Source organism: Ranitomeya variabilis, chromosome 8 (genome assembly GCF_051348905.1).
Source record: "Ranitomeya variabilis isolate aRanVar5 chromosome 8, aRanVar5.hap1, whole genome shotgun sequence".
NCBI lineage: Eukaryota > Metazoa > Chordata > Amphibia > Anura > Dendrobatidae > Ranitomeya > Ranitomeya variabilis.
In genome coordinates, this window is record NC_135239.1 from 83,605,781 (window position 1) to 83,749,959 (window position 144,179).

The following is a 144,179-nucleotide window of genomic DNA, read 5'->3' on the forward strand; positions in this document are numbered from 1 at the left end:
TTGGAACCTGCCTCCTACGTGTCAGCCGTCTCATCTGAGTGAGTGAAATCCCTACATTGTATATACACAGTGTATATATATATATATATACAGGTATATATATATATATATATATATATATATACAGTACAGACCAAAAGTTTGGACACACCTTCACATTTAAAGATTTTAATGTATTTTCATGACTATGAAAATTGTACATTCACACTGAAAGCATCAAAACTATGAATTAACACATGTGGAATTATATACTTAACAAAAAAGTGTGAAACAACTGAAATTATGTCTTATATTCTAGGTTCTTCAAAGTAGCCACCTTTTGCTTTGATAACTGCTTTGCACACTCTTGGCATTCTCTTGATGAACTTCAAGAGGTAGTCACCGGGAATTGTCTTCCAACAATCTTGAAGGAGCTCCCAGAGATGCTTAGCACTTGTTGGCCCCTTTGCCTTCAATCTGCAGTCCAGCTCACCCCAAACTATCTTGATTGGGTTCAGGTCTGGGGACTGTGGAGCACCCCATCACTCTCCTTCTTGGTCAAATAGCCCTTACACAGCCTGGAGGTGTGTTTGGGGTCATTGACCTGTTGAAAAATAAATGATGGTCCAACTAAACGCAAACCAGATGGAATAGCATGCCGCTGCAAGATGCTGTGGTAGCCATGCTGGTTCAGTATGCCTTCAATTTTGAATAAATCCCCAACAGTGTCACCAGCAAAGTACCCCCACACCATCACACCTCCTCCTCCATGCTTCACGGTGGGAACCAGGCATGTAGAGTCCATCCGTTTACCTTTTCTGTGTTGCACAAAGACACGGTGGTTGGAACCAAACCAAAGATCTCAAATTTAGACTCATCAGACTAAAGGTACCGTCACACTAAACGATATCGCTAGCGATCCGTGACGTTGCAGCGTCCTGGATAGCGATATCGTTTAGTTTGACACGCAGCAGCGATCAGGATCCTGCTGTGATATCGCTGGTCGTTGAACAAAGTTCAGAACTTTATTTGGTCGTCAGACCGGCGTGTATCATCGTGTATCATCGTGTTTGACACCAAAAGCAACGATACCAGCGATGTTTTACACTGGTAACCAGGGTAAACATCGGGTTACTAAGCCCAGGGCCGCGCTTAGTAACCCGATGTTTACCCTGGTTACCATCGTAAAAGTAAAAAAAAAAAAACCGTACATACTCACATTCCGGTGTCCGTCAGGTCCCTTGCAGTCTGCTTCCTGCTCTAACTGACTGCCGGCCGGAATGTAAGAGCAGAGCACAGCGGTGACATCACCGCTGTGCTGTGCTTTCACTTTATGGCGGCACTCAGTCAGAGCGGGAAGCAGACTGCAAGGGACCTGACGGACACCGGAATGTGAGTATGTACGGTTTTTTTTTTTTTACTTTTACGATGGTAACCAGGGTAAACAGCTGTTCAGCTCCGCAGCTGCATGTGTCGCGGCTGTGTGACAGTAACAACACATGCATGGAGAGCCTGTTTGTTGACTCCTACTGTGAATGTTTTAATCCTGTGATTTAAATAACGCTGTGGCCATTTTGACAACCAGAATAATGTGTTTTGTGTATTTATTCCAGTGTATAGGTTTACTGTAGTGTAGTTATAAGCAACGATACCAGCGATGTTTTACACTGGTAACCAGGGTAAACATCGGGTTACTAAGCCCAGGGCCGCGCTTAGTAACCCGATGTTTACCCTGGTTACCAGTGTAAAATGTAAAAAAAACAAACTACATACCTTCGCGTCCCCCGGCGTCCACTTCCCACACTGACTAAGCGCCGTAAAGTGAAAGTGAAAGTACAGCACAGCGGTGACGTCACCGCTCTGCTGTTAGGGCCGGCGCTCAGTCAGTGCAGGAAGCGGACGCCGGGGGACGCGAATGTAAGTATGTACTGTTTGTTTTTTTTACATTTTACACTGGTAACCAGGGTAAACATCGGGTTACTAAGCGCGGCCCTGCGCTTAGTAACCCGATGTTTACCCTGGTTACCCGGGGACCTCGGCATCGTTGGTCGCTGGAGAGCGGTCTGTGTGACAGCTCTCCAGCGACCAAACAGCGACGCTGCAGCGATCAGCATCGTTGTCTGTATCGCTGCAGCGTCGCTTAGTGTGACGGTACCTTAAAGCACAGATTTCCACTGGTCTAATGTCCATTCCTTGTGTTCTTTAGCCCAAACAAGTCTCTTTTGCTTGTTGCCTGTCCTTAGAAGTGGTTTCCTAGCAGCTATTTTACCATGAAGGCAGGCTGCACAAAGTCTCCTCTTAACAGTTGTTGTAGAGATGTGTCTGCTTCTAGAACTCTGTGTGGCATTGACCTGGTCTCTAATCTGAGCTGCTGTTAACCTGCGATTTCTGAGGCTGGTGACTCAGATAAACTTATCCTCAGAAGCAGAGGTGACTCTTGGTTTTCCTTTCCTGCGGTGGTCCTCATGTGAGCCAGTTTCTTTGTAGCGCTTGATGGTTTTTGCCATTGCACTTGGGGACACTTTCAATGTTTTCCCAATTTTTTGGACTGACTGACCTTCATTTCTTAAAGTAATGATGGCCACTCGTTTTTCTTTATTTAGCTGCTTTTTTCTTGCCATAATACAAATTCTAACAATTCAGTTGTTTCAAACTTTTTTGTTAAGTATATAATTCCACATGTGTTAATTCATAGTTTTGATGCCTTCAGATTGAATGTACAATTTTCATAGTCATGAAAATACAGAAAAATCTTTGAATGAGAATGTGTGTCCAAACTTTTGGTCTGTACTATATATATACATATATGTATTCTATGTGTATATATCTACCCTAACTATTCCATTCTAACCACCATTCTGTACACGGCAGATCTTTTGCCGGCTTTTAATCTATATATATATATATATATATATCTATATATATATATATATATATATATATATATATATATATATATATATATATATACTGTACACTACCGATCACAAGTTTAGGGTCACCCAGACAATGAAATGAGTATGGAAACCCATATTTTTATTAATCAAATGAGCTGCCATATGAATTGAAAACCTAGTCCAGACATTGACAAGGTTCGAAAAAAGGTTTTTATTTGAAATAATAATTTTTTCCTTCAAACTTTGTTTTCGTCAAAGAATACTTAGTTTGCAGCAATTACAGCATTGCAGGCCTTTGGCATTCTAGCATTTAATTTGCTGAGGTAATCTGGAGAAATTTCCTTCCCCCCATGCTTCCAGAAGCCCCTCCCACAAGTTGGTTTGGCTTGATGGGCACTTTTTGCATACCATACGGTCAAAATGCTCCCACATCAGTTCAATGGGGTTGATATCTGGTGACTGCGCTGGCCACTCCATTACAGATAGAATACCAGCTGCCTGATTCTTCCCTAAATAGTTCTTGCATAATTTGGAGGTGTGATTTGGGTCATTGTCCTGTTGTAGGATGAAATTGGCTCCAATCAAGCGCTGTCCACAGGGTATGGCATGGCGTTGCAAAATGGAGTAAAAGCCTTCCTTATTCAAAATCCCTTTTACCTTGAACAAATCTCCCACTTTATCAGCATCAAAGCAACCCCAGACCATCACATTACCTCCACCATGCTTGACAGATGGCGTAAGGCACACTTCCAGCATCTTTTCAGTTGTTCTGCGTCTCATACATGTTTTTCTGTGTGATCCAAACACCTCAAACTTGGATTCGTCTGTCCATAACACTTTTTTCCAATCTTCCTCTGTCCAATGTCTGTGTTCTTTTGCCCATATTAATCTTTTCCTTTTATTAGCCAGTCTCAGATATGGCTTTTCCTTTGTCACACTGTCCTGAAGGCCAGCATCCCGGAGTCGCCTCTTCACTGTAGACGTTGACAGTGCCGTTTTGTTTGTACTATTTAATGAAGCTGCCAGTTGAGGACCTGTGAGGCATTGATTTCTCAAACTACAGACTCTAATGTACTTGTCTTGTTGCTCAGTTGTGCAGCGGGGCCTCTCACTTCTATTTCTACTCTGGTTAGAGCCTGTTTGTGCTCTCCTCTGAAGGGAGTAGTACACACCGTTGTAGGAAATCTTCAGTTTCTTGGCAATTTGTCACATGGAATAGCCTTCATTTCTAAGAGCAAGAATAGACTGTCGAGTTTCACATGAAAAAAACTTTTTTCTGGCCATTTTGAGAGTTTAATGGAACCAACAAATGTAGGGCTCCAGATTCTCAACTAGCTCAAAGGAAGGTCAGGTTTATAGGTTTTCTAATCAGCCAAACTGTTTTCAGCTGTGCTAACATACTTTCACAAAGGTTTTCAAGGGTATTCTAATCATCCATTAGCCTTCTTACACAGCTAGCAAGCACAAAGTACCATAAAAACACTGGAGTGATGGTTGTTGGAAATGGGCCTCTATACACCTATGAAAATATTGCATTACAAACCAGACGTTTGCAGCGAAAATAGTCATTTACCACATTAGTATCTCTGCTACATACAGTACATTCATTCTTGGACAATGATGGAATGGTAGTGCTCGCCATGTTCTTTGACTTCTCAAGTGCTTTCAATACCTTACAGATGCTTTTACTACGTAATAAGTTGACTGATATGGCAGTAGATGAGGGGATGGTGAACTGGATAAGCGACTACCTGACAGACAGGCCGCAGTTTGTAAGAATGGGGGAGGTGGTATCTGGCAGTGTATGGAGCAGTGTTGGAGCCCCTCAGGGTACAGTGCTGTCGCCCCTCCCCTTCACATTGTATACGGCTGACTTTTAGTATAAATCAGATTTTTGTCACCTCCAAAAATTCTCAGATGACTCAGTGATTGTAGGGGGCATTGTGGTGGGCCGGGGGGAGGAAGAATATAGGAGGGTGGTTTCTGACTTTGTGGATTGGTGCCGGACTAACTGTCTAGAACTAAATGGAAAGAAAACCAAGGAGTTGATGGTGAGTTATAGAAGGAAAAAGGATGATTACTTACCGATCAATATTGCTGGCCAGGAGATTGAGATTGTTGAGAGCTACAAATATTTGGGGGTTCACCTTGACAGTAAACTCGATTGGAGGTGTCATACTGAAAAGGTTTACAAGAAGGGAATGAGCAGACTGTACTTTCTTTGGAAGCTCAGGTCGTTCAATGTGTGCAGTAAAATGCTGGAAATGTTCTACCAGTCCGTTTTGGCAAGCGCCATCTTTTTTGCTATCATATACTGGGGCAGTAGTGTGCGAGTATCTGATGCTAATAAGCTCAACAAACTTATCAAGAAGGCAAGCGCGGCTGTTGGCCTCCATCTGCACTCTTTTGAGGAGGTATTGAAGGGTAGGATTCAGAAGAAGTGTAGGGCTATAATGATCAATAATACACACCCACTATACGAGCTGTTTTTGAAGCAGAAGAGCACATTCAGCAGCCGTCCAATCCTACTTAGGTGCAAGAAGGAGAAATTCAGGAAATCGTTTGTACCTACTGCTATGGGGATGTATAATAATTTCCTAAGGGTGGTAGACAACAATGACTGATTGCTGGTTTACTAATGTCAATGAACAGAGACTTATAAACCTGAACTACCCACATTTATTTGTTATGTAATGTTGGTATACTTGTGCAAGATTTGTGTCCTAATATTTTATGTACTGCTGTAAGAACTCTGCTGGCATCACGGCATGGCCTCACATCTCTCACACTATCTTACCCACTGCTCCAGGCCATGATGTGGTTTCTGTTTTATGCCGGCTCCATGTTCTGTGTCTCTGCTCTCTGCATGCTTCATGGCTTTGTGTATAGGGGGGCGGCGCCTGAACTCTCTGGTTCTTATAGCAATCAGGTGCATCTGTCTAATCTGTTCCTGAACAATTACCAAGAGGCCTCCAGTATATAGTGCAGCTCCACCCAGTGTTCTGGGCCTGTGCAATGTGTTTGCTCAGTTAGTGTCTAGCTGCTGAGTTTGCCAGGCCTTGCTCTATGTTACTCCCTTGCTAGAGGCTTTTCTCTGTATTTTTGCCTTGGTCTTGTTGTCCGCCCTCCAGGAGGCAGAATATCTTGGTCCCTGTGTCTTTGTCCTTGTGCCTTGTTCCATTGCCTTGACTGTACTTAGTCTTATCTCTGTCTCCTTGTCTGTGGCTTCCTTCCCTGCTGTGTCTTTCCTTGTGTTCTCTGTCTGCTTACACTCTGCACTCTTGCAGCTCTGCCTGCTCTGTACCTTTGTGGCTTTTACCTCTGATCCGCACTCCTGCGGTTCTGCTCCGTTCATCTCTGCTCCGCTCCCGTTGCTGTAAGAATCTCTTGCTGCAGCTCTTCTCCACATTCCTTGTGGTTCTGCTCTGCTTTGCTTTTATTGCTGCGCTATCTCTTGCTGCTCTACCTGTTCCTTCATTCTCCCTTCCTTCTGGTTTATTTCCATACCTACATCTCCTATGTGAACAGGTCCTACCTGTTCATTCATATTTCATATCCTTTCCCGCACCACCTGTGTGAACAGGTCCCTACCTGTTCCTCCTAACTACATATCCGTACCTTCACCTCTAGTGTGAACAGGTCCCTGTTGTGAATTCCGTTCTCGGACTCCCTCCTGTGGTCATGAATGGTACTTTGGTTAGTTCTGCTCTTGGGCTCCCTCTGGTGGCTTCGAGCGGAACTGCTGGTCACTAGGTTGACTTTATCAGCTGCTCTCGTTATGTTGCTATGCTGGCTTCCCTACTTAACTCCACTCAGATCGTTACCTGATGCCAGCTGTCAATGTATCAGAATTGGTTCAGATCTCTCTTGGACTTCTCTGAGGACCTGTCTACTCCAGCAGAAGCTAAGTCCCTGCTAGTTCATTTGATGTTACTGCTGCCTGAATATATTTCTTAGCACTGCTAAATTCTAGTCCAGCTTGCTATCATGATGTTTCCTTGCTAGCTGGAAGCTCTGGGGTGCAGTGTTGCACCTCCACACCGTGAGTCGGTGCGGGGGTCTTTTTGCATACTCTGCGTGGTTTTGTAGTTTTTTTATGCTGACCACATAGTATTCTTTTCTATCCTCTGACTATTTAGTAAGTCTGGCCTCCTATGCTAAAACCTGTTTCATTCCTGTGTTTGTGACTTTCCTCTTAACTCACAGTCAATATATGTGGGGGGCTGCCTTTACCTTTGGGGGATTTCTCTGAGGCAAGGTTAGGCTTCTATTTCTATCTTTAGGGGTAGTTAGCTCTTAGGCTGAGAAGAGGCGTCTAGGGAGAGTTAGGTACGCTCCACGGCTATTTCTAGTGTGTGCCATAGGAGTAGAGTTTGCGGTCAGCAGAGTTCCCACTTTCCCAGAGCTAGTTCCGTTTTTTTAGTTTACTCATCAGGTCATTCCAGGTGCTCCTAACCACCAGGTCCATAACAGTACAGCTGGCCAGTAAAGTGTTAATGCATCTCAAAAGAGGGATAAGAGAAGTTCTGAACCCATTTTTGTTTTCTTTGCAGTGTGTTTTGTCTCTCTTTTCCCCTTAACCCCTGGGTGGTTCAAGACACAGGTGTAGATATGGATATTCAAGGTCTGTCCTCTTGTGTGGATCATCTCACTGCAAGGGTACAAAGCATTCAAGATTATGTAGTTCAGAATCCGATGTTAGAGCCTAGAATTCCAATTCCTGATTTGTTTTCTGGGGATAGATCTAAGTTTTCTGAATTTCAAAAATAATTGTAAACTGTTTCTTGCTTTGAAACCCCGCTCCTCTGGTGACCCCATTCAGCAAGTAAAAATTATTATTTCTTTGTTGCGTGGTGACCTTCAAGACTGGGCATTCTCCCTTGCGCCAGGAGATCCTGCATTGCTTAATGTAGATGCGTTTTTTCTGGCGCTTGGATTGCTTTATGACGAACCGAATTCAGTGGATCAGGCAGAGAAAATTTTGCTAGCTTTGTGTCAGGGTCAGGATGAAGCGGAGATATATTGTCAGAAGTTTAGAAAGTGGTCTGTGCTTACTCAATGGAATGAGTGTGCCCTGGCAGCAATTTTTAGAAAGGGTCTTTCTGAAGCCCTAAAGGATGTTATGGTGGGATTCCCCACGCCTGCTGGTCTGAATGAGTCAATGTCCTTGGCAATCCAAATTGATCGGCGTTTGCGCGAGTGCAAAATTGTGCACAGTTTGGCGGTGTCCTCTGAGCAGAGGCCTGAGCTTATGCAATGTGATAGAACTTTGACCAGAACTGAATGGCAAGAACACAGACGTCAGAATAGGCTGTGTTTTTACTGTGGTGAACCCACTCATGCTATCTCTGATTGTCCTAAGCGCACTAAGCGGTTCGCTAGGTCTGTCACCATTGGTACTGTACAGCCTAAATTTCTTTTGTCTGTTACTCTGATTTGCTCTTTGTCATCCTACTCGGTTATGGCATTTGTGGATTCAGGCGCTGCCCTGAATTTGATGGACTTGGAGTTTGCCAGGCGCTGTGGTTTTTTCTTGGAGCCTTTGCAGTATCCTATTCCATTAAGGGGAATTGATGCCACGCCGTTGGCCAAGAATAAACCTCAGTACTGGACTCAGTTGACCATGTGCATGGCTCCTGCACATCGGGAAGATGTTCGCTTTTTGGTGTTGCATAATTTGCATGATGTGGTCGTGTTGGGTTTGCCATGGCTACAGGTTCATAATCCAGTATTAGATTGGAAATCAATGTCTGTGTCTAGTTGGGGTTGTCAAGGGGTACATGGCGATGTTCCATTGGTGTCAATTTCTGCTTCAACTCCTTCTGAAGTCCCTGAGTTTCTGTCAGATTACCAGGATGTATTTGATGAGCCCAAATCCAGTGTCCTACCCCCTCATAGGGATTGTGATTGTGCTATTAATTTGATTCCTGGTAGTAAGTTTCCTAAGGGCCGACTTTTCAATTTATCCGTGCCAGAGCACGCCGCTATGCGGACTTATGTGAAGGAGTCCTTGGAGAAAGGGCATATTCACCCGTCTTCATCACCATTGGGAGCAGGGTTCTTTTTTGTGGCCAAGAAGGATGGTTCTCTGAGACCCTGTATAGATTACCGCCTTCTCAATAAAATCACGGTCAAATTTCAGTACCCTTTGCCTCTGCTGTCTGATTTGTTTGCTCGGATTAAGGGGGCTAGTTGGTTCACCAAGATAGATCTTCGAGGGGCGTATAACCTTGTGCGTATTAAACAGGGTGATGAATGGAAAACAGCATTTAATACGCCCGAGGGCCATTTTGAGTACCTGGTAATGCCATTTGGGCTTTCAAATGCTCCATCTGTGTTTCAGTCCTTTATGCATGACATCTTCCAAAAGTATCTGGATAGATTCATGATTGTATATTTGGATGATATTTTGGTCTTTTCGGATGATTGGGAGTCTCATGTGAAACAGGTCAGATTGGTATTCCAGGTCCTTCGTGCTAATTCCTTCTTTGTGAAGGGGTCTAAATGTCTCTTCGGAGTTCAGAAGGTTTCCTTTTTGGGCTTCATTTTTTCCCCTTCTACTATCGAGATGGATCCTGTTAAAGTTCAGGCCATTTATGATTGGACTCAACCTACATCTGTGAAGAGCCTCCAGAAATTCCTGGGCTTTGCTAATTTTTACCGTCGCTTCATCGCTAATTTTTCTAGTGTGGTTAAACCTTTGACTGATTTGACAAAGAAAGGTGCTGATGTGGTGAATTGGTCCTCTGCGGCCGTTGAGGCTTTTCAGGAGCTGAAACGTCGTTTTTCTTCGGCCCCTGTGTTGCGTCAGCCAGATGTTTCGCTCCCTTTTCAGGTCGAGGTTGATGCTTCTGAGATTGGAGCAGGGGCTGTTTTGTCTCAAAGAAGTTCTGATGGCTCTGTGATGAAGCCATGTGCCTTCTTTTCTAGAAAGTTTTTGCCTGCTGAACGTAATTATGATGTTGGCAATCGGGAGCTGCTGGCTATGAAGTGGGCATTCGAGGAGTGGCGACATTGGCTTGAGGGAGCCAAGCACCGCGTGGTGGTCTTGACGGATCACAAAAATCTGACTTATCTCGAGTCTGCCAAGCGGTTGAATCCTAGACAAGCTCGATGGTCGCTGTTTTTCTCCCGTTTCGATTTTGTGGTCTCATACCTTCCAGGTTCTAAGAATGTGAAGGCGGATGCCCTTTCTAGGAGTTTTGTGCCTGATTCTCCGGGAGTCCCTGAGCCGGCTGGTATTCTCAAAGAGGGGGTAATTCTGTTTGCCATCTCCCCTGATTTGCGGCGGGTGCTGCAGGAGTTTCAGGCTGATAGACCTGACTGTTGTCCCAGGAGAAGGCTCAACGTTTCGCTAACCGCCGTCGTTGTGTTGGTCCCCGACTTCGTGTTGGGGATTTGGTTTGGTTGCCTTCTCGTTATGTTCCTATGAAGGTTTCTTCTCCTAAGTTTAAGCCTCGTTTCATTGGTCCTTATAAGATTTCTGAAATTCTCAACCCTGTGTCATTTCGTTTGGTCCTTCCAGCTTCTTTTGCCATCCATAATGTGTTCCATAGGTCGTTGTTGCGGAGGTACGTGGCGCCTATGGTTCCCTCCGTTGATCCTCCTGCTCCGGTGTTGGTTGAGGGTGAGTTGGAGTATGTGGTGGAAAAGATTTTGGATTCTCGTATTTCGAGACGGAAGCTTCAGTACCTGGTTAAGTGGAAGGGCTATGGTCAGGAGGATAATTCCTGGGTTGTTGCCTCCGATGTCCATGCTGCTGATTTAGTTCGTGCCTTTCATTTGGCTCGTCCTGATCGGCCTGGGGGCCCTGGTGAGGGTTCGGTGACCCCTCCTCAAGGGGGGGTACTGTTGTGAATTCCGTTCTCGGACTCCCTCCTGTGGTCATGAATGGTGCTTTGGTTAGTTCTGCTCTTGGGCTCCCTCTGGTGGCTTCAAGCGGAACTGCTGGTCACTAGGTTGACTTTATCAGCTGCTCTCGTTATGTTGCTATGCTGGCTTCCCTATTTAACTCCACTCAGATTGTTACCTGATGCCAGCTGTCAATGTATCAGAATTGGTTCAGATCTCTCTTGGACTTCTCTGAGGACCTGTCTACTCCAGCAGAAGCTAAGTCCCTGCTAGTTCATTTGATGTTACTGCTGCCTGAATATATTTCTTAGCACTGCTAAATTCTAGTCCAGCTTGCTATCATGATGTTTCCTTGCTAGCTGGAAGCTCTGGGGTGCAGTGCTGCACCTCCACACCGTGAGTCGGTGCGGGGGTCTTTTTGCATACTCTGCATGGTTTTGTAGTTTTTTTATGCTGACCGCATAGTATTCTTTTCTATCCTCTGACTATTTAGTAAGTCTGGCCTCCTATGCTAAAACCTGTTTCATTCCTGTGTTTGTGACTTTCCTCTTAACTCACAGTCAATATATGTGGGGGGCTGCCTTTACCTTTGGGGGATTTCTCTGAGGCAAGGTTAGGCTTCTATTTCTATCTTTAGGGGTAGTTAGCTCTTAGGCTGTGAAGAGGCGTCTAGGGAGCGTTAGGTACGCTCCACGGCTATTTCTAGTGTGTGCGATAGGAGTAGAGTTTGCGGTCAGCAGAGTTCCCACTTTCCCAGAGCTAGTTCTGTTTTTTGAGTTTACTCATCAGGTCATTCCAGGTGCTCCTAACCACCAGGTCCATAACAGGTCCCTACCTGTTCCTTCTTACACCACATCAACCAGTCCTACCGTTCCTGCCGTGCCTTCCAGTCCTGTGTTTCCTGCCGTCCCTGCCAGTCCTGTGTTCCTGCCAGCCCTGTGTTCTCTGCCGTGTCTCTGCCAGCCCTGTGTTCCCTGCCGTGTCTCTGCCAGCCCTGTGATCTCTGCTGTGTCTCTGCCAGCCCTGTCTCAGCCGTGCCAGCCTACTCGTCTGAGTTTCAGCTGTGCTCTTCTACCAGTCCTGCCTGATGCCCGCACCAATCCTGGTATTCCTGTCTCCCAAGTGGGATCAGCAGCCACAGCCAGACACCGCCCTGGAGTAGCACCTGGCAGCTGCCTGCTGCACAAGCCTGACCTCACCATCAGGGGCTCCAGTGAAAACCCAGGCAGCTGTCACAGTCACGGTTTGTGGCACAGTGGGGCCACAAACCCCCCGAGCTCACGCCCACCAGTCAGGGCGTGAGCGTGACAACTGCTTTTTGTATTGCTGCTGTAATACTGTAATTTCCCCCCGGGATCAAGAAAGTGTATTGTATCGTATCGTATCGTATTAACAATGTATAGAGTGTATTTCTGAATCATTTAATGTTAGCTTCATTGGAAAAAAATGTGCTTTTCTTTAAAAAATAAGGATACTTTTAAGTGACCTAAACTGGACTGCTGTATGTAAAAGCTCATGTTAAAATGGCATTGCACTCGGATTGCATACGAATTTCATATGGATGTTGCGTTTAAAAATCTCATCATACTCGCATGACACTCGCATAGCACTCGTCCATTTTTTTCAGTCCGGAAAATCAGACCGTTGTTTTTTCGCATATGGGTATGAGCCCTAAGTACAGTACAAACCAAACGTTTGGACACACCTTCACATTTAAAGATTTTAATGTATTTTCATGACTATGAAAATTGTACATTCACACTGAAAGCATCAAAACTATGAATTAACACATGTGGAATTATATACTTAACATACTTAACAAAAAAGTGTGAAACAACTGAAATTATGTCTTATATTCTAGGTTCTTCAAAGTAGCCACCTTTTGCTTTGATAACTGCTTTGCACACTCTTGGCATTCTCTTGATGAACTTCAAGAGGTAGTCACCGGGAATTGTCTTCCAACAATCTTGAAGGAGCTCCCAGAGATGCTTAGCACTTGTTGGCCCCTTTGCCTTCAATCTGCAGTCCAGCTCACCCCAAACTATCTTGATTGGGTTCAGGTCTGGGGACTGTGGAGCACCCCATCACTCTCCTTCTTGGTCAAATAGCGCTTACACAGCCTGGAGGTGTGTTTGGGGTCATTGACCTGTTGAAAAATAAATCATGGTCCAACTAAACGCAAACCGGATGGAATAGCATGCCGCTGCAAGATGCTGTGGTAGCCATGCTGGTTCAGTATGCCTTCAATTTTGAATAAATAACCAACAGTGTCACCAGCAAAGTACCCCCACACCATGACACCTCCTCCTCCATGCTTCACGGTGGGAACCAGGCATGTAGAGTCCATCCGTTTACCTTTTCTGTGTTGCACAAAGACACGGTGGTTGGAACCAAAGATCTCAAATTTAGACTCATCAGACTAAAGCACAGATTTCCACTGGTCTAATGTCCATTCCTTGTGTTCTTTAGCCCAAACAAGTCTCTTTTGCTTGTTGCCTGTCCTTAGAAGTGGTTTCCTAGCAGCTATTTTACCATGAAGGCAGGCTGCACAAAGTCTCCTCTTAACAGTTGTTGTAGAGATGTGTCTGCTTCTAGAACTCTGTGTGGCATTGACCTGGTCTCTAATCTGAGCTGCTGTTAACCTGCGATTTCTGAGGCTGGTGACTCAGATAAACTTATCCTCAGAAGCAGAGGTGACTCTTGGTCTTCCTTTCCTGGGGCGGTCCTCATGTGTGCCAGTTTCTTTGTAGCGCTTGATGGTTTTTGCCATCGCACTTTGGGACACTTTCAAAGTTTTCCCAATTTTTTGGACTGACTGACCTTCATTTCTTAAAGTAATGATGGCCACTCGTTTTTCTTTATTTAGCTGCTTTTTTCTTGCCATAATACAAATTCTAACAGTCTATTCAGTAGGACTATCAGCTGTGTGTCCACCAGACTTCTGCACAACACAACTGATGGTCCCAACACCATTTATAAGGCAAGAAATCCCACTTATTAAACCTGACAGGGCACACCTGTGAAGTGAAAACCATTCCCGGTGACTACCTCTTGAAGCTCATCAAGAGAATGCCAAGAGTGTGCAAAGCAGTCATCAAAGCAAAAGGTGGCTACTTTGAAGAACCTAGAATATAAGACGTATTTTCAGTTGTTTCAAACTTTTTTGTTAAGTATATAATTACACATGTGTTAATTCATAGTTTTGATGCCTTCAGATTGAATGTACAATTTTCATAGTCATGAAAATACAGAAAAATCTTTAAATGAGGTGTGTCCAAACTTTTGGTCTGTACTATATATATACATATATGTATTCTATGTGTATATATCTTCTCTAACTATTCCATTCTAACCTGTCACTCTGTGATTATACTGTACACGGAAGATCTTTTGCCGGCTTTTAATATATATATATATATATATATATATATATATATATATATATATATATATATACAGTACAGACCAAAAGTTTGGACACACCTTCTCATTTAAAGATTTTTCTGTATTTTCATGACTATGAAAGGAAAGGAAAAAGGAGGATTACTTACCGATCACTATTGCTGGCCAGGAGATTGAGATTGTTGAGAGCTACAAATATTTGGGGGTTCACCTTGACAGTAAACTTGATTGGAGGTGTCATACTGAAAAGGTTTACAAGAAGGGAATGAGCAGACTGTACTTTCTTTGGAAGCTCAGGTCGTTCAATGTGTGCAGTAAAATGCTGGAAATGTTCTACCAGTCCGTTTTGGCAAGCGCCATCTTTTTTGCTATCATATACTGGGGCAGTAGTGTGCGAGTATCTGATGCTAAAAAGCTCAGCAAACTTATCAAGAAGGCAAGCGCGGCTGTTGGCCTCCATCTGCACTCTTTTGAGGAGGTATTGAAGGGTAGGATTCAGAAGAAGTGTAGGGCTATAATGATCATTAATACACACCCACTATACGAGCTGTTTTTGAAGCAGAAGAGCACATTCAGCAGCCGTCCAATCCTACTTAGGTGCAAGAAGGAGAAATTCAGGAAATCGTTTGTACCTACTGCTATGGGGATGTATAATAATTTCCTAAGGGTGGTAGACAACAATGACTGATTGCTGGTGTACTAATGTCAATGAACAGAGACTTAAGGTACCGTCACACTAAACGATATCGCTAGCGATCCGTGACGTTGCAGCATCCTCGCTACCGATATCGTTTAGTTTGACACGCAGCAGCGATCAGGATCCTGCTGTGATGTCGCTGGTCGCTGAATAAAGTCCAGAACTTTATTTGGTCGTCCGATCGCCGTGTATCGTTGTGTTTGACACCAAAAGCAACGATACCAGCGATGTTTTACACTGGTAACCAGGGTAAACATCGGGTTACTAAGCGCAGGGCCGCGCTTAGTAACCCGATGTTTACCCTGGTTACCAGCGTAAAAGTAAAAAAAACAAACAGTACATACTCACCTGCGCGTCCCCTGCCGTCTGCTTCCTGCTCTGACTGAGCCCGGCCCTAAAGTGAAAGTGAAAGCACAGCGGTGACGTCACCACTGTGCTGTTAGGGACGGAGCTCAGTCAGTGTAAGGAAGCAGAAGCTGGGGGACGCGCAGGTGAGCATGTACTGTTTGTTTTTTTTACTTTTACGCTGGTAACCAGGGTAAACATCGGGTTACTAAGCGCGGCCCTGCGCTTAGTAACCCGATGTTTACCCTGGTTACCCAGGGACCTCGGCATCGTTGGTCGCTGGAGAGCGGTCTGTGTGACAGCTCTCCAGCGATCAAACAGCGACGCTGCAGCGATCGGCATCGTTGTCGCTATCGCTGCAGCGTCGCTTAATGTGACGGTACCTTTATAAACCTGAACTACCCACATTTATTTGTTATGTAATGTTGGTATACTTGTGCAAGATTTGTGCCCTAATATTTTATGTACTGCTTTTTGTATTGCTGCTGTAATACCGTAATTTCCCCCCAGGATCAATAAAGTGTATTGTACCGTATCGTATTAACAATGTATAGAGTGTATTTCTGAATCATTTAATGTTAGCTTCATTGGAAAAAATGTGCTTTTCTTTCAAAAATAAGGACATTTCTAAGTGACCCTAAACTTTTGAACGGTAGTGTATGTATATATGTGTGTGTGTGTTTTGAATAATATTTCGTTTTAAAACAATGTGTAGATGACAGAGAACTGCTGTATGTAAAAGCTCATGTTAAAATCGCATTGCACTCGGATTACATACGAATTTCATATGGATGCTGCATTTAAAAATCTCATTATACTTACATGACACTCGCATAGCACTCGTCCATTTTTTCAGTCCGGAAATCAGACCGTTGTTTTTCTCGCATATGGGTATGAGCCCTAACTGGGGCTATGCTCTGAAGTCTCCTACCTGGTGCTGTGAGTAGCTTAGTATGCATAAACTTACTGACTGCATGTAAGCTCCTATGCTCCCTCTAGTGGTGGCAGCCAGAAGCCAGCATCTTACAATGTAATTATTAGACTGCTTAGAGGATTTTGAGCTCTGTTAAAAATGAGCCCCGGAAGATACATTATTATAACAATACAAAATGTTGTTCTTGTTTTTTCTATCTTATCAGTGATTGGGTGACCATATTTATAGTAATTGTTATTTTGTGCTTTGTGTGATCAGAAGAATTGGTTAACAACATTTAAAAGAAATATATAGAATCTAAAAATCTTTGTAATTTCAGCAATTCTTCTATTAGCTTATTGCTAAAGGGAAGGAAAAGCCTCTTGCTGTGCTGCCAGTACCAGCAGCACAGCAGGGACTGCAAAGGGCGAGCAGCTGTCTCATGGGTAGTTTTTGAGCAGATTTTGGAACCCCAATTAAATCAATATCAGTCTAGCTTACCGTGTTTGTAGAGCTGGTCCTACCACAGGACAATTTACTCCAGAAAACTGACAACTTCTGGAGCACTGGTTGTCACATGGCAATCACATAGCCTGCTTTCCCATAGATCGGGTGGCACACTTGCCTAAACTAGAAGGTTGGAGTTAAATCACATTGGAATACGAAAACCATAAAATATGTATTTTTGGCCCCTTTTTGTTCCTAATAATACATACTTATCAGTTTATCAATATTTTTTGCCACTTTTCTGTTTCTGATACTACATACACACACATACATATGTATGTATATATATGTATGTGTGTGCATGTATATATATGTATGTATATTTATTTATATATGTGTGTATGCATATATGTATGTGTCTATGTATATACATATGTTTGTGTGTATGTATTTATGTATATATGTATATATATATGTGGATGTGTGGGTGTATATATATAATATATGTAAGTGTATGTATATATGTGTATGTCAATTAATGCTGAGATAAAACAGACATATATGTATGTATCTTTTTATATATGTGTGTATATATGTATATATGTGTGTTTGTGTATATATATATATATTCATATGTGTGTGTATGTATTTACGTGTATAAGTATATGTATATATGTGTGTGTATGTATATATATGTATGCGTGTATATATATACGCGTATATGTATATATGTGTGTGTGTGTATATATATATAATGTTCTATGTGGAGTTACCCTATAGAAGCAATGCCAATTAATTTGATATTTACTATTAATATTAAATAATAGTATTCATCTCTTGTTCGATGGTTTGCTCAGTTATTTACTTATTGTTCAGTTTGCATCCAGTACCAATGTTTCAAATGTGTGTAACATGATGGAATAAAACAGGATTATTTAGCAGTCAGGCGTCACTTATATGAATTCTTCCATCATAATATAGAAGTTTACTCATTCTAGAAATAAGAGGAAGGTTGCAGTGCATTGTGGTTGGCTGGCATCGCTGGGGCTGCAGCTGTTGTGTATGGACTGGCCCCTGACTCTGGGCTGCCTGCACTATGTCATTATATTATCACTAATTAGCTGGAGGTGTTATCTGGAGCTGGGTTCATGCTAATTGAATGAGTGGAGCAAGAGGCACCAGCAGAGATCTAACTGCAACCCAGAGAAGAGAAGCCTACAAAACACTGAAAATGATAGGAAATTTACAGAAAACACATAGGAGGGCAGACATGGAAAAACAATCGGAATTAGAGTATTTCTGTTGTTATGATAATGGTAATATAATTCCTAGAAAAATAAATAATTCATCAATAGAGTACAACTAGTATCAGAAATAAATTGTTACAATTAATATTTCTATGATTATAAAAATATTTATAGCTCCAATATTTATTAAGATTTTTCATTTTAATAATAAAAGTTATTGGTAATTATTAAAATTCATATAGTAGTGTATAATATTATGTAACACACATATATATATATATATATATATATATATATATATATATATATATATATATATATATATATATATAGTTTTACCATCATTGTTAACATAGTCTATTCTATAGTATGTACCAAAATTTCCAAAAAAGGCTAAATCTCCAGTATAAATTATTCATACATTATCCACAGCTTCTTCCATCCCGACGACCAGTGATGAATGAAATGTCGCATTCTGGGGCTGTGAGAGTTTTCTTTTTTGTAATTGCAGCATTTTATAGAATTCCATTGATTCCTAGCCAAGAGTGATATCGCGATAGGTACAATAGCCCGAGCCTGATTCGCCGATCCCCCCATCGCCTCTTCCTGTTGCATCACATATTAATGTATCAGTCCTGTGCAGTAATCGCTCTCTAGATCGCTGCAGCCAACAATTACCCGATCAACGAAATCTAACGTGTTACACGTGTAGGAGACGAGACTGGGAGGAGAAGGAGCCGGCGCAGTGTGTGCGATGTCCGCGGCGCCTCTGATCGGTTATTGAAGGATGATTGATGTGCACAGGTGGGGTGGTCAGCAGGTGGGGGGCACAGGAGGAAGGAGTGCTGAGCCTATGGGCACAGGCTGGTGGGGGGCACAGGAGGAAGGAGTGCTGAGCCTATGGGCACAGGCTGGTGGGGGGCACAGGAGGAAGGAGTGCTGAGCCTATGGGCACAGGAGGAAGGAGTGCTGAGCCTATGGGCACAGGAGGAAGGAGTGCTGGGCCCATGGGCACAGGAGGAAGGAGTGCTGAGCCCATGGGCACAGGAGGAAGGAGTGCTGAGCCCATGGGCACAGGAGGAAGGAGTGCTGAGCCTATGGGCACAGGAGGAAGGAGTGCTGAGCCCATGGGCACAGGAGGAAGGAGTGCTGAGCCTATGGGCACAGGAGGAAGGAGTGCTGAGCCTATGGGCACAGGAGGAAGGAGTGCTGAGCCCATGGGCACAGGCTGGTGGGGGGCACAGGAGGAAGGAGTGCTGAGCCTATGGGCACAGGCTGGTGGGGGGCACAGGAGGAAGGAGTGCTGAGCCTATGGGCACAGGCTGGTGGGGGGCACAGGAGGAAGGAGTGCTGAGCCTATGGGCACAGGAGGAAGGAGTGCTGAGCCTATGGGCACAGGAGGAAGGAGTGCTGGGCCCATGGGCACAGGAGGAAGGAGTGCTGAGCCCATGGGCACAGGAGGAAGGAGTGCTGAGCCCATGGGCACAGGAGGAAGGAGTGCTGAGCCTATGGGCACAGGAGGAAGGAGTGCTGAGCCCATGGGCACAGGAGGAAGGAGTGCTGAGCCTATGGGCACAGGAGGAAGGAGTGCTGAGCCTATGGGCACAGGAGGAAGGAGTGCTGAGCCCATGGGCACAGGCTGGTGGGGGGCACAGGAGGAAGGAGTGCTGAGCCTATGGGCACAGGCTGGTGGGGGGCACAGGAGGAAGGAGTGCTGAGCCTATGGACACAGGAGGAAGGAGTGCTGGGCCCATGGGCACAGGAGGAAGGAGTGCTGAGCCTATGGGCACAGGAGGAAGGAGTGCTGAGCCCATGGGCACAGGAGGAAGGAGTGCTGAGCCTATGGGCACAGGAGGAAGGAGTGCTGAGCCTATGGGCACAGGAGGAAGGAGTGCTGAGCCCATGGGCACAGGCTGGTGGGGGGCACAGGAGGAAGGAGTGCTGAGCCTATGGGCACAGGCTGGTGGGGGGCACAGGAGGAAGGAGTGCTGAGCCTATGGGAACAGGAGGAAGGAGTGCTGAGCCTATGGGCACAGGAGGAAGGAGCGCTGAGCCTATGGGCACAGGAGGAAGGAGTGCTGAGCCCATGGGCACAGGAGGAAGGAGCGCTGAGCCTATGGGCACAGGAGGAAGGAGTGCTGAGCCCATGGGAACAGGCTGGTGGGGGGCACAGGAGGAAGGAGTGCTGAGCCCATGGGCACAGGCTGGTGTGGGGCACAGGAGGAAGGAGTGCTGAGCCTATGGGCACAGGAGGAAGGTGCGCTGAGCCTATGGGCACAGGAGGAAGGAATGCTGAGCTCATGGGAACAGGCTGGTGGGGGGCACAGGAGGAAGGAGTGCTGAGCCCATGGGCACAGGCTGGTGTGGGGCACAGGAGGAAGGAGTGCTGAGCCTATGGGCACAGGCTGGTGGGGGGCACAGGAGGAAGGAGTGCTAAGCCCATGGGCACAGGCTGGTGGGGGGCACAGGAGGAAGGAGTGCTGAGCCTATGGGCACAGGCTGGTGGGGGGCACAGGAGGAAGGAGTGCTAAGCCCATGGGCACAGGCTGGTGGGGGGCACAGGAGGAAGGAGTGCTGAGCCTATGGGCACAGGCTGGTGGGGGGCACAGGAGGAAGGAGTGCTGAGCCTATGGGCACAGGCTGGTGGGGGCACAGGTTCCCGGGTTGGGCATCATGTTTGTTATAATTAGCCCTGGGACTGTCTGCAGTGGAGGACCAGCCCCCAGCCCCTGCCAGCCCCGCATCCATCTCCCCTGCCAGCACTGACACTGACGAGGCATCAGCTGGACCTGGAGCAGCAGCCTGCAGTCCTGTGTGTACGGAGTGCTGGGCACCAGGTACAGAACCAGCACTGCTCCCCTCATCACCAGCATCAGTGGAGATCAGAGTACAGGTACTGTATACAATGCTTTATCCATTATATACACATAAGAATAACGCAGGACCATAATTGTTACCGCCTAGAGAACTGGATTTCTGCCCCGGACACTTGTCTCCAAAGCAGGTCCCCTAGAATCGCCCTAGTCCCAGATATCAGCAGCTCCATGGGGATCTGACTCTTCTTCGTGTCCATTACAATGAAGACCTCCATAGTGTAAAGTGCAGGAATAGTCCATGGTGCAGAGATCATGGTACAGAAACAATTCCTCTATAACTCATGACCAATTACTGATTGGTGAGGTTCGGATTGACCTGTAATTATATATTTTATGATTTTTTTGTGTGTAAATAAAATATATATGTATTGTTATATATTCTTATGTTTGTGTGTACACTTTCATAGATACACATTTAGATTTCATTTTCTGATCCACATATTTAATTTACTCATACACATTGTCAATTGTCATATATAAATATTTATAGTGAATTAAATATGTGCATCAGAAAATAAAATACAAATATGCATCTATGAAAGCGAACACACAAACATAAGATTGTATATATTCACATATAGTATACCCAGAGGCAGAGTGTACATATATATATATTATATATATATATATATATATATATATATATATATATATATATATATATATATATATATATATATATATGTATTCATACATATCAGTGGACATGTGGGTATATACCATATCCTCTGTGACATGATCCGGTCTTTATATTGTCTCACCTTTACCATATGTGCTGTGCCTGGATTTCTATTACCATCTGACCGTCTCCACGTGTAACCAGATACAAACACACACATAAGGCCGAATATGGATGCGTGTGTCATACCTGATGTGTATATGAAGGGTACACATATTTATATTTATATACAGTATATATATATATATATATATATATATATATATATATATATATATATATATATATATATATATTGTGCTGGGTGCTGGGACGGTTGGAGTATTGTGTATATATGTACCCACATGTCGGGGTGTAGCTGGCTGCAGTCGCTCCGGGGGTCTCTGGGCTCGGCTGGCCCCCGGTGACTCCCTGCCCCGGCTCCGTGACATTAGAATAACACTGGGGTCTTCACGGTGCAGTGAGCAGCAGCCCCCGGCCAGACATAACGAGGAGTTTATGGCCAGTGATAGGACGGCAGGACCGAGTACACTGACACCGGGATATCCTCCGTATACAGCACATTCATTAGTACAATCACTAGTGTGTCACTGTACGGAGGGGCCACATACATGCTGTGTACTGTGGACTGAGGACCGGTCAGGCCTATTATGTACAATGTATCAAACACTGTGCAGTGATATAGAGAAATAATACTGTAGGCTGTTGTCACAATATCTGTATTTGGTCAGTATTTTACCTCAGTATTTGTAAGCCAAAATCAGGAGTGGGTGATAAATGCAGAAGTGGTGGCGTGTTTCTATTATACTTTTCCTCTATTTGTTCCACTCCTGGTTTTGGCTTACACATACTGATGTAAAATACTGACCAAATACTGCTAGTGTGACAGCAGCCTAATGGAGGGATTTCATCTCACAGGTACAATGTACATGTAATATAATGGACACGGACTGATCCACAACCCACGGAATATGGTTGTGTGGCCCACGATGAAACACGTATTACACTGGGGTCATATATGACTATTGTTATGTAAATGATTGCACATTACAGATGGGAATATATTGAATATTAAATAACTATTTTCCTTTCTTTGTCAATCAACAGTGTGAGAGTAGATCTGTGTCTTACTAGGGGTAACTAAGCCTTATGTGCCTGATATCATTAGTCTGTATGCCTTATATGAGGGAGCACATGAAGATGTTGGGAGTAGTCATACAGCCTGGGATTTCTCAACAGTATAGCCCCCCAAAGCCCCTGCTCATCTCCATGTGCTGGATGTGTGTGATGGTGGTAGAAGATACTCCGAGACATTCAGGCTTCATGTGACTTGTGTTTTGTGAAAGTGAACACTAATATATATATATATATATATATATATATATATATATATATATATATATACACACACAAGAAGAAGTGATCATCATTTAGTTATTTCCGATCTTGTTACCTTATTTACAGAACAGAGCGATGAATAGTGTCTGCATCCTGTAATCGGGATTCTATCCTACATACGATGTCAGACCTAATATAAAACCTGATGCAGAACCTCATCATATTTTAGTTGTCCTATTATATTTGCCAGTTGTATTGGAAAGTGCATAAATAAGTAGAAGCCAGCCTGCTGATAGTTCTACCTCTCCAGAATCCCCGAATACACACATGAGCTCATACTGTCCCCTCACATTAGATGTGGCCCCAGCATTGCTGGCCCCATAGCAGCCACTGTCAGTGCTGGAAGAGGAGCAGTACTCCCCTCTACCTGGTGACAGCAGCAGGACGAGAGAATCAGCTGCTCTGCCCCTTCCTGCTGGAGATCATCACATATATAAGCACCACCATTACACAGGTGCTACATGTACAGCCAACCAATCACCTCCTATACAGCCAGAACAGGGTGCTTGTGCAATTCAGGACAGATCTGATTGGCTGCCACCAAGAGCACAGGTTAGCCCAGCCATGTATGTTATCCATCTATGTATCTGCTAATATTCACTAATCTCCATATACATGCAAGTACTATATATATATATATATATATATATATATATATATATATATATATATATATATATATATATATATATATATATACATACATACACACACATATATACACGTACATATATGTATACACAGATATATATCTATATTTGTTGGCGCACAGTTATACAGTATATACACAAACCAACTTAAGGTTCAGTCTGTGTTTCTGTCTATATCTAGATGTTCGGTATCTATCTATCTATATTTTATCCATCTATCTATTTATCTATTATCTATCTATTATCTATCATGTAATATCTATTAATTTATCTATTATCTATCTATTATCTATTTATCTATATCTATCTATCTATTATATATCTATCATCTATCTAGTTATCTGTTAATCTATCTATCACATCTATCTATTATCTATCATCTTTATATCTATCTATCTATCTATCTATCTATCTATCTATCTATCTATCTCATATCTATCTATCTATCTATCTATCTATCTATCTATCTATTTATCTATTATCTATCATCTTTATATCTATCTATCTATCTATCTATCTATCTATCTATCTATCAATCTCATATCTATCTATCTATCTATCTATCTATCTATCTATCTATCTATCCATCTATTATCTAATTATCCGTCAATCTATTTATCTATTATCTATCTATTTATTTATCTATTATCTATCCATTATCTATCATCTAATATCTATCTACGTATTATATATCATCTATCTATCTATCTATCTATCTACAGTATCTCTCTCCATCTATTCATCTCTCTCTCCCTCCCTCCCTCCATCCATCCATCTATCCCATCCTAGTAAACGTCTCCTCACATACATTCAGCCATGTGCATAGTTAGCCCCCCTCCCTCCAGCCATGTATCATGCAGTCCCTGGTGTGTGCTGTGAGTGTGAAGCCTCCCTGGCTCCTCACAGCTCAGGCAGAACGTGGTGCAGACCATGATGTGCACTTGGCTCCTCTCCCTGCTCCCTGATCTCCATCCCTTGGCTATATATATTATTAGAGCTTAGTCTCTGCTGAAAAAGAAACACATGGCTCAAATATTGTGCAGATAAACAATGCAGAATAACAATAAGAACAATGAATAATATTCACATTAACATTATGTTTCTTTGAATACAAGAAAGTTCAGGGAAAGATGGATCTGGGAAAAGTCGGGAAGCTTTTTAGGGACTTTTCAGCCAGTGACACAATGCTCAGAGGTGTTGGGACATTGGCTTCTGTCCATTTATTGTAGCAGTGAGGGAGCATCAGACTCCAGCTAGACCCCAGACACAAGAGCTGACACTTAGATCCTTGTACATATACAACCTGCTCTCCTAATAGACTGGACAGGTTTATTCCCTGCACCTAGAGCTGACAGGACTCCATGATCCAGCCATATAGATTCAGATTGGAGAGGATATTAAATATTGGACCTTTATAGTAAGACACAATCCAGGCACACCTGAACTTCTCAGCTCCACTGTATTAAATATATGTACAGTTAGAACCGAGCTCACATTACACGTCAGTGTCTGTCTCTGGCTGCGGTAATGAGGGGGCTCTGCACCCCTTGTCACCACTTGTCCATCAGGGAAGGCTCCACTAGTGCATGACAACCTTTTGTTTTGCTTAACAAACTCCGGGCCCCTCCTACCCAATGATCAGGAATGGGTTGGTTTGAGCTCTCACACAAATTGGTGGTGGGCTCTGCAGGCAGCTGTGCTGACCAAGTGCTGGAAGGCTGAGCAGCATCAGAGGAGACCTCCTTACCAGCCGGTCTCTGCTGAGGAGCTCTGCTAAAGGAAGTTCTCCTAACTTTTCCCACCACCATCCACCATCACCATCATCATCATCAGCAGCATCTCAACCACCAGATATCATGCTCCATGGCTGACTGTGCTGCGTTGTGATACTTCCAGGAGGAGATCACTCACATCTACTCCCAGACCTTCCCCTGTGTGTGGATGCTGGAAGAAACGTTGGGGTTCTGTATATGGAAATTGTGGGGTGCAGAACAGAAGAAAGTGCCTATCCCTTTCGACCAGCAGCCATGCTCTTCCATGGGATAACCGGGGGACATATACAAGGGATCATGGAAGAGATGGAGAGAAGGTCCAAGTCAGCAGATAGCCGCCTAGCCAAAACCATCCAGGTCAATGGAAGAGAAACCGTGAGTAAAGCAACTTAAATAGTCTCATTAACCTATCTATCTATCTATCTATCTATCTATCTATCTATCTATCTATCTATCTATCTATCTATCATGTCTCTTTTCTATCAATTATTTAATCTATCTAACTATCTAATATTTATTCTGTCTGTTTTATGTTAATAGTTTTCACTTTGATACTATGCAAAGATGTAATAGGTTCCTATTTTATATCTATCATGTGTCTTTTTATTATCTCATATTCCTATTCTATTTATTTTCTATCTGTCTATCTATCATCTATCTATGTAAGTCCACGTATTATTTATGACTATTTACAATGTATATAAATGTAGCCATTTATTGATATATTTATCAGTATATAAATTATATCTATGCATTACATTGTTTGATCTATCTATCTATCTATCTATCTATCTATCTATCTATCTATCTATCTATCTATCTATCTATCTATCTATCTATCATAGTTTTGATATTCTTATGCTTGAAGTTACCGGTCTCTGGAGGCATAAATACAACCAATATTATTCCCCAGCTTTATGTGATCATACATACCATATATCACAGTTGTAACAGAGTTACAGTAATGAAATCACGTTAAATATTCAGTACACTGCTGTAAAAAATCCATTGAACGTCATTACCGATATCATTCTGTAGCTAACCATGTAATATACCATTTTTATTTCTCAATTCCAAGTACAAATGAATGGAACAGAGAATAAAAAGGAAAATGCAGCTGTTTATTACTTTATTTTACATTAAGTATTTATACTATTATCCTGAAGACTTTTGTTACACATTGTTCCTCATATGCACAACAGCTAAAAGTAAAACTCAGAGATTCTGAATTCCTACTAAATATTAATTGAATTTGCTTTACACATTTCTAAATTATTTTAGAATTTATTAATTCACATACTTTGTTCCATTTATTTTAGAGAACAGGAAAAAATTGACAGTGCTTTAATTTTTGTTAGTCAACGTATATATATATATATATATATGTATATATATATATATATATATATATATATATATATATATATATATATATATATATATATATATATATAATATAACCAAGCATTAAATAGAAATAATAATTCCAATTATTTCATTTTTTTATTTAAAACAATATATGTATTAAAAAATATAGAAAGTAGATCAAGCAAATATGATTTATTAAAATGAAACATATTATTAATTTAATAAAATATTTTAATATAAAACTTATTATTAATTATTTATTTTGCAACAATCAATAGTGAAAAATATCAGGTTAGCATTAGTTTAATAAAATAAAACAGTTATATTATAAATATACAAATAATCTAAAGTAAAATAAACCCTTGAAAAGAAGACAATGTTAATTGGGGTCAGTATAAAAAAGAGATTAGACAGAGATCAAGCCTCATTAGTGGATAAGGGATATTTTTCCTACTTTAATAAGCTCTCTGGGGAGATACCCAGACAGATACTAATGTGTTAATACCTCTGAATTTGAAGGATCTGTAGGCTTTATAAGCAGTGTCTCAATCAAACCAGAAAAAAATCAGTATTTGTGCAGAGTGAATCCAGAATAAAGAACTATAGGAAACATCTAATTATTTGTTCACAGAACTATATGTAGTATTATTGTAAGGGATTTTATGGGAGAGGAAGGAGGGCAAACAAGAAGTGTATGATTGAATGGCAGCATAAACCATAAACTGATTGTTAAAGAGACAGGAAGCTGTGCAAAACAGATTTTTATGTTCAATAAATATATTTTTTTGACATTTAGTATAGATTTTAGTTTTACTTCCAAACAAAATAGATGTGTGCACTTTTGAAAAATAAGAGAACAAGTGAAGCCATCACTTTAATTTAAATGAAGTCAAAGTTAGGTCGGGTTTACATTTTTATTTCTTTTGGGTACAAGAGATTCCAAGTAATTAGATGAATAAAATGAATTAAATTTGCATAAGCTCGTCCAATCAGTTTTTTTGATCCAGTAGTATCCAAAGGTGTTGCCAAAAGTCATACTGCATATGGATTTATCAACCTATAAAAAACATTGTTTCAATTTTTAATTCATTTTACACACTTTAGAGTTAAGCCTCGCCTTAGATAATCATTATTAGTTATATCTGTTCTTTATAACTTTCATGTATATTTATAAATATAATATTATTGCTTCAAAATACTATGAATTTTTTTATATATATATTTCCACTCTGTCCCTAACCATTGAAAACCTCATTCTCTTGTGTTCCTTTTTATTGCCAGCTTAATATTTATCATCACCCTTTCTATTTGGTTGTTGTCATGTGTTAGAGAATGTAAATATATTTTCAATTTTTCTTGTCATTTATTAATTCCCAAAACTTAAGCTACTGAACAATTTATGCAGAACTATAGGACATAATGATTGGTTAGTGTCTCCGATAATCATTTAAAATGATACAAAATGAAATAAATGTAGCTAGATAAACTTTAAAAGCTTCTCAATGGGACATTCTAATGTCTATCTATCTATCTGTCTATCTATCTATCTATCTATCTATCTATCTATCTATCTATCTATCTATCTATCTATCTATTTATCCATCTATTTATCGCATAAAATGCCTTCCTTCTTTTCTGTGTTACACATTCCCCATTGGCTTGTTCTTTTAGAATGCTTTCTATCTATACTTCGCTTTTACGCAGTTTCAGTTCAATTTTGGGTGAACAAAATTTGCTCCACATTCCTACATCTTTTGTGGCTTTATTTTCTAAATTATTCTAGCTGAACAAAGCAGCAAAATAACCCACCATCTTTACATTCTCTGATAGTATCACTTTCACATTTTATTGCTATTGTATAGCAAAAAAAATTCTATGATTTTTATAGGGCTCCTTTTCATTATTTCAACAGGGATATGTTATCTATTTAAAATAATATATTCAAAGGAAAGAATAGTTGTTTAATTTCAAGGGAGCAAAACTGTTGGTCATTAGCTGGCAATATAAATAATACTGTAATATTCCTAATATGAATACTTGTTAATGTAGTAATATTATAGGAATGAAACCTTCACCAGTGATCATTTCCTATCTGCAAACATTATACTATACTATTTGTATGATAGTAATTATAGTAAATCACACTAGAGAGATGTGTGTGTGTGTGTGTGTATATATATATACATATATATATACACGTTATATTTACATATGTATATATATAATACGTATGTGTACTGTGTGTGTGTATATATATATATATATATATACACATTATTAGAGGAAACATTACTGGGTGTTATACAGGTGTCATAATGTAGCAGCAAGGTGTTAGTATATTTTTCTATATGTATATATTTATATATGCATATACACATATATAAATATTCTAACTTCTTACTGTTACATTATGACACCTATATAACACCTTGTAATGATTTCTTTAACAACAAAGAACATTTCACTTTTACATCTTTCCTTCCAATAGAGATTAGCTAATGATAGGAAATGTAACTACTTGATTAATCTCATCTTTCTGCATTTTGATCAAATATTTAATTTTTTTGCACATTGTTAAAGATAATAAAATGTCTGTATCAGATCAGAATTTCTCGGTTTAACAGAGGATAGCCTCCCAAATTAATAAAAAAAATCCTTAAATAATATCCTTCCTCTTCTGACAAGTTGCTACATGTGTGAGCCCACTCAACTGTTTCTATTGGCTTTTGGTTGGCAATCAGGATGGCCGCTGTTGCAGCTCTCACAAAGGTTATCACCCTGCTGCCCCAGAGTCCTGAATGGATGAATACATGCTTTGACCCACATTTGACCATTCTTAGTTTAATTAACCATTCACAGTTTTAGTAGAACTAGGTGGCAATACTCCAGTGTTGATTGTTATATAGTTTTCCAGAAATGGATAAAACAAAAAATTGGGTGAAGGCAGCGTTTAAGAACTTGGAAATATTATTTAAATGTAACACACTACTGATGCTATTCTTTAAATAATGCATGAGTAAATGAAGAGTTGTGATGATATAATTGGCAGCTATAATATCTGGATCTATGAGGGAATCAAGCATATGTAATGCATAAAGGCTAAAACATCACATATCACAATAGATATCATGGACTTTAGTAAAGCGTACAGGAGAATTTGGCCTTCTACTTTTGGGACTAAGTATCCCTATAGTATGCAATTTGGGATACATTAGCCAGTGAGTATTTTACTCTCTTAGTGATATTAATCATGCAACAAGCATCACTCTTTGTCTTGTGTATGATAATCAACTATTAAAATGATCAGAAAACCATCTGGTGATCCCAAACCTTGGTGTTCATCAACAGATTGGTGATCAAATATTTACTGGCTGCATCCTGAGACAGACTTTCAATCAGATTGTCCGCAGACATACTAATAACAATAGGGCTGGCTGTCCATCACCAATGGATTGGCCCATATAGTAGTAGATATGCTGTAGATCCTCACCCGTTCACCTTAATTCTCTGTATTTGACCTGTGACATTTTTGGTTGATGTCTGGGTCAGAAGAACTACTGCCAAAATATCCCTGCATTACTTATAATGTGTAACAAATGTTAGATTCTCCACGCTATGATTTCTTAATCTTGTTTTTATAATTTAGCATATTTATATTTAAATAAGAAAAATATTTATTTAATAATTCTAGATATTAGAAAAATGAAATAATCAAACATATAAAAGTGTAGTATAATCTTCTCCAGCACACTTTTTTTTTGCTTCGTTTCCATATAGAACAAAGTAGCGAGCGCTTTAATATATTTCGGTATTTTCTGCTCTGTAGCTGTTCCTAGGCTGGATGTATAATTTCTGTATGAGGACACACGTTATGGACATCAACAAGCCTTGTACAAACCGTGTTTTCTAATATATGAACAAATTGTGGAAAATACCAAAAAATAGCACGAGGAAAGGAAACAGTCACATCTTCTCTTTTCTTATTCCAGGTCAAGGCCTAGATGGTCTCCTTGACTGGTTATTACTAAGCAGTAGAGCAGCCACATATGCTCTTTATTTTTAATGTTGGCACTCCGGAATATAAAAATGTCTGTCCCCCAGCACACATTGACAGTATATTAACTGTTTGTCTCCTTGTGACTACAGAGAATGCCGCCACTCAGCCCGGAGAAGCCAGCTCTGTGTGCCGGATGTGGAGGGAAGATCTCTGACAGATACTACCTTTTGGCTGTGGATAAGCAATGGCATCTCCGCTGTCTGAAATGCTGTGAATGTAAACTGGCCTTGGAATCAGAACTGACTTGTTTTGCAAAAGATGGAAGCATATACTGTAAAGAAGATTACTACAGGTACGGCATTGTGCATACGGTCACAGTAAGGTAATGTCACTTACTTGTGGTGGACACTTTCACAAGACAATATTTAGTAAGCTAAAACCACGAGTGGGTCCAAATTATAGAAGAGGTCCAAATCTTTACATTATAGGTTTTCATGGTTTATGTGCCAAATCTAAGTTGAGCTACGAAATACTGATGCAAAATACTGTCCAAAATATGCCTATGTGAAAGTGGTCTTACACAGGATGCATCCATGGATGAAATGATCCATTGCTTTATTTCATATATATATATAAATATTTAGAAGAGGGTGCACAAATAAATAGAAGAAAGTGGCCACCATCTTCACGCCCAATGTCGATTGTATTGTAAGCTTTGTTGTTACATTTTTACATACAGGACATATACTAAGGTGTAATAGGCAGGACATATAATAAGGTGTAATATGCAGGACATATAATAAAGTATAAAATGCAGGACTTATAATAAGGTGTAATAGGCAGGACATATAATAAGGTGTAATAGGCAGGACATATAATAAGGTGTAATAGGCAGGACATATACTAAGGTGTAATAGGCAGGACATATAATAAGGTGTAATAGGCAGGACATATAATAAAGTGTAATAGGCAGGACATATACTAAGGTATAGTAGGCAGGACATATAATAAGGTGCAATAGGCAGGACATATACTAAGATGTAATAGGCAGAACATATAATAAGGTGTAATAGGCAGGACATATAATAAGGTGTAATAGGCTGGACATATACTAAGGTGTAATAGGCAGGACATATAATAAGGTGTAATAGGCAGGACATATAATAAGGTGTAATAGGCAGGACATATAATAAGGTGTAATAGGCTGGACATATAATAAGGTGTAATAGGCTGGACATATACTAAGGTGTAATAGGCAGGACATATAATAAGGTGTAATAGGCTGGACATATAATAAGGTGTAATAGGCTGGACATATAATAAGGTGTAACAGGCTGGACATATAATAAGGTGTAATAGGCTGGACATATAATAAGGTGTAATAGGCTGGACATATAATAAGGTGTAATAGGCAGGACATATAATAAGGTGTAATAGGCAGAACATATAATAAGGTGTAATAGGCAGAACATATAATAAGGTGTAATAGGCAGGACATATACTAAGGTATAATTGGCAGGACATATAATAAGGTGTAATAGGCAGGATATATAATAAGGTATAAAATGCTGTTATTCATCCACAACAAATAGATCCAGCAATAGAAGCTAAACATTGAGCCTTGCCCAGTGGAAGATCCTCTAGTTGGCCATTCTGACCTGATGCCAAAAGAGCCCCAGAAACCTTTTGGTGCCTGCCCACATCTTTAAAACCAAAATTGGCCTCAGGGATTCCTCTTACCTGGACTTGATTACTTCTGTGGTTGCCACTTCCAGTTCTGAAACAAGTTTCCTTTCACTTTTAAGCCAAAAGCGGTGATTTTCCCCCTATATGTTTTGAATTCGAAAACTGTTAGCTTTCCAAAAGTTCTTATTTATTTATTTTTTTTATTTTATTCATTTATTTATATTTATTTTTTTAATCGTTATGCAGGCTTTATATTGGGATCCAAGAAATATATTCTATTGTTGTGTTACTGGAATAATTTAATTTTTTCTGTTTGTGAAATTCAAAAATCTCTAATTTATTAAATGACTTTAGATTTAGAGGAAACATTACAAATTATATACACTGATTTTATAGAGTTTATTCGCTGCATGTAACAGTGTTTCACAATTAGGCTTTCTTGTAAGCATCACCCCAGGTAACATGAGCAAAAAGTACAGTATGGATGAAAAACAGTGCTCAAAGATGCCTGAAATGGGGGCTGAGAAAACAGTGAATTTAAATGTATGCAAAATACATAAGGTGGAATTTATCAAAAACTTTGCAAAACTATTTTGGCAAAAAAAAGAGAAGAGTTTTAAATATTTGCATCAAAAGTTGTCACCGTTATTAAAAAGTAATGAGAAAAGGGGATAGTGGAAAGGGAAGAGCCAACAAGTTTCCAGTAGATTTACCAACATCGGGCATCATTTATATGTTCTTTGATTTCTTGTACGTGAAAAAAAAGAATCAGTTTTAATTATTTTGATGAATCAGATTTTCTTCATTGCTTAGTCACTATGTAAATTTCTACCATCTGTGATTTTCTCGTATGCCCCCCAAAATTGCTTATCTTCTCCTATCCACTTCAATGGGTTCATGCAGATGGATTACATAGGGATGCCATCCGTGTGCTGTCTGTGATTTTCACAGACCCATAGAATTGCATGAGTGATTTGGTCCATGGTCCGCAAAGACTATAAATGGTACCTGTTCTCTCCGTGAAAAACTCGGATGTCTTAATGAGGCCTAAAAGACAGAAACTGGTGAAAATTCCAGTGCTGATCTAAGCTTGGCCATAACAAAGGTTTAACTTTCTGTATTTAGAACTTTTTTTTTAATAACATTCTTATTGAGTTTTTAATAACACCACAATTTAGGAAGTAAAGCAATTAATATGTCCTGAAAAATATGTGGAAAGAGAAATATGGAAAGGAAGAATATATAGAACAAAGAAAGAGGGTGGGAAAAGATAAGAAAAAGGGGGAGGAAGCAAAAGGAGAGAAAGTATCCACAACAAATATTCTTTAAAAAAAAACAAAACTAATAAAATAAAAAAAAAAAAATATATATATATATATATATATATATATATATATATATATATATATATATATATATATATATATATATATATATATATATATATATATATTTATATATGTGGACCCCTGCCAGAATGAGTCAAGAGAAGGGTCAGCATTACTTACAAGTGGAGAAGATTGGCTTCAAGCTATTTAAAACATTTCTTTATTATATGATTTATTTTCGTTGTTGTTTGTTTTTCATAATAATATTGTTCATATTAATGATGATATCATGTTTTTGCAAGATTGTTACACATTCATTGCACATTTCTGGGAAAAACCTAAGGTACACTAAATGATAGATGACTTTACTCTCCTCTTTGGATAAGTTATAGATTGTATGATATTTGAAGCGATACATCTAAAAAAGTGACACCGTCATGCTTTATGTAATATATTCAGCAGACTTATTTTATTTAAAACATATCAAATCCCATTTGGATTGATTTAATTTAAGGTGCCCTCAGTGAATGAATGTTTTGCTTGTCTCCAGAAGGTTTTCGGTGCAGAGGTGTGCTCGGTGCCACCTTGGCATTTCAGCTTCAGAAATGGTTATGAGAGCAAGAGAGTCCGTCTATCATCTAAGCTGCTTCACATGCACCACGTGCAACAAGACCCTGAGTACAGGAGACCATTTTGGCATGAAGGAAAATTTAGTATATTGCCGAGCTCACTTTGAGCTCTTGGTCCAGGGAGATTTCCATCCTCAGCTCAACTATACTGAGCTCTCAGCCAAAGGTGGAGGACTGTCTGCACTTCCCTACTTCACCAATGGAACCGGTACCGTCCAAAAGGGGAGACCCAGAAAAAGGAAGAGCCCGGCACTGGGTGTAGACATCATCAACTACACTTCAGGTAAGATCCTTTAAAATTGTTTTCAGGGTAACGTAACATGATAATCCATTACATGTTGGAAAGTTTGTATATAATATACATATATTTTTTAAAATAACCATTCTCCTTAAGGGGGCTTTCCACCTTTGGGGACTTGTTTTTTTTTTTTATTAAATGCATGTATTTGGGGATAAGATCATTTTTGCAATTGGGTTTCATTAAAACAAAAGCACCATTTGGCTTGAATCGGCTAACCTGATAAAAAAACAGACAAAACTGCCATTTCACTGTAAGAACGAGCTCGCTGGCTCGCTGACAGATCCTCAGTTAGCTTTTTCAGCAGCCAGCAATAAATAATGCAACACAAAGACTATAAAAGGGAAAGAGTGAAAACATTTCAGTTAAACCCAATTGCGAACAAGGGTTTTAGCCCTAAATAGAGAAAGTCCTCAAATGTGGACAACACCTTTGAAGATGATATGTAACCAGATTTTGCAATACAAACTCTATACATATGTAAATATATCTCTTAGACTGGATGAAGCCAGTGTACTTATTTTGAAAATCCATTTCAGAATGGCTGTGTAATCAATTTTTTTTTCCAGCTGGGACTCATGCACTCAAATAAATGCTTCCTAACTGTTGGTATCTACTTAAAGCTTTCTCAAAATTGTAAGTTATCCCCTATCCAGATCCATAAGTTACTGATTGATGAGGATCTGACTGTAAGGACCCCAGTACTCTGGACAATAGGTGTCTGGAACACCAAGAACAAGGTTCTGAAGGAGGGCTCCATCTTTGATGAGCAGAGGTGCACATGTGCAAACTCTGCTCCAGTCATTGTCTATGGAACTGCATGTAGAGTAGCTGCGGAGACACCATCACGTGTTTCTCAACGCAAGCAGTGAATAGCCAGGCCTTTCCCCGGGAAGGAACAACCACGGGAAGGGCAGCATCCGATAAAGGAAAACATCCAATAAAGGAAAACCACCTATGCCAAGCATGGTATCCATCCACAGACAGCTGTTTCGGGGTTTTTGCCCCTCATCAGTGTGGAGTAGGAAACTGGCTATTAGGAGCAGTGCCTAGTAAAAAGGCTATAAAGGTACAAATGATTGACCTCGTGGAGACCAAAACATCCAACACCGCGGAGACACCATCACGTGTTTCTCAACGCAGTGATCCAGAACACTGCCCCAATATGCAAATGCATGTAGAGTAGCTGCGGAGACACCATCACGTGTTTCTCAACACAAGCATTGCGTCTATGGAACTCACGTAAAAAGCCTGGTACAGAGCACAGATTTTTCCAACAGTCCCATTGATAATGAATGGGCTGGACAATGAGCATGTGCAACTCTGCTCCATTCAAGAAGGGGCTCTGCAGAGCACTATTCTCTGGGTTCTGGAGTCATGTTCTAAGGCTCATTAGAGATCCCAGAAGTCGGACCCCCAGCAGCTTTCTGATATCTCTTCTTTAAGAAACCACAATCCTTATAATATAGCCATAATCCCTACTAGGCATCTCTACCTACTGTCTCTTCATCTTCATCCCCATATGAATCTAATGAATATCTTCTTACAGATGCATTATTATCTTGTCCAGGCCCTAAATGACACTATGTTTCATAGTTCAGAGCTGCATTCACAATTCTGCTTGCTGTCAAAGTTCATAGAAGTCACCAGACAATGCATTTCACACATATATATATATATACAGTGCCTACAAGTAGTATTCAACCCCCTGCAGATTTAGCAGGTTTAATAAGATGCAAATAAGTTAGAGCCTTCAAACTTCAAACAAGAGCAGGATTTATTAACAGATGCATAAATCTTACAAACCAAAAAGTTTTGTTGCTCAGTTAAATTTTTATAAATTTTAAACATAAAAGTGTGGGTCAATTATTATTCAACCCCTAGGTTTAATATTTTGTGGAATAACCTTTGTTTGCAATTACAGCTAATAATCGTCTTTTATAAGACCTGATCAGGCCGGCACAGGTCTCTGGAGTTATCTTGGCCCACTCCTCCATGCAGATCCTCTCCAAGTTATCTAGGTTATTTGGGTGTCTCATGTGGACTTTAATCTTGAGCTCCTTCCACAAGTTTTCAATTGGGTTAAGGTCAGGAGACTGACTAGGCCACTGCAACACCTTGATTTTTTGCCTCTTGAACCAGGCTTTGGTTTTCTTGGCTGTGTGCTTTGGGTCGTTGTCTTGTTGGAAGATGAAATGACGACCCATCTTAAGATCCTTGATGGAGGAGTGGAGGTTCTTGGCCAAAATCTCCAGGTAGGCCGTGCTATCCATCTTACCATGGATGCGGACCAGATGGCCAGGCCCCTTGGCTGAGAAACAGCCCCACAGCATGATGCTGCCACCACCATGCTTGACTGTAGGGATGGTATTCTTGGGGTCGTATGCAGTGCCATCCAGTCTCCAAACGTCATGTGTGTGGTTGGCACCAAAGATCTCGATCTTGGTCTCATCAGACCAGAGAACCTTGAACCAGTCAGTCTCAGAGTCCTCCAAGTGATCATGAGCAAACTGTAGACGAGCCTTGACATGACGCTTTGAAAGTAAAGGTACCTTACGGGCTCGTCTGGAACGGAGACCATTGCGGTGGAGTACGTTACTTATGGTGTTGACTGAAACCAATGTCCCCACTGCCATGAGATCTTCCCGGAGCTCCTTCCTTGTTGTCCTTGGGTTAGCCTTGACTCTTCGGACAAGCCTGGCCTCGGCACGGGAGGAAACTTTCAAAGGCTGTCCAGGCCGTGGAAGGCTAACAGTAGTTCCATAAGCCTTCCACTTCCGGATGATGCTCCCAACAGTGGAGACAGGTAGGCCCAACTCCTTGGAAAGGGTTTTGTACCCCTTGCCAGCCTTGTGACCCTCCACGATCTTGTCTCTGATGGCCTTGGAATGCTCCTTTGTCTTTCCCATGTTGACCATGTATGAGTGCTGTTCACAAGTTTGGGGAGGGTCTTAAATAGTCAGAAAAGGCTGGAAAAAGAGATAATTAATCCAAACATGTGAAGCTCATTGTTCTTTGTGCCTGAACTACTTCTTAATACTTTAGGGGAACCAAACAGAATTCTGGTGGGTTGAGGGGTTGAATAATAAATGACCCTCTGAAAAGACTTTTCACAACTAAAAAAAAAAATAAACAAAGAAATAACATTCTTTTTTGCTGCAGTGCATTTCACACTTCCAGGCTGATCTACAGTCCAAATGTCACAATGCCAAGTTAATTCCAAATGTGTAAACCTGCTAAATCTGCAGGGGGTTGAATACTACTTGTAGGCACTGTATATATATATATATATATATATATAGTATTGTATTTGCCAAGTTATTAAAAGGTTTATCTGGGTTTGATGACCTTCCCTAATCCATACCAGATCAGTGGGGGTCTGATACGTAAAACCACGACAGATCAACGAGTTCCAGCCCTAAGGATACATACTCAGCCATCACTATGAACTGCAGATCAGCTCCTATTGAAGTAATTGGGCTGAACTGCAGTTTTTGGTGACAGACACGTCACTGTGAATGGATCCTTGCTGTTTTGCCTTCATTCACTGTTTGGGGAGGCGGGTGTCGGACCACCACCAATCTAACTGTGATGATCTATCCTATAGTATGTCATCAATATCATAAGCCCCTTTAAGAACTTCCTGTAGATTATATTTCTATAATCTGTAAATGTTGCTCAAAAGTGAACCTATTCTGTTAGCATAGTAAAGGGAGTTGTCAACTTTAAAGGATATCTTTAAGTGTGTCCCCGGTGTAAATATATAAATAACTTAGTAATGGACTAGTATTAACAAAGTGCCATTGATCGACCTGTTTTGCCACCTCTCCTTTCTGGCCCCAACATAGAAGAGGGCTTCTTGTTTCAGGCCTGTGATCAGTGCTGTGGGCTGAAGGGGTTTAACACTACTAGGACATCCCCTTCTTGACCTAAATGCTTGGCCCAGATGAACTAAAAGAAGCCTATACTCCCCTCCGATACCAGCGCCGTTCCTGCGGTGTCGGCACTCACGCTCTCAGGGCAGTTGTTATTACACATGAGCCAGGCGCCCAATCAGCACTGGTGTCACTGTCTCTGCCTTCGTATGAATTGGATGTGAACAGGAAGTCCGGACTGCAGCTGATCTCTCACTTCCTTGCGATGTTCAATCCGTACAAAGACGGGGATAGTGATGCCAGTGCTGATTGGGTGCCGGGGTCACATGTCACAGCAACTGCGTGAGAGCTCCGGGACCACGAGTGCTGATACCGCTGGAACGGCGCCGACTAGGGAGATTAGTATAAGGATTTCTATTTTATCGCGGCCAAACACAGGGATAGAGAGAGTTGTCCTAGTAGTGGGGACCAACTGACTGCTCATTTCAATAACTAAGCCTGTCCTCTTTTTCAAGTTTGATGCACAGAGAGATGGGGCTGGCTTCACTCTTGAAATGAGACATTGTCCTTCTTCCTTCACACATGCTCTTATGATGTACCATCACAGGTAATGCCCTCCTGTGTTGGGCAGAGGGATGCAAGTGAAGCTGCCAGGATACGGCAATGTCTGTGAAAACAGATCATCAGTGGAGATATGCCACAGCAAGTGTGTGTGTGTATATGTATCAAACAAAAAAAAAGAAAATTATATATATATATATCAATAGTACAAACACTTTAAGAAAATAAGTTTGTAGAAGCCATGAAAAAGTGGTCCGAAGAAAAAAGTATTTTTTATCCTAAATCCTATCTATTTGATATCATGATCAAACTATTTTCAAATATACTTAAAATAAAAAATCAGTATCCTTCCCTAACTAAACTAAATGCTTTTCTTATTTTTTTTTACAACTTTCTTTTTGATGATGCTTTGTTTGAGAATCCTAGTGCATGCTGGGTGACTGCAGTAACGAGCCAGCAGGAGAGTGCGTTGTCAGAATACCCAGCATCCAGAGATCAGCGCCGCCCCTCCAAGTGATGTTACTGGTCTTTTCATGCTGGGTATTCCGACACCGCTCTGATGCCGGCTCATTACTGCTGATCTGAGCCAACAACAGTGCGCGCTGTCATTGTGCACTTCGCACAGTGCTCATTGTGCAGAGACTAGCCCAGCCCCTGAAATGAGCGTCACTGATGACTCTTCCTTTCAGGGACGGGGCAAAGGCTATGGCAGTGACCTCAGCCTCTGTCCCCTGATGACCCTTCACTTGAGTATCCCAGCATGCAGTGGGATTCTCAAACGAATCATCATCAAAAAAAGAAGTAGTAAAAAAAGAAAAAATAAATATATAATAATGTAGTTAGGGAAGGATGGGAAATTTTTAAGTCAAGTATATTAGAAAATAGTTTCGATTATAGTATAAATAGATGCGGATTTACAAGAAAAATTACTCTGGACCTCCAACCACCACTTTAATATATAGATTTATTTTAGGATATCACAGACCACTTTTTCAGTGCTTGATACATTTCAGAGCCAGACAGGTCCAGTCTACTTTCCAGACAATTCTGACATTTGCTAGCCAGTATTACGGAGCTGACCTGGATTTTCTCAGACTCAATTAAACTCCAAGATCTGCTCTACAACAATTACATTAGTTCTGCTTCAGCTTCTCATTGACAAACACTATAAATGAAAACAAAAGCCGCCATATACTTTGGATGCATTTGTGTATGATACAATGCTGAATATGTGTACTAGTGAAATCTAATAATTAGTACGAAAGAGCAGAGATCGTCAGAAAATAGCCTGTTGATTAAATCAGTTTTTGTGTTTAAATTTATTTTTAAAAAGTTTTGACAATGTTTTTTTCATATCACAATTTTTAAAGTAAGCCTTTGACATCTTACTACCATTTTTATTGCAAGCAAATTGGTGGGGATCTAGGACTTTAAACCCCCCTGATCACTCAAAAACAAAGTATTCTTTCTGTTGAATCCGAACTTCACTTTGAGTGCGCTCCTGTGTGCTGAACTGTGCACTTCTCTGGTGAGTTTTAATCGATCAGTGGGGGTCACAGGACAGGACCCCACCGATTTTCTTGAAATTAAAAAAGGGAAGTAAAATCTACTATATAATTGTCTAAGGGGTACTTCCGTCTGTCTGTCTGTCCTTCTGTCTGTCACGGATATTCATTGGTCGCGGCCTCTGTCTGTCACGGAAATCCAACTCGCTGATTGGTCACGGCAAAACAGCCACGACCAACTTGCGATGGGCACAGTCCGGTGCCAAAATGGCCGCTCCTTACTCCCCGCAGTCAGTGCCCGCTCCATAATCCCCTCCAGTCAGCTTTCACACAGGGTTAATGGCAGCGCTAACGGACCGCGTTATGCCGCGGTGTAACGCACTCCATTAATGCTGCCATTAACCCTGTGTGACCAAATTTTTACTATTGATGCTGCCTATGCAGCATCAATAGTAAAAAGATCTAATGTTAAAAATAATAAAAAAAATAAAAAACCATTATATACTCACCGTCCGGCGCCCTTCCCGCTCCTCACGACGCTCCGGTGACCGCTCCATGCAAGCGGCAGGTTCCGGTGCCAAGGATGGTATGCGAGAAGGACCTGCCATAACGTCACGGTCATGTGACCGCGACGTCATCACAGGTCCTGTGCTCATACCAACCCTGGGACCGGAAGCTGCCGCGTGCACCGCACACAGGGCCAGGACTTCAACGGGCCTTCGGAAGGTGAGTATATGTTTATTTTTTATTTTAAGTCTGTATACTACGTGGCTCTGTGCTGTATACTCCGTCGCTGTGCAATATACTACGTGGCTGGGCAAAATACTACGTGGCTGGGCAATATACTACGTGGCTGGCCAATACACTACGTGACTGGGCAATATACAACGTGGCTAGGCTAATACTACGTGACTGGGCAATATACTACGTGGCTGGGCAATATACTACGTGACTGGGCAATATACTACGTGGCTGGGCAATATACTACATGACTGGGCAATATACTACGTGGCTGGGCAATATACTATGTGACTGGGCAATATACTACGTGGCTGGGCAATATACTACGTGGCTGGGCAATTTACTACGTGGCTGGGCAATTTACTACGTGGCTGGGCAATTTACTATGTGGCTGGGCAATATACTACGTGGCTGGGCAATATACTACGTGGCTGGCCAATATACTACGTGGACGGGCAATATACTACGTGGACATGCATATTCTAGAACACCCAATGCGTTAGAATCGGGCCACCATCTAGTTTAAAATAAACATTTTACAGGTTTCCTTACTCTTTATCTCTTTATAAAAAAAACAAAAAAAAAACTTTTTTAGGCTCATACTTCCTGTTTTTTCAGGAAGAGTTTTCAGCAGCCTTCTTATCATGAGAGGCAGGATTACAATGATAGATAACACCTGTATACACAGCTAATAACACAGGATCTACCAATAACAATAGGTGATTTCACACCTGACTCTGCTCCCCTCCCTTCATAATGTCTGTTGCACACCCTCATTAGATGCTTCACTACAAAAGATAGCGTCTGAGTCTGTTCATTGTTGATTTGATGAAACAACAGAAAGTTAAAGTCTAAAAAGCCCCAGTGGCCTGGATGAAAATGGCAAGTTTTCCATTTTTATTTTAATACAGATTGTGATATGGAAATAAAAATGTTGCCAATTTTTTCAAAGGCAACTTTAATACAGAAATGTGATTTAAACAATGAGTCTTTTTCTGATGATAGTTTCCCTTTAATGTTTATGTAAGCTTGATTTTGCAGCTTTGTCTCCTTAGGCTATTCCTAGGATTCTTTTATACTGAATTCACATCTGTAGTTCAGATGAAGTTTTTGGTGGATACAGAAGATGAATTATTTTTTTCTCTATACTTTTTCTTCCTTTTCTATGTATTCCAGGCTTTGGATATAAGGAAACTGTACTAAAACATCATCTGAACTGTGTGAATCTAACATAATTGTCACTCCCTTTTCTGTTAGAGCATAATAAAAGCTTACATATAGAAATGTCCTGCAGTGGTCAGGTGACTGGAACACAGAGAAACATCCAGTGGTGTGCAGCTGTAGTCATCTGACCACTGCAGACAATCACAGGCCTAATTTGTCCTGTGACAGAAGACTGGTGACATCAACGTGTCAGGTCCAGGCTCACACCACCAGAGCGGCCTGCGCTGGATCCATGGAGGAGAGGGCAAGTGGTCATGACACATTTTGTGGTCTTTAGCCCATCCCGTTACTCCATATACTTTTACTTCACTAAACAGGCAGGAGACAGCTCCACAGGCAGCTGAGAGCCAAACCGATGATGCAGGGCAGGCATGATGGAGATGACAAGCTGCAGGACTTGGAAACATAGAGGAGGACCATCAGCCTATGTAAACTGAGAAAATACAAGTGTATGTTGTAGTACAGTGAATAGAAGCAGGCAATACAAAAATGTGAATCCCACAACACTGTTTTGATGAATTAAATAAGTTAAAAATTCCTAGTTGAATTTCATAATGCGTGGTGGGCCACCAAAAAGAGACCCTCTCTCCGTGTGCGATTTGTATAGGATATAATTTATCGGCCCTTATACATCAAAACTGTCTTATAGTAGAAATGACTTTGTTGCCCACAGTAACCAATCAAAGCTCTACTTTCATTTTACCAGAGAGGTATAAGAACAAATTCAGGCCCATTGTATCTTTCTCTACCAGTCGAGTTAAATAGAAATTGGGAAAAAAAACAAAACGTGGACTTATTCACGTGTGGTATTTCCTGAAGAAGAAGTCTTAGTACTTTGAAACACGTTGAATAAAACCACATTTTATTTAATATACCCGGATCTTCAGTTATTCCGCAGCGCAGAATAAGTTCACTTTTTTTCCCCCAATTTCTATTTATCTGGTGGTCATTACTGGACCCGTGGATCTGCTGCAGCAAATATCTAGTTTAACCCCTTTCTGCCAGCTGACGGAATAGTACGTCAGCTGGCAGAACCCCCGCTTTGAGGTGGGCTCCGGCGGTGAGCCCACCTCAGATCCACGACATATCAGCTATTTTGTACAGCTGACATGTGCGCGCAATGAGCGCGAGCGGAATAGCGATCCACCCGCGCCCATTAACTAGTTAAATGCCGCCGTCAAGCGCTGACAGCGGCATTTAACTAGCGCTCCCGGCCGCGCGGCCGGAGCTGCTCGCACCGCTGACCCCCGTCACATGATCGGGGGTCAGCGGTGCATTGCCATAACAACCAGAGGTCTCCTTGAGACCTCTATGGTTGTTGATGGCCGATTGCTTTGAGCGCCACCCTGTGGTCGGCGTTCAAAGTACACCTGGATTTCTGCTACATAGAGGTGATCTGTGCTTCACCTCTATTTAGCAGAGCCGATCGTGTAGTGCATGCTTCTAGCATATAAAACTTCAAATCACCCCCCTTTCGCCCCAATCAAAGTAAAACAATTTAAAAAAAAAATCAAACATACACATATTTCAGAATCGCCCGATCTATTAATAAAAACAAAGGATTAACCTGATCGCTAAATGGCGTAACGAGAAAAAAAATCAAAATGCCAAAATTACGTTTTTTTTGTTGCCGCAACATTGCAGTAAAATGCAATAACGGGCGATCAAAAGAATGTATCTGCACCAAAATGGTATAATTAAAAACGCCAGCTCAGCACGCTAAAAATAAGCCCTCACCTGACCCCAGATCACGAAAATTGGAGATGCTATGGGTATCGGAAAATCACGCAATATTATTTTTTTTTAGCAAACTTTGGAATTTTTTTTCACCACTTAGATAAAAAATAACTTAGACATGTTAGGTGTCTATGAACTATGACCTGGAGAATAATAATGGCAGGTTAGTTTTAGCATTTGATGAACCTAGCAAAAAAGCCAAACAAAAAACAAGTGTGGGACTGCACTTTTTTGCAATTTCATCACACTTGGAATTTTTTTCCAATTTTCTGTTACATGGCATGGTAAAACCAATGGTACTGTTCAAAAGTAAATCTCGTCCCGCAAAAAATAAGCCCTCACATGACCATATTGACGGAAAAATAAAAAAGTTATGGCTCTTGGAAGGAGGGGAGCGGAAAACGAAAACAAAAAAAACGGAAAAAGCTCAGGGGGTGAAGGGGTTAAGCTTAATTTATAGCTCCATCTGGTGAGTGCAATTTGATTGTAGTAAACCAATTGTATTTTGGATAAGACCCTATTTGCGCTATTTTCTCCAGCAGCATCTTTGAGGAGAGCAGTGGTGTTTAACATGCCATATTTGATTCATCAAAGATCAGTGACCCCCTAACTTTCTTTGCACAGTCATAGTATTATATTTTGACACTGTAACATCCATATCTCAACTGTGAAGATCTACTTCAACTATTTAGACCAGGGGTCTCAGACTGCACTTTTAAGGCTATGTGCACACTCTGCGGATTTCGCTGCGGATCTGCAGCGTTTCCGCAGCTGCAGATCCACAGCGGTTTCCCATGCATTTACAGTACCATGTAAACCTATGGGAAATGAAATCTGCAGTGCACGTGCTGCGGAAAAAAACGTGCGGAAACGGTTTATTTTCCGCAGCATGTCAATTCTTTGTGCGGAATCCGCAGCGGTTTTCCACCTGCTCCAATAGGAAACTGCAGGTGAAAAACCTTCCGCAATAGAATCCGCAGCATGTGCACATGGCCTCAAGATTTTCTTAGCATTCCACAAGGTGCTGGAATCATTCTGTGCAGATGATTAAATTATCACCTGTGCAATACAAGGAAATCCTGAAAACATGACCTGTTTTCAGGCCTTGAGGAATGAATGCAGTTTGAGACCTCTGATTTAGACTGGGTCGCACCTTCATTGTGGATAACACTAGGCGGCACAGGAGCAGTTGTGTTTAATATTCTGGGATTTGTGGTGCTGTCCAGGCAGGGATCTTGTGGGTTAATTCCTGAACATTGTTGTCTCATTAGCTGTTTGCAGTGAGCCTTTAGTTAATATATTATATATCTAATATATAAAGCTGAATGTGTGTGTGTGTGTATGTATGTATGTATGTATGTATGTCCGGGATTGGCATCTGAACCGTAGCAGCTACAGCCACAAAATTTTGCACAGTCACACGTCTGGACCCCGAGAGCGTCATAGGCTATGTTGTGAGGTGAAATTTTAACCCCGCGCTTTCCAATTCACCAAACAATTTTGCCCCTATCTACATAATGGGGAAAAAGTGAAAGGAAAAGTGTTGGAGGCGTCGCAGCTACAGGCACAAAATTTTGCACAGTCACACGTCTGGACCCTGAGAGCGTCAAAGCTATATTGTGAGGTGAAATTTTAACCCCGCGCTTTCCAAGTCACCAAACAATTTTGCCCCTATCTACATAATGGGGAAAAAATGAAAGGAAAAGTGTTGGAGGCAAATTAACAGCTGCCAGATGTGAACAAGGGGGACTTAAAGAATGACAGCGATGGCACCAAAGAGTATATACTGTACAGTTGCTAAGGTGGGGCCCCAACATGGGATAATCACACCACCACGGGGATATGAACACACACACAAAATGCGCCACACACTACCACGTGCTCGAACACATATACCACCCTCAGTGCACATTTCACCACACATACACCAACCTCGCCACATAAAAGTAGAAACACAAAAGTCGCCGCTCAAAACTCGCCACGCGCAAAACTCTCCACATGCAAAACTCGCCACACGTGCAAAACTCGCCACACGCAAAACTTGCACACGCAGAAAAATTGCCACACGCAGAAAAATTGCCACATGCACAAAAGTTGCAACACATGCAAAAGTTGCCTCACACAAAACTTGCACATACTCAAAAGGCACCACACATAAAACTCGCCACGCGCAAAACTCGCCATGCGCAAAACTTGCTGCACACAACTTGCTACACTAACCTGTCACATGCAACTCGACACACAAAAAGTTGCTACACGCATGTCGCCACACAAAACTCATCTCACAAAAGTCCCTACATGCATGTCGCCACACGCAACTCAACACACACAACTTGACACACGAAACTCGCCCTAAAACACACACAAGTCTGGTATCCTTCAAAAATAAAAATCTGATTAATAAGCAGACAAACTACAAGAGCAACAAATGTACCATATAGGAATCCGGCAGCTGTCAGTCACATGACCAGTCTATTATGTGTATGTGTGAGCTAATATATACTGCCAGGGGGTGGGCTTACTGTTGGCTGGGGATTTATCAGGCTGCCATTTTAGCTTACAAATACTGAGGTAAAAATACTGACCAAATAACGTGTGAACGAGGGCTAATACAGGAGGAGATGGCATACAGCTATATACTATATACAGGAGATGACACACAGGTATATACTATTTACAGGGGAGATGACACACAGGTATATACTATATACAGGAGGAGATGACACACAGATATATACTATATACAGGAGAGATGACACACAGGTATATACTATATAGAGGAGGAGATGACATACAGGTACATACTACATACAGGAGGAGATGACATACAGGTATATACTATATACAGGAGGAGATGACACACAGGTATATACTATATACAGGAGCAGATTACCTACAGGTATATAGTATATACAGGAGGAGATGACACAGGTATATGCTATGTATAGGAGGAGATGACATACAGGTATATACTATATACAGGAGATGACACACAGATATATACTATATATAGGTGAGATGACACACAGGTATATACTATATACAGGAGATTACATACAGGTATATCTAATATATAAAGCTGAATGTGTGTATGTATGTATGTGTGTATGTCCGGGATTGGCATCTGTACCGTCGCAGCTACAGCCACAAAATTTTGCACAGTCACACGTCTGGACCCCGAGAGCGTCATAGGCTATGTTGTGAGGTGAAATTTTAACCCCGCGCGTTCCAATTCACCAAACAATTTTGCTCCTATCTACATAATGGGGAAAAAGTGAAGGGAAAAGTGTTGGAGGAAAATTGACAGCTGCCAGATGTGAACAATGAGGACTTAAAGAATGAGAGCGATGGCGACAAAGAGTATATACCGTACAGTTGCTAAGGTGGGGCCCCGACATGGGATACTCACCACACACGGGGATATGAACACAAACACAAAATGCGCCACACACTACCACGTGCTTGAACACATATACCACCCTCAGCACACATTTCACCACACACACACACCAACCTCGCCACATAAAAGTCGAAACACAAAAGTCACCACTCAAAACTCGCTACATGCAAAACTCGCCATATGCAAAACTAGGCTCACGCAAAACTCGCCACACGTGCAAAACTCACCTCATGGAAAACTCACCTCATGCAAAACTTGCACACACAGAAAAATTGCCACATGTACAAAAGTTGCACCACATGCAAAAGTTGCCTCACACAAAACTTGCACATACTCAAAATGCACCACACATAAAACTCGCCACGCGCAAAACTCGCCATGCACAAATCTTGCTGCACACAACTTGCTACACTAACCTGTCACATGCAACTCAACACACAAAATGTTGCTACACGCATGTCGCCACACAAAACTCATCTCACAAAAGTCGCTACATGCATGTCGCCACACGCAACTCAACACACACAACTTGACACATAAAACTCGCCCTAAAACACACACAAGTCTGGTATTGTCCTTCAAAAATAAAAATCTGATTAATTAGCAAACTACAAGAGCAACAAATGTACCATATAGGAAATACGGCAGCTGTCAGTCACATGACCTGTCTATTATGTGTATGTGTGAGCTAATATATACTGCCAGGGGGGAGGGCTTCCTGTTGGCTGGGGATTTATCAGGCTGCCAATAGCAACCAATCACAGCTCAGCTTCTATTTTGCTACAGTTAATTAACCTGAGCTCTGATTGGTTAATATAGGCAACAAAGACATTCTCAGTATAACAAAGCTAATATATGTTGTGAAATGCTTCTATTTGCTTAGTTTTTGCCTTTTAATAATTACATTTCTATCTATTTGTTTTGTGGTTTTTGTGTGCAGAATAAATTTTTGTTAACACATTCTATTTTGCTAACAGCAGTCATTAACCCGGGCGAAGCCGGGTAGTACAGCTAGTATTATATAAAGTGAAAGCAGAGCACAGCGGTGACGTCACCGCTGTGCTGTGCTTTTACTTTCCGTCCGGCAGTCAGTCAGTGCGGGAAGCAGACGGCTAGGGACCTGACGGACACCGGAATGTGAGTATGTACGTTTTTTTTTTTTTACATTTACGAGGGTAACCAGGGTAAACATCGGGTTACTAAGCGCGGCCCTGCGCTTAGTAACCCGATGTTTACCCTGGTTACACGCGAACGCATCGCTGGATCGGTGTCACACACACCGATCCAGCGATGACAGCGGGAGATCCAGCGATGAAATAAAGTTCCAAATGATCTGCTACGACGTACGATTCTCAGCAGGGTCCCTGATCGCTGCTGCGTGTCAGACACAGCGATATCGTATGGAAATCGCTGGAACGTCACGGATCGTACTGTCGTAGCGACAAAAGTGCCACTGTGAGACGGCACCCTTAGGCTCCTTCCTTGTTGTGTGCCCTCTTGATGTTTATCACTACAGTCAAAAAAGAGAAAAACCAGCTAACCACTATCAATGTCCATAAGACTCCAGAGCATGGACACTGTCTTTGCTTGGACGCGGTAGAAATGGCTTAGGAAAAGTTTCCAGCTCCATGGAATAAAACTTTTCTTTATATAGTGAAATAAGTTTAATCCAACAGTGAGGGTAAAACATGGCATGTCATAGCTACAAAAAAGATGCAAAGTCCATGGTTGGGTGGTCTGGTCAGATGATCGACCAGCGATCAATGCCTTTCTGGTGTATCCAACCATATTAGTACTAGCAGCTTGGCTTTTAGATAATCAAAATATGTAAAAAAACCTCTGGGTATATATCTATCAATTAGCAGGCTTTTGTATAAATAAATGTTACACTTAAAACATAACCTTTACTTGGTTCCTTTGTTTAAAAACTAATAACAAATAGTGTTACGTGTAGTGCAGGTGCTGACATACAGTACATATAAAACTCACAAATTTAAAAAGGAACGTCACTGTCCTAGCTCCTCTTAGGATAAATATAGGAAGGTGCCCCTCTCTTTTTGCACTTTACTGGTTGCTTGGGACTGCCTATCCTATTCCCTTATTGCTAGGGGTCTAGGCTCTAGTGAATGGTGGTTCCTCCTCTAGCAGAATGTAGTTTGTATCAGTCTCTACAAATATCTGCTGGGGACCTAATCTGCTTCAAACTTTGGGTACGTTGGATATGCATATGACAGGGGCTGCTCTAATGTTTACACCATTTAATCGTATACACTTCTTGTAGGTGCACATATCAACAGGTTCCTATGCAGTTTTACAGAACACATCCACCCGTTCCCCATGTACTCATCTGCTTGTGCTGCTCGTCATTACAGTTGCAGTATTTTTGCCCGATGAGTAAACTTCAGGATGCCTTTGCGGTTCTCTAAAGGATCCGCTTCATGCTTTCCTTCTTTTCTTATGCCTCCCGACGCGTTTCTACCTGTGCGGGTTCATCAGGGGATCAATGGCATTGTTATGAGCGATAGCCATAACAATGCCATTGATCCCCTGATGAACCCGCACAGGTAGAAACGCGTCGGGAGGCATAAGAAAAGAAGGAAAGCATGAAGCGGATCCTTTAGAGAACCGCAAAGGCATCCTGAAGTTTACTCATCGGGCAAAAATACTGCAACTGTAATGACGAGCAGCACAAGCAGATGAGTACATGGGGAACGGGTGGATGTGTTCTGTAAAACTGCATAGGAACCTGTTGATATGTGCACCTACAAGAAGTGTATACGATTAAATGGTGTAAACATTAGAGCAGCCCCTGTCATATGCATATCCAACGTACCCAAAGTTTGAAGCAGATTAGGTCCCCAGCAGATATTTGTAGAGACTGATACAAACTACATTCTGCTAGAGGAGGAACCACCATTCACTAGAGCCTAGACCCCTAGCAATAAGGGAATAGGATAGGCAGTCCCAAGCAACCAGTAAAGTGCAAAAAGAGAGGGGCACCTTCCTATATTTATCCTAAGAGGAGCTAGGACAGTGACGTTCCTTTTTAAATTTGTGAGTTTTATATGTACTGTATGTCAGCACCTGCACTACACGTAACACTATTTGTTATTAGTTTTTAAACAAAGGAACCAAGTAAAGGTTATGTTTTAAGTGTAACATTTATTTATACAAAAGCCTGCTAATTGATATGTATCCAACCATAGTCATAATTTATGATTAAGAGTGGATACACCAGAAACGCGTTGTTCTCCGGTCGGTCATCTGACCACCGAACCATGGACTGTTGGATTTAAATTATTTCACTAAATAAAGGAAAGCTTTTTTCTGTGGAGCTGGAACCTTTTCCTATGCTTATCTCTGCAGTGTTGTTTTTCTTTCCTCTCTTATAGAGGAAACTGATACTCGAGAGATCTGGCATCTATAAACCATTTAGTTTTCACAATGTTACCCTTTTTGTAGAAAAAAATCGACCCCTGTATGATGTAACTGGCTTCCTAAGATATAGCAATTGGCACCATTTTAAGAGCAAAAGCAATACCAAATACTTGCTTATGGAAAAATAGAAGAACAGGATAATCCTTTAAATGTGATCATTTTGAAAAGGATTTTAAGTTTGTTATCTGAGCTTTGATCTCTTTAAAAATTAATTCATAAAAAATACATACCAGTACTATAAGTAAACCAATGACTGGTCCCGTATTTATAAACTGTAACCTTTATTCAAGAGTCTGGCACATTTGTTTTACAGAGACAAAAAAATAATAGAAAGTTTATGTGTTATAATGAAGTATTTGCTACTTTAGGGAGGAGGGCCTGAGTGTCATTTCATTGTTTTTCTCATGTGATCAAAACCATTCACTAGGATCCTCTGACCTTAGACTGCTTTCATTCTGGAAAATCCTCATAGTTTGTGATGTGTGAGGCGCTCTGTGATGCGTGATGTAGACGAACAGGGCACCTCCTGTGCTAATTATTTCCCATTAATTAGGAGTGACACTGGAATCCCTTGGCCAACAACCAGCATTTAATAATCCAGTAAAACCCTGAGCGCAACAATATCTCATAACCCTTTCAATGCCACCAGAGAATTAAAAACACCTGCCATTTCTCAGTAATTATCTTTTACTGCCACCCGTTTGGATTAACTGACCTTTGCAGAGGCAAAATATTTATTTTATTTATTAAAGGAAAAGTCCTCACCAATTAATGACATGTCTATTGCCCCCTATGCTATAAAATGCAAAAAAAACTGAAAAATTGTTACGTTTAAGCATTCAATCAACCATCCATTGATGATTATACAGTGTTAACTTATAGTAAGTAGTGCTAGCATTCATAGACCAAAGACAAAAAAGTGATAGCTGTTTGGGGAAATTTGGTATGTTACGTTGACCTTTGAAGTGATTGAACTACCATGTAACTCACGGCGAGGCCAAGGTGCCCTATTTTCAGCAGCTCCATTCTCTGGCTCATAAGGACGTTCTCTAAAACCTAAAATGCATGTGGAAAGGGGTCATATATTATTGGTCATGCTAGATTTACTTGGGCACCTTAACAGGATCAGGGCACTTCCTCCTTGGATGGCCATCATTTCATTATAATCTTTGCTTACTTTGCACGCGCTACATAAATATATACATGAAATAGCTCTAATATGTTATTTGTGAATTCAAATTTACCATAGCTCCAAAGTCAATGCAAAGATCGGAACTGTTGGTCCTTTGGAACTCATAATTGTGTGAGACTTTTCAATGACTGTAGGTTTATCTGGTGCTTTTGTTTAGATATGGTAAATTATATGCAGATTGGTTAAGTAGAAACTAAACTTTTTGTTATTTAATAATTGATCAGCCTTTTCAAAGTTATGTGTTTTTCTAATATACTTAATTGCCTTATTTTGCCTCCTCTCTCAAACTTCAATCTGCAGTTTTAGCCGCACATTACAAGCCTCCTAAGATTTGCTTACAACTACTGCTCAGCAAGAATGTGTACCCTGTATACAATAACAGTACAGGACTTTCCCTGTCTGAGCCACTCTGCTTCCTTCTCTTATTCAGACAGGGAAAGTCCCTAATGCAGTTTGTTTATAAATAGATTAATATTGGACAAGCAGCAGATGAAAGTAGATTCTTAGGGAGCTTGTACTAAGAGTTAAAACAGCATTTCTATTTGGAGTTTGGGAGAGAAGAATGCACATTTAGGCAATGAAATATATTGCAAAAATTAATAACTTTGCAAAGACTGAACAATAATTAAAAACAAGTATAGTTATTCTTTTAAAAGCAACTTTCTATAGAAAATCTTCTTACATATCAAAGATTTTATTCATTAAAGTAATGGCATATTGTTATGATAATCAATTGTTTTCTCATTGGTGGGTGTTAAATTCCTGTGTTCCTAAAGTTAAGTTAAAGAAGAAAAGAAGCACTCCTATAATTTTTTCCCCTAAACCTGTGTATATGTACATGTAGTGTAGTCCGGTATCCATCAGTACTCCGGTCCTTTTCTGGGTGACATCACCGCTCTTCAGAGTCTCCAGGTCACTCTAGGCTCTATGTGTGAACCTGAAGTCTCAATGTACGCCTATGGGGCCTCGTTCTGATGCTCCATAGACTTACACTGTAAAGTCTACTTCTGGATCACACAGAACGCAGCATGACCTGGAGAGTCTGCAGAGCGGTGACATCACTGAGAAGAGGAGCAGAACAGTGCTGTATCCTGGAGAGTCTCCAGAGCGGTGACATCACTGAGAAGAGGAGCAGGACAGTGCTGTATCCCGGAGGGTCTGCAGAGCGGTGACATGACTGAGAAGAGGAGCAGAACGGCGCTGGATCCTGTAGAATACTGCGATAGGTGAGTACATTAACACACTACATACTACACTATATATGCATATGCACAGATGTAGGGAGAAAAAAAACTTCATGGGAGGACTTTTATAATGGAAGTGCTCTGGTCCCTTCTTAGATTTTTCCTTCGTATTGGGGCTCCTGGCCACTATCACTGAGTAAGTGAAATGATAAAAAGACCTTGGTATTTTCTTTTTCAGGATTAGCTCCATTAACCATTATTTTATTAATATTCTGTAATGTTATGACATAGTATGTGTATTTTATACACTTGTATCCTAAGAAATTGTAATTATAGTAGTCTAAAATGAATTGCTGCCTCTTGACCATGGTAAAACTGCAGGGTCAGATTACAAGGAAGGTACCTTCTGCAACCCTCCTGTCTAGGCTGGGTGTTGTTTATCGACCATTTTCTAGCATGCCCCCTGACAGTCTGTATTGAAATGGGTAGTGTATAGTTTGCTCACCTCCAGATACGCACTGCGCTTTTTTAATAAGTGTTTGAGGATTCTATACAGTCAAAAAGTCACTATCTCTGTACAGTGGGTAAGGAAAGTATTCAGACCCCTTTAAATGTTTCACTCTTTGTTTCATTGCAGCCATTTGGTAAATTCCAAAAAGTTCATTTTTTTTCTCATTTATGTACACTCTGCACCCCATCTTGACTGAAAAAAACCCAGAAATTTAGTTATTTTTGCAAATTTATTAAAGAAAAACTGAAATATCACATGGTCATAAGTATTCAGACCTGTTGCTCAGTAGAAGCACCCTTTTGCGCTAGTACAGCCATTAGTCTTCTTGGGAATGATTCAACAAGTTTTTCACATCTGGATTTGAGGATCCTCTGCCATTCTTCCATGCAGATCCTCTCCAGTTCCATCAGGTTGGATGGTGAGCATTGGTGGACAGCCATTTTCAGGTCTCTCCAGAGATGCTCAATTGGGTTTAGGTCAGGGCTCTGGCTGGGCCAGTCAAGAATGGTAACAGAGTTGTTCTGAAGCCATTCCTTTGTTATTTTAGCTGTATACTTAAGGTCACTGTCTTGTTGGAAGGTGAACATTCGGCCAAGTCTGAGGTCCAGAGCACTCTGGAAGAGGTTTTCATCCAGGATATCTCTGTACTTGGCCGCTTTCATGTTTCCTTCAATGACAACCAGTTGTCCTGTCCCTGCAGCTGAAAAAGACCCCAATATCATGATGCTGCCACCACCATGTTTCACTGTTGGGATTGTATTGGGCAGGTGATAAGCAATGCCTGGTTTTCTCCACACATACTGCTTAGAATTATCACCAAAAAGGTCTATCTTCATCTAATCAGACCAGAGAATCTTATTTCTCATAGTCTGGGAGTCCTTCATGTGTTTTTAGGAAACGCTATGCTGGCTTTCATATGAGGAGAGGCTTCCGTCGGGCCACTCTGCCATAAAGGCCTGACTGGTAGAGGGCTGCAGTGATAGTTGACTTTAAGGAACTTTCTCCCATCTCCCTACCTCATCTGTGGAGCTCAGCCACAGTGATCTTGGGGTTGTTCTTTACCTCTCTCGCCAAGGTTCTACTCCCACAATTGCTCAGTTTGGCTGCACGGCAAGGTCTAGGAAGACTTCTGGTGGTCCCAGACTTCTTCAATTTTAGGATTATGGAGGCCACTGTGCTCTTAGGAACCTTGAGTACTGAAGAAATTCTGTTGTAACCTCGGCCAGATCTGTGCCTTGCCTCAATTCTATCTCTGAGCTCCTTGGGCAGTTCCTTTGACCTCATGATTCTCATTTGGTCTGACATGCACTGTGAGCTGTGAGGTCTTATATAGACAGGTGTGTGCCTTCCCAAATCAAGTCCTATCGGTTTAATTAAACACAGCTGGACTCCAATGAAGGAGTAGAACCATCTCAAGGAGGATCACAAGGAAATGGACAGCATGTGACTTAAATATGAGTGTCTGAGTGAAGGGTCTGAATACTTAGGACCATGTGATTTTTCAGTTTTTCTTTTTTAATACATTAGCAAAAATTACTACATTTCTGTTTTTTTTCATTGAAGATGGGGTGCAGAGTGTACATTAATGAGAAAAAAATTAACTTTTTTGAATTTACCAAATGGCTGCAATGAACCAGAGAGTGAAAAATTTTAAGGGGTCTGCATACTTTCCGTACTCACTGTACCTCTCTTTATCTCTGTACCTCTCATAGAATTCAGTAGAGGAGATCAAATGCATACATAGCCACCTATGTACGTGCTATATTATGTAGGTGCTATATTAGGCGTGTATGCCTCCTCATGAATCCGGAATGCTGGATGAGTGGCGTGCACCTCTGTGTGTCTCCCACAACAAATCTTACTCCAGCAGGATTTGTGGGTTAGCAAACACCCCTGCTCATCATGAATTTGATGAGCATTGATCACCAAACATCATCCAGCTCAACTCCACCCACTTCGGCGGGCTAGGAAAGACTGGCATGAAGACACCAAAAGTTGCAAAATTTAGGTGAATGCTTTCAGGAATTTGGTCTGTAATTTAGACCTTTGCTATATTTCTCTAAGTTTTACAATGGTTTGCAGAGAAGAATAACTTAGAAGCAATATTACTATTGTACCTCGTCATACAAAAAGGTAAAAAAAAATTTTTTCACTCACTTGCAAAATACAATTATAAGTAAACCAAACTGAGAACAAAAAGCTTGTCCAAAAATACAGAGCTCTAAAGGCGTAATTTAGTATGTATTGCACACACACATATACTGTATATATACATGTATGGGGGATATGAATGGGATTAAAATCAGAGCTCAACATCAAGAAGGACCAACGGGGCAAACACAAGGATGATGTTTATAAAGGAACATGATTAAATATCGGAAGTAGAAAGAAATGCATAAAGGGTAAATACATAAGACAATTACGCATGAGTGCTAGTAAAAAAGATGGCAGATAAAGCAGAAATTAATTGTATTAACAATGCCACTGAATAAGCAAAGTGTATGTGTACAAGTAAAGCTGTAATGGTTACTAACAAGTAAATTGTAAGTAAAGTAAAAGTAATCAGAGTTTCATAATCATGAATGCTCCTATGTACAGTCATGGACAAAAATTTTGAGAATGAGTCAAATATTAATTTTTCCAAAGTCTACTGCTTCATTTTTTCTAATGGCAATTTGCATATACTCCTGAATGTCAGAGTGATCAGCTTAACAGCAATTACTGTACTTGCAAAGTCAATATTTGCCCAGAAAATGAACTTTAACCCCTAAAACACATTTCAACATCATTGCAGTCCTGCCTTAAAAGGAGCAGCTAACATCGTTTTAGTGTTTGATCCATTAACAGAGGTGTGGGTGTTGATGAGGACAGGGCTGGCGATCAATCAGTCATGATTAAGTAAGAATGACATCACTGGACACTTTAAAAGGAGGCTGGTGCTTGGTATCATTGTTTCTCTTCAGTTAACCATGGTTATCTCTAAAGAAACACGTGCAGCCATCATTGCACTGCACAAAAATGGCCTAACAGGGAAGAGTATCGCAGCTACAAAGATTGCACCTCAGTCAACAATCTATCGCATCATCAAGAACTTCAAGGAGAGAACTTCCATTGTTGTCAAAAAGGCTCCAGGGCGCCCAAGAAAGACCAGCAAGCGCCAGGACCGTATCTTAAAACTGTTTCAGCTGCGGGATCGGACTACCAGCAGTGCCGAGCTTGCTCAGGAATGGCAGCAGGCTGGTGTGAGTGCTTCTGCACGCACTGTGAGGCGGAGACTCTTTGAGCAAAGCCTGGTTTCAAGGAGGGCAGCAAAGAAGCCACTTCTCTCCAGAAAAAACATCAGGGACCGACTGATATTCTGCAAAAGGTACAGGGAGTGGACTGCTGAGGACTGGGGCAAAGTCATTTTCTCTGATGAATCCCCTTTTCGATTGTTTGGGACATCTGGAAAACAGCTTATTCGGAGAAGAAGAGGTGAGCGCTACCACCAGTCTTGTCTCATGCCAACTGTAAAGCATCCTGAAACCATTCATGTGTGGGGTTGCTTCTCAGCCAAGGGAATCGGCTCACTCACAGTCTTGCCTAAAAACACAGCCATGAATAAAGAATGGTACCAGAATGTCCTCCAAGAGCAACTTCTCCCAACCGTCCAAGAGCAGTTTGGCGCCCAGCAATGCCTTTTCCAGCATGATGGAGCACCTTGCCATAAAGCAAAGGTGATAACTAAATGGCTCATGGAACAAAACATAGAGATTTTGGGTCCATGGCCTGGAAACTCCCCAGATCTTAATCCCATTGAGAACTTGTGGTCAATCATCAAGAGACGGGTGGACAAACAAAAACCAACAATTCTGGCAAAATGCAAGCATTGATTATGCAAGAATGGACTGCTATCAGTCAGGATTTGGTCCAGAAGTTAATTGAGAGCATGCCAGGGAGAATTGCAGAGGTCTTGAAGAAGGGTCAACACTGCAAATATTGACTTGCTGCATTAACTCATTCTAACCGTCAATATAACCTATTGGTACTCATAATATGATTGCAATTATATTTCTGTATGTGATATAAACATCAGACAAACACTAATAAAAACCAGAGGGCAGCAAATCATGTGAAAATATAATTTTGGTGTCATTCTCAAAACTTTTGGCCATGACTGTACCTGTGGTGACATCAGCTGGAACGTATCTTTCGGTACCGCCTTTTTCCTAGGTGCTGTTTTTTGCATTCAGTAATTGATTAAGTTACTTCATTTATGCTTTATTTGCCATCTTTTTACCTACACCCAAGCACAATTTTGTCATGTATTTACCTTGTAATTTACTACTGGTTTTCAATCATGTTACTGATTCCTCTGTAAACACCATCTTAGAGTTCTGCATTGGTCATTGTTGATGCCATTGGGCAGCACTATGGCTCAGTGGTTAGCTCTGCTGCAAAATGGGGTCCTGGCAGCGTAGGACTGGAGCACCTTGGGCCCACCAGAGAAAATCATTCTTTGGGCCCACTATCTAGCTACATAGAAATAAATACAAGACCACTGATTGTGCCGTAAAACACGCTAATATCAGGGTATAATATAAGGTAGTACACGTTTTAATGATATAGCAGGGGTTGGGGTAGCCCCCCTCATAGAATATAATGTAGCCCCCTCAGAATATAATGCAGCCCACCTCATAGAATATAATGTAGCCCCCTCATAGAGTATAATTCCCCCCCATAGAATATAATGCAGCCCTCATATAGTATAATGCAGCCCACTTCATAGGGTATAATGTATCCCCATTATAGAGTATAATGAAGCCCCCTCATAAAGTATAACACAGCCCTCCCCCATAGAATATAATAGAGCCCACCTCATATAGTATAACACAGCCCTCCCCCATAGAATATAATGCAGCCCCCCATAGAATATAATACAGCTCACCTCATGTAGTATAACACAGCCCTCCCCCATAGAATATAATGTGGCCCCTCATAAAATATAATAAAGCCCACCTCATAGAATATAATGGAGTCTTACAGAATTATGGCCACCACGTTGGGGGTAGGACTGTGGCTTGTCCCCTGATGTTGTCGCAAATGCGGTGAAACATGTTGGGGGAACTAGTGCGATAAATTTGTATGTCCTATTCTGCCAAATAAGTGTTAGCACTCCATGGTGTTACCCATTAAGTATAAAAAATCGAGCATCGAGCACTTTACTGACAACAAATTTAGGCAGATTAGGGACCTCAATATTTAGACCCTAAAGCAATTTTTAACATTAATATAATAAAAGTTAAATTGTAGGGCTTGATAGTGAGCGTTTATTTGGAGTTCTCCCCAATTTGTTAATAATGCTTCCCTCCAAAGCCTTTTTCTATCCTCAAATGTGGGACTTGTCATCTAAGAAAAATAGATATGTGTCTGAATTTTGCATAGACACACGGTCGTGAAAATCAGAGACAAGTGAACAGCCCCATAGGCTATAATGGATTTAGAAAAAACAATAGGGACCTGTTGTATCTGAGAAAACCACATACAGATCATGTACATGCAACATGGATGTCTGAGTGAGGTCTAAACACTGATGCTGCAGTCCATCACTTACACCGCTGCAGCTGATGCCGATACAACTAAAGGAGCTGTCTGCTCAAAACACAGTGATGAGCTATTCATCAATATTATGATGTTTGTGGTCAGATTCCCATGCTGACCAACTGTTGGCGGCAATATGTAAACACTTTCCATAGAGCTGCAAAGTGCGGGAGATGCTGTGTAGCAGGCGCTGCCGGGTACTGCAGAACGGCTGCAGCTATAAGAGCTGGTCTGTTGTACCCAGCAGTGGCTGCTACACATTCAATGGAACGACCATTGCAGCTACATTCATCACTATAGCTGACCCAAATAACAGCAGATCAGTGGTGTGCGGGCTGGATGTTGGACGCCAGTAATCACATTATTATAATTGGACCCCTGGATAGGTTATCAATCAAGTTTTGACTGTCCAACCCCAATAAATTATACAATTTCTCACAAAGAAGTTAGATAGTGAACACAATCACCCTTTAGAAAACTTTCCATTGAATCCATGGCAATTTTGCTGTTCTGGAAGATACTGGACAAGGCTTCCTGGCCACCTGTTCTGCTTATCTGAGAGAGGGGTGAAGGATTTATGGCTCCCTCCCTCTCAGTCTGAGCATAGCTGCTCTCCTCCTCAGGGCACTGCAGTGTAGTGAGGTGCTGCCAGACACAGGAGGGACAGAAACAAATAAGGTTTCCTTACAGCAGGTCTGTACTTTTCCGACTGCTAGTGAGGCTAGTAATGGCTGCACAGGCACCCAGCTGCTCTCCAGCAGTACCAGACGTCATGAACTACATCAACCTATCACCACTGACGAGCAGTCTCCCTGCCTGTGCGGCCATTACTACCACTGACTAAGGCTACGTTCACATTAGCGGCGGGCACCGCATGCGTCATGCGCCCCTATATTTAACATGGGGGCGCATGGACATGCGTCGCACTTGCGTTTTGCGCCGCATGCGTCGCTGCGGCGCCCGCGTCCGGGCGCAGAGGACGCAGCAAGTTGCATTTTTGCTGCGTCCAAAATCAATTAAAAAAAGGACGCATGCGGCGCAAAACGCAGCGTTGTGCATGCGTTTTGCTGCGTTTTTGTTTGCGTTGTGCGCTGCGGTGCCGACGCTGCGGCGCACAACGCAAATGTGAACGTAGCCTAAGAAAGCAGTGGATATAGTAACAAGCAGTTTTCTCACCTCTCTTTAGTCTGCTGCTCCCAGTTACTGCTCTACCGGCATGTTAGTCATCCTGATGTCTCCCAGGCGCTCCTCTCATGCCGGCAGTGTGAGAGAGGCCTGTCTTCTGTAGAGGAATGAAGCCCGATCATTACATTTAAAGGAGCAGCATGTCTAAAGCATGAGGCAGCCCCAAACTGCCTCTAAGACCAGCCTGGGTGGCAGTGAGTATTCTTCTTTAATAGCAGGCAGTGTTAGCCGGCTTCCTAAGGCTGATCAGGTGTGCCACTGCTAAAGAGAAATGGGCGTGGAAAGCAGTGAATATTCATTTCTCTTTAGCAGCGAGCACAGGTTTAGCCTCAGTAGCAGCTCCTGCCTCTGTGACCCGCTGCTCCCCCTTCCCTCACTCACGGGTTGCTTAGTGTGCCGCTGGGGCCCTTGAGGCAGCAGGGGCCCAAGGTAACTGCCAACCCTGTGTGCCAGCAGGGGTCAGTGCCTGGGCCGACCGGAGGATCCTCCGGTTCTCCTGTGGGCCAGTCCGACCCTGGGTCCTGGGTTAAAATCCCACCAAAGATAACATCTGCAAGAAGTTTGTATGTTCTTCCCGTGTTTGAGGGGGTTTTCTTAATAGGAAAGGCAAAACTGTATATGGAGGCAAATCTGCTTACCAGTGTGTAAGAGCATGGGCCTAATAGGGATCCAATTACAGGAAAGTCTGATCTAGAAGTGTCCCAGTCCCAGTGATTTGTAACTTCAGTGGTTAAATATTTAAATAATATCGCATACATTTACTATGAGTAGATTCTGGAAGATTGCAGGTAAAACAGGGAGTGCTCAAACTAATCTATCTAATTCAGAAAATAATGCAATACATTTTTTGGGGTTGCATCAAATTCATTTTTCTATTTTTGGATTTTTTTAAAAGTCTATTTTATATTAGGGTCACTTGTTTTAATTTTTTTTTATTTCACCATTGTGGACAGGGTTTAGAGTTTCTAGATGATTTCATGTGATTCATCATTTGTGACTTTTCAAAAACTTGCAAAATTTGTTGAAAATGTACTCCAATTTCCCTCTGGAGAGATTCTATAAAAACGTCTGCTCAAATAATTGTAATATTGAATTTTTGTGCTCTAAAATTGCCCAAAAAACAATTAAAGAGAGAAAAAATATTTTTTGACTTTGTACAAAATTTATGAGCCATGTGCACCATGTTGATGAATTTGGCACATAAATATCAACGAATACCACAAGACAAAAAAAGAAAATCTGCAAATGATGAATCGGGTACAAAGCATGTGAATCAAATAGTATGTATAGCTTTTGTAAACGCAATGTGTTAAAGCTATGGAATACAATATGTAAAATACAGTAGCATGTAAAAGCTTATGCACCCGTGGTCAAAATTTCTGTTATTGTGAACAGTTAAGCAAGTTGAAGATGAAATGATATCTATAAGGCCTAAAGTTAAGGATAACACATTTTCTTTGTATTTAACGCTCCCAAAAAATATATTATAATTTTATACATTTTAAAAATTACAAAAAGGAAAATAGGTTGATGTAAAAGTTTGGGCACCCTTGGAGATTTGTGTGCTCAGAAAACTTTGGCTAAGGTTTCAGATCTTAATTAACCCGTTAGGGTTATGGCTTATTCACTATCATCGTTAATAAAGGCCAGATGATGCAAGTTACCCAGCTTTATGAAAACCCAGCCTCCTCTAACCTTGTGCCAAAAACAGCAGCCATGGGTTCTTCTAAGCAGCTGCCTAGCACTCTGAAAATGGTGGAGGTTCAGAAAGAAGGCTATAAGAAGAAAGCAATGCATTTTCAAGTTGCCCTTTCCTCAGTTCAAAATGTAGTTTAGAAACGGCAGTTAACAGGAACAGAAGAGGTCAAGATAAGGTCTGGAAGATCAAGTAAAATTTCAGTGAGAGCTGCTCCTAGGATTGGTAGAAAGGCAAATCAAAACCCCCACTTGACTGTAATAAACCTTCAGAAAGATTTAGAAGACACTGGAGTTGTGGTACATTGTTCTACTGTTCAGAGACACCTGCACAAATATGGTCTTCATGAAAGAGTCATAACAAGAAAACATCTCCTGCATCCTCACCATATAATTCAGCATCAGAAGTAAGCCTGATGCATTTTGGAAATAAGTCCCGTGGACCGATTAGGTTAAAATAAATCTCTTTAGCCACAATGATCAAAGGTATGTGTGGAGAAAAAAGGCTACAGAATTTCAGGAAAAGATCATCTCGCCAATGATAACAAAGAGGTCGATCAATCATGCTTTTCAGTTGTGTTGCAGCCAAGGGCAAGGGGAATATTTCACATATAGAGGGAATATTCGATTCAATGAAATTTCAACAAATTCTTGATGTAAACATAACACCATCTGTAAAAAAGCTGAAGTTGAAAAGAGGATGGCTTCTACAAATGGATAATGATCCTAAATACATGTCAGAATCCACAATAGACTACCTCAAAAGGCACAAGCTGAAGGTTTTACAATGGCCCTCACAGTCCCCTGATCTGAACATCATTGAAAATCTGTAACTAGACCTCAAAATAGCAGTGTATGCAATACGACCAAGGAATATCACAGAACTGGAAGAATTTTCCAAGGAAGAATGGATGAAACTCCCTCAAACAAGAATTGAAAGACTCTTGTCTGGCTACAAAAAGCATTTACAAGCTGTGATACTTGCAAAAAGGGGTGCTACTAAGTACTAACCTTGTGGGGTGCCCAAACATTTGCATCTGCCTATTTTCCTTTTTGTAAATTTTAAAGAGTAAAAGATTAAAAAATATATCTATTTTGCCTTAAATGCAAAGGAAATGTGTCATCTTTAACTTTAGGCCTTTTAGAGATAATTTCATCTTCAACTTGCTTAACTTTTCACAATAACAGTAATTTTGACCAGGGTGCTCAAACTTTCACATACCACTGTATAAATACAGTTTTTTTTTTAAAGATTCACTAAATAGTAGTGCAACAATGACAACCCCTGCATATATCTATGTGTGTACTTATTATGGATATCATATTTATTCCAGAAGTCACAACTTTTATGGATCAGGCTGCATTTTTGGTGAATGTTAATTCTTGCTTTGTTCTTTTTAAAGAATCAATATCCTACAATACATACAGCTCATTTTCTAGACTTAGCTAGTGGGAATGTGGCAATGAATCTTTCCAAGGAAAGTCTGACTTACAGCTGTTGGACTTCATTACACAGCAGTGTTGCAGTGCCCTCTAATGGATTTTCTGCACATTTCATTATATATTTTTTTTAAATAATTGGGATTTCATACATAGCAACATTGTCAACAAGGCCGAAAAAAGACATTTGTCCATCCAGTTCAGCCTACATTCCGTCAGAATAAATCCCCAGATCTACATCCTTCTAAAGATCCTAATCACTGTAAGATACAATATTGTTACGCTGCAGGAAGACATCCAGGCCTCTCTTGAACCCATTGACTGAGTTCGCCATCACCACCTCCGCAGGCAAGGAATTCCAGATTCTCACTACCCTAACAGTAAAGAATCCTCTTCTATGTTGGTGGAAAAACCTTCTCTCCTCCAGAGGCAGAGAATGCCCCCTTGTGACTGTTACCTTCCTTAATATAAACAGATCCTCGGAGAGATATTTGTATTGTCCCCTTATATACTATACATGGTTATTAGATCGCCCATCATTCGTCTTTTTTCTAGACTAAATAATCCTAATTTTGCTACTCCGATACCCTGGGACTCAATTAAAGGGGAAGGTCTTTTAAGGGATATGGTGAAAGTCTATTGTCGTGACGCCACCTGTGGTGTTTGGTCAATAGGGAGACCAATGCTGCTTTAAAGGGGTCCTCTGGGGGTGTTGATGCAGCACTGATGGTGGCGCTTCCCACAGGTGAAGCGGGGTCCCCAGGGTTCCCAAGGTATGCTGAAGAGATGTTGTATGCCAAAGACTGAATAGAGGACACAAAGTATAAAGTCTTTACCTGGTTTACTGAAGATGTAACAGGCCTCAGTCAGGGTACCGGCAACAGGTACATAAGGAGTCCAGGCAGCCCAGAAACAAGTGAAATCCCTTTGGCAAGTCAGGTTGGGAGCCTTCCACTTTGCGCTCGCTATAAGTCCCTTGCTGCCTGAGGTATCCTAGCAAGGTCCTGGTCCTCTTTCTGTCCTGGGACAGTGCCTGTATGATAGGCAGCTTGAGCCGTTCCTTCTGGGGTCTCTGCATGGTGACTCCAGGCTCCAGAATGCTGCAGGCTTAATGCGGGCAGTATATGCATAGTTCTATGCCCTCCGGTTCTGCTGTGGGGCTTGCAGTCCCCCTCGGGCTCCCGGTACCCAATTTCCACGCTCTGGCTCCTCAGAGGCTCCTTGAGCCCTAAATCTCTCCTCTGCTCCTTTCCCTTCGCTGTCTGCTCCAGACTAAACTCGCTCCTCCTGCAGACCAGGATCTTTATTAAGGGAAGCTGCCCTGAAACCGGGTTTAGATCTCGCCCTCCTGGCCTGGATTCAGAAGGTGTTGTGTGTTTTGCCTGCCAAAGGAATCCCTCTTGTTTCCAGGCATAGCACTACCCTCCCCGAGAGGAAGGCAGCACTACTGTGGTACCCAAACTTCTGGGGTGCCACAAGGACGTGTCACGGCAGCGACCTTGTCCGTGGCCCTGTGCGCCCATGTAAAAGGAATATTGATTAAAGTTTATGTTTGTGATGCCACCTGTGGTGTATTCGGTCAGTAGGGACCAACACTGCTTAAAGGGGTCTGCTGGGGTTATGGTATGGCAGCTAGATGGTATAACTTCCCACGGGTGAAGCATGTCCCCAGGGTTCCCGCTGAGTAAGCGAAGATGGTGAGAAGTACAGTGAAGAACGATGACACAGGTTTGCAGTTCCTTTACCTGGTTTACTGAAGCTTCAGGCAGCCGCAGTCCAGGGCACCAGATCACAGGACAGGCAGGGTCCGGCCGGTTTGGATGCAAATGCAGAGTCCCCTTCACCAGGTGGAGATGAAAGCCTTCCGCAAAGCGCAGTGGTGTTGTAGTCCCTTATTGCCTATGGCTTCTGATAAGGTCCTCACAGTTCCTCTCTGTCCCCCATAAAGGTTTGGACACAACCCATATGACAGGTGAAGCAGGCCTTTTTATAGGGTCTCTATCACGACCCAGGCCCTAAAAGTATCACTGTCTATCCTGGGTGTAAAGGCGGACAGGTAACTTGAAGTTCAGCTGTCCTGCCGGTTTCAGCTATGCCACTTAGCGTTCAGCACGGCCACGGTCTTACGGCTACCGGAATCTGCGCCAGCCAGGGAGTTAGCTAATTCACTGCTCTGCTCCGCTGGTATCACTCTCCTGTGCCTTTTCTCTCCTGCACACTTTCCACAAGCTGTTCGTTCTTTCTAAGTTCTCTTTTCTCCAGGAGCTGTAGTACCTCAGACTACATGGCCCCTCCAGACCTTCTAACACTCTATGTCTGTCTGCTCTGTTCCCTGTCCTCTGACAGTCTGAATGAAAAATCTCCCTTTCCCTCCAGACCAGAATTTAATTATAGTGGAGTTCACCCTAAACCAGGTTTAGAGCTCCCCCTTCTGGCCAGGAGTGTGAACGTGTTGTGTGTATGTGATTACCTGGTGAAAGATATCCTTCATCGCTTCCAAGCGTGACATCACTCTCCCCGGGAGGAAACCAATGCCACTGTGATGACCAGGACCCTGGGGCGTCACAAATGCACACTTAGATTTTTGTTTATTGATTTTTGTGTTTTCAGATTATTGTGTTCTTTGCCTTCTGATGTGCTTATTTAAAGGGGCTGTCCGGACCTGTGATAAAATTCTGCAGTCACTATATGTGAATGCAGACTTCTGAATCCTTACAGCATGCGCACTGCATGCTGTCAGGATTCTCTGGTGAGTGAATCGTCATATGACCATAAGTATGCTATTTGCGTACATGTGGTCACCTGCAGAAGTGCTTGGCCTCACTCAATTCATTTGCATTGAGCAAAGCTGAACATGTATACTCAAAAAATAGCCAGAAGTATGCAAATCACATACTTGCAGTCATATTATCAAGTAATTTAGCTGGCGAAACAGGAAAATCCTGACACTGTACAGTGTGCGCACTGTAAGAATTCAGAAGTCTTTAGTCCCATACAGTGACTGCACACTTTAGTCACAAGACAACTCTTTTAATATGTTTAAGCCACTTTGTGTAAAACTTATTATCTATCTATCTATCTATCTATCCCATATCTGTCTGTTTATCTATCTATCTATCTATCTATCTATCTATCTATCTATCTATCTATCTATCTATCTATCTATCTATCTACAGTGGGTGTGGAAAGTATTCATACCCCTTTACATTTTTCAGTCTTTGTTTCATTGCAGCCATTTGGTAAATTCAAAAAAGTTCATTTTTTTCTTTTTTTTTCACATTAATGTACACTCTGCACCCCATCTTGACTGAAAAAAAAAACAGAAATGTAGAAATGTTTGCATATTTAATAAAAGAAACTGAAATATCACATGGTCATAAGTATTCAGACCCTTTGCTCAGACACTCATATTTAAGTCACATGCTGTCCATTTCCTTGTGATCCTCCTTGAGATGGTTCTACTCCTTCATTGGAGTCCAGCTGTGTTTAATTAAACCGATAGGACTTGATTTGGAAAGGCACACACCTTTCTATATGAGACCTCACAGCTCACAGTGCATGTCAGACCAAATGAGAATCATGAGGTCAAAGGAACTGGCCAAGGAGCTCAGAGACAGAATTGTGGCAAGGCACAGATCTGGCCAAGGTTACAACAGAATTTATTCAGTACTCAAGGTTCCTAAGAGCACAGTGGACTCCATAATCCTTAAATAGAAGAAGTTTGAGACCACCAGAAGTCTTCCTAGACCTGGGCGTCCAGCCAAACTGAGCAATCTTGGGAGAAGAGCCGTGGTGAGAGAGGTAAAGAACCCCAGTATCACTGTGGCTGAGATCCAGAGATGCAATAGGGAGATGGGAGAAAGTTCCTTAAAGTCAACTATCACTGCAGCCCTCCACCAGTCGGGCCTTTATGGCAGAGTGGCCCAAAGGAAGCTTTTCCTCAGTGCAAGACATATGAAAGCCCGCATATAGAATTCGGTAAAAAACACATGAAGGACTCCCAGACTATGAGAAATAAGATTCTCTGGTCTGATGAGACGAAGATAGACCTTTTTGGTGATAATTCTAAGTGGTATGTGTTGAGAAAACCAGGCACTGCTCATCACCTGCCCAATATGATCCCAACAGTGAAATATGGTGGTGGCAGTATCATGCTATGGGGGTGTTTTTCAGCTTCAGGGACATGACGACTGGTTGCCATTGAAGGAAACATGAATGGGGCCAAGTACAGAGAGATCCTGGATAAAAACCTCTTCCAGAGTGCTCTGGACCTCAGACTTGGCCGAAGGTTCACCTTCCAACAAGACAATGACCCTAGGCACACAGCTAAAATAACAAAGGAGTGGCTTCAGAACATATCTGTGACCATTTTTGACTGGCCCAGCCAGAACCCTGACCTAAATCCAATTGAGCATCGCTAGAGAGATCTGAAAATGCCTGTCCACCAACATTTACCATCCAACCTGAGGGAACTGGAGAGGATCTACAAGGAAGAATGGCAGGGGATCCCCAAATCCAGGTGTGAAAAACATGTTGCATCATTCCCAAGAAGACTCATGGCTGTACTAGCTCAAAAATGTGCTTCTACTCAATACTGAGCAAAGGGTCTGAATACTTATGACCATGTGATATTTCAGTTTTTCTTTTTTAATAAATTTGCAAAAATTACTACATTTCTGTTTTTTCAGTCAAGATGGGGTGCAGAGTGTACATTAATGAGCAAAAAATGAACATTTTTTTTTAATTTACCAAATGGCTGCAATGAAACAAAGAGTGAAAAATTAAAGGGGTCTGAATACGTTCCGTACCCAATGTATCTATCTATCTATCTATCTATCTATCTATCTATCTATCTATCTATCTATCTATCTATCTATCTATCTATCTTTATAGAGATGCCCTGCACATAATACAATATTTTTTTCCTACAGGTTGCAATGAGAATGATACAGATTTGGACAGAGACCAGTCATATCCTCCCTCCCAAAAGACAAAACGTATGCGTACCTCATTTAAACATCACCAGCTCCGTACCATGAAGTCATACTTTGCTATAAACCACAATCCAGATGCAAAGGATTTGAAGCAACTGGCTCAGAAAACGGGCTTAACCAAAAGGGTCCTACAGGTGAGCAGCGATCTTTCCTTTTGTAGAAATGTGCTGTGGTACCCCCGGTTTGTCAGAATGGCCCCTGTATGCTTTTAATTTCTGTCTTTTATTCTAACCTTTCCCTGCTGAACATGTAAAATCTAATGTTGATTTACTAAAAGTTTTAGCAAGGAAAGTGCTGCATAGTAGTTAGAATTTGAGTGGGTGAGTGTTTGTTGTTAGGTACTGTAGATATAAGAGTAGATCACTCAAAAATAACGACTTGATCTATGTGTCATTACTTTTCAATACTCCAAATAATGAAATATTATTAACAGGCTGCCCTAGTCCAGTCCTATACAGCAGTTTTACATATTTTAGGGCAAAGCTTTTTATGTCTGTCTCACATGAATAATTGACCCATTAATATTCTAAACCTGTGTCTCATTGCAATTTACTGGATGATAATTTGCCCAGTAAAAGCAGGCTGATAAATTATTTCACTTTAATGACCATAATCGCTTTCAAGTTCACACAGTGCTGTTTTTCCATGTATTATATTTAGCGAATGCAGGACTGGTCCCCAAAATAGATGTATAAGTAATTCCTTTATAGTTTTACTCTGTTTTGGACCCAGTCCTAGTTTTGGCAAAAAAAAAAAAACCCCTAAAGATGCAAACTGCACTATGTGAATATGGTCGTGGTCTTCATGGCCACCAAGAAGAACTGATGTAAATGCCATTAAGGCCTATTACAAGTCTGAGTGTGAATTTTGGCGATAGAGTAGTTATCCCTTTTTGTTGACCTATTTGTTGTAAAGGTGATAGTCTTTTAAGAATTAGGTAAAAAGACACCCAGTTAATTATCTGGGTAAAAAAAAAATAATCGGTAAAAGGAATGCCCTGGGATTGGTTTGCAGGTTTGGTTTCAAAACGCACGGGCGAAATTCAGAAGGAATCTTTTACGTCAGGAGAATGGGGGAGGCGATAAGGTTGAAGGTCCCTCTCTCAGCGCTCCAGCCTCAGCGGACAGTGCAGCACTTACACCAACAGGTGGCGCATCCACATTATCAGACCTCACCAGCCCCTCTATCAATGTCGGGGCCTCTGTAACCCCAAACATGGACAATCATGAGTCTGGAAGCCCTTCTCAAACTACACTCACCAATCTTTTTTAACGTGTACTAAGACTCTTCTCGTCTTCTGCTGTTTCTTTTTTTGTTGCAATACTGTGCATTTAACCCTGTAATTGGGATATATCAACCAAACGTTTTAGAAGAAGAAGAATCAACTCTACCATCACTCAGTGAATTAATCAGGACATGTGCTGTCCCTGTTGCCTGAACAATGTGTAATCTTTATGGGCCACCATGGATGGATGTTGTGTTGGGCAGAGTAAAGAGATGTGCAGGACACAGGCAATCGGTCATATTTAATTGTGCACTATGTTGTCAATGAGTCATTTCTGAGTTCTATCAACCTTACATCAGTGCTGGAGCCTGGTGCAGTACTGTAGTCTTACATTGCAGGGACCGAGGACCACTTGGTACCCTCTGCGCCTATGTCTTACTCTTCTCACTGTGATTTTCACTGATACATCCCGATTTTCACTGATACATCCCCATTCCTTTCATCAATATGACTGCCTATTTAGTGATATCATTTTATTTCAAGAATGGAGCAGTCTGACCAATTAGGAAAAAAAAGCCCAGGATTTATTAAAATCATCTAGTTTTCATAAAACAAAATTCTAACTATAATTGATGTAATTTTAGTATATTGCCTCCAATGGAATGACATGGCTGTCCTCTGTTTCCTCTTCCTCCGAGTCTGTATCATCCAGCAACTGCCTAAATGCAGAGTCGCCATCTCTTTATATTACACTGGCTTTCGACAGTCAACAGACGATGAGCAGACTCGGGAATAAGCGAAGTACTAGACGTGGTAAATAAAAGGCCCTTTGGTGTACATGAAAAATGTGAAACCGTCTTTGTCAAGTATCAGTGCATGAAGCTACAGGACTCATTCCTGTGGCATCCATACCTCCAGTGTTGTGCACTGGCAGTGCACTATTATTACAGACGTTGTGTAGATCCAAATCGTATCCACATCAATTCGCTTGTATGGGAATAGTTAGCATGTGAATATTGATTTGGATGGTTATTGTGGATCCACATAATGAAGGAGAATCACAAAGATCTAATGTTTAGGGTACTAGTTGCTGAAACATATAACAGTTCTCTGGCACTTCTAAATTTTATATCAGCTGTTCTCCAATATGCGTTTCCCATCTCACCATCTCGAGAACAGGGTCTCATCTCATAATCTCGAGAGTGAAGAGGTGGCCACACATGCAGGACTCTCTCCATACATGTGTGGTTATGAGAACATAAAGGCAGAGAAATTGGAGAGATATAATTATAACTTCACTCACTGATAGCCTAGCAAAAAAAGCTAGCTATTGAAAAACAGTTTGCATATATCTTTATGTAAGCTAAAGGGCCTTTACTAGTTATCACTTTTGGTAGTTCTGTTATAAAGAAGCCCTCCCATCACAGTTTTTTATCCTCTTAATATATTGCAGTCATCATATTATATGGCACTGTGTACTTACAATTGCTCATTTTGCCTTTCTACCCATTTAATTCTGCTTTTTCATTAGTTCTATGACATCAGGTGATTAAAAACGGACTAGCTGAGTCCTTCTAAACTCTATGTAGAAACAGGAAATCTCATTTCCCTACATGAGTCATCATTAGAACTACAATTCTACATCACTGCAAAGTGCCTGGCAGGCCAGCTCCACCCCCCTATTCAACTTCAGACCCGGCTGCTCCCTCCTTGTCAAGGACTTTTGCATTGATGACTCATGCAGTGAAAAGAGACTTATAAGTACACAGAGCTATATAATATGGTGACTGAAATATATTAAGACAATAACAACTTTGTTGAGACTGCTTTTTTAAGAAAATTAATTTTATTTTTTAGTTGCAGTTTTCAGGTATGGTCTAAAATGTGTCCATTCTTATAAGTGCCTCTTGCAAAATGATATTATACTTATTTCCATAACCCTGAAAAATGCCATTAAGTTCACAGAGAGCTAAGACTGACTGGTTATGACACGAAGATGACACGTAAAGTGTTTCCAGTTAACCAATCCAGTGTATTCTGCGAATGTTTAAAATGCTGTTTCAAAAAAGCTTAGAGCCGTGAGCAAATTCCAGCAAATCTTCTTTGGCATGATAATCTGCTGTTCTCTTAGCAAAGCAAAACCTGCTGCCTCTTTCTGGTTTCTTTACAGGAACCATGAATAATTCTGCAACTGAAGTCCTAGTTAGGCTGTGTACACATTAGTGTATGTTTTTCTAGTGGCATTTTTTTTGCATGTGCTGATTGGACAGTCAATGTATAGAATAACTTCACTAGATTTGTCATATCTGTCAGCGTATCCTCAGGCTTCACACACACCAAGGCTATATGAAGGTAGTATGTTGCTGTGAACAATAGGATATCCGATGGCGCACACCATGTTATTCTTTTGTAAGATTTATGCCGGAACTGGCTTGAAAATCTTCCATATACATTGATATTTTCTGGCAGCCGGACCAGGTGTGTGCAAACTTTTTGGTCAACACTCAAATGTCAGCAAACTGGTCACTTCTGGCGCTGTCAAGGCTCCTGGGACAACTTGACATTATATGTGCCATTGGCAGAGACGCCTAAGATGCCAGCATTTGAATACCGGCAAAAGAGGTTCACAGACCCTGGTCCAGCTGAAATAGAAGTCCTACAAATCACTTTTGCTCAATTTGAAATTAGAAGCATACAATGGCATACTACCATATTACAGATCCATAATGCAATTATGTAAGGCACAAGAACAGCCAACAGTTGTTACACAAACTTTAGGATCAGTTTATGAACAATAAGCAAGAGACATACAGTATAATTTTAGTGATCAGTCACGAGTATGGGAAAAAGAGACATTACACAAAAGAGTTCTCCTGTGGTTCAGGCCAAATGTCCATATTGTAGTCACAGCTCTTCATATGTATCCAAATGTGGACACAAGCTTGGACTTGGTGGACTTCTTGGTGGTGGCGCATCGGTCACACAGGTGATGGTGCCCCTTGTAACACGCATCTAAACAAGTGTTTCAGCGTGTGCCTCTCCATAGCACTCTGCAGCATTCTCCCACCACAAGCGAATAAAGACAGGAAAGCAGTCCCTTATAATCGGTGCATGTAATATTACTTCTAATAATACAGAAATATATAAAGCAGAACGAGACTTTCTGGCCAGAAAATAGTAACATTAACCCGAACTTCTTCACGTGTTATATTACTCTATTGCGACAGTCATATGTTACACACGTTACACACTAGCGTAAATCTAAATAAGGTATAGAAATCTCACTGTGGTGACATCCCAATCAACCAGAGGAGACCCCTCCACCCTTAAGGGTAAGGTCACAAGGCAATAACATACTCTGCTAATTTGATCATTAAAGGCTTCATTCCCATCCATCCATCCATCCATCTTTTTTCATGGAAGGAAACCGAAGCAAGATTGGTTCCTATAGATTTCTATGAGATAGTTCATTTAAGCACATTAGTTCTAGGGCTGAATCCTTAAGGACCCAAATCTGAAAACACAACATGTTGCATCCATCCATCCGGATCATCAGTTTTGCCCAAGGAACTTCTGAAGAAGCCAGATGACAACTGATGCCTTTGCCATCAGCTGAAACATAATAAACCTGATCCTGATGGCCCAGAAATATGGAATCTTGGCTTAAAAAGTGATCACTTAATTTTGCTGTAGAGCAGCTCCTTCATTAGCAAAACTGTGTAGCGAAAAACCAATAAAAAACACAGCTGCTAATTGTGGCTTTGTTTTTAGCCATGTTGTGTCCAAGACAAAGTTACTCCATGTGGTCTTACCTTACCAAACGCTTACTTTACATTCTCTTTTAGCAACACCTAGACGAACAACAGTGCGAACTTGGCTATGAACCTTTTCTTGAACACTGGCTAGATAAAACAACCTAACTTCTTCAGAAAAGGAATACTGGAGCACAGGCGCAGCATTATGATCATTTGACAAGTAAAAAAAAAACAACAAAAACACAAAATAATCAGTAAAACTCACTTTTATAGTTTCAGACATTAAAACAAATGTCAGGAGCATGGCATATAATATAATTCCATTTATAGCTCAGCAAAATTTACAAAAAAGTTTCAACAGCACTAATAAAATGCAGCATTTCTGCATCTGTCACAAAGGGAGCTTACATCTCTAGCTCAAAGTGTTTTCTTCAGCTGAACTGATGTGAGATGTCATAGCACAGATAGCAGTCGGAGTGGTTTAAAGGAAACTCCACTTTTGAACTCCACAGGTAAAATCTACATAAAATGTTACATAACTTTGCAGATATTTTGCTTTATTTATCTTGATCTTGTTTAGTTTAGCATGGTATTTTCTTCTTCATTCATGTTTAGACCTAAATCTACAGTTTTATCTTTTTGCTGTTAGCAGAAAGCTGTGGGGCGCTGATGAGAGTTATTCAGCCAGGCTTGTATGGAGTTGGGACAGCTGCAGAGACAGTCCTTACAGCTCCCTATCAAGGAGCCATAGGCACATTGCCATACTATGGTGCCTCTAACCTAGAAGCAAAAACTCTAGGAAGGAATACCTCTGTAATACGGCATGTGATGGAACATGGCTCAGTTTTATTTTTTTAGATTTATGTGGCAAAAATTGTCTTCATATCAAATCACATGCACACAAAGTGTATTATCTTTGTGTGCATGTGATTTGATATGAAGACAATTTTTGCCATGCAGAACATCCATACCTAGAGGTAAATTATTAAGAGAGAGAGAGAGAATATGGATGTGAAATTGAGTAATATATTTACACAAAGAGTTTGTGCAAGGTTAAATGATTATTTATGTTGATCTACGCTGTGAACTGGCTTTAGTGGCATTATTCTTTAGTAAATCAGCATATAGCAACTTAGATGTAGAGATACTTTATCCCCCAAAATATTAGGGAATTGAAAAAATAATTAATAAGCAATCTGTGTATAATATTTTCCAGTAAAACTCAAGATCATACTTTTCTGGTGCAATATATATATATATATATATATATATATATATATATATATATATATATATATATATACTGTATATATACCGTATATACTCGAGTATAAGCCAACCCGAGTATAAGCCGACCCCCCTAATTTTGCCACAAAAAACTGGGAAAACTTATTGACTCGAGTATTAGCCTAGGGTGGAAAATGCAGCAGCTACCGGTGAATGTCAAAAATAGAAATAGATACCAATAAAAGTAAAATTAATTGAGACATCAGTAGGTTAAGTGTTTTTGAATATCCATATTGAATCAGGAGCCCTATATAATGCTCCATACAGTTCATGATGGGCCCCATAAGATGCTCCATACAAAATATGCCCCATATAATGCTGCACAAAGGTTAATAATGGCCCCATAAGATGCTCCATAGAAACATTTGCCCCATACAATGCTACATAAAGGTTGATGTCCCATAAGATGCTCCACACATTATGGCCCAATAAGATGCTCCGCACATTATGGCCCCATAAGATGCTCCGCACATTATGGCCCCATAAGATGCTCCACACATTATAGCCCCATGAGATGCTCCATACATTGTGGCCCCATGAGATGCTCCATACATTGTGGCCCCATAAGATGCTCCATATATTGTGGCCCCATGAGATGCTCCATACATTGTGGCCCCATACGATGCTCCATACATTGTGGCCCCATACGATGCTCCATACATTGTGGCACCATACAATGCTCCATACATTGTGGCCCCATACGATGCTCCATACATTGTGGCCCCATGAGATGCTCCATACATTGTGGCACTATACAATGCTCCATATATTGTGGCCCCATATGATGCTCCATACATTGTGGCCCCATGAGATGCTCCATACATTGTGGCCCCATGAGATGCTTCATACATTGTGGCCCCATACGATGCTCCATACATTGTGACCCCATAAGATGCTCCACACATTATGGCCCCATATGCTGTTGATGTGATTAAAATAAAAAAAATCACATACTCACCTCTCTTCGCTCAGGTCCCCAGCACTTGTGATACCTTCCTTGTTCCATGCGCCGCTCTGTCTTCCATCCTCTGCACTGACTGTTCAGGCAGAGGGTGGCACACACACTAATCGCATCATGGTGCCCTCTGACCTGAACAGTAAGTGCTGAGCATGGAAGACAGAGCAGCGCGCAGTGGTGGAACGAGGAAGGTGACTATCGCGCAATGCTCACCTCCCCCGATATACTCACCTGCTCCCGGCACGGTCCCTGGCAGCGTCTCACTGTCAGATGGAGCCGGCGGCATCTTCCTGTGTTCAGCGGTCATGTACCGCTCATTACAGTAATGAATATGCGTGCATATTCATTACTTTAATTAGCGGTACCACGTGACCGCTGAACACAGGAAGAGCTGCCCGGAGACCATGGGACATGCAGGGACCGCGCCAGGAGCAGGTGAGTATGTCATCGCGCCGCTCCCCCGCTGACTTCACCCGCTGACAATGACTCGAGTATAAGCTGAGAGGGTCACTTTCAGCCCCAAAAAGTGGGCTGAAAATCTCGGCTTATACTCGAGTATATACGGTATATATATATATATATATATATATAATATATATATAATTTCTTGTTTAGAACTTCAAACCTGGATACACAACTTCTGCAATCGGCAATAAGACTTTCAGGACACAGTTCAGATGCATGATGCTCCCTGTTTTTTTCTATACTGTTAGAATGCTTACAGTATTTTAGTCTGTAAGGTTTTATACATCTTTAGCTGGATAAGTAAAGTAAAGCATTCTGCATAATCTGCCTAACATGAGGGTAATACACAGGGTTTGGCTTATTGTTACACTGCGGCAGGTGATCACAGGAGGAGGGGCTGGGGCAGGGCCAGCTGCTGGAGCTCCCGGAGCGATCAGCAGAGCTCCAAGGGTACAACTGGGAGGTGATCGGCTAGGAAGCCGACAAGCATACAATAACCGGGTACAAACAGGTGTAAGGAAACTGAGCGGGTAATACCAGAGTCGAGGTAACAATCTAAAGGGAAGTCAGAAACCAAGCCGGGGTCAGAGAACCAGATAATCCACTGACAGAACCTAATAGACAGGCAAGTGCGACGTGGGGGACAGGCCGGGACAAAATGGGAAGAAGAGTCACAAGGCAGGCACAAGGCACAAACACCCAAGCATACAGGGGTCACTTAACTCAGCCGAGAGCAGAAGTATAACTGACAAGGAAGCAAACCTCCCGCGGCTATAAAAAGCCCTCCCCAATCCAAAGGGAGGCCAGCAGCATTAACCCCCGAGGCTCCTGCTCAAATTCTACCATAGGATCATGACACCTGGCCTGAGGAAGACATCTGTGCAATGTTGAAACGCATAGCCCCATTTTTTAAAATAAATTCTTATGTAGATATTACCCTTGTTTTTGTAGCACTCAGCAGTAGTGTTGAGCATTCCGATACTGCAAGTATCGGGTATCGGCCGATACTTGCTGTATCGGAATTCCGATACCGAGATCCGATATTTTTGTGGTATCGGCTATCGGTATCGAAACAACATTAATGTAAAAATGTGTAAAAGAAAGAATTAAAATAAAAAATATTGCTATACTCACCTCTCCGACGCAGCCTGCACCTTACCGAGGGAAGCGGCAGCGTTCTTTGTTTAAAATTCGCGCTTTTCTTTCCTTTACTGAAGTCCCGGCTTGTGATTGGTCGCGTGCCGACCATGTGGCCGGGACGCAACCAATCACAGCAAGCCGTGACGTAATTTCAGGTCCTTCAGGATTTAAAAATTACGTTCCGGCGTTGTGATTGGTTGCGTCGCAGTCACATGGGCAACGCAACCAATCACAGCAAGCCGTGACGTAATTTCAGGTCCTTAAGGATTTTAAAATTACGTCCCGGCTTTGTGATTGGTTGCGTCGCAGTCACATGGGAGACGCAACCAATCACAAGCCGTGACGTCACGGGAGGCTGGACACGCGCGCATTTTAAAATGGGCGCGTGTCCAGCCTCCCGTGACGTCACGGCTTGTGATTGGTTGTGTCTCCCATGTGACTGCGACGCAACCAATCACAAAGCCGGGACGTAATTTTAAAATCCTTAAGGACCTGAAATTACATCACGGCTTGCTGTGATTGGTTGCGTTGCCCATGTGACTGCGACGCAACCAATCACAACGCCGGAACGTAATTTTAAAATCCTGAAGGACCTGAAATTACGTCACGGCTTGCTGTGATTGGTTGCGTCCCGGCCACATGGTCGGCACGCGACCAATCACAAGCCGGGACTTCAGTAAAGGAAAGAAAAGCGCGAATTTTAAACAAAGAACGCTGCCGCTTCCCTCGGTAAGGTGCAGGCTGCGTCGGAGAGGTGAGTATAGCAATATTTTTTATTTTAATTCTTTCTTTTACACATTAATATGGTTCCCAGGGCCTGAAGGAGAGTTTCCTCTCTTTCAGACCCTGGGAACCATCAGGAATACCGTCCGATACATGAGTCCCATTGACTTGTATTGGTATCGGGTATCGGTATCGGATTGGATCCGATACTTTGCCGGTATCGGCCGATACTTTCCGATACCGATACTTTCAAGTATCGGACGGTATCGCTCAACACTACTCAGCAGCATTTTTATTGCCCCCATTTTCATCTCAATTTTGTAGCATTTTTTCTGATACATAGAGGTTCCTGGACTGGACCATCATCTGGGGCAGCTGCAGCTGATTCTTTCCATCTTTGGCTGTGGAACAGAGTCGTGCCTGATCTCTGCACATCCCTCCAAGGTGAGAACACTACCATGTGCCCTTCTGTCAGCCCTCACCATATCCAACAAATTAAGGATTTCTGCACTAAGGAGCTTCCAGCTTTTTAAATTCATTATAGGATAAATGTAATGACAAAGAGATGTCTGAAAAGTCTACTGTAGACAACAGGAAGCATCAGGCTAAAATAACCCCAATGGTCAGTGTCAAAATGTATTTCTATTTTTTTTTTTTTATTCAGATTGTGATATGAAATTTTTTAAAATTTTTATTTAAAAGATGCACATGACAAAAAAACCTGATTTGAACAATAGGTAATTTGCTAATTATGAATTACTTTTAATTTACGCAATATTTTTAATGCATCAGATCAGAGCTATAGATCAGACTGATGCATATGTAACTAAAGAGTTAGATGATTACAACTGTAGATGTCTTTGCTATGGAAAGAATCAGTGAAGTGTACGTCCTAATGTGCAAACAAACAAAAATGTAATATGAACTCATTAGTGCTATGTTATAAGATATCAGGGCACATTTAAATACAAATTCTTTGATGTCACCTCTCTCATTTCTGTTAAATGGAATTTGTCACAAGTGTTTTGAAAGCAGTATAATGTAGGGACAGAGAGCCTGATTCTAAGGATGTGTCACTTACTAGGCTGCTTGGTGCAGTTTCGATACAATCCCTGTTTTTTCTGCTGTAGATGTAGCAGCGGTCAGAATGCTCAGCGGTGTATAACCCCGCCCACACAATTTATTGGCAGCTTCATGTGTACACTGTGTCAGCAGGGCATCAGAAGTTGTTGCGCGGTTACACATATTAACTGGACTACCTGGCACGTGACTCCTAGTCCAACAGTGATAATCTTCTGTTGATAATACACTGATTATACTGAAACTACATCACACAGCTCAGTAAGTGACACATCCCTGGAACTATTATGCTGCTTATGCATTGCGCTGCTCTCAGGTTAAATAGCAGAAACCTGATGACTTATTCCCTTGAAGATTGCTCCCAAAGATTGCAGACTTAGATAGCCAGTCATTTCCACATATTTGGAAACACATTTTCACCCCTTGGTTGAACGTTATTAACAGTATTTTTGGACATGGCAGTTTTTAATAGAAAAAAAACTGAAACCATAGTGAATGACTTCAAATATCATGCAAGTTTGGTTGAAAAATTCCATCATGACTGTCCTAATTAAAAGACAACATTAGCGGAAGTTAAGGTCCATGTTGTAATGTCTAACTGCAAATAGACGTTTTGGTAACATTTTAGATTCAGACGTATCTGGACTTCCTACCTATAGCCAAATCACAGGTGATTAAAATACAAAAGTGCATATGATTAAAAAAAATATAATGTGGAAACTATAAGAAAAAAATGACACATGGGAAAATGGCTCTATTGCTGCTAAGAACAAACCCAGCATTTTGGATATTAGCGTATACATGAACATAGGCAATATCACATTTTTGTACTACCCTAATTTGCAGGACATATAATATTCCATGGAGTGGTCTGCTATCATTTTAGCTCGAGGTTTGGAAATCCAAGAATATTATTATTTTTAATTTCTTGCGTACTGTGGATGCAATCATTTCCCTATCAATTAGTAAGGTTACATTGCATCTAAGCAGTGCTCACATGCAAGTACAAATAATACTTTTTACGTTTTACAAAACTCCTTTCATAAATAAATGACTACAATTTTTTTTCATGAAAATCAATGAGAACTCTTCACCCCCCAATCCTTCTCTACCTCCTCCCAAATCCTACATCCTTGTAATAAAATCTTTACCGTACACATCTTTCATCTAACGCTTATAATTCCTGATTTGTGAAAGCCATCAAACCCAAGTTTCTTGACTTCAATTGTTTTTTGTACCCTTCCACATTGCTCTTCCCAAAAATATTCTTAAAATTGACTTGTAGTAACATATTAAACTTCAGTAATATTCTTCTTCTCTCTTACCCAGTTTAGTTTTTCCTTCCTAAACTGCTGCTTGTCAAATGTAACGTCATACTTATTTGGCCCATACATGTTCTATGCTTATGTTATTATTTGTCTTTTCTTTTATAATTTATCAAACTTTGGAAAAAAGTAATTTTGTAATATTTGAAAACAACTAAACAGTAATATTTTATTAAAAGGACATATTTAAATGTAAGAAACAATCATGATTGTACATATTCTGAATATTACTTTGAAATCATGTTCTAGTATCTATTTTTCAGGTTAGATGGAAATAAGCAAAATATGATTTGTGATTTTTGTTTGTGAAAAAGTGAGTTTTTCATGGATTTCTTTTTACTTGTTAATAATCAGATTGTACCAGACAAACATCAACTATTTCTAATATATACTATTTTTGTTACTTTTGTATAAAACCTCTTATGTGCAAAGGGTTGTTAATTACTTTTTATTGTATCCTGTGAGCAATTTACAATTATCTCAAAATATGAGGTTAAAAAGGCTGAATGGTGCCAATCGCCTGATATCAGACCCCCTTCTTGTGGTCCCAAAAGTGGATCTTTTCTGTTGTTCTCACACAGGCAAGGAGCTTCCTCCATATTCCTGTGTGTCAATGATCAAATGAAGGGGGCTGGCTGGCTTATTTTCATAGGGGGATAAAGATCCCTCTCTGTAGCAAATTTACAAGAGTAATTGCCAATTTACAAACATTCATGTTGGACATTCGCACTTATATCAGAGTAATAATGCTGAGGCAAAAATGGTTCTATTTGTGAACTAGATTATATGAAAACATATATTTTTTGTCTTCCTTGCAAAATAAAGTTACAATAAAACAGAAGATAATAACAGAGTCCGTCTTTCACATATCCTGAAACAGTTAGTTGTACGAGAATAAAAAAGGTCTTATTTTTTCTTAAAACACTATCACCTCTTTGACTACCGGTTGTCTGGTATCGCAGTTCAGCCCCAATCAGTATATATAAGACAAACTCATGGACAAAATTGGTATTGTTCCTGGTAAATCATACGAGAGCTGCTAAGATTCCAAGGCGGCAAATCTCGAAAATTTATCAGGGAAATTTGATTTAAGTCAGAGTTATTCCATCTGAATTGAATGTTCCTTATTTTGCTCTGGGGTCTCTCCTGATAACGGAGCATAATAAATGTGGAATGTAAGGAAAGAAAAAATGAATAGTCACCTTACTGCTCACCTGTCCGGCCACCTCTGCAGCCTGCCATCCTGTCCTCCGTACCTCTTCTTTTCACCTTTGACACATGCACATCTTTTTTGGCCTGCCTCGCTCTAGGATGACTGAGCCTCTGATGTCCCTGCATACCATGGGACATTATTTATTTTACTCACTTATATAGCACCAATATTTCCACAGTGCTTTACAGACATTATCATCACAGTCCTCCTTCTGGCTCACAATCTAATTTCCCTGTCAGCATTGCTTTGGAGTGTGGGAAGAAACCGGAGTACCAGGAAGAAACTTATGCAAAAACAGGGAGAAGATACAAACTCCTTGCCGATGTTGTCTTTGGTGGGATTTAAATGCAGGATCCCAGCACTGCAAGTCTACAGTGCTAACCACTGAGCCACCATGCTGCTCATTGATTACGTGCATCGCCCGAGGCCTAGTCAACCACGCAAGAGATGCATGTCAGAGCATCATGATGTGTGTAAGGACATTAGAGACCTAGTCGACTGGAAGCAGTAGAGTAGAGCAGTGTTCCCCAACTCCAGTCCTCAAGGCCCACCAACAGGTCATGTTTTCAGGATTTCTTTTGTATTGCACAGGTGATGCAATTATCACCTGGGCAATACTAAGGAAATCCTGAAAACATGACCTGTTGGTGGACCTTGAGGACTGGAGTTGGAGAACACTGGGCTAAAGTGATGCAAGCCAAAGAATATGTGCACGATGGAAGAAGGTAAGGAAAAAAGCAGAGGAGCAGAAAGTGGGCTGCAGGGGTGACAGGACAGGTGAGCGGTAAGTATTTGAGTATTATTTTTTTAAACCATATGTTGGCCCTCTACAGATGAGTCAGAATGACAGCAAGCTGGCCAATGTTTCAATAAATTTGAGCAGAACAAATTGCAAAATTCATAGTTTCATTGTTTTTAAGGTTGAAAAGTAGAATGTCAATTGAGTTCAACCCATACAGTAACGCATTGATCAAGAAGAAGACAAAAATATGATGATGCAGATGCTAATTGGTCCATAGTAGGGAAAAAATGCCTTCCAGATTTGTTCTGGAGAACACAGATTTTTGTAAAATTTGAGAAGAACTCAATTCCACTTCAACAAATTTGTTCATCTGTAACATACACGTCTTTTGCTCCTTATCTCTTTCAGGAATAGTTAGAGGCAAAATAGCAAATTATGCCACTGCTAAATTACATCCAGATCACTGTATCACTAAGTCACTTCATTAAGACATTGCATTTTTTATCTTGTACTGACCGTGAGTTGCAGTATGTATACTCATTCCAAACTGAAATGGCTTCAAAGCTGAAATCTTCCAGAATAGTTTCTTGACTTGCACATTCCACACCATGCTGTAATCTCATGTAGGGAAAAATGAACTGTCTAAATATGATAGATAAAAGGGTTGTCCATTTTCACAAATAATTGGGTCACAAACAGGTAAAGTGGCTTTCCATTACTGTGTTATTATTTTACCTGGTCTATATTCTGCTGTTCACCTGTAAATCTAGTATTTTCGTTAAGGAGGCGTGACCATCAATTCTTCTTTGTGGGCATCTTCATGAGGATCATGGCCTTTGGCTTCCAATACTAGATATACATATACAAGGCACAAAAATAAAGATTAGGCCATCACTTCTGTAGTCCTATAAATTAAGACCAGAGAATCAACAAAAGGTGACGCTAAAGCTTCAGAAGATGCAACAGGTAAGTAATGTCTTTTCTGTAATCACAAAGTATTACCTGCCTGTTGCCCAACTTTCTGTGAAAACAGGAAACTCCTTAGAGTTGTGTTTGTCGACAAGATTTTTGACTGATTTCAACTACAGCCAAGAAAACTCAATGTATTTATTAGCTATAATGCCCAATGTAATTCAGAATCAGGGCAAGATAAGTAACGCAATTTATTTCCTAAATTATTATAATCAAATTCATAATCATTAAAATCTAAGTATAAACTTAAGTCAATATGTTTTTTCCAACTTCCATGAAGCTGTTTCAGGCCTGTTGGCTCTTATCAGTGCAAAATGTGAAAATATGTGAGTCTCCTTTGGAAAAGTTGATATATGCAAAATCTATTTAATCCAGGATACAATAAAAATAATGTAGTATTAAACATACAAGGTACACAGTACTTATAAAAAGAGATTGATAGGTGTAACAAATCCATTGCCATTATCTGACATCGTGTATTTTAGGCAAATGCCTTTGACATTGGTGAATGTTATTTTTTTATTCAATGATTGTGTACCATGCTCTGAATCTATGTTTTGCTTGATTTAATAAAGCTTTTGCACATTAAATTAGTGTTTTACGTTAAGAAGATCCTGTAAATTAACATGCTGCACTATGAAATGATGCTGAGTTTTTTCCATAGTAAAACGCAAACTGTTATAAGTCATTGCTGGAACTCAATGCTGGACAAGAGGATGAACATAGTAGTGAGAATAAATAGTGCTTTTTGGAGTGGCCATTTCAAATTTGTAATACAATTGTTGCAGATACGTCATTACTTCATTTTTATAAGGTGTTACATGGTCATTGTGACATGAAAATTCTAATTTACATCCCTTAAACAGCTTTGGCATAGATACTTAGGCATTGTACTGTTTTAAAACATTGGGCCAAATTTATCAAGAACAGCATTGTTCACACCGGTGTTCATGAGGAGATGAGCTGGAGTCGGACGCTCCTGATTCACGAAGCCTCTTCATGGCGTACACCTCTGTGTGCACCTTGCCACAAATCCTACTATTGCCCCAGCAGGAGTAAAATTTTTGGCGTAGCAAATGCCACCGCTCGTCCAGAATTTGACCAGCAGTGGTCACCATGCCCATCTCTCCCCAGCTCCACCCATTTTTGTAGGCGCTGAGTGAAAAAGGAGTGAGAATTTTAAAGGTTGCGTAAGTTTAGCAAAGTCAACAGTTGCTCCAAAATTATGCAACTTTTCAAAGATTTTTAAGGTAAAATACTGGCGTACATTTTTTCATGTATGTGTATCTTGTCCTCCATCTGTACATTAAATGCTCAGGTATTATACCGAGTAAAATAACAATGTATTTTTATGTTTTCGCATACTAAAAAAGCCCAAAATACATAGTGTATTTTATGTACTTTTAGCTGATTTTGCTGGGATGTTTTTTAAGGACATGTGATATACAGCTTATAAAAAGTTGTCTTTTATAAAAGAAATGTGACATGAGTGAGTAATACTTAAAAGTAATAAACTAAGCATTACTTTCCCATTGAAGCCCTTACTGCTCCAGAGCCACTCCTATACTGCTCGGTACAGAAGCGGTGATGTCCTCTCTGCAATATGTGGTGACTAAAGTCAATAACTGGCTTTAATGGTCTTGTGCCCTCTACCTTGGTAAGACCACTGAGGCCAGTGAATGACTGCAGTAGTGATGGGTTGTAGAAAAGGTGGCATGGCTGCAGCTTTCTCTCATCGGCAGAGCGTAGCGTAGAGTTGAATCTGGAGCAACAGTGGCTTCTATGGGTAATTAATACTTTTTAAAAAATTTCCAAGTATTACCTAACTAATGACTTTTTAAAAGACAAAAATTAAACAAAAAATAAATGTTAATAGGCACAACGCCACAACAAGCCAGCAAGCTCTAAAACTGCACTGGAACGGAAAACTGCAATTAAAGAGTTTACTAATGTTGCACTTCACTAATTGTCGTAGAAAAAAAAAAACAACTTCCAACATAAACATCCACTGTGATTTTGATGAGGATTTTTATTTTTTCCCTTCAGAGGATTATAAAAGCTAACATTCCCTAAACAATACCTATTGCCAGAAGCATAAAGTTTCACATTACTTTAAGCGATGTATTAAATTCGTTAAGGGCTTTTGATCCAAAATTTCAAGTAAACAATATTTTGTTAAGTTTGCTTAAGGATGATATGTTCATTCATTTAGGTTTAATTTCCAGATTATCAAACTTCTCAGGGTACAATATTAATCCTACATCAATCTTTCAACAAGCATCGTATTGTTATTATTTTAAATGGTTCAACAATATTAAAACGTCAAGCTAAATTTTGGATGATCGTATTCTGTACTCGATACAAGTATGAAACATTTAAGGAATGAATGGTTACATTTACATTTTGCCTAGTAGCAAAACAATCAATAATGTATTGCACGATTGAATGGGCCCAGTTTGTGCATTGAAAAACATTACAAATCAAAGATGGCTGTCTCCATTTAACAAATAATTAAACTATTGGTAACATTCTGTACATACATATCTGTTGATTTTCAGGCTCCATATTCACCCCGGTCTGTATATCCTGCCTTTATAAAGATGAATTAAGCTCCTTTATACGGGGTTGTATCTCAGTTCTACAAGTGCCTTACTGTACTTTATAGTACTTTGTGAAAATCAGGATGACTTTGTGTTGTTTGTTAAAATGTTTCCTTTTTGACAGCTCAATAGTTTTGTACCGTTAATTCTTATTTCTGAGTAATAATTTAAAAAAACCATATAAAGTCAAACTTTTCAATGATCTGTTACAGGAGAGAGTTGACTTTCAGTTCAGCTGGTCAGTTGGCTAAAAATAACGATCTTATATATACATCTTCGTGTTTCAGTACAGTATGTAGTAGAGAACAAATGTCCATGTTTTATTTTTTGTTGATTGAGAAATGCATTGTATAAAATGATTCCCTTTGAATATTTATGGACCAAACCTTTGTGAAATCTGATTAAATTTGTGTCAATAAACGATTTGTATTTAGTGGACTTTTATTCATAGCTTGTTTTGCAATCTGCTCTTTGCTTTCAGAACTTTTCTTAAAACAGCCAAAAGGTAACTGTAATTAACATATGACCATTTCACATTTTTACTGCTTATTTTTATTACCCCCCCCCCCCCCCTACTTTTTAGCTTACTTTTTTAACTTCTAGGGAAAAAAACAAAGCCTGGCAAATGTAGTTTGTTCTAAAAATGGGTGGATATTAGTTCATCATACTGCATGGGAAATATCTGTGTTTTATTTATATTTATGTACTTTTTGATAGTTAAAAAATCATATAGTTGAGAGAATTGGTTGTTGCATGAGTATCTCATAATTTTAATCATTAAAGGGTGTATTCAGGACTATTTTGTTTTTACTATGGGCTTAAATGCTAACAGGTAGCTAATTGCAAACTACCTGCCTGTTCTACCTGGCGCCGGCAGAGAGCGGTCATTGACTGCTTCTTCCACTGTTTCAGCTGCTCCACATCAACAGAGTAGCTTTTCTTCTTCCTCCTGGCTGCTCTGTCTTTGGGGCGTGACCACTGATGACTTGCTGATTGACAGCTGGCTCCCTGCAATTAGGCAATGGAGAGCAAGCTGTCAATCAGCATGACTTCAGCAGTCACACCCCATCAACAGAGCGGAGTGGAAGAGAAGCCGCTGCTCTGTCGATGTGAAATCAGCGGAAGCTGCTGAATCACTGGCAGCAGCAGTCTGTGACCATTCTGCAATGGCAAAAATCGGCAGCGGGCACAACAGGCAGGTAGGTGGCAACTACCTGCCTGATACTTCTTAGGGCCTTGTTGAAAATATAATTTATTCTGGAAAATGCCTTCAAGCACAAGCAGAAAGCCATTGGCTGGAACCTGGTATATGGAGTCGTGCCTTGGAAGATGGTGATATAAAGGGTTGCTGTATAAATTTTAGGCATTTTTTTTTTGCCATAAGTTAAAAATAACATTTTGTGTCATTTTCTATGAAGCCATATTGATACATTTTACCCATTTCCAGATTACATATTCTCTTCTAATTGTCAATTGTAATTGTGCTTTTCAGAGGAACTAAACCCATATAAAATCACCTGACCAAATGAGGAGTAAAATTACATATTTACCATTTAAAATAATTTTTTACTATACTCTTAGAACTTTCTCTAAATATATTATATACAAGAAAATTGACAGCTTAGGCTAGTTGGAAATTGACCTATTTTCAGAAACATATTTAGGTTGATGTCCTTCGCCACATGCTTAGATTTTATATAGATCTAATAGATAAATACAACAAAATCATAATGGAATGTTACAGTCAGCTGCAGAATGTTAGCATATACCAATCATTTATCACTATACTTACCAGTCTTTTATCATATATGGAAACAGATAAGTTGTCATTGAAGCTGTAACGTGTGACACCATTTTGGACCTATTTTGCTTAATGCTTTAAAAAATTGTTGAATTTGCATCCATTTTTTCTTATTGCTCAAGTGCCTCTATAATAAAAAAAGCCTCCTCTTCTGCAGGCTACAAATGACTACATGATCGGCCTACATATAAGGTTTGTATAATTTTGCATAGGAGCTACATACATTAATTAATTGTTTTTTCAAATATAGAAACAGATGATTTGCAATTTTTCTAATTTCATTTATCTTCGCAATAAAAAAAACTTGTTATTAAAAGTAACATACAATCTAATGTCATCATCATCATCGTCATTGTTGCGCCTGCTGTTGAGAACACTGCAGGATTACCTGGAAAAATTCAAGTACCCTGCAACCCCCTAGCCTATATGTCAGCTGGTTACAGACTGAGGTACGAGAGTCTGCGGCCCACTCATAGGCTTCACATTTCTGTAACTCACGGTCTGTAGCCTGCTGACAGGCAGGGAGGCTATGTACGATCTCAATCAACCTAGTAGCCCTGCAGCAGACTACGATTGCTCCTGCAGATAATGGGAGCCATTCCATTATTCATTATATTTTTACTAAAAGAGCTCTAAAGTGGAACTTCACATTAAATTAGGCAGTTTAATATTTTTGGGTTTAGTTCCTCTTAAACAGAAGAAATATATATATATATATAAAATAAAAATAATCAAATCACCATTAAAGTAATTGCTTACCCCGTTAGTGCCAGGTTGCTCTGTAGTTTAATACATTTTTGCTATGATTTTTTTCAGGGAGAACAATGTTCGGGGTTTAACAGCCATACAACCCGGCGTTTGAAAATTCCCTAAAGTATTTAAAGAAGGGGAAAAGTTTGATCGGAAAACCTACTGCAGTGAAGACAAAGACAAAATTAGCCAAAAACTAAAAAAAACCACTATACATATATAAATAAAACATTTGTCATTTTTTTGGAATGTTGGAAATTGTTTTTTTTTTCATATGCATAATTGGCTGATAATTCTAATGTTGTGCTAAAGTTTAGATATGGAAGGCATAACAGTTTATCAGTTCAAGATTTAGAGATTTCTCTATAACATCAAATATGTATATACACAATGGAGCAACCTGGCATTAATGAATCTTATACAGTTTGAATGCAAAGTTTATAGATGACTTGCCTGATTTTAAGCACAATAAAATTGTTAACATAAATGTAAAAAGAAACAATTTATAACATGCTTGCAGAAATGTATTCTTAAAAAATGTGAATTATGTATCATTTATGTCTTTTAACTTTTCATTAGTATTGTTTTTCCTGTTAGGGTCAGTCCCATGTAGCAAATTTGTAATTTACTTTTTTTATTTTAATTTTAATTATGAGAAAATTACTAAAACAAGCTTAAGAAAACTAGATTACAATTAATTAAAAAACTACAATTAATTAAAAAACAAAAACCTACACACTGATAATAATTGGTTTATTTGAGTAAATATTTAGAAATATTGTGAATGAAAAAAAGGATCAGCTTAGATTCATTCAAGAACTTCAGCTTTAAGAACAAATTGATGCAAAAAGAAACCCATCTAAGACCACATTCACACGTTCAGTATTTGGTCAGTATTTTGCATCAGTATCTGTAAGCTAAAATCAGGAGTGAAACAATCAGTGGAAAAATATAATAGAAACACGTTCCACTCCTGGTTTTGGCTTACAAATACTGATATGAAATACTGACCAAATACTGAACGTGGCATGAAACATAAAGAGAAATTTTAAGTTGTATATATTTACCAGGAGAAGAGAACTTGGCTTAAGGAACAAATTAAAGCACACTACATGGGATGACTCTAAGAACAAAAAATAAAAATAAAAACAGAAAAAATCTGCATGAGGTTTTAATACACTTGTTCTCTATTTGTGTGAATAACTTTACTTGTTGTTTGCTGTAAAATAAATACCTTTTTTCCATAAATAAATTCAATGCAGATACATAGTGTTTATAAAAACAATTCATAATTAAGTTGTGATTTCACTGTTTATTTCTAATTTTGGATTTATATTTTCAATGTATAGTTGACATTTAATGTACATATGTGAAACTGATATCAGAACTTCTTGTAACTAAAATGAAGTACAAAACCTGCCACCGGATCAAGTATGTAAATTTATTTTCAAATGTTTTAAAACTCCATAAGAATTTCATCAGTTCTTAAAGAATGTAATTCAGCACATGTCAAAGTGACCTAAAAGAAGCATTCTACTGTATGTGTATTATTTTTATATATGTACATCATGCTTACAGAGCCCACATTTCTGGTGGTCACATACATTTCTAATCTATCCTCATACATTATGATCATTCATATGTCATCTATCCTATGAATGGAATCTGTTATAAATGTATGATCACAATGTATAGTGATATAAGCAATGGAGGGGTCCAGGTCTCAAGATAACAATCATGTGTCACCTACAGTTTTGTGAAAAAGTGTTTGCCCACTTTCTGATTTCCTATTCTTTTGCATGTTTGTCACACTTACATATTTCAGATCACCAAAGAAATTTAAATATTAGACAAAGATAACACAAGTAACGACAAAATACAGTTTTTAAATGAAGGTCTTTATTATTAAGGGAGAAAGTAATCCAAACCTACAGGGCTCTGTGTGAAAAAGGATTTCCCTCTAAACCTAATAACTGGTTGGGCCACCCTTAGCAGCAGGAACTTCAATCAAGTGTTTGCGATAACTGGCAATGAGTCTTTTACAATGCACTGGAGGAATTTTGGCCCATTCTTTACAGAATTGCTGTAATTCAGCACCAATGGAGGGTTTCTAAGCATGAACAGCCTTTTTAAGGTCATGCCACAGCATCTCAATTCCATTAAGGTCAGGACTTTGACTAAGTCACTCCAAAGTGTTAGGTTTGTTTTTCTTAAGCCATTCGGAGGTGGAGTTGCTGGTGTGTTTTGGACAATTTTCCTGCTCCAGAACCCAAGTATGCTTCAGTTTGAGGTGATGAACAGATGGCCGGACATTCTCCTCCAGGATTTTTTGGGAGACAGCAGAATTCATAGTTCCATTTATCACAGCAAGTCTTCCAGGTCCCGAAGCAGCAAAACAACCCGAGTCATCACACTGCCACCACCATATTTTAACAGTTATTATGATTTTCCTTTTCTGAAATTCTGTTACTTCTATGCCAGATATAATGGGACATACACCTTCCAAAAAGTTAAACTTTTGTCTTGTTAGTCCACAGAGTATTCTCCCCAAATTCTTGGGAATCATCAAGATGTTTTCTGGCAAAAATGAGACGAGCCTTTATGTTGTTATTGCACAGTAGTGATTTTCTTCTTGGAACTCTGCCATGCAGGTCATTTTTGCCCAGTCTGTTTCTTATGATGGAGTCATGAACACTGACCTTAACTGAGGCAAGTGAGTCCTGCAGTACTTTGGAAGTTGTTGTGGGGTCTTTTGTGACATCTTGGATGAGTCGTTGCTGCGGTTTTGGGGTAATTTTGGTTGGCCAGGCACTCCTGGGAAGGTTCACCACTGTTCCATATTTTCACAATTTATGGCTCTCATTGTGGTTTGCTGGAGTCCCAAAGCCTGAGAAATGGCTTTATAACAGTTTCCAGACTGATAGATCTCAATTACTTTGCTTCTCATTTGTTCCAGAATTTCTTTGAATCACAGCATAATATTTAGCTTTTGAAGATCTTTTGCTCTGCTTCACTTTTTCAGGCAGGTCCTATTTAAGTGATTTCTTGATTGAGAACAGGTGTGGCAGTAATCAGGCCTGCGTGGTGTGGCTAGGAAATGTGAACTCGGCTTCCCAAAGATGTGATAAACCACAGTTAATTTATGTGGGTGGGAGTGGGGCACTCAATTTTTCACACATAGCCCTGTAGGTTTGAATTTCTTTTTCCCTTAATAATAAAGAACTTCATTTGAAAACTGCATTTTGTGTTTACTTGTGTTATCTCTGTTTAATTTTTTTTTTGTGATCTGAAACATTTAAGTGTGATAAACATGCAAATGAATAGGAAATCATAAAGGGGGCAAACACTTTTTCACACAACTGTATATGTGATTTAGTAGGAAAAGCCCTTTAAATCTCTGGACAATTTGTTAAGAATGGGAGACTCTGTTCCTTTCCAGCTACTTGTTTTCCATCTATCTCCACTCCTCTTTTTTATTGACAGCTCTGGCTTTATAGAGCTAGAGAAGGGCAGATATATGGTAGATGGAAAACAAGTAGGTAGGAAGGTGCACTTAAATGTTTGACCAAACCAAAGGTGGATCAAGCTCCTGTACTTGGTTTGAATAGTTATTCTGTACTGACAGATTCCCTGTTAAGGGGGTTGTCTCATCATTTGCTCTCAGCAGCACACTATTCTCCTGCACGCCACCTTCCTATTTAGTTGGGGGTCATGGAGGGCAGTGTACTCCTAATTGACAGTTTAGACCAGTGGTATGGTTGTGCCAGTGGTCTGAACTGTGAGCTCTCCTAAACTACAAGCAGAAGCAGAGACACTGAAGCCACGCGAATCCAGACATCTGCATAACTTCAGAACGGGGTTTAAATGTTCTATTGTAAAGACCTTATCAGCACTTTGCTTCTTGCTTAGGAGACCAACCATCACTGAACGACTGTAGCAGTGGTTGGTAACCTCGAAAATAAGCATTAAACTATAAAATTAAAAGTCTCTCAGTACTTGAGAACAGAGAAGGTTTTAAATAATATGTAAATTGAAAAGTTGGTTGTTTTTACAGAACAACCCTTTAATACAATGATGGTTGCTGGTAACAAAAATAAGAACTGTAGAAATGTAGTCTTTTTGTCAATGGTCAACAAAATCAACTTAACATGGGAGAGACAGAATTGTATTCAGAAAGTGAACACAGGTCTAGCAGTATAAGATTCTTAAACACGGCCAAAAAGAACCACCAGGAAGAAGACCAGTAACACAGACATAGGCAAACATGAGACAAGATGATGAGAGGACAATGATCAGGAACAATTAAAGTACAAATTACGTATCAAAGGTCAAGGTTCAAAATGAAACTGAACAGTAGATTGACTACAGGCACCACACAGGTGTCATTAACAATAGATCTGTATCACAAACAGTGCAATGGCCGTCAAGACTAAAACATGATATTGGTTGGAATGTAATGAGGAGGTAAGTTACAGCCTGGTGGTAAGACTATAATTCCATACACAAATCACTACAGCAAGCTATCTAAGTAATTCAAAATTATTTCAGCTCTGAAGCCTGTAGAATTTTATTTAATCAAAAGTGGTGTGATCTATAAGTACCATGTGCTAGAAAAATAGCATGAAAATCCTGTCTGTGTCACTAATTTCTCTAACCTTGAGAGAAAAGTGGCCAGAAAAAGCACAAAGAAGATTTATCTTATAAAAATGAATTGCAATTTTTATTTAATTTTTTTAGTTTTTTAATATTTTTAAAAACATTTTTCTTTAACTTTTGGAATGCTTCAATAGTCTCCATTGGAGACTAGAAGCTGCAATAGCCCGATTGGCTCTGCTACATAGAGGCGATGTTCAGATGGCCTCTATGTATCAGATATACTGACTTGCTATGAGTGCCGACCACTGGGTGGCGCTCATAGCAATCCGGCACTGTCAAGCATAGAGGTCTCAAGGTGACCTCTTGTTGTCATGCTGACGAAACGATGACCCCCGTTCACGTGCTTGTCCATCTGTGCACGTATTTCCGTCCAGAAGCGCAATTTAAATGCCGCTGTTAGAGTTTGACAGAAGCATTTAACTAGTTAATAGCCGTGGGTGGATCGCAATTCCACACGTGGCTATTGCGAACATATGCCAGCTGTTCTAAAAGCTGACATGTCCTAGAAAAGATGTGGGCTCACCGCCGGAACCCACATCAAAGCAAGGGATAACGACATCGGCGTACTATTACGCCCGATGTCGGTAAGGGGTTAAAAAATAAAAGCATCAACTTATCACAACTCATTCATAAAGTCTAAGAAAGCTGCACCTTGTATTAGAAAAAAAGAAAGAAAAATCTTAAATCTTATTTTTAGGAAAAGGGTAAAAATCAACCACAAAGAAATCCAATTCTCATTCAAACTGAACCCTACTACAATGTAGTGTTTATGAACAGCAGATTATGTCTCTATTTTTTATAACAAGCCAAGATAAAGCTGGCAGTTGAGGGATGCAGCCCACAGCTGTCTGCTTTAGCTTGGCTGGTTATCAAAAATGGAGGGGACCCACTCTGTTTTTTCTTAAACTATTTATTTACACTACATTACACTGGAGCTAAAGCAACCGCAGGTTATTACGCTGTTCTCTGCGAGAAATGGCTGGCTCCTGGAAACTGAAGTGACATCAGTAAGGTAATCTCACCTGAGTTCATAGCAGCAGGTTCTCATGCTGCGCAATGCTATTGCTGGACTGATGAAAGACCACAATTCTGGCACTCAGTACTCCAGCATTCATAAGTTCGGCACTTGCACTATTGTGAGACCTGATGGCTGTGAACTCAGATAAAGGTTATCAGAGTTCACAGCCGCCAAGTCTCCTGTCAGCTGTGAAGCCCGGAAACATCATGGGAAACACGTTAAAGTTACTTGAGTTTCCAGCTGTTGGAAAGCCTGTAGGCTCTGAACTAAGGTTGCATTGGGTGTGCATTTTACAATACTAGTTAATAAATTTAAAAAATGGAAAAAAATGGCGTGGGGTCGCCTGTAATTTTCATAACTAGCTGCGGGAAAGCTGACAGCTGGGAGCTGATGTTAATATTCTGGGAAGAGGCCAAAAGAGATAAAGGTTCCAAGGCTATTACTACCAGCTCACAGCTGTTTCCTTAGCCTTTACTGGTTATTATAGGGGAGAGCACCAGAAGAAAATGACTAGCAAAGGCTAAATGAGACAGCTGTGGGTTGATATTAATAGCCTAGGAACGAACCATGGATATTGGCCTCCCCCCATACTAAGAACATGTAGCCAGGGCCGGACTGGCCATCTGGCAATTCTGGCAAATGCCAGAAGGGCCTGTCTGATCATGAGCTGCCTTGTCTGCTACGTTGTTAACAGAATCGGTGTTCGTTAGATACCAATACTGTTAAGAGTTGTGATGGAGCACAAAGTTGCTGACTCCATCACTTACCCCAGCAGGCCACGGGTATCATTAGAAATATTGATCTTGTAGAAAATCTTTCTTTCCTCCATCCAGGGTAATATTAGCAATATATCCCATCTGGTTCATGGGCCTGTGTGATTTCAAATGCCAGGACTGAATTTCAGCCCAGTCCGTACCTGCATGTAGCGGATCACTGCAGCATATCTCTGATGATGATGACGAAACACAGGTTCTAACTGCTGTGGTTTTCTGCTGTTTGCAGACCGGCAAGGAGGGAAGGGATGAAGACTGGGTGGTAGATCACACGGAGAAGTATTATTATTTATTTTTAGAGCACCATTGATTCCATGGTGCTATACATGAGGGATTACATACAAAACACAAATAGAAATTACAATAAACAGACTAATAGTGACACGCAGGTACAGAAGGGAGATGACCCTACCCTTGTGGGCTAATTTTTTACGGGATAATGGGTAAGGAGGCAATCGGTTGCAGAGCTTCGGTGTTGCTGAGGCGGCAGCTATGGTAGTGGTGAGGTAGCAGCGGGGTCCTTGCAGGCTGTAAGCTGTTCTGAACAGATGGGTTTTCAAGTTCAGCATGAAAGTTCTGAATCTAGGGGATAATCGGACGAGTTGGGGCAAGAATTCTTGCAGGCGAATGGATGAGGAAAGTACAATTGTGAAGGAGAGATGAAGGTATTGGTAAGACTAGAGTTTATGGTCGGAGATATGGGGAGATTTGTTCAGAGATATGATGAGGGGCTGTGTGGAGAAGGACGGATGCTGAGGGGGCTGTGTGGAGAAGGAGGGATGCTGAAGGGGCTGTGGGGAAGGAGGGATGATGAGGGGGCTGTGTGGAGAAGGAGGGATGATGAGGGGGCTGTGTGGAAAAGGAGGGATGATGAGGCGGCTGTGTGGAAAAGGAAGGATGCTGAGGGGGCTGTGTGGAGAAGGAGGGATGATGAGGGGGCTGTGTGGAGAAGGAGGGATGACGAGGGGCTGTGTGGAGAAGGAGGGATAATGAGGGGCTGTGTGGAGCAGGAGAGATGATGAGGGGCTGTGTGATGAAGGGGGGATGATGAGGGGGCTGTGTGGAGAAGGAGGGATGATGACGGGGCTGTGTGGAGAAGGAGGGATGATGAGGGGCTGTGTGGAGAAGGAGGGATGCTGAAGGCGCTGTGGAGAAGGAGGGATGATGAGCTTTTTGGAAAAGGGGGGGTGATGAGGGGGCTGTGTGGAGAAGGAGGGATGATGAGGGGGCTGTGTGGAGAAGGAGGGATGACGAGGGGCTGTGTGGAGAAGGAGGGATGCTGAAGGGGCTGTGGAGAAGGAGGGATGATGAGGGGGCTGTGTGGAGAAGGAGGGATGATGAGGGGGCTGTGTGGAAAAGGAGGGATGATGAGGGGGCTGTGTGGAGAAGGAGGGATGATGAGGGGGCTGTGTGGAGAAGGAGAGATGATGAGGGGGCTGTGTGGAGAAGGAGGGATGATGAGGGGCTGTGTGGAGCAGGAGAGATGATGAGGGGCTGTGTGATGAAGGGGGGATGATGAGGGGGCTGTGTGGAGAAGGAGGGATGATGACGGGGCTGTGTGGAGAAGGAGGGATGATGAGGGGCTGTGTGGAGAAGGAGGGATGCTGAAGGCGCTGTGGAGAAGGAGGGATGATGAGCTTTTTGGAAAAGGGGGGGTGATGAGGGGGCTGTGTGGAAAAGGGGGGATAATGAGCTTTGTGGAAAAAGAGGTGATTTGGGGCTGTGTGGAGAAGAGGGGGGAGTGAGAAAAAGCCCATTGGTGAGTTCACTGCCTCTGCACCATGGGACTTTCTCACTGCGCTAGCGGGGATCTCACCAAGGTCACCGTAGTTCATTGGCCTGCCTGGGAACATAGCCTCAATGACTTGCCATAACCTCGATGAGGTTAGCTGACCCCAGTGACCAGAGGTAAACTTTATACCTCCGATCACAACTGCGGGCTCGCATCATTTGACAGCGTGTGAACATCAGCTGTCTGACTGGCGGTAATGATTTTACCGCCGATCAGAAGCAGTGTTTGCCGCTCTGTCTTGCATCTGACAGAGTGGTAAACACTGGATGTATTGGCCCCCCATTCAAATGAATAGGGTCCAGGTACTGTTCTGGTACCCGAACCTGGACTCATTTTTAACTGTTCGGCCGGACCCGAACATCTAGGGGTCCGCTCATCTCTAATCCTGTGTCTAGTGTTTGACTGGTGTATGTATGGTTCGTGAGTGTGTCATGTGGCTAGCGTGTGACTGGTGTGTGTGTCACATGTATGTATCCTGTGTCTAGCATGTGACTGGTGTGTATGTGTCGTGTCTATTGTGTGTATGTGGCACATGTCTAAATAATAAAATCTTTCTGTGCTTATAGAATATCATTGTTCTAGGCAGCACTTGTCTTGTTTACACAAAATTATCTGCTGCTGATAAGGGTGCTTAACTAGATGGAAACTAAGGCTACTTTCACACTTCCATCTTCAAAATCTGCACAGGATCCGTCAAGACGTTGAAATGACGGATCCTGTGCAGATTGTGGAAAACGTGTGCACTGGGCCCGTCTTTCTGACGGACCCGTCGAGGCTATGTGCACCTGTTGTGTATGCGTCTTCGCAGCGGTTTTCCACTGCGAAAATGCATACAAAACACAAACCAGGTAAAAAAAAATCGCAGTGTTCTCACCTACCGGCGTTCCCGAGCAGCGATGCTCCCGGCAGCTAACGTTCCTAGTAATACATTGCGAAATCTCGCGAGAAGTCGCAATGTATTACTAGGAACACTAGCTGCCGGGAGCATTGGTGAACGCCGGTAGGTGAGAATACTGCGATTTTTTATTTTTTTAATTATTTTTAACATATCTTGTTACTATTGATGCTGCATAGGCAGCATCAATAGTAAAAAGAGAGAGAGAGCGAGCGAGAGAGAATTTCCCCGATGGGAAATTCTTCCACGCATGCTCTCTTTGAAAAGACGGGACCAGTTGCTGGATTCCTGCTTTTCACAGGCAGCGATGCATCCTGCGCCCATAGGCTTCCATTGTGGCCAGTGACGGGCAGCGCAGGATGCGTCGCTGACCGATTTTCCGACGTTTCTCTGCCCGATGGACCGTTTTTTTTATGCAGGATCCAGTGAAAGAGGGAACACTCTGCAGCTAGTACCCCTTAAGCATGGTGGGCCCTTAGAATGATTTTCTCTGGTGGGCCCAAACTACTCCAGTCCAATGCTGCCCACACTGTATGATGGCCCACTAGATGGCCTCTATATAGTGTAATGCACCAAATAGTCCTCAATATAGCATAATGCACTCCCCATAGGCAGACTCTATAGCACAAGGAAGCACCCATAGGTAGACTCTATAGCACAAGGCAGCACTCAGATAGACAGACCCTGTAGTATAAGACAGCACCCCATAGGCAGACTCTAGTATAAGGCAGCACCCCATAGGCAGACTCTAGTATAAGGCAGCACCCCATAGGCAGAAACTGTAGTATAAGACAGCACCCCATAGACAGGCCCTGTAATAAAAGACAGCACCATATAGGCAGACCATGTATTATAAGGCAGCACCCCATAGGCATACCCTGTAGTATAAGGCAGCACCCCATAGGCAGACCCAGTAGTAAAAGGCAGCACCCCATAGGCAGACCCTGTAGTATAAGGCAGCACCCCATAGGCAGACCCTGCAGTATATGACAGCACCCCATAGGCAGACCCTGTAGCATAAGACAACACCCCAGAGACAGACACTGTAATATAAGGCAGCACCCCATAGGCAGATCCTGTAGTATAAGACAGCACCCAAAAGGCAGACCCTGTAGAGTAAGGCAGCACCCCCATAGGCAGATCCTGTAGTATAAGGCAGCACCCCATAGGCAGACCCTGTAATATAAGGCAGCACCCCATAGGCAGACCCTGTAGTATATGACAGCACCCCATAGGCAGACCCGGTAGCATAAGGCAACACCCCATAGACAGACACTGTTATATAAGGCAGCACCCCCATAGGCAGATCCTGTAGTATAAGGCAGCACCCCATAGACATCCTGAAGTATAAGGCAGCACCCCCATAGGCAGACCCTGTAGTATAAGGCAGCACCCCATAGGCAGAACCTGTAGTATAAGGCAGCACCCCCATAGGCAGACCCTGTACTATAAGGCAGCACCCCATAGGCAGATCCTGCAGTATAAGGCAGTACCCCCATAGGTAGATCCTGTAGTAAAAGGCAGCACCCCATAGGCAGACCCTGAAGTAAAAGGCAGCACCCCATACCCCATAGGCAGACCCTGTAGTAAAAGGCAGCACCCCCATAGGCAGATCCTGTAGTATAAGACAGTACGCCTATAAGCAGACCCTGTATAAGGCAGCACCCCATAGGCAGACCCTGTAGTATAAGGCAGCACCCCATAGGCAAACCCTGAAGTAAAAGGCAGCACCCCAAAGGCAGACCCTGTAGTAAAAGGCAGCACCCCATAGGCAGACCCTGTAGTATAAGGCAACACCTCATAGGCAGATCCTGTAGTATAAGGCAGCACCACCATAGGCAGACCCTGTAGTATAAGGCAGCACCCCATAGGCAGACTCTGAAGTAAAAGGCAGCACCCCATACCCCATAGGCAGACCCTGTAGCAAAAGGCAGCACCCCATAGGCAGACCCTGTAGTATAAGGCAGCACCCCATAGGCAGATCCTGTAGTATAAGACAGCACCCCAAAGGCAGACCCTGTTGAATAAGGCAGCACCCCCATAGGCAGATCCTGTAGTATAAGGCAGCACCCCATAGGCAGACCCTGTAATATAAGGCAGCACCCCCATAAGCAGATCCTGTATTATAAGGCAGCACCCCATAGGCAGATGCAGTAGTATAAGATAGCACCCCCATAGGCAGATCCTGTAGTATAAGGCAGCACTGTTGTGAACTCTATTTTTGGGCTCCCTCTAGTGGTCACAAGCGGTACTGTGTAGTGTTGTCTTTCTGCAGGTTGGCAGCATCAGCTGGTTCGTTATCCTTGGCTGGTTTCCTATTTAGCTCACCTGGATACTCAGTTCCTTGCCTGCTATCAATGTATTCAGTGCTCTTCAGATTCCTTGTGACTACCTTGCTCCCAGTCTCTCCAAGACAAGCTAAGTTTTTGTTTGTTCTTTTTTTGATTATCAGCATTCATCATGTTTCTTGTCCAGCTTGCTAAAATGTGATTTCCTCGCTTGCTGGTTGCTCTAGGGGACTGAGTTTCTCCCCCCACACCGTTAGTTGGTGCAGGGGTTCTGGAAATCTCAGTGTGGATATTTTGTAAGGGTTTTTTACTGACCGCACAGACCCCTTTTCTATTTTCTGCTATCTAATATTAGTGGGCCTCATTTGCTGAATCTGCTTTCACCCCTGTGTATGTGCCTTCCTCTTACCTAACCGTTATTATTTGTTGGGGGCTTCTATATCTTTGGGGATTATTTCTCTGGAGGCAAGTGAGGTCTTTCGCTCTCTCTAGGGGTAGTTAGTTCCTCAGGCTGGCTCGAGACATCTAGGATTTTAGGCATGTTCACCGGCTACTTCTAGTGTGTTTGGATAGGTTCAGATTTGCGGTCAGTCCAGTTTGCCACCTCCCTAGAGCTTGTCCTATGTTTGTTACTTAGCTGGAGTAATTTGTGATCCTCAACCACTAAGGATCATAACACAGCCCCCCCATAGGCAGATGCCGTAGTATAGGGCAGCACCCCCATAGGCAGACCCTGTAGTATAAGTCAGCACCCCGTAGGCAGATCCTGTAGTATAAGGCAGCACCTCCATAGGCAAACCCTGTATTATAAGACAGCACCTCATAGGCAGATCCTGTAGTATAAGGCAGCACCCCCATAGGCAGGTCCTGTAGTATAAGGCAGCACCCCATAGGCAGATCCTGTAGTATAAGGCAGCACTCCCATAAGCAGATCCTGTATTATAAGGCAGCCCCCATAAACTAAACAATAAATAAATACCTCTCTTCCTCCTTGTTCCAGCAGTGCTCCGAGCTCCCGCTCATCTCCTGACATCGGGTGCCGGGTGGTGATGTCACCGCACCCACTGTCAGTGCCGGCGTCGGTGACGTCAGATGCTGACGGGGTGATGGGAGAAGGAGCACTGCGCACTCCTTTTTTCTTCAATGCAGTCAGCTGTAGCAGCTAAATGCGGATACAGCTGACCTGGCAGGGAGCCCACTGCTGGCACCGCCCCCCCACCTGCTCTGGGGCCACATAGCGGCCGGGCGCCAGAGCAGGGAGATCGATTCTCCCTGCTCTGCTGCAGAATGTAACTGTGTCGGCGTGCTGCATGCACCGATACAGTTACAGTAGTGTAGCTCCGGGTGGGCCCCCTCTGACCTCTGGGCACAGGACACTCGCACCCTCTGCACCCCCCCCCCCCCCCCCCCGGTAGCTATGCAACTGCTAGCACTAGTACCAATATTCAAGAAAGGTAAAAAGGTGGATTCGGGCAACTACCATCCGCTAAGCCTTACATCAGTAGTGTGCAAAATTTTTGAGAGCATTATAAGAGATGACCTGCAGAAATATATTGCAGAGAATAATATGATAACTGACAACCAGCATGGATTCATGAAGAATAAGTTGTGTCTAACGAACATGTTGGGTTTCTATGAAGAGGTGAGTGCTTACCTGGTTGTAGGTAATGCGGATGATGTGATTTATCTGGACTTTGCCAAGGCATTAGATACAGTACCAAATAACAGACTTATACTTAAGCTACAGAAGCAAGAACTGGGGAAACTATATGCAGATGGTAAGGAATTGGCTAAATGACAGAAAACAAAGAGTTGTCATAAATGGTAAGTTCTCTAAATGGGATATAGTCAGCAGTGGTGTACTGTATGGATCTGTGCTAGGACCGATTCTTTTTAACCTCTTTGTTAATGACCTTGTGGATGGGATTGAGAATAAAGTGTCAGTCTTTGCTGATGACACCAAACTATGTAGGAGATTAAAATCTGACCTTGACATTACAATATTGCAAAATGATCTGAATAGGATGACCGAATGGGTAAACACTTGGCAAATGAGATTTAATATAGATAAATGTAAAGTAATGCACCTAGGACGGAGTAAACCTATTGCTGCATATATTAAATGGGAATATACTCGGGACTACAGAACAGGAGAAGGACTTGGGTATTCTAGTTACAAGTAAGCTGAGCAGCAGTACTCAATGTCAAGCAGCAGCCGCAAAAGCAAACAAGATTTTACGATGTATAAAAAGAGAGATAACGTCCCACAATCCCAACATACAGTATTATTTCCCCTTTATAAATCACTGGTGAGGCCACATCTATAATATGGGATCCAGTTTTGGGCTCCACATTTTAAAAAGGATATTCAGAAGTTAGAATCAGTTCAATGACAGGCAACTAGATTATTACAAGAGATGGAAGGTTGGAAAAGTTGGGCTAGTTTAGCTTAGAAAAATGACGCCTCAGAGGGGATGTCATTTATATGGATAAATATATGTATGGCCAGTACAAAACACTGGCACATAACTTGTTCCTTCTAAGGACTGTCCTGAGGACAAGGGGGCATTCATTACAGGTGGAAGAAAGGTGATTCCGACAGCTAATCAGGAAAGGATTCTTTACAGTTAGAGCTGTCAGTAGTGTTGAGCATTCCGATACCGCAAGTATCGGGTATCGGCCGATACTTGCGGGTATCGGAATTCCGATACCGAGATCCGATACTTTTGTGATATCGGGAATCGGTATCGGGATTAATATCAATGTGTAAAATAAAGAATTAAAATAAAAAATATTGCTATACTCACCTCTCCGACGCAGCCTGCACCTTACCGAGGGAACCGGGAGCCTTCTTTGCTTAAAATGCGCGCGTTTACTGCCTTCCGTGACGTCACGGCTTCTGATTGGTCGCGTGCCGCCCATGTGACGGCGACGCGACCAATCACAACAAGCCGTGACGTAATTTCAGGTCCTGAATGCCTAATTCTAGGCATTCAGGATTTGAAAATTACGTCATGGCTTGTGATTGGTCGCGTGCCGCCCATGTGACCGCGACGCGACCAATCACAAGCCGTGACGTAATTTTCAAATCCTGAATGCCTAGAATTAGGCATTCAGGACCTGAAATTACATCACGGCTTGTTGTGATTGGTCGCGTCGCCGTCACATGGGCGGCACGCGACCAATCAGAAGCCGTGACGTCACGGAAGGCAGTAAACGCGCGCATTTTAAGCAAAGAAGGCTTCCGGTTCCCTCGGTAAGGTCCAGGCTGCGTCGGAGAGGTGAGTATAGCAATATTTTTTATTTTAATTCTTTCTTTTACACATTAATATGGATCCCAGGGCCTGAAGGAGAGTTTCCTCTCCTTCAGACCCTGGGAACCATCAGGATACCGTCCGATACTTGAGTCCCATTGACTTGTATTGGTATCGGGTATCGGTATCGGATTAGATCCGATACTTTGCCGGTATCGGCCGATACTTTCCGATACCGATACTTTCAAGTATCGGACGGTATCGCTCAACACTAGCTGTCAGACTGTGGAATGCTGACTACAGGAGGTAGTAATGGCAGACACTAGAACAGCTTTTAAAAAAGGGCTGGACGATTTCCTTGATACTCATAATATTGCGGGTTATAGCTAGATTAGTGACGAAATGTACAATTAGTGGAGAAAGGTTGAACTTGATGGACCTAGGTCTTTATTCAACCAACATAACTATGTAACTATGTAACTATAACTGTCTAATATTCTCACACAGCTATTATTCCTCACTTGGCTTCCTTGAGCGAAATACTAAGATTGCTGTAGATGCCACTATGCGTAGAAGCTGAAATATCAAATTGTCCATGATTAGTGAAGGGATCCTAAGACTACCATGGTACTGTGGAAAAAGAATTTTAAAATGATAATGTAGTAGTACTGGGAAGCTATTTATGAAGACTCAATGTCTCCTTAGGACCAAATTATAAATAGAAATTTGCAAGCAACCAGTGACTTAATCACCAACATGTCCACATAGAATAACAGTACATATTTGGAGCTGTGAAAAACATTAGAGTAGAACATGAGACGATATTTATAGTCAAATATTTGAGATGTTTGAAAAATAAAGTCCCTTGCAGCAGATGATGCCTCATTACATCATCAGGCTAATTTGGCCAAGTGTGCTATGTATAGCAAAGATTAAGATCAGAATCTTTTTGAACCTCTTAAGGAAACATAAAATCTGTGTACAACATGCAAATATGAATATGACAAATCATTTTCTAATCTTACATTTTATTTATGTCAGTGCTTTGCAGCCAGAATTCTTTGAACCTTTAAGATTCCTCAAGTGATGGCAAAATCATTTCAGCCTGCCTAAAGATTCCTGAGATGCATGCAAGTGAAAAAGTCAACAAATCTCACCTACAATTTACAACATAGATTAATTTACGGTAGATACTGCAACACCAAAGCAATCCTATAGAGTGAAGTAGGGGGTTGCCTGGGAGTGGATTTTTTTTAAAGATAATTAGGGAATGAAAGAAGGTCCCATCTTGCAGCAAGCATTATGTAATTGGAGAGAGGTCGACCAGATCACGGGTACCTGCATGCTGGGTCCAGAACTAAAAAGGCTGCATCCTCTATTCCTTGGGGGAAGCTTGGAGGGGGAAGACCTTCCCTTGCTGCCTGAGGGAAACCTGGGTGAGCCGGACCTTTCTCCTGACAAAGGGAGGCGGGGAGAGACGGAAAAGGGCATGCAGCGTTGGGGGCATAAGAGGAGAAAGCACACGAAGCAAGAGAGTCAGGCGTCGGTGCAGAGGGCAGCACAGTGAGCAGAGAGGTGAGTGGTGCGCTCTGTTGCCCCCATCAGAGAGTACGTGGCAACAGGCTGCATAGAAGGAGCCCCCGTCGCCTGCAGAGAGAGCCATGCGGAGCAGATCTGTGTGGAGCAGAGCCGTCCAGAGCAGTGCGGAGCCATGCCCTCAGAACAGACCAGAGCCAGGTGTTGCAGCAGCCACAGAGAGGAGTGCTCCATCATGGGAGCACCAATGCCACGCAGACCAGTGTCCGCCGTTGCCCTCCAACAACTGCGGGGTCCAGGGAGAGCGGGACGTGCAGTGTGTGTCCAGTGACTGCCAAGTAATCGGGTGCTGTACACTACGTGACCGTGAGTACCGCAGAAGAGCTAACTAAGACAGACCACATATGAGACTGACACTTGCACCCTGACATTCTCAGCAGATAGTTGCCCAGACATTTGTGACCTGACTTTTTCATTGAAGATAGTTTAGGAGCCACATTGGGCTCATACAGGACTGTGGCCGGAACCTCTGTTATTCACTGCAGTATATTGACTAGGAACAGTGGAAGGTACCGGAGACCGACCACTGCCGCCAGAAGACAGACCATGGTTCCACACTGTTTTCCTGAAAAGAACACTGCACCAGCCATTGCCGGCATTATTGAGTTTGCAGCAGGAGCTGCAGTTTAAGGACTTCCTTACAAAAGTGCTAACGAACTGCCTTCATCTGAAATGTTATTCTTCACCTCACCATATCCTTTGCCACTTATACTGTTTTATCCACTGTTTAACCCTACACCTCCCTGCATGGAGTATTCCCCTGTAATTAAACCTGTGAACCCTTGCTCTGCCTCCCCATCCGTCACTGCATCCCGCGTTCCTGCTAGAACCTTAAATTATAATAAATAATAATAATAATTTTTATTTATATAGCGCCAACATATTCCGCAGCACTTTACAAGTAAGCGGGGACATTTACAAACAATAAATTCGGTACAAGTTAAGACAATTTAAACAGTGACATTAGGAGTGAGGTCCCTGCTCGCAAGCTTACAATCTACAAGGAAATGGGGGGACACAATAGGTGAAAAGTGCTTGTTATTTCAGATCTGGCAATGATAATAATTAGGGATTTTCATACAAAGCTGCATGATCCGGTCATCAGCCCATGTGTTTAAGTGCAATAGTCATGACTGCGTATCGCCAAGATTGGTCCTTCTCTCTCATGACATCATAATCCCACCATACCAAATTCCCCATAAAACCAAAACTTATTACTGTACAAATTAACACATGACCATTTTTTCTTTGGATAAATTGGCCACAGCGGCTGTTTATTAACAAAACAAACTTAATAACACTATTTATACAATTGTGTAAAAAACTTGAAGGGGAGGGTTCTTGGAGCTAACAAAACTGGCACACCATGGGCAAAAGCCCCCCCACAAACTTTTTAAACCTAACCTTCTTTACCCTCAGCCGTAACCACCAGCTCGAGGGCTCCATGTAACCCATTTCCGGGCAAACAAACTCCAAAAGCTCCCGAGGTAAACACCCCGTCCAGAGCCCGTAAACTGAAGCTAGTTCAACCCCATAAAACATCAACTCCAAGAACCCAACCCCCCCGCCAACCACGAGCAGCCCTGACAACCTCAGGCTCGCGAGTGCCCCCCCACCGCCACTGCTCGCTCAACTTCTTCCTGTATGGCTAGCGCCCACAAGTCCAAACCTATATCGTTTAAGTGAACACCGTCATTCCTCCAAAAGTTCCCCACCCCATCTTCCAATTCCAAATGCCGAACCGCCACGCCCCCATTCCGAGAAACAAAACTTCCCACCGCACTGTTCAGCTTGACCCGAGCCCTATTAATACCCTTATAAGAACGTGACGCCCTCCACGTCTTTCTTGCCACAATATCTGACCAAACTGTCACCATCCCAGGAAAAGATACCCACAATCTCAGAAAGTCAAACCGGATATCCCGAATCAACTCCATCACCGGCTTAGACCTCAAGTCGTTCCCTCCCAAATGCACCACAACTATATCCGGCGCGCGGTCCAACCGAGCAGCGCGGGCAAATTCACCCAACAACCTGCGCCACAACATGCCCCGAAATCCCAACCAACGAACAACCACAGTATCTCTGCAAAAACCCAGTTGCCTCCCATTTTGCCTAACGTCAGCCCGAATCGCACCCCAATGAATGAAGGAATGTCCAAATATCCAAGCCAACAGAGGAGTCCGACCTGCAAAATACAACCACAATTAATACCAAAATCACAAATATCCCACCCCGCATCGTGATACTCCCATCAATGCCGAATTTATGACAAATATCGGTTAGACTTCCATCTTCTTAAACGCCTTATCACATCCGCACCCAAACCCAAACCATCCGCCTCCGATGCTGCACCGTTTCTAAATGAGTGTGACCCGAAGAAAAAGGGGTCAAAACCTAACAACACTAAGACTTTTTTCAACACCGCCGTAAACTGAAACCGCGACAAAAACTCCCCTTGACGGTGCCTCAACAGTGGACCGGACCTACCATACTACAATCCCCAATAATGCTCCAAACAACGACGTGGACACATCAAACCACCCGCCACCTTCCCTAACACCACCCGTTTTCCCCTGCCCAGCTGATCAGTCTTTGAACGTCTAATCCAAAAGGAAATACCCCCTGACCAAAATTCTACATCCTCAGCTAACAAGCCCCCGGCAAAATCCTTTTTAGGGGACACCAGCTCCCCTAATCTCAATGTCCCAAAAAAGGCCAAAGAAAAGGCCAGGCGAAACAGAACGGCCTCAAAATGAGAACTTCAAATCTCCCCCAAAGCCCCCCCAAACATTCCAACATCCCAAAAGTCATGGGCCTGCGCTTATCGCAAGTCGAGGATCCTTTACGAAAACCCCTTAATGCCTGTCGCATCAAAAAATCCTTCGTAACATCCAGAGAACCTTGAAGCTTAAAACCAAAAGCCACACCAGCTATAAATTTTGTCAACTTTGACACTGACCAACCCCATTCCTCCGCTGACCCTATCAATAACAAAAGCGCCATTATCTTATCACTATCAGACACTACCGTACCCAACTAATCCAACCACTGCTCCCACATATGCCACGACGATTCGTAACCTGACCATGTCCTTCCCGACACCGAGGCCTGTATCAACCGACCGCCTCGTACGCAACAATCTGCACAAATGTGAAGGGCATCCTGTTCCTGCCTCCTCTGCGTCTGGTGCCAACTCCCGGAAACGGTCCCACTGCAAACGAGACAAAGCATCAGCAATAGAATTTTGAACGCTGGGTACATGAACAGCTGAAATCCATGTATTCAACTCCAGGCACCGCAACACCAGCTCCCGAACCAATCTAATCACCGGAGAAGAGGAAGAGGAAAGGCTATTAATCACCACCACCACGCTGGCATTATCGCAATGGAAACGCACCCGCCTATCTTTAAACATGTCGCCCCAGATAAAAACAGCAACGACAATTGGAAACAATTCCAGCAACGCTAAATTTTTTGTAAATCCATTTTTACACCACCAATCGGGCCAAACGCCAACGCTCCATTTTCCTCCACAATAGGCGCCGTAACCAACACTGCCTGCCGCATCCGTAAAAATCTCACAATCAAAATCATTAAGTTCTTCCTGTAGAATCAAAGACCTTCCATTATAATTTTCTAAAAAACGCCTCCACACCAATAAATCCTCTCTATGCTCTTTATTCAATCGAATGAAATGATGCGCCGACCGCACTCCAGCAGTTGCTCTGGATAACCTCCTGGAAAAAATTCTACCCATAGGCATAATTCGACATGCAAAATTCAAATGACCTAACAACGACTGAAACTCCTTCAATGAAACCTTGCGCAATTTTTCAACTCTCAGCACCTCCTGCTGGAGAGACAACAACTTATCTTCGGGCAACCTGCACTCCTCCATCCTCTCCGAATCAATAAGAATTCCCAAAAAGCTCAACACCGTGCAAGGGCCCTCCGTCTTTTCCTGCGCTAATGGAACACCAAAGTGTCCCGACACCCATTCCATGGTAGCCAACAAATTCCTACACACTAATGATTTTGGCGGCCCGACAAACAAAAAATCATCCAGGTAGTGGATGACTGAAGGAACCTGCGAAACATCCCGCACAACCCACTCCATAAAAGTACTAAAAGACTCGAACAGTGAGCAAGAAATCGAGCAGCCCATGGGTAAACACCTATCCAAATAAAACCCACCATTCCAAAAGCAACCCAAAAGAGGAATGCTATCGGGGTGAACCGGAAGCAAACGGAAAGCCGATTCAACATCTGTCTTAGCCATTACGCACCAGCGCCATACCTACGTACCCATTGCACGGCCACATCAAAAGATGTGTATACCACGGAGCACAGCTCCTCCAAAATGCCATCATTAACCGATAGCCATTTAGGGCATGACAAATGTTGAATCAAACGAAACTTGTTAGGTTCTTTCTTTGGAACAACCCCCAAAGGCGAAACAATCACTTCCTCCCCCGTGCAAACAACTAAACGGCCCTGCCATTCGCCCTAACTCCACCTCTTTCGCCAATTTTGCCATAACTACGTCTGCATGTAAATCAGCCGACCTCAGATTCTTTTTTGAAAAAGGGACTTCATGAGTAGGATGAGGAATCCGAAAACCCTCAGAAAAACCTTCCGAAAGTAACTTCGCCTTTAACCAATCCGGATACCTATTTAGATAGGGGGCCATCTTTTGAACCTTCACTGGTGTCACCCCCTTGACCCCAACCCACGGCAGGTCTCCCCCTTGCTTTTTTAAAACATTTGGCCGCTCCATGTGAGGCCCCATTACAGTGGGAACAGACATGCTTGAATTTACAAGTGCTACCGTACTTGCATTGGCCGTCATTAAACTGCCAACACGTCCCCGTTTTGTCTTTCGTCCCCTGAGTCCCTTGACCCCCACTTCCCTGTCCCGGATGTTGCCCGAAACTCCCTCTGCCCCCGTGAAAGGACTGACCAAACCGCGTTGGTGTCATAACTTTCAACCACAACCCTATGTCCTTCTGTTCCCATTTTATCTCAGGCCTAACCTCCTTCCTTTGCCTAAATTGCTCATCGTACCGCAGCCACGCCACTCCACCATATGCCCTATATGCTTCACCAATAGCATCAAAGTAACAGAAAAGACCAGAACAATTTCCCGGAAACTTTTCACCAATAACGCTTGCCAAAATAGCAAAGGCCTGCTGCCAGTTTACGAATGTCTGCGGAATCAAACGCCACCTATGCTTTTCCTCCTCCTCTTTTCTGCTATCATCCTTTTTTCCCTTTTCTAGATTAAATTTCTCCAAAGGAAGGAGGGAGAAAATCTCCACATATTCATCCTTCCAATTTTTTTCCCTTACTTCTTGTTTTAAATGAGCGCCTAAAGGCCCTTCAAAACAAATGTAAACCTCCCCTCTTGCCCTATCATCCAATTTAACCGTATCAGCCTTATCCTTTCCAGTTTGTATAGCCACTGACACCCCACCCGACGCTGACTGCTCCCCCCACTCAACATGTCCGAACCCAAAGGCCCTACTGAACCCTGACCCAAAGCGGGTAACCACGCTCCCACAGGGGATGCCCGTAAACTATCTGCGCCCCCACATCCAACCTCCTCAAAATCTGTGGCATACTTGACAAAAGCTCTCTCACCCCGGGAATCCCAAAATTACGAGCCGCACCACAGTTATCCCCTAAGTCCCCCGACTGAACCCCACTAATTGGCATACAAGGACTATACTCACACACACGAGGCTGCGTAGGTGCTGTGTTCCCACCAGCCGTGCTTCCAGAATCCAGCGGTTCCCGATAGTCGCGCAGGTCACTGCAGGATCCGGAATCCTCCACGCCACTTTGTTGCTCCCGGCCCGCACCCCCGGCCTCCTCGTCACCGGGGGGGACCGAAGCAGGAGAAGATGATCTATTCCTTGATCTCCTTGCCGACCTCGACCTGCCAGCCGCCTGTCTGTCCCCATGCCTGCCCTCCTGCTGAGCCTCCTGCTGACTTCGTCTGCGTGCCACTGCCGTCACAGGGCCAGGCTGAGGGCCAGGAATCCGCCTGCCCACCGATCTGCTGCTTAGTGCACTGGACCTGCCAGGTACCCCCGCAGCATCTGGTCCAGGGTCACCCGCCGCCATGCACACATCTCCGCGCCACTGCTGAGCCGACGCTCCATTCCTGCTCCTCCTCCTCGTCGGCGCCGGAGCCACCGTCAGTGCCGCACCCCGCCTCTGATTGCTGCCTCTCCTCACTGCTGCCACGCATCCCACATCCATGGCCACACCAGGTGCAGCCATCGCTTCAGGGTGCGCCTGCACCGCCGCAGCCCTAGTCTGTCTACCCACGCCAGCAGCACCGGCCGATGGATTCCTGCCAGAGGGCGGGTCAGGCCGGATACCATCAATGCGACCTGTACCCTCTGCAGGGTCCCTGAAGGTGGTCTACCGCGCGTACCTGCCTCAGGCGATAGACGTTCCGGTGGCCGGGTCCTCCGTGTCCTGGTGCCTTGGGTTCCTTGTGCTCCAAGAAGCGTCGCCAGCTGGTCCTCCAGCCAGCCACCCCTTCTTGACCGGGCAATGTCCCGCAGCTGCGACAGCATGGAATCTACAGTGGCCATGGTAAGCACGTGTTCTTTCTTTCTTCTTTCCCTGCTAATGCCACATGTACAGTCCCTAACCACACACTTTTCTTTATATCCACACCCTCCTCAGCCTAAACACCCGCCCCCTCCTTTGTCCCGTTTCAACCAATCCCACTGCACTGCCTTTAAATGTTCCCACTCCCCTTGGCACCACAGTCATGGGGGGGCTTTCATTTAGCTGTGCATATTGCAGCCCCCCCGCTAGTATCAAGTGCAGTTATCGTGTGCATGGAGGGTGTGGAGACAGAATAGTAGGGTTCAGATTCAGAGTAATATTTGGAAGGAGGGAACCGGGCAAAGTTAGTTTACTGAGTAGTTGATGTGGTAGGCTTGTTTGAAGAGATGGGTTTTCAAAGCGCGCTTGAATAGGTCGGGGCTAGGTATCAGTCTGATCGTCTGGGGAAGTGCATTCCAGAGAGCTGGCACAGCACAAGAGAAGTCTTGGAGATGGAGGTGCGAGGTTTGGATTACGGGGGATGTTAGTCTTAGGTCATTTGTAGAATGGAGGGCACATGTAGGGCGATAGACATTATCACATGATAACTGTATAAACCTAGTCTACAAAAATTAGACTAACAAGGGATATTTTCAAAGTCATGGAGAAGCCTCAGTTCTTAATTTAAAAAAAATCCAATACATTTATCACTCTGGAATTAGAAGATTAGCATGCAATTTGGTTTTTTTTTTCATGATGATGAAAACCAGAATGCAGTTTTAGTTTTTTGCTTTAGATGATAAAAATGTCTGCTGTTGCAGCCATATATGTTTGCATGAACAAGCAAAGAATAGAAGTATAAAAATATTATTTGAACATCTAAATAATATCAAAATTGATCTTTTATTACACAGTCACAATTATTTAAAACACACAAACATTTAAAAACACCTGAAAGCACACATTGGTGTATATTATCATCAGCCACCAGAAATGGCCTCACCAACAAACTGCCCACATGAGGCTACAATAAAGTCTGTCCCTCCAAATTGTCTTTAGTGATTTAAATAAAACATACCGTAAGTTAAAATGGAGCATTTCCATTTATCATATAAAGGTTATATTTAAAGAACAATATCAACCCAAAAGTAAATAAACTGTAAGAAAACAGACTGTACATCCTTGCAGAGGAGAATATTAGCAAGGAATCCTAACTAATTTATATCACTGTATACGTGGCTTTATCTGAGATAAGACAAACAAGGTAACAGGCAAATTGTCTCTGATTAATTTAATCAGCAGTATTACTCACTTGTTTCGAGCACCAGACAAAAATGTGAGAAGTTGAAAGCCTTAAAGAGAACCTGTCAGCTGTCCTAACCCCACTAATTCGCCACCATGCTTCAACTCCGCACTAATTTTGCAATCAAGCAACCTCCTTCCTTGTGATATACTTTTAAAATCAAGTTTTATCTGCATTTATGTTACCCATATGTCTTAGCACTAGTCGGGCAGGATGTTGATTCCCTTCTGCCTCCTATCTTGTAAGCACGTCCCTCTTTGCCCTATTAGTATTACATGTAAGAGCAACATCACTGTCGGCTCCTTGAAAATTGTGCGCAGACGTGAAGTGTTCTACCTCCCGCCGGGTGTACACCCCCTTCATCGGCACACGGCGCATGCCCAGAGAGGTAGATTAGGAACTGACAGTGACATCACTCTTGCAAATTATGTCAATCATGAACAGAGGGGCATGCTTAAAAGATGAGAACTGGAACTAGTCCTGGAGAATCATTACCTCCAAAAAAGTCTCATACCATTTGTGAAACACGATAGTGCTAGTATCATGGTTTTGGTGCATTCAGATGTCCGGACAAATCGGTTTGAGATCAGAAACCAATCCATGGACTGTCCACACGTCTCCCAACCCGAGCGTGACAGCTTCATATATTTCTTTGAAGCTGTCATGCTCGTGTTGGGAGACGCATTGACAATTACTTAGTTGCATAGGTTGAAAAAAGCCCTAGGTCCATCAAGTTCAACCTTTCTCCACCATTGTGTTTGGATCTCAGACCAATTTGTATGGACGTCTGAATGCGCCGTTTAGGCCTGTTTTGCTGCATCTAGCCAAGGACAGCTTGCCATCATTGATACAACAATGAACTCTAAATTTTATATGAAAAATTTAAAGGAAAATATCAGAATATCCATTGAGCTTAATCTTAAGAGAGGGTAGATTATATATCAAGGCAAGGACCAAAAGCACAGAATTTGTTCTATAAAATAATGGTTAAAGAATAATTAAATTAGACCTCAATTCATTATTGTTTCATTGTTGTTTCTTCAGTTTTCTGGAGTAATTTGAAGAATTTTGAAGAATTCGACACAAAAAAAGACAGCAAATGCAAAACAAAAATGAAAAGTTACTTCAATAATTCACAAATTATGAATCGGTGATTTAAAGTTTTGGAATGGTCAAGTCAAAGAATTTGACTTGGCCATTCCAATCTCCAAGATTCTATCTTAATATGTAGTATGTGTAATAATAATAATATTAGCAAACACCTCAATTTAGAAATGTGATATAGATCTTCTGATTCGCTATGTCGCTTACCCCATGTGCAGGGCATTGCAGTAGTTTAGGTATCTATGGTTACGACTAGGGTTGAGCGACTTTCATTTTTTTAAGATCGAGTCGGGTTTTGTGAAACCCGACTTTGTCCAGAGTCGAGTCGAGTGCAGTCGGCCGATTATCGCTAAAAGTCGGGGATCGACCGAAACACGAAACCCAATGCAAGTCAATGGGGAAGCATAGTCGGCAGTGAGTGGAGGCCAGGAAAACACCTACAGTGACCATTTTAATGCCAAAAACATCCATTCTTGTTTCTGAAGCTTGTCAATCTTAATTAACTTTATAATAATAGTTGTTCAATGGAACTTGGGGGTCATTTGGCAAATTTGTGGGGGGTAGGGCTGGTTCAAGGTTTTAGTGGGCCGAGGAATCGTGGACTACGTCACGGCGGTGGAGCAGGGAGAGGAAAGTATTTCAATGTTGCAAGTGCTGTGATCCTGAGCAAGCAGGGGGGCACACTTGTTCACATTGGCACTGGCACAGGGCCCCTCAAAGTACAGCGGTGTGTTTGCACGGCGGGAGCGCCTCCCACCAGCAGCGACACTTTTGCGTACTCTGAGGGGCCCTGTGCCAGTGACGTCGCCAACGAGTATGCCCCCCCACCTGATGAAGGAACCTGCACTTTCATCTGCACCTTCCTCTTTGTCCCTGTGTAAGGTGGTATAACATGCGGGAAGGGGAACCTTACTTTCAGCAGGGTCAGATTCTGGCTGTGTAGAGTGCAAGGGGAATGTAGTGGTCTAGGTCAATGTACCAGCAGACTCATCTAGCAGTGGCTGGGCAATGGGCAGGATGAGGAGGAAACAGATATAGGGCCAAAGAATAAAGTAGGCTAAATGCAGTTCAAAATTGGTAACAGGACAGGACTAAACAGGCGGCATTGCTTTGTTCAGTGGAGTAGCAAACCCAGGAGCAGCAGACACTGTTTTAAGGGCCCAACCACACTAGTAGGCCAAATGCAGTTTAATATCTGATACTATAGGCCGAAAGCCAGAAGGTGGAAGCTCAGCTTTATTCAGTTGAGGGCAAACACCAGGGAGGGGCAGACACCGTTAGTAGGCCCTAACCACCAATTTTTAAAATAACAGCACTTAATGAGAGCCAGAAGGTTGAAGCTCAGTTTTATTCAGTTGAGGGCAAACACCAGGGAGGGGCAGACACCGTTAGTAGGCCCTAACCACCAATTTTTAAAATAACAGCACTTAATGAGAGCCAGAAGGTTGAAGCTCAGCTTTATTCAGTTGAGGAAAAACACCAGGCAGGGGCAGACACCGTTAGTAGGCCGTAACCAAAGTTGAAGGCCAAATGCAGTTTAATATCTGATACTATAGGTCGAAAGCCAGAAGGTTGAAGCTCAGCTTTATTCAGTTGAGGAAAAACACCAGGGAGGGGCAAACACCGTTAGTAGGCCCTAACCACTAATTTTTAAAATAACAGCACTTAATGAGAGCCAGAAGGTTGAAGCTCAGCTTTATTCAGTTGAGGAAAAACATCAGGCAGGGGCAGACACCGTTAGTAGGCCGTAACCAAAGTTGAAGGCCAAATGCAGTTTAATATCTGATACTATAGGCCGAAAGCCAGAAGGTTGAAGCTCAGCTTTATTCAGTTGAGGAAAAACACCAGGGAGGGGCAGACACCGTTAGTAGGCCCTAACCACCAATTTTTAAAATAACAGCACTTAATGAGAGCCAGAAGGTTGAAGCTCAGCTTTATTCAGTTGAGGGCAAACACCAGGGAGGGGCAGACACCGTTAGTAGGCCCTAACCACCAATTTTTAAAATAACAGCACTTAATGAGAGCCAGAAGGTTGAAGCTCAGCTTTATTCAGTTGAGGAAAAACACCAGGCAGGGGCAGACACCGTTAGTAGGCCGTAACCAAAGTTGAAGGCCAAATGCAGTTTAATATCCGATACTATAGGCCGAAAGCCAGAAGGTTGAAGCTCAGCTTTATTCAGTTGAGGAAAAACACCAGGGAGGGGCAGACACCGTTAGTAGGCCCTAACCACCAATTTTTAAAATAACAGCACTTAATGAGAGCCAGAAGGTTGAAGCTCAGCTTTATTCAGTTGAGGAAAAACACCAGGCAGGGGCAGACACCGTTAGTAGGCCGTAACCAAAGTTGAAGGCCAAATGCAGTTTAATATCTGATACTATAGGCCGAAAGCCAGAAGGTGGAAGCTCCGATTTAGACAGTGGAGGACAATTTGAATTAGGGACTGCAGACAGACTTAGTAGGCTGTCCCCTGTGGACCATGCATCCAACACATTAACCCATTGCGCCGTAATGGACACGTAATCTTCCGTGGCCATGCCTACAGGTCCATGCGTCTGTTGTCAGGTGCACCTTTGTACTCACAGATTGCCAGAGTGCATGGACAATGCGGTCTTCTACATGCTGGTGGAGGGTTGAGATGGCTTTTCTCCCAAAAGAAGTGTCGACTGGTTAGCTTGTAGCGTGGTACAGCGTAGTCCATCATGGCCTTATTGATAGTAAATAAAATATATAACTAGGCTCTATGAACTTTTAAATAGGTTCCAGGGGTACACGGGCAGCATTGGTGTGGTCAGTGGAGGAGTATTGCAAGTAGGGGCCGCAGACAGGCTCACAAAGGCCTAAAATAACAAACAATAGGCTCATGGCAGTTTTATATCGGTTACATGAATACACGGGCAGGCAGCATTGTGGTCAGTGTAGGAGTATTGCAAGTAGGGACGGCAGACAGGCTATCAAAGGCCTAAAATAACAAACAATAGGCTCATGGCAGTTTTATATCGGTTACATGGATACACGGGCAGGCAGCATTGTGGTCAGTGGAGGAGTATTGCAAGTAGGGGCCGCAGACAGGCTATCAAAGGCCTAAAATAACAAACAATAGGCTCATGGCAGTTTTATATCGGTTACATGGATAGACGGGCAGGCAGCATTGTGGTCAGTGGAGGAGTATTGCAAGGAGTGTCTGACACAGTTAGTACTCCAAAAAAACAAATAGATGTTAATGTCTCGCAAAACAACTATAAGTAAAAAAAGGGTGGCATGCTTAGGTACAGGGGTGGGCTCATCTGCAGAGTTTATGACAAAGTAATTTGGCAGTAAATTAGTATTTACTGGTGTCAATATAGGACACTGACCTAGACTACTTTAACTAGCATCATAGATGCAAACAAATTGGTATTGTTTGTCAGTGCCAGGCATTGAATGATGTCAGTGCATAGACTACACATTGGTGGAGCTGTGCGAGATAATTTTGCATGTGGTACAGCACAGTTTGAGCTGGGGGGGGGAACTCTCTTGTGGCCGGCGGTACCGCCCCAGGGCCCCTCATATTACAACGGCGTGTCTGACGTTGGGTGCGCACCACCACTGCCAGAGACACTACATTGTACTATGAGGGACCCAGTGGCAATGCCGTCGACCAAAAGCGGGCACACCCGCCTCTTCAGACAATCAGCACTGTAACGGGTGCTTGCGCCAAGTGGCGAGACAATGGCCCCGTGGGGGGATTGTTCCCATTGGGGGAGGTGTAAACATGTCGTATGCTGGACAAACAGCTGCTGCAAATTAACAGATTGGAACACTCAGTAAGACCAGTCCACAAGCAAGACCTTTTTATAGGAAAGCTAGGTGTCAGCCGGGAAAGGTGGGGCAAAATAATTTGAAATCCAGGAGTGGTTCATTTTAATGAAGGTGAGATCATCCACATTTTGGGTAGCCAGACGAGTCCTTTTTTCGGTTAATATTGAACCAGCAGCACTAAATACTCTTTCTGATAGCACACTAGCTGCTGGGCAAGCAAGCTCCTGCAACGCATATTCTGCCAATTCAGGCCAGGTGTCTAATTTTGATGCCCAGTAATCAAATGGGAATGACGGTTGAGGGAGAACATCGATAAGGGAAGAAAAATAGTTAGTAACCATACTGGACAAATGTTGTCTCCTGTCACTTTGAATAGATGCTGCAGTACCTGTCCTGTCTGCGGTCATTGCGAAATCACTCCACAACCTGGTCAGAAAACCCCTCTGTCCAACGCCACTTCTGATCTGTGCACCCCTAACACCTCTGCCATGTAGCCCCCTGCAGCTTGTGTGAGAACCATCACCGGCGCTGTGTGCTGGGAATGCCTGAATCAAATGGTCTACAAGAGTAGCTTGTTTGGTTGCTAAGATTTGTTCGAGGTTCTCATGTGGCATAATATTTTGCAATTTGCCTTTATAGCGAGGGTCAAGGATGCAGGCCAACCAGTAATCGTCATCGCTCATCATTTTAGTAATGCGTGGGTCCTTTTTGAGGATACGTAAGGCATAATCCGCCATGTGGGCCAAAGTTCCTGTTGGCAAATCTGCGGTTGTGCTGGTTTGAGGGGCAGTTACAGGCAAATCTACGTCACTTGTCTCCCTTAAAAAAACAGAACCCGGCCTTGCAACGCCACTAATTTCTGTTGGCCCAGGAGAAGCTTCCTCATTAAAAAAGTACTCATCCCCATCATCTTCCTCGTCCTCCTCCTCCTCTTCGCCCGCTACCGCGTCCTCTACACGGCCCTGACCAGACAATGGCTGACTGTCATCAAGGCTTTCCTCTTCCTCGGCTGCAGACGCCTGCTCCTTTATGTGCGTCAAACTTTGCATCAGCAGACGCATTAGGGGGATGCTCATGCTTATTATGGCGTTGTCTGCACTAACCAGCCATGTGCATTCCTCAAAACACTGAAGGACTTGACACAGGTCTTGTAGCTTCGACCACTGCACACCTGACAACTCCATGTCTGCCATCCAACTGCCTGCCCGTGTATGTGTATCCTCCCACAAAAACATAACAGCACGCCTCTGTTCGCGCAGTCTCTGAAGCATGTGCAGTGTGGAGTTCCACCTTGTTGAAATGTCGATGATTAGGCGATGCTGGGGAAGTTTCAAAGACCGCTGATAGTTCTGCATACGGCTGGAGTGTACGGGCGAACAGCGGATATGCGAGCAAAGTCTGCGCACTTTGAGGAGCAGGTCGGGTAACCCCGGATAACTTTTCAGGAAGCACTGCACCACCAGGTTTAAGGTGTGAGCCAGGCAAGGAATGTGTTTCAGTTGGGAAAGGGCTATGGCAGCCATGAAATTCCTTCCGTTATCTCTCACAACCTTGCCTGCCTCAAGATGTACAGTGCCCAGCCATGACTGAGTTTCATTCTGCAAGAACTCGGACAGAACTTCCGCGGTGTGTCTGTTGTCGCCCAAACACTTCATTGCCAATACAGCCTGCTGACGCTTGCCACTAGCTGTCCCATAATGGCACACCTGGTGTGCAACAGTGGCAGCTGCGGATGGAGTGGATGTGCGACTGGGGTGTGTGGACGAGCTCTCGCTTCTGCATGAGGAGGAGGAAGAGGAGGAGGGGGGGCGAACGCCTACAGCCAACTCTTTCCTTGACCGTGGACTAGGCAAAACCGTCCCAATATTGCTGTCCCCTGTGGACCCTGCATCCACCACATTCACCCAGTGTGCCGTGATGGACACGTAACGTCCCTGGCCATGCCTACTGGTCCATGCATCTGTTGTCAGGTGCACCTTTGTAGTCACAGACTGCCTGAGTGCATGGACGATGCGGTCTTTAACATGCTGTTGGAGGGCTGGGATGGCTTTTCTAGAAAAGAAGTGCCGACTGGGTAGCTCGTAGCGTGGTACAGCGTAGTCCATCAGCGCTTTGAAAGCTTCGCTTTCAACTAACCGGTAGGGCATCATCTCTAATGAGATTAGTCTAGCAATGTGGGCGTTCAAACCCTGTGTACGCGGATGCGAGGATGAGTACTTCCTTTTCCTAACAAGAGTCTCATGTAGGGTGAGCTGGACTGGAGAGCTGGAGATCGTGGAACTAGCGGTGGTGCCGGTGGACATGGGTGACTGAGAGAGGGTTGGAGATGGTATTCTTGCCGGTGCCCTACATGCAGTGTTTCCTACTACTAACCTGGTGATTCCCTGACTGCTTTGGCCTGGCGACGAAAGCTGCACAGATACTGCAGGTGGTGTGGGAAATGGTCGGCTTACAGGGAGGGAAGGGATGTAGCGTTGCTGATTAGCTTCATTGGGCGAGGGTGCTGCAACCTTTAGGGACGTTTGGTAGTTAGTCCAGGCTTGCAAATGCATGGTGGATAAATGTCTATGCATGCAACTTGTATTTAGACTTTTAAGATTCTGACCTCTGCTTAAGGTTGTTGAACATTTTTGACAGATGACTTTGCGCTGATCATTTGGATGTTGTTTAAAAAAATGCCAGACTGCACTCTTTCTACTATCGGATACCTTTTCAGGCATTGCAGACTGAGCTTCTTTAACCGGATGGCCACGCTGTCCTCCAACTGGTTTTGGTTTTGCCACGCGTTTTTGGCCAGATACGGGCCCGGTAGATGGAACCTGTTGTGATGTTGATGCCTGCTGCGGCTCCTCCTCCTCCGCTTCAGAACTACTGCCGCCTGCACCCTGTTCCCCCAATGGCTGCCAATCGGGGTCCACAACTGGGTCATCTATGACCTCCTCTTCTATGTCGTGTGCGATTTCGTCTGTGTCACCATGTAAGCCGGTGGTATAGCGTCCGTGACGGGGCACCATAGTGTCCGCTGGGTTTGATTCTGCCTCAGTACACTGCGAGGGCAATGTTCTGGTCTGAGTCAAAGGAACAGCAGAGTAATCTGGCTGTGGCTGTGCATCTGTGCACTCCATGTCCGATTCAACTTCTAATGGACATGGCCTGTTAACTGTTTCACTGTCTAACCCAGGAATGGTATGTGTAAAGAGCTCCATGGAGTAACCCGTTGTGTCTCCTGACGCATCCTTCTCTCTTGTTCTGGGTGAAGAAGACAAGGAAGCGACTTGTCCCTGACCGGGAGCATCCACTGACGATGCACTGCTCTGACATTTGGCACTTTCCGAGGAGGAGGCGAAAGAGCTAGAGGCAGAGTCAGCAATGAAAGCCAATACTTGTTCCTGCTGCTCCGGCTTCAAAAGTGGTTTTCCTACTCCCAGAAAAGAGAGCGCTCGAGGCCTTGTGTAGCCAGACAAGGAACCTGGCTCAACAACTCGAGACTTAGGTGCTGTACTGCTTTTACCACGACCACCTGATGCTCCACCACCACTACCATCATTACCAGCTGACAATGACCGCCCACGGCCACAACCTCTTCCACTAGACTTCCTCATTGTTTGCAAAACGTAACCAAAGTAACGCTATTTGTTACTGTAAAACAACTTATCAGGTGAACTCAAACTTCTGTAGGATTTATATATACCTTTATAGGTGCCTGACACTGAAAGGAAAATCAGGCCCAATGTTACACACTAGGTTTTCTGTGGCCCAATAATTTGAGACAGATGGCACACACAGGCCCAGCACTCAAGCAGAAATGCCAATCTTAATCTTCCACTATTTTTTTTTTTTTCTGGGAGAATTTACCCCCCCCCCCCCCAAAAAAAAGGCCAAGTATTACACAGTGTTTTTGGTGCCACACAATGAGAGAGAGATGCCACACACAGCAATGGCACGGAGGCAGACTTGACAATATTTATCTCCCACTAATTTTTTTTTGGGAAAAGGGAGAATTTAGGACAAAAAAAAAAAAGGACAAGTATTACACAGTGTTTTCAGTGCCACACAATGAGAGAGAGATGCCACACACAGCAATGGCACGGAGGCAGACTTGACAATATTTATCTCCCACTAATTTTTTTTTTTTGAAAAGGGAGAATTTAGAAAAAAAAAAGGACAAGTATTACACAGTGCTTTCAGTGCCACACAATGAGAGAGAGATGCCACACACAGCAATGGCACGGAGGCAGACTTGACAATATTTATCTCCCACTAATTTTTTTTTTGGAAAAGGGAGAATTTAGAAAAAAAAAAAAAAAGGACAAGTATTACACAGTGTTTTCAGTGCCACACAATGAGAGAGAGATGCCACACACAGCAATGGCACGGAGGCAGACTTGACAATATTTATCTCCCTGCAGTTATCTCAGAAAAGTATGGCAGGCAGCTGAAAAGGACTGCTGCACACAAAAGTGTGGACAAACACACAAGATAGCTGTGCAGAAAGGAAGGAAAAACAGGATTTGTGCTTTGAAAAAAGCAGTTGGTTTACACAGCGGCGTACACACAAAGCAACGCAGCTATCAGGGAGCCTTCTAGGGCAGCCCAATGAGCTACAGCGCTGAGGAAAAAAAAATGTAGCTTCCACTGTCCTGCAAACAAAAGGTGGTATTGGACAGTGGAAATCACTACAGCACAAGCGGTTTGTGGCTTTATGTACCCTGCCTATCACTATCCCTGCTTCCGAAGAAGCTGCAGCAACCTCTCCCTACGCTCAGATCAGCAGCAGTAAGATGGCGGTCGGCGGGAACGCCCCTTTATAGCCCCTGTGACGCCGCAGAAAGCAAGCCAATCACTGCAATGTCCTTCTCTAAGATGGTGGGGACTGAGATCTATGTCATCACGCTGCCCACACTATGCATCCACCTTCATTGGCTGAGAAATGGCGCTTTTAGCGTCATTGAAACGCGACTTTGGCGCGAAAGTCGCGTACCGCATGGCAGACCCCACACAGGGATCGGCTCGGTTTCATGAGACGCCGACTTTGCCAAAAGTCGGCGACTTATGAAAATGAACGATCCGTTTCGCTCAACCCTAGTTACGACCACTAACAATTAATTGTCACTATACGAATGGTCATAACTAGGGTTGAGCGAAACGGGTCGGCAATTTTCAGAAGTCGCCGACTTTTGGCAAAGTCGGGTTTCATGAAACCCGACCTGACCCCTGTGTGGGGTCGGCCATGAGGTCGGCGATCTTCTGAATCTGGAATCAGAATTCCGATACCAATTCCCGATATGTTTAAGATATCGGGAATTGGTATCGGAATTCAGATTTAAGTGTAAAATAAAGAATTAAAATAAAAAATATCGCTATACTTACCCTCTGACGGGCCCTGGTACTAACCGGGAACCTTCCTTCCTTAGAATCAGCCTTCCAGGACCTTGCGGTGACGTCGCGGCTTGTGATTGGTCGCGCGGCCCCCATGTGACCGCTCGCACGACCAATCACAAGCCGCGACGTCACCGTGACGTCACCGAAGGCCCTGGAAGGGATGATTCTTAGGAAGGAAGGCTGTCGGAAAGAAGCAGGGCGTGTCCGAGGGTGAGTATATACCTAATAGGAATATACTCACCCTCGGCTTCGTTCCGGCAGCCTTCCTTCCTAAGAATCAGCCCTTCCAGGACCTTCGGTGACGTCACCGAAGGTCCTGGAAGGGCTGATTCTTAGGAAGGAAGGCTGCCGGAAAGAAGCAGGGTGTGTCCGAGGGTGAGTATATACCTAATAGGAATATACTCACCCTCGGCTTCGTTCCGGCAGCCTTCCTTCCTAAGAATCAGCCCTTCCAGGGCCTTCGGTGACGTCACGGTGACGTCGCGGCTTGTGATTGGTCGCGCGAGCGGTCATGACTCATAACCATGGATACCTAAGCTACTGCTTTCAACAAAACCTGTGACCTGCTTCTGCATTAGTGACAGTTTTCCTATTTAACTATCCTTATCAATTGAAGCTCTATATTATTCTCTTTTCTTCACAAACTAATTTTCTTCACTGCTGTGAGATAACATTATCTATACACTTAAGGTACCTTCACACGAAACGACTTTGTAACGATATCGCTAGCGATCCGTGACGTTGCAGCGTCCTGGATAGCGATATCGTTTAGTTTGACACGCAGCAGCGATCAGGATCCTGCTGTGATGTCACTGGTCGCTGAATAAAGTTAAGAACTTTATTTGGTCATCCGATCGCCGTGTACCGTTGTGTTTGACAGCAAAAGCAACGATACCAGCGATATTTTACACTGGTAACCAGGGTAAACATCGGGTTACTAAGCGCAGGGCCGCGCTTAGTAACCCGATGTTTACCCTGGTTACCAGCGTAAAATGTAAAAAAAACAAACAGTACATACTTACATTCGCATCCCCCGCCGTCTGCTTCCCACACTGACTGAGCGCCGCAAAGTGAAAGTGAAAGCACAGCACAGCGGTGACGTCACCGCTGTGCCCTGCTACTGCCGACGCTCAGTCAGTCAGTCAGTGCAGGAAGCGGACGGCGGTTGGATGCGAAGGTGAGTATGTACTGTTTGTTTTTTTACATTTTACGCTGGTAACCAGGGTAAACATCGGGTTACTAAGCGCGGCCCTGCGCTTAGCAACCCGATGTTTACCCTGGTTACCCGGGGACCTCGGCATCGTTGGTCGCTGGAGAGCGGTCTGTGTGACAGCTCTCCAGCGATCAAACAGCGATGCTGCAGCGATCGGCATCATTGTCGCTATCGCTGCAGTGTCATTTCGTGTGAAGGTACCTTTAGTTAACTGCTTTATGGCTTTCGTTCCCTATAGCTAAGCTCTGAGCTGCGATGTCATCTCACTATGTAGATTCACCACAAAATGGCTTCTCTATTTCCTGTTTTTATACAGGCTATAATAGTCCTTCCTGATTGGCTCTACTGTTCTTGAGGACATATGAGTCTTCTCTTTCAGATGCAATCTTCAACAATGTGTCAAATGGTGGCAGTAATTCAATCCATATTTGCTCATCTCTACTATATATACAGGTGCTTCTCACAAAATTAGAATATCATCAAAAAGTTAATTTATTTCAGTTCTTCAATACAAAAAGTGAAACTCATGTATTATATAGAGTCATTACAAACAGAGTGATCCATTTCAAGTGTTTATTTCTGTTAATGTTGATAATTGTGGGTTACAGCAAATGAAAACCCAAAAGTCATTATCTCAGTAAATTAGAATACTTTATAAAACCAACTTGAAAAATGATTTTAAAATCTGGAAATGTTGGCCTACCGAAATGTATGTTCAGTAAATGCACACAATACTTGGTCGGGGCTCCTTTTGTATCAATTACTGCATCAATGCTGCGTGACATGGAAGCGATCAGCCTGTGGCACTGCTGAGGTGTTATGGAAGCCCAGGTTGCTTTGGTAGCAGCCTTCAGCTAGTCTGCATTGTTGGGTCTGGTGTCTCTCATCTTCCTCCTGACAATACCCCATAGATTGTTTATGGGCTTAAGGTCAGGCGAGTTTGCTGGCCAATCAAGCACAGTGATACTGTTGTTTTTAAACCCAGCATTGATATTTTTGGCAGTGTGGACAGGTGCCAAGTCCTGCTGGAAAATGAAATTTCCATCTCCAAAAAGCTTGTCGGCAGAGGGAAGCATGAAGTGCTCTAAAATTTCCTGGTAGACGGCTGCGCTGACTTTGGTCTTGATAAAACAAAGTGTACCTATACCAGCAGATGACATGGCTCCCCAGACCATCACTGATTGTGGAAACTTCACACTAGACCTCAAGCAGCTTGGATAGTGTGTCTCTCCATCTTCCTCCACACTCTGGAACCTTGATTTCCAAATGAAAAGCAAAATTTACTTTCATCTGAAAGCAACACCTTGGACCACTAAGCAACAGTCCAGTTCTTTTTCTGCCTTGGTCCTGGTAAGGCTTCTGGTGTTGTCTATTGGTCATGAGTGGCTTGACACAAGAAATGCGACACTTATAGCCCATGTCCAGGATATGTCTGTATGTGGTGGCTCTTGAAGAAATGTCTTCAGCAGTAGTCCTCTCCTTGTGAATCTCCCCAAAATTTTTGAATGGCCTTTCCTTAAAGAGAACCTGTCACCCCCAAAATCGATGGTGAGGTAAGCTCACCGTCATAAGGGGCTTATCTACAGCATTCTGTAATGCTGTATATAAGCCGCCGATGTTATCTGAAAGAGGAGAAAAAGACGTTAGATTATACTCACCCAGGGGCGGTCCCGCTCCGATGGGTGTCTCAGGTCTGGTACAGTGCCACCCATCTTCATTCTATGATGTCCTCTTCTGGTCTTCACGCCGCGGCTCCGGCGCAGGCATACTTTGTCTGCCCTGTTGAGGGCAGAGCAAAGTACTGCAGTGTGCAGGCGCTGGGAAAGGTCAGAGAGGCCCGGCGCCTGCGCACTGCAGTACTTTGCTCTGCCCTCAACAGGGCAGACAAAGTACTCCTGCGCCGGAGCCGCGGCGTGAAGAGCAGAAGAGGACGTCATGGAATGAAGATAGGAGGCGCCGGAGCGGACCTGAGACACCCATTTGACCGTACCACAGCGGGACCGCCCCTGAGTGAGTATAATATAACCTCTTTTTCTCCTCTTTCAGGTAACATCAGGGGCTTATCTACAGCATTACAGAATGCTGTAGATAAGCCCCTGATGACGGTGAGCTTACCTCACCATCGATTTTGGGGGTGACAGGTTCCCTTTAACAATCCTTTCAAGGCTGCAGTTATCCCAGTTGCTTGTGCACCTTTTTCTACCACACTTTTTCCTTCCACTTAACTTTCCATTAATATGCTTGGATACAGCACTCTGTGAACAGTCAGCTTCTTTAGCAATGACCTTTTGTGGATTACCCTCCTTGTGGACTGTGTCAATAACTGCCTTCTGGACATCTGTCAAGTCAGCAGTCTTCCCCATGATTGTGGAGTCTACTGAAACAGACTAAGGGACCTTTATAAACGCTTAGGAAGCCTTTGCAGGTTTTTTTGTTAATTGTTTTAATTTACTGAGATAATGACTTTTGGGTTTCCATTGGCTGTAAGCCATAATCATCAACATTAACAGAAATAAACACTTGAAATAGATCACTCTGTTTGTAATGGCTCTATATAATATATGAGTTTCACATTTTGTATTGAAGAACTGAAATAAATTAACTTTTTGATGATATTCTAACTTTGTGAGAAGCACTTGTAATTAATTCTTTGTTCATTCATGGCAACTATATTTTGGTATCTTTGACTCCACTTCACTGTTCTCTCTTCACTACAAATGCAGTATTGTTATAGTCATCCCACATTTACATTTGTCGTCATATCATGGAGTCGCTCTTTACTATTGTTTGTCAGTAATCTCTTTTTTTTATTTTTTAACATTTTTCACTAGTTCTTTGATTTTTGAATGGAGCAAGTGTCACTTCTGTAGCAGGAGCAGAATTCCAGAGCAGATTACATTGGATTCACAAGGTGGTTGGTAGAGGATTATGCTTTCGTTTTTCATTTTAACAACATCCACGCCTTCACTTTTTTTTTTTTATTAGAAAACCTCTTTAGTCCAATTTTTAACTGAGGAAATCAATGACACAACAATATTCAGGAGTCAGACTTCTTCATTTCTATGCAAAATGGGCTGGGCTAAACCACAACCTATGGGTTTGTCAGATACTTACCGTAAATCCGACTATAAAATAGAATTTGTAACTCTTTTTCTCGAAAAATTAAATTTGGCCTATTTCCACACCTACCCCATTCAAGACTGATGGAAGATGAGGACATTTTCCAAGGTCATTACTAGTCTAAAGCATTCATGGTAAAAAAAATGTGCTATTATAAAGTTAACACATCTAAACAACTGATTGAAGAACAGAAGGTTCAAAATGAAAAACATTCTGCCTACTACTCTGCTGATAAAACTGAACACAGTAATGTATGTGGTAGATTTCAAGAATTCATATTTTTGTGGGCCATCTACCATCTATGCCAGAGGTATTTTCAGTATGCAGTCTAGAAAGGATCCATCCTTCATTAACAGTTCAAGTGCCATACCTTTGTGATTTTTTCTGCTATCCAAATATTAACCATATTGATGGTGGAAATTTTGGCAATCCTCAAACTACAAGATATAATATGATTCCTTACCTTGACGACTTCCAGTTTACTTAGTATACTGATGATGATTCGGTGAGGGAAGCCATGAGCATATTAGGTCTTGTGACCTCCTGTAAATTCACATGGTTCCCTGGAGTTATTTCCATGCTCATCCACTTCAGCATTCAATCCCATGAAATCAAAACTGGTCTTTTTTAAACTAACTTTTATTTTCAGGGTGGTAAGAGAATTTTTGACCTATGAATTTCTTCATTCAATTTGAAAAAGAGTATTTCATGGAACCACTCTATGTTTTCCTTTGTTACCATAGAAGAAACTTTGTTATGTTAGGGAACACAGGCTCAAGATTGAAATTTTACAGGAAAGTGGTCTCTAGAAGTTCAGAAAGGGTCTTTGAAATACAGGGAGTTGTGATCAATATTAGAAACTTTAGTGTCTGCCAAATGTCTTCTGAAAAATTATCACCTGAAAATCCTTTCTCCAATAAAAGGGAGGAACAAATAACTGATGTCTCTAAGTTTTAGCGGCAGAAATATTTTGGATGGCAGAAAACTCAATCCTGTCTGTCACTGCAATTCACGTCAAAGGCTCAGAGAATTGAAATGCAGACTTCCTGAGTTGCCAGAGACTAGACCAAGGAGAGTGATACTTTAATTGGGATGTCTTCCGACTGATAACAAGGAGGTGGGGAACTTCAGCTGGACTCAGGGTGCTTTCACACTGCCCTCTGTCCGACATTTTTTGGTCGTGTTTGGGCTTGCATCTGAACACCGCTGCAAAATGGGATTCAGACATATGCGCCGACTGGATCATTGACTCTAATGTTGCCAACAGAGTCAATGTTTGCTCTGTCGTGCATCATTTTCGGGCATATACGCTTACTGTAGGTGGATACTCAGATGCTCAAAAGGTGCCAACAGAGTTCCATCACAGTCAGAAAATATTTTTTACTTTTGCCCATATCCTTAAAACAATCATAAGGAATGGTTCCATACTGTAGATCAGTGTTTCTCAACTCCAGTCCTCAAGACCCACCAACAGGTCATGTTTTCAGGAATTCCTTAGTATTGCATATGTGATAGAATTAATGCTTGAGCAGATGATGAAATTATCACCTGCGCAATACTAAAGATATCCTGAAAACTTGACCTGTTGAAAATTCTGGAGTTCGGATCTAAATCTGTTTGTTCAGTGTGTGAAGAAAGAAAGAATAATGCTTCTGCATTTGCAGAAATACATACACTCATATTAATAATAAGTTATTAATGGTTATCTAAAGAATGTACTGACACTTTGAATGCACTTGAAAATACAGATCATCATGATCCACTGCTGGCAGCTCCCTTGATGTACCAGAAGTGCTAGATGGGAGACAAGTCTGGAGATACTGCAGGACACCGTAGCACAATTAAGCCATGCAGTCTGCTCACAGTAACACAAGCAGTATTGCAGGGTGTGTTTTTTTTTTACATTTATCTGGCACTTTTTGGTCTCTCCTTTTTGAGAAGTGTGGATTTAAATCTGAGACTGCCTCCCAAACTGTGTGTCACACACAGTATAGATTTTTTTCACACTAGTTTTATTAGTCTAATTTGAAATTTAAAAACTGAAGTTCATAATTATGTAACAAAACGATGAAAAGAGCAAAAAAAAAAAACCCACACCTACAGTAACAAGAAAAAGTTAGTGAACTCTTTCGGAAGTACCTATATTTCTGCATTAATTACTAATAAAATGTAGTTTGTTATCTAAGTGACACTTACAGACAAACACAATACAAAAGAACTAATGACACCCAAATGTAACATTTATGTATATTACTGAGCACATTATGTACACATGCAAAGTGCAGAGAGAAAAGTAAGCTTCTGTTTTACTTAATGGTGGCTCAGTGGTTAACACTGTTGCTGTGGAGCAGTGGGGTCCTGGGTTCAAATCCCACCAAGGGCTGCAAGGAGTTTGTATGTTCTCCCTGTGTTTGCCTGAGTTTCCTCCGGGTTCTCCAATTTCCTCCCACACTGCAAAGACATACTGATAGGGAATTTAGATTGTGAGCCCTGTAAGATAGCGCTTACTGCGTGTCTTGGGGGACACTCGCTTGGCAATGGGATAAACGCACACAGACACGATTTTCTTACAAAAACAGTCTATTTGGTTTATTTTGACATCAGCATAAACCACAACCTCAGGAACTTGGTAGTATGCAACAGCCTGAACATCGTCTGTACACATTCGGCTTTACAGTGGAACCACAGTCCCTCACTGACCCTGGTCAGCATAACATGGATTACAGTCCGTTACCTGTTGGCATCCATCACACAGGTTCCCGGATGCCTCTTATCCTCAGAGGTATCTGGAGCGCCCCCACGCAAGGGCAATGGAGTACTCGGTACCTTCAGTTCGGGGGATGTCACGGTGGCCCGACCCGGTCCGTGTCCCTTTGATTGACGTCCAATAAAAGGGAAAGTTTGTTTAGTGTTCGTGACGCCACCTGTGGTATTCAGTCAGGGTGACCGATGCTGCTTAGGGGTCCGCTGGGGTGATGTGATGGCAGCTAGATGGTATACCTTCCCACAGGTGAAGTGTATCCCCAGGGCTTCCCAGAGTGTAGATGGTGATGGTGGTGGATATAAGGTGCAGTGAATAACGAGGACACAAGGTTGCAGTCTCTTTACCTTTACTGAAGACTTCAGCATCCACAGTCCAGGGCACCAGACCACAGGGCAGGCAGAGTCCGGCCGGTCCGAAGGCAAATCCAGAGTCTCCTTATCCAGGTGGAAATCAGTAGCCTTCCTCTAGCGCTTGTGTGTTGCAGTACCTCTCTGCTGAGCTTCTCGGTAAGGTCCTCACAACTGTTGTAGATGTTCTAGATGTTACGTCTTCCTCTCTGTCCCCCAGATGGTATGGATAGGACAAACCCATATGACTGGTGTCCTGAGGCTTTTTACAGGGACCCTAGAGACGCCCCGGCCCCCACAAGTTGCCACCGTGCCTCCTGGGTATATGGTCGGGCAACCAGCGTGGAATTGACTGTCCTGCCAGTCTCTGAAGTAAAGCGTAGAGACTGTTACTCCCTCGGTGTTCTTGCTACCGGCTTCTGTGCCTCAGAAGGAGTCAGCCTTTTACAGGGCAGAACTCCTTCTGGTTTTATCTCCTTGTGCTATGACTTCGTTTCTCACCCGCTACAATACAATTCTCTTCGTGTCCTTCCTTAGGATACTGCCACACGTGGGGCAGGCGCAGCTCCATAGCCTACTGTCTAGGCCTCTGACAGGATCTCACCCCTGTCAGGGACTTCTCTGTCTGCAGCTCTGTGATGTTCCTCCTTCCCCTCTGTCTGCCTGACAAGGTGCTGCCTGGGTGAAGCCCAGTCAGCTTCCGCCTCGATGTTACCTGGGCGAAGCCCAGCCAGCTTCTGTCTAATTCTCTATCCAGCCCACCAGTTTTACCTAATTGTGAGGAGTGCCCTAGTGAATAGGAGCAAGGCTCCCCCTGGTGGTCTGAAGTGTGAAGTGTGGTGTATGGTTTGTGATACCTGGTAAGAAGATCTGCTTTATTGCCATAAGACGTAATATCACTCCCCCTGGTGGAAGAATAATATTACTGCAAAGACCAGGACTCTGGGGCGCTGCATATCCCATAGAGTAAACACAGTCTCTCTCTTTCTCTCACTGACCTCGGTTAGTATAACACGGATCCCTGTTGGTGTCGGCCACACAGGTTCCCGGATACCTCTTATCCTCAGAGGTATCCCACAGATGTCTCTCACTGACCCCGGTTAGTATCACTCACGGTTATCAGACCATCCACTCCGGAGGTATCTCACAGGCCTCCTTGCTCTGGCTCAGGCTAGCCAGCACTTGCTCCCATGTGCCAAACACACCTCCATTACATAATTGTAACCCCACCCAGGTACCTATCACAAGGCTAGTCAGGTGATCGTGATATCACCGCAGGTCCTTAAACACACAACCATCTTAGGTGTTCAGACACACCCCTTTTGGTAGGTATGTAGGTGACTGGACCCACCCATATCTCCAAGTCACCTGGAAGGCTCCCAATGTATAGCAAAAACCCTCAGCAGTAGATCTGCTGAGCAAAACACGACCAGACTTCCATCACAGGGCCACCCACCTCTGTGACACATGCCACCCATTAATCACATGGCCAGTCGCCATGCCACATATTCCCCCCCTCTGCCTAAAGCCGTGGGGCTTGGCACTTTCGGCACTTTCTATTACCTGACCAGAGATCCTTCTTGGTAGTCTCTGCCAGTCAAACCGTCTGTCAAAGTCGGGCCCTGCTACTGAACCCTTTTGTAGATACCCATCATCCGTCACATCTTTTAATAGAGATGACCCTTGTCAGACCACCCGCAGCCCTGGCGATCAATCCAGTGTCGCAATTCCCTTGCACCCATATCATCTGTCTGGTCTGACTCTTTTTCAACACGTCCGTTACAGGGTCTCCTGCCTAGGTCACTCAGCCCTGAGCTAACTGAAGCATCACTACTTCTACCTCTTCCGTAAGGCCAACTTCTGGTATGTCTCTGCTAGCCAATTCTCTTATGGTCTTTATTGCCTGGAGAGCAGTCCTTCCATTTATCTCTATGTCCTCTGTTAGCTTCAGCTTGAGGACTTCCAGTCTAAAGTGAACGTCTTTGCCTCTCTATCCCGCGAGATGAGGGTGGCAGCAATCTACCCAGTAGTGTAGCTACCAGGGGGGCAGAGTGGGCGGTGGCCCCGTGCCGGTGCTCTGAGTGGGCCCACCCGGAGCTACGCTACTGTAATTGTACATTCTGCGGCAGGGCAGGGAGAATCAATATCCCTGCTCTGCTGCTATGGGGCCCCTGAGCAGGCGGGGGGGGGGCGGTGCCAGCAGTGCGCCCCCCGCCTGTCATCGCATGGTCAGCTGTATCGGCATCTAGCCAATACAGCTGACCGCGGTGATGAGGGAAGGAGGCTAGAGCGCTGTGCTGCGCTCCGTCTCCCATCATCCCCCACATCATCTGACAGCGGGCGTGATGACCTCACTGCCTGGCGCCCACTGTCAGGAGATGAGCGGGAGCAGGGAGCGCCGCTGGAACAAGGAGGAAGAGAGGTGAGTATTGTTGTTTTTTATGGGGGTGCTGTCTTATATACTGGATCTGCCTATGGGAGGGGGTGCTGCCTTATGTATAGGATCTGCCTATGGGGGGTGCTGCCGTATATACAGGATCTGCCTATGGGGGGTGCTGCCTTATATACAGCCACCCACCCAGGTACCTATCACAAGGCTAGTCAGGTGATCGTGATATCACCGCAGGTCCTTAAACACACAACCATCTTAGGTGTTCAGACACACCCCTTTTGGGTAGGTATGTAGGTGACTGGACCCACCCATCTCTCCAAGTCACCTGGAAGGCTCCCAATGTATAGCAAAAACCCTCAGCAGTAGATCTGCTGAGCAAAACACGACCAGACTTCCATCACAGGGCCACCCACCTCTGTGACACATGCCGCCCATTAATCACATGGCCAGTCGCCATGCCACATATTCCCCCCCTCTGCCTAAAGCCGTGGGGCTTGGCACTTTCGGCACTTTCTATTACCTGACCAGAGATCCTTCTTGGTAGTCTCTGCCAGTCAAACCGTCTGTCAAAGTCGGGCCCTGCTACTGAACCCTTTTGTAGATACCCATCATCCGTCACATCTTTTAATAGAGATGACCCTTGTCAGACCACCCGCAGCCCTGGCAATCAATCCAGTGTCGCAATTCCCTTGCACCCATATCATCTGTCTGGTCTGACTCTTTTTCAACACGTCCGTTACAGGGTCTCCTGCTTAGGTCACTCAGCCCTGAGCTAACTGAAGCATCACTACTTCTACCTCTTCCATAAGGCCAACTTCTGGTATGTCTCTGCTAGCCAATTCTCTTATGGTCTTTATTGCCTGGAGAGCAGTCCTTCCATTTATCTCTATGTCCTCTGTTAGCTTCAGCTTGAGGACTTCCAGGACTTCACCCGGAGCTACGCTACTGTAATTGTACATTCTGCGGCAGGGCAGGGAGAATCAATCTCCCTGCTCTGCCGCTATGGGGCCCCTGAGCAGGCGGGGGGGGGGGGGGGGGGGCGGTGCCTGCAGTGCGCCCCCCGCCTGTCATCGCATCGATGTCATCGGTGATGAGGGAAGGAGGCTAGAGCGCTGTGCTGCACTCCTTCTCCCATCATCCCCCACATCATCTGACAGCGGGCGTGATGACCTCACTGCCTGGCGCCCACTGTCAGGAGATGAGCGGGAGCAGGGAGCGCTGCTGGAACAAGGAGGAAGAGAGGTGAGTATTTATTGTTGTTTTTTACGGGGGTGCTGTCTTATATACTGGATCTGCCTATGGGAGGGGGTGCTGCCTTATGTATAGGATCTGCCTATGGGGGGTGCTGCCGTATATACAGGATCTGCCTATGGGGGGTGCTGCCTTATATACAGGATCTGCCTATGGGGGGTGCTGCCTCATATACTGGATCTGACTATGGGGGGTGCTGCCTTACATACAGGATCTGCCTATGGGTGTCAGGACTCTGAGCATTTTTTATTAATTTTTTTGCATTACTGCCCTTTTCCAAGATGGCATCTTTGGTCTCATGTGCACTGTGTCTTCCTGCTATAAAACTCCACCCAGCCTTCAGTCTGTGCTAGAGTATTCCGCCTTGCATCCATCTCCTGACCTCTGGTGACTCCCTGGCTATATACCTGCTCCTGTGATCCTGTGGGGTTATCCTGCTACTCTGCTCTGAGTTCCTGCTGCATACACCAGTTCCAGTAATCCTCCTTCATATGCTGCTCGTGTTTACTTCCATCTGCATTTGCTGGACATGTAAGCTGTTTCTGCTCTGCAAGAACCTGAGACTATTACCCAGACCTCCCTGGTTGAGCTAAGATATTACTTGAACTGCCTTATAAGCATATCTATCTGTGTTTTGGACTAATCAAGGACTTATTTGTGTCAAGTATCCTCAAGAATAATGGTGCTTCATAGACTTTCTGCGTGATTGCATTTTCCTCTGAAGTTTCCTATAGACTGCTGAGCTGCATTTGATATTTGCACCAAGTGTTGTGGACTTGAGTTTCTCTCTGCACCTGTTTGAATCACCGAGTGACAATATAGACTTTACCACTTATAAAACTGTGTCCTGTAGTTGTCTTGTTCCATGCAAAGAGTCTCCTGAGTTATCCCCTATAATTATTACAGGATACTCTAGCCTAAAAAAAAGGGAGACTGCTGGAACAATGACTGCAGAAAGCAGATTAGAGCAGGTGTTTTCCATAATTAGATCACTGCATAAAAGATGTGGAAGGTCTGCAAAAGAAGTTTGGAAGCTTTGAACACAATCAACAAGTGTTTGGACAGACTTTGCAGGACTTAAGCACCCGCATGGCAGCCCAGGAAAACAAACTTGCTGGCATAGAGTCCCAGTATGGACGGGCGTTTCAGGACATAAGCACGCAAATAGCTGCACAAGCGACTTTTCCCTCTGGGCAACCGCCACCAGCTAGCCCACCTAAGTTGCCCCCATTCAGATTTAATGGTGATCGCGACAAATTTTGTGGCTTTGTGAATCAATGTATGCTATATTTTGATGTGCATGCTGACCGTTTTCCTAATGATAGATCCAAAGTATTGTGTGTAATAATGCTTCTGACCGCACGAGCGCTCGCCTGGGCGAATCCGATGATTGAGTCTCGTGACCCACGGTTAAATAACTTGGATGATTTCTTTGCCGCTATGGTATTAATGTTTGATGCAACCACTGAATCTGCTTTATTGTCTTTACGCCAGGCAAAACATTCTGTTATTGAGTATGCTGCTGAATTCAGGAGATTAGTGGTAGATACCAATTGGGACAGTTATGCACAATTGCCTATTTTTAAAAGGAGTCTGTCTAGTATTGTAAAAGATGAACTAGCTCGCTCTGAGTCACCACAAGAGCTAGAGACATTTATACAGCATGTGCATTGACATTCGCCTTACTGAGCGTAGGCAGGAGAAGTTTGCTGCATATAACCGTATTTCTAACTTTTCCCTTCCTTCCAAAGCGCCTGCAGGTAAAACATCTCGGGAGGTGGAGGAGGTGCCCATGCAAATTGATTCCGTTCAGAGGTGCGAGATCAATGAGCGCTGGGAGCATCGCCTTCGTGAAAGTCTATGTTTCTACTGCGGCCAGTCTGACCACTTCTTGATCAATTGTCCTAAGTGTCCTAGACGGCCTAACAAGGTGCTAGCAGCAGTAGGGGAGTATGACAACTGTGATGATGAATCTGACATCTCTGAATGTAGCCTGCCTTTAAACACTGTATTCCATTCACTTTCTATGACTTCACCCCCCAAGGAGCTGAAGGAAAAGAACTCTCACTGTTCTCTCCCTATTAAGATCCTGTGTTCAGGACAGTGGATTTCCAGTGCAGCTATGATTGACTCTGGTGCAGGTGGCAATTTCATGGATATCGCATTTGCCAAGGAACATGGTATTGAAATTCAGCAAAGAGCCTCTCCAATTACCATGGAAACAGTGGATGGGTCACCTTTAATCTCTGGGCCTGTGGATCAGGAGACCGTACCCCTTGAAATTTTGTTGGAGCCTAATCATCAGGAGCAACTTTCTTTCTTGCTAATTTCTTCTCATTTTCCTGTGATTTTAGGCATTCCTTGGTTGCGTTCTCAGAACCCAATTATCAACTGAGAGACCAAGGAGATTATCTTTCCAACAAGGAGCAACTCAGCGTTAACAGAAGCTGTCCCTGAGTCCACGGCTACGGAACCACATGTACAGGTATTTTCTTTACCTCCAGCATATAAAGAGTTCTCTGACATCTGTGATAAGAAGAATGCAGATCAGCTTCCTCCACACAGGCATTATGACTGTCCCATTGAGTTGCTTCCTGGAGCAGCTATTCCTTTTGGTAACGTATACCCTTTGGCGGCACCTGAGCTTCAAGCCTTAAAGGAGTATATTGATGAAAATCTGGCCAAAGGCTTCATACGTCCTTCTTCCTCACCAGCAGGGGCACCTATCTTTTTTGTAAAGAAGAAGGATGGGATCCTGAGACCCTGTGTTGACTATCGGGAACTCAACAAGGTAACCGTACGAAACCGTTACCCTTTGCCTCTGATTCCCGAATTACTGGAAAGAGTCCGCCATGCTAAAGTGTTCTCTAAACTGGATCTTCGTGGGGCTTATAATTTAGTGCGTATTCGTCCAGGGGATGAGTGGAAGACAGCATTCAGATGCCGGTATGGACACTTTGAATCTCTTGTGATGCCCTTCAGGCTTTGTAACGCCCCTGCAACATTTGCACACCTTGCTAATGACATTTTCAGAGATTTGTTGGACCAGTTTGTAGTGATATATTTGGACGATACCCTGGGGTATCAGGGGCAGTAATAGGGACACATACGGCAGCAGCGGCTCAGTATTGGGGTATCAGGGGCAGTAATAGGGACACATACGAAAGCAGCTGCTCAGTATTGGGGTATCAGGTGTAGTAAAAGGGACACATACGGCAGTAGCAGGTCAGTATTGGGGTATCATGGGCAGTAATAGGGACACATACGGCAGCAGCGGCTCAGTATTGTGGTATCAGGGGCGGTAAGAGGGACATATATGGCAGTGGCGGCTCAGTATTGGGGAATCAGGGGCAGTAATTGGGACACATATGGCAGCAGCAGCTCAGTATTGGGGTATCAGGGCAGTAATAGGGACACATACGGCAGCAGTGGCTCAGTATTGGGGTATAAGGTGTAGTAATAGTGACACATGCGGCAGCAGCGGCTCAGTATTGGGGTATCAGGTGCAGTAATAGGGTCACATACGGCAGCAGCGGCTCAGTATTGGGGCATCAGGTGCAGTAATAGGGACACATACGGCAGCGGCTCAGTATTTGGGTATCAGGTGCAATAATAGGGACACATACAGCAGCAGCGGCTCAGTATTGGGGTATCAGGGGCAGTAATCGGGACACATATGGCAGCAGCAGCTCAGTATTGGGGTATCAGCGGCAGTAATAGGGACACATACGGCAGCAGTGACTCAGTATTGGGGTATCAGGTGTAGTAATAGGGACACATGCGGCAGCAGCGGCTCAGTATTGGGGTATCAGGTGCAGTAATAGGGACACATACGGCTGCAGCAGCTCAGTATTGGGGTATCAGCAGGATGAGAAGTTTGTGCAGGTTGGGAATAGATGGTAATGGGGCTGGAATATGAGTAGTAAAATGTGTCTTTGTTGTTTTCTCTGCAGCTGTGTCATGGCCGGAAAAAGTTGTCATGTCGGTCTGGGCCGGATGGAAAAGACGGGAAAAGTGAACGATTCCATCAGAAAGGATGTCAGTGGTAAGTGCTGTGATCTCTTATATGTTCTGTAGGACTGGTATCTACCACTGACCATATGGCGGTAATATCAGTGTTGGTCTTTATATAGAGATTATTTTCAATAACAGCGCAGTCATCTGCTGAAGTTCTCCTCCACTATTATGGTGCATCACTGAGTTGTAATCAAGGTTACCTTGTTAGGGGCCCACTCAGAAGCTCTGCCCCCCCTGGACCAAAACCCTAGCTACGCCTCTGAATCTACCATTTCCTGCAGCTCTATATTGATCTGCTCCCTCTCACATCTTAGCTGCTCGACTTCTTTTAGGTAAACCACACTATACCCCAGGAGCATCCGGATATTCCCAAGATACTACATGGATCTGACAACAAGGAATGGAACCATCCCATCTTCACCCACAACCTGGGCCTCGTCATCAGCTGGAGTCCTCAGTCTCTTCACACCGGATCTATTTACAATATCCTGCATCACTCTCCCAAGCATTCCGATGACATTCCCCACCAAATTTCTGGATACCAGAATGATGTCTTCCACCAAGCCGAGCCGATTTTGAGCTTCTCTGGCTAGCTGCAGACATCGAGCGGCTTCCTCATTCTTCAGCATGATCATCTGTTTTGTGCGGAGGCATTGTAGATGCATATCCCTCAGGACAGCCAACTGCTTCACTGTGACTTCCCCAGTTGACAGTACGACCAACTGCTGAGTCTCAGGCACCCAGTGCACCCTACACGCTTCGACCGCCTTCACCCCCGGAGCTTTTCCGTTTTTCCGTTTTCGTTTTTCGCTCCCCTCCTTCCCAGAGCCATAACTTTTTTATTTTTCCGTCAATTTGGCCATGTGAGGGCTTATTTTTTGCGGGACGAGTTGTACTTTTGAACGACATCATTGGTTTTAGCATGTCGTGTACTAGAAAACGGGAAAAAAATTCCAAGTGCAGTGAAATTGCAAAAAAAGTGCAATCCCACACTTGTTTTTTGCTTGCCTATTTTGCTAGGTTCACTAAATGCTAAAACTGACCTGCCATTATGATTCTCCAGGTCACTACGAGTTCATAGAAACCTAACATGACTAGGTTATTTTTCATCTAAGTGGTGAAAAAAAATTCCAAACTTTGCAAAAAACAAAACAAAACAAAATTGCGCCATTTTCCGATACTCGTAGCGTCTCCATTTTTCGTGATCTGGGGTCAGGCGAGGGCTTATTTTTTGCGTGCCGAGCTGGCGTTTTTAATGATAGCATTTTGGTGTAGATACGTTCTTTTGATCGCCCGTTATTGCATTTTAATGCAATGTCGTGGCGACCAAAAAAACGTAAATCTGGCGTTTCGAATTTTTTTCTCATTACGCCATTTAGCGATCAGGTTAATGCTTTTTTTTTATTGATAGATCGGGCGATTCTGAACGCGGCGATACCAAATATGTGTAGGTTGGGTTTTTTTTTTAATGATTTATTTTGATTGGGGCGAAAGGGGGGTGATTTAAACTTTTATATTTTTTTTATTTTTTTCACATTTTTAAAAACTTTTTTTTTTTACTTTTGCCATGCTTCTATAGCCTCCATGGGAGGCTAGAAGCAGGTACAGCCCGATCGGCTCTGCTACATAACAGCGATCATCAGATCGCTGTTATGTAGCTAAAATGCAGGTGTGCTGTGAGCGCCGACCACAGGGGGGCGCTCACAGCCACCGGCAATCAGTAACCATAGAGGTCTCAAGGACCTCTATGGTTACAATGGAGGAGCATCGCCGACCCCCGATCATGTGACGGGGGTCGGCGATGCGCTCATATCCGGCCGCACGGCCGGATGCGGTAGTTAAATGCCGCTGTCTGCGTTTTACAGCGGCATTTAACTAGTTAATAGCGGCGGGTGATCGCAATTTCACCCGCCACTATTGCGCGCACATGTCAGCTGTAAAAAACAGCTGACATGTCGCGACTTTGATGTGCGCTCACCGCCGGAGCGCACATCAAAGCGGGGGTCCCGACATGTGACGTACTATTCCGTCACATGTCGGGAAGGGGTTAAAGGCCTCATGTACCTCCTCACTGGCACACGCTTCTCGCATGCCTTCGGGTACCACTATTATGCTCTTGAAACTGGAAGTCTCACCATCTTGAAAATACTGTTGGTCCTCCTCGACCTTAGCGTCAGTGCAGATTCCCAAGACCTTGACGTCCCTTGTATGGCCATCTGTGTGGCATTTCCCCTGCTGGATTTCTTCTTCCGTGGAGGCCCCTTCTTTGGTCAGCCTCTCCAGCTCTCCTTCAGAGACTGAGAGAGCGAGACAGTTTGATTTCCCGATCATCTGTGTATTTCTGGAGCTGGGCATTAGCCTCCTTCTCTATCTTGAGCTCTTGATGAACTTTATCCCTTTATCCCGCTCCTCTGCCAGGCAGAGAAGCTCCTGCTGATGCTTCTCTTGGGCCTCTCTGAGCACCTTTGTATCTTTCAACATGGCCTTGTTCATAATTTGACACGCTGACAGGTGACGTCTGAGCTCAGAGACTTCCTTCTCCAGCTCATCCACTCTGTGCTCAATCGCTTGTCTCAGGACCCTTTCTCGCTTGACATGCTCTTTCACTGTCTCTTTAAGCAGCTCTCTCTCTCATGGTCCTGCTCTCTTTTGGCCAGCACATGTCACACCACCAGTTATTTAATTAGATTTTCAGATGGGCTCTCTTGCCCATCCATACTCTGTCTCTTCAGAGTTTCACCTGTTCCTGCATCCGCCTCTATGGTCTCTGCGGGGATCTGTCTGTTCTCTCTTAGGTACCTCTCGACTCTTGGTAACTTCAGGGATCTCCATCTCTTCAGCATCAGGTACTCTGGAGCCTTCATCACACTGAGCCACTTCACCCTTTCCGGGCATTGCAGATGTGGGTCTACTCCAGGTCTGTTTTAATTTCAGCCCTATCTCTGTGCTGGGATTTTGCAGAGATAAAGTGACCTCCTTATCAAGGACAGTAACCTGATCTGTACCTGACCCTTACTCTTCCTCAACACTACTCATCATCTCTCTTCTCAGAGGGTGTAGCCTGTCCTGCCTTCCCGCAGCCCCTGCAACGAGACAAAGATCTGTCATTTTTTCTTGGCTCCCCCTTACTGCACTCTCTTTCCCATGCGTTCGAGACACAGTCTGAATAGGAGTCACCCCCTCTCACCCTGTCATCCTGGACAGCAAGTCCAAACTTAAACAGGTGTCGTACCCCTTTTCTGGAGCTACCCCGCTTCCCATGGTTACACGTTTGGTCACCCCGGTTGGTGAGACCCACACTTTCTTCCGGTCACCCCGACCTCTGGACTATCACCTTTAGGTGGCGCTACCTCCTCCTCCTTATACATCCTATTAACATGAATCCCCACAGCCTGCTGCTGTAGTGGGGCTTCCATATGACCATTCCATCTCTCCTCTGAGCAACCCCACACTTCATCAACTTCCCATAGATCTTCAAAGAACACAAAGTCCCGACCCCTCTCAAAGGGCTAAAATAAGTTCGGTGTTATACCGCCATCATGGCCCTCGACACTTTAGGACATATCAATCATCACAGTACAGTCCACAGTGACCCCATGAATGCAGCGAACCTTGACCTTTTTCTCGGTCAGACAGAGAACAAGAGGAGTTCCCATCAGAGTCACCTGACTCTTTGAATCCAGCAGTCCAGAGACTCCTTCCCGATATAACATCCCGGTACACACCTGCTGCCTGTCATCATACAGGAAGTCTATGCCGCATGCGGAATAAGTATAATACAAACACTGCTGTTCCCCAAACATGTCCACTGAGGCAACCGGTGTCACCCATTTTGAAAGCTCTGCCCCTTTTTGGACCACCATCCCCTTTTGGGACTCCGTCCCTTTCGGGACTCTACCCCTTTTTGGGCCCCATCCCTGTTTGGGTCCCTGCCCTTTTAGGACTCCACCCCTTTTTGGGCCACCATCGCTCTTTGAGGAGCACACCGTGGACCTCCCATGTCCCTTCACAGGCTCCTCACCACCTGTGCACAGCAGTCTATCTGCCCCAACAGCTCCAACAGTACCACAGAACACTTGTGTCATTTTGGGCCGTTGGTCTTTAAGAGTTTGCATGACTTGTTCACACTGTCCTCTTATGATACCTCACCAGCTCCTGCTGGCACTGCCACAGTTCCTGTTGCAGTCACAAACCACCGGCACCTCCGGCTGCCAATCACCAGCGGCTGTTGCTGCAACTGCAACTCCTGCTGCTGCAGAACCTCTTGCTGCAACTGCAGCTCCTGCTGCTGCAGAACCTCTTGCTGCAAACTGCAGCTCCACACTGCAGACTTCGTGGACCCGCCGATCCACAGCAAATCTTCATAACCCCGCCGAGTTACAGCCAGACGCTTGTAATCTTTGGGGACCCACCGAACCACCTCAAGCTGTCTTGAAAAAAAAATCTTCGTGACCCCGTTGAGCCACAGCAATTACCTCCACATGTGCTTCCTGGACCATTGCCCGCAGTCTAGCACCAATTGTAAGATAGCGCTTACTGCGTGTCTTGGGGGACACTCGCTTGGCAATGGGACAAACGCACACAGACACGATTTTCTTACAACAATAGTCTATTTGGTTTATTTTGACATCAGAATAAACCGCAACCTCAGGAACTTGGTAGTATGCAACAGCCTGAACACCGTCTGTACACATTCGGCTTTACAGTGGAACCACAGTCCCTCACTGACCCTGGTCAGCATAGCATGGATTACAGTCCGTTATCTGTTGGCATCCATCACACAGGTTCCCGGATGCCTCTTACCATCAGAGGTATCCCATAGAGTAAACACAGTCTCTCTCTTTCTCTCTCTGACCCCGGTCAGTATAATACGGATCCCTGTCCGTTTCCTGTTGGCGTCGGCCTCACATGTTCCCGGATACCTCTTATCCTCAGAGGTATCCCACAGACGTCTCTCACTGACCCCGGTCAGTATCACCCACAGTTATCAGACCATCCTGTTGTGATCCGCTTTTTGGGCTCCCCTAGTGGTGGCTGGTGGTACTGGAGACTTGTGTGTTCTTTTCTGCCTCAGCTCACCTGCTTCCATCAGTTTTGGGAGTTCCCTATTTAGCCTTGCTCTCCAGTCACTTCCTTGCCGGTCATCATTGTAACCTGAGTCTTTCAGTTGCATGTTCCTGCTACCAGTCTGCTGATCAGCTAAGTGGACTCTTGTCCTTTTTGTTTTGTATTTTTTGTCCAGTTTACAGTTTGTCTTTTCCTGTTACTGGAAGCTCTTGTGGACTGAAATTGCCACTCCTGTGTCATGAGTTGACACAGGAGTCTTAAAGTAATTTCAGGATGGGTTTTTGAAAGGGTTTTTCAGCTGACCGTGAAGTCCTCTTTTGTATCCTTCCTCTATCTAGTAAGTGGACCTCGCTTTGCTAAATCTACCTTCATACTGTGTATGTCTTTTCCTCTGAACTCACCGTTAATATATGTGGGGGCTACTATCATCTTTGGGGAATTTCACTAGAGGTAAGCCAGGTCTGTTCCTTCCTCTTCCAGGTGTAGTTAGTTCTCCGGCTGGCGCATGGCATCTAGGCAGCCGTAGGAATGCTTCCTGGCTACTGTTAGTTGTGTGGTAGATTTAGGTCACGGTCAGCTTGAGTTTCCATCACCCGAGGGCTAGTCTGTTATTTTGTGTTTCTGATGTTCCCATGCCATTGGGGAATCATGACAGTAGAAGCACAAGCCATTTTTGCGCCTATAATTCTGCCGCTCGCTTCTTGACAGAATTCTGTCACATTGCATTTTCTCTGGCGTCCCTTCAAAAGATTTCCTTTTTGGGGTACATTTTTTCCCCTTCTTCTGTTGAGATGGACCCTGTCAAGGTTCGGGCTATTTGTGAC

At 42.9% G+C, this 144,179-nt stretch overlaps 1 protein-coding gene across 8 annotated transcripts; it reads left to right on the forward strand.

The window, feature by feature from the left end:
* Window positions 1-20,364: 20,364 nt before the first annotated feature.
* On the forward strand, window positions 20,365-90,176 carry LHX9 (LIM homeobox 9). 8 transcript variants are annotated; one of them, XM_077277971.1, is made up of 7 exons: window positions 20,365-20,671; window positions 25,278-25,528; window positions 30,668-30,870; window positions 34,083-34,444; window positions 68,659-68,855; window positions 88,165-88,199; window positions 88,824-90,002. In XM_077277971.1, exons 2-7 carry the CDS (start codon window positions 25,352-25,354, stop codon window positions 88,867-88,869), a joined length of 1,020 nt encoding a protein of 339 aa, XP_077134086.1. In that variant the 5' UTR covers window positions 20,365-20,671; window positions 25,278-25,351; the 3' UTR covers window positions 88,870-90,002. The 8 variants fall into 8 exon arrangements, with proteins under 8 accessions (XP_077134086.1, XP_077134089.1, XP_077134090.1 ...); XM_077277972.1 differs by lacking the exon at window positions 20,365-20,671 and adding an exon at window positions 23,266-23,283; XM_077277974.1 differs by lacking the exon at window positions 88,165-88,199 and having other exon boundaries at window positions 88,824-90,176.
* Window positions 90,177-144,179: the final 54,003 nt, after the last annotated feature.

Bases quoted from the DNA above. Each gene is read 5' to 3' on its own strand.
- LHX9 (XM_077277978.1), top strand. From the start codon at position 25,352: ATGGAAATTGTGGGGTGCAGAACAGAAGAAAGTGCCTATCCCTTTCGA. The intron at 34,445-68,658 runs GTAAGATCCTTT...TTTTTCCTACAG, and splicing joins CATCATCAACTACACTTCAG to GTTGCAATGAGAATGATACA. The intron at 68,856-69,735 runs GTGAGCAGCGAT...ATTGGTTTGCAG, and splicing joins TAACCAAAAGGGTCCTACAG to GTTTGGTTTCAAAACGCACG.